General features: G+C 39.7%; 1 protein-coding gene and 2 long non-coding RNA genes across 12 annotated transcripts; all 3 read left to right on the forward strand.

Annotated features, from left to right (window-relative positions):
* Window positions 1-3861: 3861 nt before the first annotated feature.
* Window positions 3862-109537, forward strand: dpr12 (defective proboscis extension response 12). Of its 9 annotated transcripts, XM_070213142.1 has the most exons (10): window positions 3862-4656; window positions 50143-50381; window positions 92622-93504; window positions 99584-99708; window positions 100359-100448; window positions 102156-102323; window positions 103779-103913; window positions 103976-104189; window positions 107205-107316; window positions 107377-109537. In XM_070213142.1, the coding sequence occupies exons 3-10, from the start codon at window positions 93387-93389 to the stop codon at window positions 107393-107395; spliced, it is 981 nt and encodes a 326-aa protein (XP_070069243.1). In that variant the 5' UTR covers window positions 3862-4656; window positions 50143-50381; window positions 92622-93386; the 3' UTR covers window positions 107396-109537. The 9 variants fall into 9 exon arrangements, with proteins under 9 accessions (XP_070069243.1, XP_044248620.1, XP_044248624.1 ...); XM_044392685.2 differs by lacking the exon at window positions 50143-50381; XM_044392689.2 differs by lacking the exon at window positions 50143-50381 and having other exon boundaries at window positions 100359-100433.
* Window positions 87273-89348, forward strand: LOC138912409 (uncharacterized). Its single transcript, XR_011417947.1, has 4 exons — window positions 87273-87368; window positions 87439-87520; window positions 88946-89052; window positions 89113-89348. It is a non-coding gene; the product is annotated as an uncharacterized lncRNA (long non-coding RNA).
* An 11147-nt stretch (window positions 109538-120684) lies between the features above and the next one.
* Window positions 120685-122627, forward strand: LOC138912462 (uncharacterized). Of its 2 annotated transcripts, none has more exons than XR_011418007.1 (3): window positions 120685-121696; window positions 121758-122030; window positions 122096-122627. It is a non-coding gene; the product is annotated as an uncharacterized lncRNA (long non-coding RNA). The 2 variants fall into 2 exon arrangements; XR_011418008.1 differs by having other exon boundaries at window positions 120687-121696; window positions 121877-122030.
* Window positions 122628-144179: the final 21552 nt, after the last annotated feature.

Below are 144179 nucleotides of genomic sequence, written 5' to 3' on the forward strand. Positions count from 1 at the left end.
TTCACTTTTCATCCGATAGTCCTTATAAATCTCTAAAAATAAAGAAAAAGGGCCTGGACTCAAAACACTGTTTGGCAGTGTAATTTGTAAAATATAAAATCTAAAGAAGTAAGGTCCTGGACAAAACAAAACTATTTTGCTGTGTAATTTGTACATTTATTATTAGCTTATTCTGATCCTATGCCAAGTCATGTTAGTGCATTTTGATAAGTTACTTTGGCTGGTGCCGCTGTGGCAAATACAATTGTAATAAAAAGAATTTCCCTGATTCACTGGCATTAGGAGCAGCAAATGGCGACTTTTGCGGACACTCAGGCACATCTACACCCAGAAAAAAAGACCGAAAAAATCTAAGACCACATTCTTATATTAATACCAAAGGGTATTGATTTAAGACCAGTAAATTTAGATTTAAGTTGAACTTATGCACGCGCGCGTAACACGGTGCGATGGTCCAGTTGGTAAGGCGTCTGACTCTGATGCGAGAGGACCCCGGTTCAAAACCCAAATAAGTCAAAGTAAGTAAAAAGTTTTTCAAATGTATTTCAATTAACATTTCCTTTATAATTTTAAGAACAAAAATTTATTAAAATAGTTAAGTTGTTAATTTACTAATTACAAAAAAAAAATAAGTTGTGTTGTGAGCAGGAATTGAACCTCGTACCCCCAAACACAAAATAATACCAGAATCCAGCACCTTGGCCCCTGGGCCATGGCCTTATTATTTGCTTCCATGGCAGAATGCTTACAGGAGCATTCAAACAAAATTATTTTTTTACTAAAAATAAATATAAATTTAAGTACGTTTCGTTCTTAAAGTAAGAACAGCGGTCTTAAAAATCCGTTCTTAAAATAACACCATAAATTCTTATAATGATACCAAACGGTATAAAGCTATTTTTGAGACTCAAACAGACACGTTTTCAGACACAATCAGAACAATTTTTTCCCTGAGTGTAGGTACGTACTTATATGTACATATAAGGGGACAAGTGTTGACCGGGGCGGAAATGCTATTATTATTTTGTAAACATTGCGACAGAGTGGGTGCCCAAAATTGTCAACTTGCAAGGTCGTGAAAATACATAAAAAATAGAAAACATTCGCGTATAAAAAAACAATGGCCGCAACTAACACAGACGAGCAGCAACACATACAGCAAGACAAATAAACAAGCTAGACATTGTGTTACAGCAACATACAAACTTTTAATTAATTTCTGTCTGTGTGACCCGTGAGTATACGGGCTCATATGTCTAACTGATTGCCATGATACTTCTACGAACAGATGGGAGTGTTTTGTTTACTTGTGTGAGTATGGGGGTGTGGGTAAGAATCCTTTTCGGCGCACACACACAAATAATAACGACATGAACATTTAGTGTCGCTTTGGTGGCAAAAATGGCTTGACCCAAATGTAATCAGGTAATTTGTTTTGTACTGTCAATATTTACACTGCTGCCACGCATATTTGAACTTAATAATGATTTGCTGAGATATTGTCGCCGTATAGATACACAGGGAAAACAGGGTGGGAGCGAACCTAATGCTCAGGAGTCGGATGCATTGATTTCCCTGGAAAGCGGCGTCGCTGCTTACTCTTTAAATGTTGCATGCTCAGCCCAGACATTAACTTGGCCCTACTCGTTCTGCCTGTCAGCCAACTTCGACTGTCTGACTGCTTGACTGCCTGACAGACAGCAAGTGAAAGTAGCGCAAAAGAGCAACAACCGAAATTGATTTAATAGCCCTACAACATGGTGGCTAAATGTATACCACGTTTCATATGAATATAGGGAGTAATACCAACTCCCATTTCAGTGCACATTTCCACAGACTTCCCTGTTGAGTCAATGAGCTGCAGTGGTCTGGCTCAGAAAATTGGAAATTGCAGTTAAACCGAATTAATTACTGAATGCTTAGGCCAATCAAGCAATGAGCCTACCGTCCATTTATGCTTATAGCTCATTTAAATATCGATTGTAGATGAAATTAATAATGTATAAATTAATAATGTATAAATTAATAAATGTAGAATCAGTTTCTAATTTAAACGCTACTATGCACATAGTGGTAATTAAATTAAAATGAAGTAAACTTGGATCGTTCAGTAGAAGCACGTCTCCCCAAAATATATATATATTTTGAAAATATTTATCAAAATAGTAGGGCCTCAGGCCGTTTTCAATTCAATTACGACTCAAATGCAATGCTTACTCAATTGATGTATGCCCTATCCTAGCCGTAGGCCAACAGTTTGTTTCCTCTCGCCGTGCCAACACATTTTTATTTGTGTTATTTGTTCATTTGGCTGCCAGCAAAAAGTAGGCAACATTTTTCATTCGAGTTGAAAATGAAAGGAGAACCTGCGTTCGGTGACAACAAAACCTTGCTCCGATAGTGTCGACAGTAGGTTGATGGGCGGGCGGGAAGCAGGGAGAGATGAAGCGCTGAAAAGTGGACAGCGGGCGGGCCCCGCGGGGTGGACACGAAATCATATCGAGCACCGATGACGGCAAAAGTTGAACGGGGTCAAAGGGAATGGAATCGAGCATATTGACCATTGACTGAATGGCTGGCAAGCATGCGAGCCAACAAAAAACTTGGAGCCATATGTAGTGCGTGGGGTTTAACGCTTGCGTTATTTGCCGAGCCGTGGCAATAATTCAATTTCGGTACGTTTAAATCCCCGAGGTCATTTTGCAGCGCAAATATCTACAGGGCGACTGTGCTCCTTAATTAAGGATACTTGAGGCAAACGACCGCCTATCGATGCCTGTTTATACAATTTGCGATCTCACTCAATTCCCAATTCTTTCGCAATCGCACCAGCTTCCTTTTTAAGGCCAGGACGAGCGTCCGGCTATCCGGCTATCCGTCGCCCTTCCGCTTTCCCGCCCCCCTCCCGCGCCAAAGCGCTCATGCAAAAGCAATTTCCTGGACTTTTATCCGACCGCTAACACAGACACACACACCCACACGCTCAGGACCACTCACAGATTAAGACGGCAACCCCACTAGAAACGCATTGGCCGACTCACGGCTGCCCCAGCACTCGAAAACCAATACGAATGCGATTATGCCCCAGCAGCAGTGTGTGTGTGTGTGCTGTCACCCATACACACAGCCCAGCCAGCGTACAAATTGCGCGCTGTAAGTAAGAAATCATTGAGGTTGGTCGGCACACTAATGGAAAACGACAAGCGGCATGTGGGCAGCCGTTTACTACACCACATTCCACTCCTATCCTGCATCCTGGCGGCGGGGATAGTTGTCGCAGTAGTTGTCAGTTGGCTGGGGGATTTGCTCCACGTTCGGGTTTGGCCACCGCAGAAGTTTAGTAGCAAGCTGCGGCTCCGCTGGTGGCGGTCAACTGTCCGTCGGTCCGCTCATATGGCTGCCGGTTGCATTAGGATATCAATTTGCGGGACACGGACCCGCTACCTGCGAAGTGTGAGCGTCATTAGAGGTTCGGCTAGTGCGTTCTTTCAGCAGCCCAACGCTCCGGCACGTGACTTTGGCAAAGTGAGTTCCGTTCGCAAATGTGACACAGTTTGGGCATCTCGGAGACCAGGGAATTCGCAGTCCCTGCGAAGAGACCTAAGAGAGGGGCCGCGGAACGGACTCTCTTAAGTCCTGGAAGCGAGGGGAATCAGCTGCCGCGGCTTGGGTGGCTTCATCGTCCGAAATGGGATGCGGAAGGCGAGGGGTGGACTCGTGCCGCTGACCTGAAAGCTGCCGGAAGCTTTCGCTCGGCAGAGCCAGGCGCATGTGCGGGCTCTCTTTTCCAGTGACGAGCGTTCCCGAAGGCCGACTGAGTCCTGGTCGGCGCGGGTCGTCCTGTCAGTCCACTTCGTTTGCTCGTCGAAAGCTGTGCACGCTGCGGAAGCGACGGCATCGCTCCAAGCCCCCTACTACCAGCAACAACAACAAGAACGCATCGAGCTCTAGCGCCCAATCGACACAGACAACAAGGCTACGCGAGTGCGGGGCTGAGGTTGAAGTTGAAGCTGAAGCTGAAGCTGAGGCTTTCCGGCGGCAAAAGTGAGATTGAGGCTCGAAGAGGTGCCACAATTAAAGGGTGACGCGCGATCCCCAAGTTCAAGTTGTGCATTTAGCATTTATCTCGCTAAGGTACTTGTGTTCGGGAAATTAATGCGTGGCTGCCTGAAAATTCGCCAGTGATTTCGCGTCAAGTCAACCTCTCCAGCCTGCAGCGCTTCCCTACTCTGGCGGTGCCACTGCGAGTGCGAACGCAACTAAAAGTCAACGGTGACAAAAAGTGAAAGCGGAAACGGAAACAGAGACGGCAGAGCGCCACAGGAACCGAGAAACAGGCAGCGGCAGTGACAACTGTGAAATGTGCGGCTGCATTGTCGTTTTGTTACCACTTTGACCCAAATCGCATTGCATCCGAGTTGCGTCGGTGTGTCAGCGTTGCGGACGTATGTCTGACGGTGACTCCAGTGCGAACAGTGCATGACCGATAAGCCCGGGTTTAGTCACCGCCAAGTGAAAGTCGCGAGTGCCGGCAGCTAGTTAATACATAAAATTCATAGTACTGCCATCGATATCCGGAATCAGGAATCCGCTCCAGCATCCATTCCGGGCTCAGCCACACTTGGAAAGCCATCCACAGTTGGCCGTTTCTCGCCTGTGAGTATGACACGTGCTTAATGTGACTTTTCGCCTCCTGCTGCCTTCCTTTGACTCGTTCTGGCCCGAGTTGGCTTATTTATGTGGGATTTCGAAGTTTGGGCTTTGGTTTACGGCCTGCGGCAAGCACAAACTTGGCTGCTGTCAAACACACAACACGAACGTCGCTTGAAAACACATCATTTACGGCAGGTACATAGATGGAACCCCTCATTCCCCACGGGAGGCACCTGTCCAACTGGGTTGGTTATCAATTGGAACAAGTATAAATGAAATTTAAGATACCTCAAATCTAAATCGTAGAAGAAAAGAAAAATAATTAAAATGTTTTCCTTCAAAGAGTCAAAAATGAGCTTATAAACTAACAAATTTATAGGATGAGATCAGAAAAAGAATTTTGGTGAGTCCACTAAAATAAAGACATTCTCGGCTTCTAGCTAGCCACCAGCGTACCACTGTATCGATTAGATTTCAATTAGATCAGAAGTTGAGTCAATATAACAGTGTAAAGCGATTTAATTTTTGGTCCCATAAACAAAATTAGGTTGAGCTAATAAAAATAGCCAGCAATTATTTTCCAGCTACGTGCTTTAAACAAGCTATCCTGAAATTCCAGTCCAGAACTTAAAAAGAAGCCTGGCCTACGACTATTCGTCAGTATCAAAGCTTACACACAGAAGCTCGGAGATCGGGAGTCCGTCGGCATTCAATGAAATGGCAAATAAGAGCATATGAAAGTTGCTAGGAAAAGGCAAATATTTGTTAGCGAATCCCTTGGAGACGGGCGCTAATGGTGAAAGTCGTTGTCGTTTCATGTGTGGCGGAGATCCCAGCGCAACGAAGTGTGTGCGTGTTTTTGGAGTGGTATCCGTGTGATTAAAGTGGGTTGGCGAGGACGGCAGGGGAACGGACACGCAAAAAGCAATTAAATGTATTTCCGCTTCGATGTCAATTTTAATGCGAGTTTGATATTTAAAAGCGCGCACGCACACACACACGTGCAAGGCAACAAGGTCGTCCATGTGGGAACGCGGAAGTCCTATGTCAATGCTGGACTGTCATCGGACCAGTTGGGCGGTAGAAACAGGAACAGGAGTGTTTCGTCACCTCGGGGTCTGACATGCAGAAATCCAACGGCAGAACGTTAGTGTGGGTTAGGCGTTTGTCACGCCTCATCCTAAAAGGTCCTTCCTCACCGTTAAGCTAAATGCGGCTGACACGCCTGATAGTCCGAAGCCACACGTCTACGGGGCAGTTTTAGGTTTATTTTGACAACTTGTGTGCAGGCTAATGAGCATTGCAGACGCGAACGTATGAGTAATGGGCGTTTATTATACGCCCTGTGGCCGACCGACTTATTTGGTCCTTGAGCGGAGTCACAATGTCAACTTGCCTGGGCAAACATAGCACAGCAAATATTTAGATTCGAGTTCTACTAAAAAGTGGCTCATAAAGTACTCGCCTTACTCGGCAAATTTTTGTTTTGCCTCGTCTTGTGTTGTCTCGACTTGACTTGTTCTGTTTTGATTTGATTGTGTGCATATGAAAATCTTTAGTAGAGTGTGTGCCATTTCAGGCCAGCTTTTTGCTACGCTCCGAGCTCTGTCCTGTTCATAGTTATTTATGCAAAATACCCAGAAGCATAATAGCAAAGGCAAATAAAAAACAAACAATATTTAAATAACGGATTACAAGCAAGGGCGAAGCACAATTCGGGTATTGTGGTGGAAGGCGATGCTGATGCTGCTGCTACAGCAAAAACGGAAATTGGAACCAGATCCGTGGACGGCATGTAAGTTTCACATTTAGTTATGAGCCCCGCTACTTGGCTGACTGCCTACCCGAGTCACTGGATCAGTGCGTAGACTGGCTGGCAGCCTGCTGAGGCTTCCCCCGTCTCTTCTCCACATCACTTCATTGTGTCTCCGTCAAAAAACATTGTTTTTATTCTGGTTTATAAATTCATTTTTATTCATTAGACTTCGTTCATTGCACGATGATGTCATGTTAGCCAAGTCGCGAACGCACGTACGCACAAGTCGTAAGGCCCCCAAGAAGATGTTCCCAGGGAGTATTGCATTTGGCAGAAGCATCAGCATATCCATGAATTTTGAACGCGCTCCATTTTATGGTTTTTATTTAATTTCATGCACATGCAAGCATCGTTTGGCAACCCAAAAGACTTAGCATAATTTACGGCGCTGCTGGCCATTCGATTGTCATTCAGATGCAGTGCAATCAGGGCGCTGCCAACTTTTAATTTCCATTTATTTTTGTGACTTTTGCTCCGGCAGGTCCGGCTTATCTTCCTGTGTTCAACCCGCATTGTGCGACTCTTTGGAGATAAATATTGGCTGGCATCTTTTAGTGCTTTCCGTTTGATTGAAACTCGCAAGCCGAGTTTTTGGCAAAGCCCATCGGACTCCAAGTGCAAAAGTTTCCAAATAGGAAGCGAACTGGTCAAGATACTATTGTAAAAGCAAACTGGCTCAGGCTTCTCGAAAGTAAAGTCAATCAAATACCTAAAGAGTTTTATGACTGGAAATTTAATGAGGCCCCAACATGGGCATTAACAATGGGCTGCATGATATCGAGCAGGCAATATAAATTACATCTTCCGCCTGGGCTTTACAAATTAAGCCCTCAATTAAGACTTTGCATAATCAAGACAAAAAAGAAGTCGGCCCCGCGAAGTGATGACTGGAAAATTACACGAGCAGCTCGCCTCGCCCCAATCATGATTGATGGGGGGAGTCCCACCTGTTCCCACCGGGAAAATTCCTCTGGAAAATAACATATTTTCAAGAGGTTTCTCCATAGAAGCGGAAGGGACTAAACCTCATTCACCCCTTACATTTCTTCCATCTCTGGTTTCAAAATACACGGGGGTGACACAAAAAGTAAGGGGGATATGAGGTTTCTATCTGGATCTCTGGCAGAAGAATGCAGGACAAAATCCACTGGTTTTTCGACTTCCCGCATTATAGATTTTCCACACGTACCCAGTTATGGTTTTCCTCCACTTGCAATATCTGCTTTTCTACACCCTCCCAGTTTTGGTTTTTCCAGACCCTCGCAGTTTTGGTTTTGCACTGCTTTGCAGTATCTGATTTTCCACAATAAAAATCATGTTTTTTGTAATATTTGTTTGTGTATTTATTAATAATATTTACAATCGAAGCATTGGAACTACAAATTTTTAATGCCTGAAGCATTCCCGGGTTTTGCTTGGCCGAATGCAGTACTTAGATATCCATTTCTTGTCTGTCTTCTGAAAATATCAAACATAATTTAGATATGAATGTAAGACCAGGAATAATAATAAGAGTAATTACCATTATTAGGTCTCCGCACAAAATTAAAGGATCTCTCCAGAAATTTTGCCTGGTTTGCCATGGCCGATCATTTACCATCTGTTCAGTTGTTTTATGTCGGGTATCTATATCAAAAACTATGAGAAGAATAAATAAAATATGACAAACGCAGGCGCAACACTTCTGGTCCCAAGAAGTCTCAGTCGGCCTGGCTGAAATAAATGTTATATTTTGATTAAGTTAAACAACTAAGTTAGTACTGAAGTACTATTTATACAACCATTTAATAAACACCTCACACCATTTACCACTGGTAAAGATTAAAAACATTTCAAGTGTCACTGAAATGCAGAATTTGTGTTGAAGATAGCATCCGGAGGCGTATATTTATTAATGGCGAAAATATCTGTGATACTAACCTTTGTAACGCTGAAATAAAGGTTATAAAAAGACAAAATTCATTTTATCACTCACCTTTTTATTGTTTTTTAGATTAAAATGAACTATTTTCACTTTTTTTTCACTTTTTCCAACAAATTTAAAAATGATGTGACCCTGCATCATATACTTGATAATACTAAATGCAGATTTGATATAAATTTCGTTGTAAAGTCCGGTCACACTTTGGCGCCAAATAAGTATTTCGTTTAAAAAATACTTTTCAGGGACCGTAATCATTAAAGGTTACGTATATTATTGGTATGTTAGGCATTTTTCGTGTTATCAATACCACCAACACGAATTTTTATATTTTAACAACACTTAAAAATGGCTTAGGCCACGATCTGACGATCAAATTATTTTATTTCACAGAAAATGTTTAAAAATGTAAAAAGCAACAATAGTTTTCTTTGTAATTTAATGTAATTACTTGATAAATGTGATCAAATATTTTAATCGTCTTACCGTGGCTTTTCTCTATAATTTGGTTGAATCCCACATTCATCCTTATTATTATTTGAAAAATGTTGAGTAAAATAAATTAATATTATCATTATAGACATTATGATAATAATGTTATATAGTTTAATTTTTTTGATTAACAATTATTAATATTTTTTCTACGACTTTTAAAATTACTAAAAATTAAAACTAAATGTGAGAACAAGTCTTTTGGTTTTGGCGTAAATCATAGGATTTTTGAATATTATAAGTTGGTGATTTTCTTGTTTAAAAATATTATAATCGTAGTGCCACAGAAATCACACAGCGCATAAATGGCCTGATATTGATGCTACTCAGAAACCCACCCTCATTTAGCGCTCAGAAATTATCTATCCCTACACCGCCGCCTGCAAAAAGGAACAGGATTTCAAGAACACAAAAACCAACTTCTCACATTCCCGCTGGGTTCACATGTACTGTCCAAGTATCAGTATAGAATTTTTCTGAATTATTCAGGAAATTGGCTAATTATCGAAAGAGCTTGGGTTTCGTGTCTCCTGTCCTGGGATTTGTGCTTCTGTGTCATGTGTGCCGTTCGAACTACAAACATTCTATTAGCACTGAATGAATTATTAATAACTGTGTCAGCCGCCTGCTAATGAGATGTTGTGTGGACTGTGTGGGTGTAATTCACGCACCGGATGGCATGGGCTACTCAACCGGACACTTAAATTTTGGCAGTGTTTGCTTAGGCCTAAGCAGAAAATCATTAGTTGAAATGCGCAAATATCTCTAACGTTTTTATTAGCTGAGCAGCAAGTAATTGGCCACAATTAGGCTTTAATAGAACGACCGTAGAGGGCTCTATCCAACTGCACTGGGTCCTAAGCATACACACACCAGCGCCCACACACACTGTGCAACGACGGCAAATCTGTACACTACAAGTATTCAGGCCCAGGGGATCCCTGGGGGATTAGCTGAGCGTGAATACGTTTTGGTTGCTCGTTAACTAAGAATTACCCTGTGTGCTTGGTGTAGGGAGAAAAGTTTCTTTGTCTTTTCGTGAAGGCTTCGCTGCTTTCGCTTTAGTTAGTGTTTTTATTGAAGCCATTCTGTCAGGGCAGAAAACAACAGACTACCACTAAAATGTTGCCGCTTGCGCCAGACAGTCGACGCAGGAAAATTCAAGATTTTTCTTCAGGTTCTCACCCGCCAATGATTATAACATTTCTATCTTGTATGTTTGTTTTCTCTTGCTTCTCTTTTTTCATTTCACTTATTTATTTATTTATTCCGTCTTCGCCAATTATTTTCTGCGTTGCCGGCTCGCACTTCTCATAATCAGATGTCACAATATTCTACGGTTGCTCTCATTTAATGCTTAGAGTCAGTTTTCAATTGTTTAAGGATTACACATATTGTATATTTTGTAAAGATATTACGGGGTAGGTCTTTAAGTTGGAACAGTCTACGTTCTTTTTGAGAAACATTATAAAATTTTTCCTGACCTGTTTAGGAAGAATACTTTCTATAATAAATCTATGATTTGACGAGCTCGTTTTAAGTGAATAAGTAATATAAAGTAAATAACGATCTGTAACTCAAAACCTTAAAAGGTGCAGTGCTATTCCTTGTTAATCTAAAGAACATGCCTTTTGAGTAAGTAGTAAACTAAAATCAGATTTTATTCTGAACTCAACGGAAATGGTGGTTTTTTTTCATTACAGGATACCCTTTCGCGACTCGTTTTGTGTTAGTTGACCGTTAAATGCCCGTTACTCAGCTAAATAAGTGGGAGAGAGATTGAGATAAGCAAGCAGTTTGAAAGTGGCGAAAAATGCATTATTTGTTCATAACTTTTTAAAGAATGGTCCGATTTTAAAATTGTCTTTACATTTTACACTTATAGGTATTAATGTTTTTTGATTTATTTTGAAGCGACTTATATCGCTTACGGTACCTAGAACATCGTAACCTACAGACCTCTCCCTTATACTTTCGACTAAAAACAAAGAGAGAACGCTATAGTTGAGTGCCTTAAATATCCAATATCACTGTGGACGGCAATACAAGTAGTGACGAAGCGCACCAGAAGAGTGTGCGAAGGAGACTATTACATATAGCCGCAGAATTGAAAATTTGCTGTGATGGTCCGGTAATAGCCAATCGAATTGTATTGCAACAAGAGAGAACGCTATAGTCGGGTTGGTGTCTCGACTATCTAATACCCGTCACTCAGCTAAAGGGAGTGCGAACTCGGGTTGGTGTCCCGACTTATAATCGTAACTCAGCTAAAGGGAGTGCGAGGGAGATAGATATATAAATTTTGATTGCGTATAACTTTTTAATGAATGGTCCGATTTGAAAAATGTCTTCTACATTTCGAAAGGTATAAATATACACAACAAAATTGCATTTATACTTCTCGGATATCTTTAAAGATGTGGGCGCAGGACCCATTTTAAAATCGTTAGTGGGCGATAGTGGGCGTTAGAGGGGGCGTGGCGCTCGCCTAAAATAAACTTGCGCTGCGTAGGAAGTCAAAGAATATGTGTGGGAAATCTCAACCTTCTAGCTTTTGTAGTTTCTGAGATCTCAGCGTTCATACAGACGGACAGACGGACAGACAGACAGACAGACGGACAGACAGACGGACAGACGGACATGGCTAGATCGACTCGGCTAGTGATCCTGATCAAGAATATATATACTTTATAGGGTCGGAAACGCTTCCTTCTAGCTGTTACATACTTTTGCACGAATCTAGTCTACCCCTTTACTCTACGAGTAACGGGTATAAAAACTAATAGGATTGCTAAGCAAGTCTTTAACAATTTCAATTGGTTTGGGAGAAAGAACGGTGAAAGTGAAAAAGTAACTTTTGTGTGTTGTCGAATTCGCGAAATGGCGTTTATGCAGACACGGATTTGCTGAAATCGAGAAATGAAATCGTGAATTCGGCCTCGCATAAACACAGTATACAGTACATAAAGTACACCCATAAAAAAAAGAACGAAAAAAATCAAGAACATTTCTCATGATTTGCGAACAATCCGTTCTCCTTTTTTTGTTCTCACATTTTGAACGTTTGTTCTCAAATCTTCCCAATTCAACACCAATATGTTCAAAAAGTGACCCCATTCGCTCAAAGCAAGCCAGTATTTTGGTGAAATTTTATGAACAAGCGTTCATGAACTGACAACGAACGGGCTTACGCATTTTTTACCCCATTTGGGCTTGATTTTTGAACGTTTCGAACGGATTTCTGGGTGTATATATATTCTTGATCTGGATCACTAGCCATGTCCGTCTGGATGAACGCTGAGTTCTCTGCATTTTTTTAGTGCACAAACACACAATTCCCCAAAATATTGAATGCTTTTTGAATTTTGAAAGTGTTTTTCTATCATCACTGTGGAGATATAAAACTTTGATCGCGCATAACATTTTAACGAATGGCATGATTTTAAAAATTTATTCTACAATTCGATAGGTATCACTGTGGACGGCACTCCACGTAGTGACGAAGCTCACCAGGAGATTGTGCGAAAACGACTACTATATATACACGAAGAAATACAAATCTGCTGTGATCTCAGGCATCTCAAAAACTTCAAGGATTGCATACCAAGACTTTAAGAAAACAAGAAAGGAAGCTAGCTTCGGCCAGCCAAAGCTTTTATACCCTTGCAGATCAATTAACTTACAAAAACATTAAATTTAGATTAACTTAATTATGTATGTTAAAACAATCCAAAATTTACCTGCTTTTGTACTATTTTGGCATTACTGTTTTGATCCTTCCTACACCCAGAAAACAAAATGGACTAAAAAGGGGCCTAATTACCTAAAATTTTAGGAAATATGGCCAGAAAAACGCGCCAAGGCCATGCATTACCTAAAATGTTGTCCATGTGGACTATATTTTGTACGCAGTCTTGAATTTATTTCTGGTAATGGTTACCTAAAAAAATGGCTAGTGGACTAGATTTTTAGGTCAGAATTACCTAAATATTAGGTATTTAAAAAAAAGCTAGGATTTTTACTATTGATAGTAACATATTTGATTATTTTAATTGCTTATATTGTATTATTCGGAAAAGCAAATATTTTATCTTTCTGAAAAAACAATCACTTTATTTTGTCCTCGGTGGGAATCGATCCCGGGTCTTCTGCGCGAGAGTCCAATAGGCTAGCCTCTGGTCTACGGAACTACTTAAAGGCCCTGCGGCAAAACCAAAGCCTGCTTCAAGGGGCTCAGGCGAATTCTATTTTTAGAATAGGGCACTATTACCTTAAAAGTAGGAAAATAGTCCACGTAGGTATTGATTTTAAATATTGAAACTTTTCCATCACTAGCTTTAAGAAAAGTCTAATAAATTTTTTAACATTAAACTTAAATAACCGAATAATTTGTTTATTAATATTAGGGACCAATATTTGTATTAAGTTGTGAGTGATAATCGACTTTAAATTATTCCTAAATTTTAGGTCTTATGGACCAATTTGAAGGTTACGATGGCCTATAAAAATCTCTTTAGCTTTACCTAAAAAGTAGGAACATAGTCCACATGCTAATATTTTTAGGTAACCCATTACCTAAATCTGAAATTTTAGTCTATTTAAATTTTTTAGGTCATACGTTACCTAAAAAATAGTCCCACATTTCTCTGGGTGTATGGGAGCTATGTAATATAGACGTCCGAATTTTGTTAAATTTAATTCGAAATTTTGAAATGTTAAAGAAAAGCTATATCTTAGAGAAGAATGAAATACAAATCAACAAAGTTATAATTTGTTTCCTTTTAATTCCCATATAACTTTTCGACCGTTCCTATGTCAGCTATATGATAAAGTGATCCTATTATTTTTAAAATTTAACTCGAAATTCAGAAATATTTGAAAAATTGTGTTTTAAAGAGTAGAAGGGAATATTTAAAAACAAGAAAGAACGCTATCTAGTAATCGTAACTCAGCTAAAGGGAGTGCGTGGGAGATAGATATATAAACAATTTTGATTGCGTATAACTTTTTAATGAATGGTCCGATTTTAAAAATTTCGGTAGGTATAAATATACACAACAAAATTGCATTTATACTTCTCGGAAATCTTTAAAGATGTGGGCGCAAGACACATTTTAAAAGCGTTAGTGGGCGATTGTGGGCGTTAGAGGAAGCTGCGTAGGAAGCCCAAGAATATGTGTGGGAAATCTCAACCTTCTAGCTTTTGTAGTTTCTGAGACCTCAGCGTTTATACGGACAGACAGACGGACAGACAGACGGACAAACAGACGGACAGGCGGACATGGCTATATCGACTGATCAAGAATATATATACTTTATGGGATCGGAAACGCTTCTTTCTAGCTGTTACATACTTTTGCGAATACGAATACAATATACCCTTTTACTCTACGAGTAACGGGTATAAGGCCGGGTTGATGTGGAACGTCCCATATCTATCTCCCTCGCACTACCTTTAGCTGAGTATCGGGTATCTGATAGTCGGTGCAACCGACTATAGCGTTCTCCCTTGTATTTTTTTATTTTTTCCCTAGTTTTTCGACAATCAACTTCTGAAAAGTCTTAGTATCAAAATGTTAAGAAAATAATAATACCTTTTGATTGGTGAATTTCTTGCTGCGATCGGACCATCCCAGCAGATTTTCATTGTAGCGGCTAAATAGTCGCCGTCGCACACCCTCAAAAGTGGTTCACAGGACTAGAAAGTTATAATCTATAAAGAAATTACTTTTTATTAATCTAAAAACAAAATGCAAATCAGATCTCGAGACTTAAAGCACCATTGGTTCTTAAGTCCCTTGTCACATCTTTTCGCGTTATGACTTGTTAGTAGGTTCAAGGTCCTTGCTAAGATCAAGTTGTGCCCCCTCGGCACAGGCAGAAAAGCATGAAAGTGCCAGCAACAATAAAAACAATGGCCGGGCGAAATGAGCACACGACATCAAGATTTAAAAATGTTTCCCTGTGAAAAACAAAAGGGGCAACGTTGGAGCAGTCAGGCCGTAAAAATGAGGCGCATGAAATGTGACCTTCGCTGCGTGTGTAACTAGAAGAAGGACGAAACACTTGACTTGACTGCGTGCTTGGCCCACAATGGGGAACTGTAAAGGAAGCGTTAGCTGTCTCCCAGCCGCGCTCATTCTACAATTTAGCAAAGAAAATGCTCTCAAGTGAAGTTCAGGAAATAAACAGTTTGAACGCCTGCACTGGCTTTAAGACTGAATCAGCGAGTGAAACGGTCATGGGCGTAGCAAAGGGCGCGGGGCGAATTCATTCAGTGTTATGTGATAAGCCGTCGATGCTCCGACGAGGGTGCGTGCAAAAGTTCCGCTGCGCCTCTATTAAGTGTGGGCGTCGTGTCAAAATATTTTCTTCGCTTTTCCTCGCTGCTGCATGTAATGCGAGCTCATTACCATAAAAGCATTGCCTTCTGCTCTCATATATACGCCCGTGTGTGGCTAAGAGGGTAAGTGAGCTTACCCGATCCTGGATGTGGATGTGGGCCCAGCCGTCTATGGTAAAAGACAACTTATAGATGTGTTCAATTTCAGTAATAGCACTTTGGGGCCTGCGTGAGTTGGCCAAGCTCAAAAGACGCTGCTCTGGCCCAAAGTTTTAACTGCTGCCTGGTGGGTTTTACAGCATAGTGCCAGTCAGAATTTGGGGTAGGGTAGCCAGCCTGCCTGCCGATTATATCGACAGGCTCCTTCGCAGAGTTGCCTCGTCAGACACTGCAAGGACTGAAGAAATATTGCATATGGCTGGCCGCAGGGGACGGTGCCATTAAGCGAGCGCCACAGAAAGAAATACAGAGTCAATACATGCTGAGAGCCTGGAGGGGCTGGCAGAATGGCTAAAAAGCTGGGAACTGAAAGCCTGGGTGGCTGCGTGAATCCATCAACATGGACTCCGTGCAGCAACACCGAGTGCGGAGGAATTCTCATGCAGCATCGGGGAACTTTCAACAACCTAGTATAGTATGCCATAGAAGTTCGCATATATGGCGAGTTCCGGCAGGAAGATCTAGTGGGGCGAGTGCGAGGCATGCCGGGGCTCTCGTGAATATTCTGCCACATAATCCACAGTCTGACCAGGAGAGATTGCGTTGCCCGCTGCTCAAACAAAGGCCTGCCCCTAGCCGCAAAATTCAATTTGTATGCGACGCAATCTTAAGTTTGTGCGCCTGCAGAGTGTCCCAGGGTCCCTCTTTATTTACAGCTCGTATCGCTGCAATCGTTTTTTATCTGCCTCGTTTGTCCGGGCAGTCGGCCATATTGGCAGACTATGAGCATTCGCATGCGGTTGGCTCAAGTCGTTATCCTTTTATGCTGCGCCTTATCATACCGTGCGATTGGCCATTCTGCGCCTGGCTTTATGAACTGGAACAGAAGTTGGATTTGGACCCGAAAAGTGGACCGATCCGATTGGCGTGCTCCCATTCCCATTTCAACTCCCACTTCCACCTTCACTCCCGCACCGCAATTATGTTTTGCGGCTTGCGGCGTGGGACCGGAAATTAATTTCGTGCTTTATTGCAACTAATTCGATTATGAGTCCGCTCAACACCCAACTCCCCAGAACTGGACCCCCGCCAACCACCAACCAACAACCACCCGCTGCGCTCAACATCCTGCACAAACAACGCCCGGTGCGTTGGCAGTGTTGATTTGCATGAATGTTTATGCATAATTTATGGTGCTGCAATTGCTGTCTATGTTCGCAAACATGCGCCGAGCCACGAGCCATTATTTGTTTTTAAATATGGCGCACAAATTTAATTTATTGTTCTATTATTTTTGTTTGCGCATCACAAGCCTTACGGCACTAACTTTCTGTTGAGTGAGGCCATGAGTGAGTCCGTTCAGGCGGCGCGGCGAGTAGTGCACCAATTGGAATTGAATCAACTGGAATTAAAAGTGACGTCACGTGCTTCTAATTTGCTAAATTACTGGTGTTGGATAGCGGCAGGGGGAGGCATCAGGTGCGGGTCTTTAAGAAAATAAATGAATTTCGCATTCAGGGTCCCCAATCAAATGGAGCGAAAACAACAAACAGGAATAAAACTGGGCTGGAATCGCATTCAAAACGCTTTCCCTGGCTCCATGCACACCAACTTACACATCGGCGAACGTATATATTCTGGGTATTTTCCTTCGTCTTTTATTATCTTTATCGATTTTTGGCTGATGACTTTATCAACAAGCGGCGCTTGTCTTTTTGGGCCGTCTTTGGTCACTTGTTGGGCAAACACACAAAGGGCTTTCGCCCCCCCCTTTTGTGGCGAGCCTGCTGAGTGATGTAGAGTGCCTGCAGCGCACATTCCCAGGGGCTGCGCATATAATGGTCAGGCTTTGGGGGCGTTATGGCATTCGCACGCTTCATTTGACATAAAGACCAAAAATAACCGCTGCCAGCCGCTGTTCCAGCGTTCTGGCCCCCTCGTGGCTGTGTCCAGGCTGCTTGGCCGTAAATTGAGTATACGCCCCGTGTTTGTTTTGTATTTATTAAAACCCGGAATCAGCAACAGCCCACTATTAAATTTGGAATGAGAATGGCGTCGATTCCAACCACAATTTATCTCGCCAAAGCTAGATTTGTTTCGCTCCAAGCATTGTTTGCTCGGATAGAGCTTGTGCACTTAGCTTTTTGGCATTTTTTTTAGTGCACGCTGCTCTACCCATCCAAAGGTGGTGCCTGCAGCCCCACCATCTCTAGTACCTGCAGATCGGCTTTATTATCCAAGCGGCGGAGATTGATAGGTAAATAGTTTGGAAATAGCAATTAACATGACCGGGGAAAAAATACACCGACGGAATTTTCCATTGATTTTTCATTAGCATAAACCGACAATAATTGCAGCAATGTGCAAAAATCATCACCAATATGGAACGACATAATTATGTTGGGCTATCGGTTGACACGGATCCACACACACTGCTCTCGAAAAGTGAAAAATTTATTAAATTTGTCCGTCAGTTGCTCATTTCAAATTGCTTTACGTGCCGTAGCGGGCAATAGCTCTCAGCAAATTAAATTGACTGCTCGACGAGTTGACAGGAAGTGGAGTGGAGTGGTGCAAGTGGCAGGCTCTTTCAGATTATTATCGGATGAAGATTCCGTAAATTTAATTAATATTTGAAATATTCTTTGCCACATTTACTAATTGCAACGACATCGCATTTTCGCCGTCCACTCTCATCTCGATGCGATAACCCTTGTCCTGCTCAAAGGATATCGCTCTTGAGGTAAGTGATTTATCACTTTTCCCAGTAAGTGGCTGTCGAGGACAGTGAGCGAAAGTAATTCAGATAATTGGGAAAACACAGTCCGTCCCACAGAAAAACACCGACTCTTCTAAATGTCAATGAAGCCGCATAAAATGAAATGAAATACAGTAATCTAACACACAAAAGGAACCTGGAAAATTAAAAGATTTCCCATATTTTCTTGTCCTCCACTTTGTTCTGCGCCAGTCATGTGCAAAATTTATGAGACGCCGGGCGGGAAAGCGAGCGAATGAGTAGCCAGCGCCAGCAGAGGGCGGTAGGCAACGAGGCAACGAGGCAAGGAGGAAAGGAGACAGCTTGTGCCGAGGAAAATCCAAAGATTAAATTAAATTGTACACGTCCCAGTTTAAAACTAAACAGTCTGAGCCAGCGACAGAAGCTCTGGACCGGCAGCTGTTGGGTCTCGTTCATCATACGGATGTGTGGCACTGTCCCTGCAAATCCCCACTGCTTGGACGGCTGTGGCGCAATAAATCACAACATTTTCAGATGCTTACACAAATGCCTTTTTGATCCTTAATTTTCTGATCAAATACGTGACATTAAATATGGCAGGGCGGGGCTTAGGAAATGGCAAGTAACAAATCGCAGAGATGCTGAAAATTGAATGCGAGTAGCCGGGTATTCGGGTATTCAAGCAATACAAAGTGGAGGAATTTTTCAATCCCAGCAGATCTGAGTCCCACTGTTGGACTCAATAAGTATCTTTGTGTCTCTTATTGGATTGCACCAGCAATCGTAGCAACAGCAACAGCAAAAGCCGCGGCAGATGGCATTGTTAAACTTACTTTTATGACTGTCTGAAAGTGATAGTCGCCTTGCCAATGCCAAACCCTAAACCCTGCCCTCCACTCCTTCGGCCCCTTCTTCTCCTGCTGTTTGTGGGTCTGCGTGTACGCTTTATACGCTTGCTTACTTTTCAATTTATTACGCAACATTAAAAGCTGCTTTACGGATCCAAATGCTCGAGGACCAGATACGTACGATTGTTTTCCCGGCCCCATATGTATGTCCATGATTTTCCGGGTGGTAGGTGGGGAGAGTAGTGCATCAAAGGGAAAGTCGCATTGTATTGCCATTTGACAATATGTCAATTGCAGTGACAATGTATTAAAAGCTACATTTGTTCCCCAGTTGGGGCACAATGGAACGATTTGCCTGCTGCCGAACAGAGGTACAAACGAGCGTATCAAATGATTCCAGAATGCAATTGGGGATGATACTCTGCAGCATAAATGCAATTGCTGACGGTTGGCTTTTCGAGAAATCGGATTTTGCCTCACAAGCCATTCGGTTATTCTCAATTACAAGTATCTAGCAAGTCACAATCAGAAGGTGGGAGTTAGTTTTATTACTTTAAGCCGAACGGAATGGATTGACTGTCCATTGAAACTACTAGAAAGGTACACAGAGAGAATTCTGACGTTTTCATCTGAGTTGAAAATGTTCTTAAAAATAGAAATGCCTTTTTAAAGTTCAAAATGTTCTAAATGTGCTTGAATTAAGTTGAATTGGTACTTAAAATCTAGTTTAGCTTAAAATGTTCTTGAAATAAGAACGAAAAGTTATTATTTTAGCACATGGTTCTTAAATCAATAAACACAATAAAACTGCATTTTTACTTTTCCAAAATATTGAAATTTTTAAAATCGTATATAAGCGATTGTGGGCGTTAGAGGGGGCGTGGCACCCTTTTGAAACAAACTTGCGCTGCGTAGGAACTCCTAGAATCTGCATGCAAAATGTCAATCTTCTAGCTTTTATAGTTTCCGAGATCTCAGCGTTCATACAGACAGACAGACGGACAGACGGACATGGCTAGATCGACTCGGCTAGTGATCCTGATCAAGAATATATATACTTTATGGGGTCGGAAACGCTTCCTTCTAGCTGTTACATACTTTTGCACGAATCTAGTATACCCTTTTACTCTACGAGTAACGGGTATAATTAAGTTTCATTTCAACATACAGGGGTGGTCAAAAGTATTTTCACAAATGTAAATGTTAACTGTACTTATATTTTGAACTAATAATATAAACTTTTGGCACCTATAGAAAGAGCACTTCAATTCCGTTTAAATGACACAAAAATGTTCTTAAGACCCCTTTGAAAAGTGAGCAAATTTTGCGAAAGTCAAATTTTCGACTTTTTTCCTTGGGCTTAAAACAAAAATGTTTTGATGCAAAGTTGTTCCCCATTCAAAATTAATAATAACTGCAAAAACAAATGTTTCAAAATATTTTTCCTTGTATTTTTTATGATTTTTTGAATGGAGACCTCTCAGTAAAATTTTGTATGAAAAGGAAGAAAAAGCGGCAAAAGTAGCTATTTTCAAAAAATCATAAAAAATACAAGGAAAAATATTTTGAAATTTTTTTTTTTGCAGTTATTATTAATTATGATTGGGTAACAACTTTGCATCAAAACATTTTTATTTTAAGCCCCAGGGAAAAAGTTGAAAATTTTATTTTCAAAAAAAATTGTCTAATTTGCTCACTTTTCAAAGGGTGCTTAATGGGTTAAGAAAATTTTTGTGTCATTTGAACGGAATTGAAGTGCTCTTTCCATAGGTGCCAAAATGTTTATATTATAAGTTCAAAATATGAGTACAGTTAACATTCAAATTTGAGAAAATACTTTTGACTAGGGTTGTAAATGAAAATTCTTTAATTTTCTTTGGATTGCCTAGAACGCGTTAGGATGTTTTCGTTTGACACCGAGCACGCATTAGACCATTTTCCTTTGCTCCAATACGACCTTACCATTAGATTTGCCCTTTTCGTCTTATATATAATTCCGAACTGGTTCTGGCCCTTCATGAACCAATACCAAGTCAGATTCTGAGACTTTAAGACTTTTTTTCTGGCTTAAGTCTTTAATAAACTTCCACACTAGCTGGAAGTCAAGTGCAACCCGCACCTTTATAAGGTGTAGGATAAAGTCACTTTTGGAAGAGGTAATTGGACATCTAGCTTTTTAATATTTCTTATAAATTACTTTTGAATAAATAAAATCAAATGACAGCAAAATGTGCTGAAAATAGCACATTAATTTTTTGACCATTTGATTTAAAAATGTTCTTAAATGAAGGACAAAATAAACTTGAAAATAGAACGAAGTGTGCACAAATAAATCGAGGCATAATTAATAGATATCTGGAGGTTATACCCTTTACATGCATCGACATTAAGTTGTGAATGAATTAATGAGTCTTGTCGGACCCCGTTCACAATTATTGAGCTTGTCGAGCATACTCTTTTCACATTTCGGAAAAATGCTTAAGAACTCTGAAGGCGCACGAAGAGGAAAGTACCAGCAGGTACCAGCATGCTATGCAGCTTGCCGCAAACATTTCATAACGCTGCCAACTTTTTCGAGACACAACTTTTGCCTTGTTAAGCCCACAGCTGCCACAGCCAGCAAGCCACACAACCCCCTTCGGCTTTCGCCCATTGAACCTTTGGCGTTGGCGAATATGCAAATACACACAAAATTATAATTATAATAACATTTTGTACATTCCTGCCCACCGACATCGGCGCTCTCCACCGGAAGCTGTCAACGGCAGTGCTCTCAACACTTTTGCCGCAAAGCAAAATGCCGAGCGACGATGTAAGCCCACCAAACCAAACCCCAATACCTAACCCATTCCCGTGACTTCCTGAGAAGGGAAACCTTTTCGAAACTGCCAAATTTTCACTTTGACTAGCAAGACACGACCGCAAGACACTTGACAACGCCTCATTTCCATTCAGCATAACAAGTATTATGGGGGAAGGCAACGGGCGAAAAAAGAAACGTCAGTCGGGAAAAGCAATTAAATAAAATTTCGATTTGCAGGCAATTTGACTTAATTAGGCAACTGGCGCGAGTTGTCAAATGGCGATTAATAAGTTTGCTCTTAATTACGTGACTAAGAGTCATTTTTACTACCGACCAAAAACAATCAATGCGAAAGTCGTCGCAAAGACGACTTATTGCGGCCCAAATTAAAAATGCCTCGCCATCAACGGTCCCCCGCCATTGACTTCCTCGGCCCTCTTTTCTGGCGCGAATTTTTGAATGAATTGCGTTTAGCGTTCGCCGATTGAGGGATGACAGTTTCCATTAGTGATTACCCCGCCCACTTTTCTAGCCCCGTGGCATCACAATAATTTGTCTACTCAAACTTCTTCGCAGCCAGGTCGCTTCGCATCGGCGTTCGCATTTGCCTTTTTATTTGCATGTCATTTATTTTGTTAATGTTTGTAAATAAACAACCACACCGCGGGGAAGCAAAGAAGTCGGACTTCTTACTCGGCAGCATTTAAGCGGCGACAAGTCAAAAGCCTCGCCAGAAGCAACGTCATCAATTTCAATTTCCACTCCACTCCAGTGGGCGGCGATCGGCCCACCCGGGCCCAATGTTTCGGGAGGTGGGCCTTCGAAATATGGCAACAATTTATAAGTGATTCATCATTGTTTATTGGCTCCATCGATGTGCAAACTGCCGAGGGCCAGAATTATGGCTGACAATTTCGGCAGGCCATTACCGAAGCGAAAGAATGTGCAGTTGGTCGTGAAGGTGACGTTTCGCAGTTGTGTCTTCATTAGCGGCGAGTACCCGCCATTGTATCTTCACTGGCAGTCTATATGGATTCTTCAATTCTTTTCCATATACTCTGCACCGAGAGTCAGCAGCTAGTCAAGATAACGTACTCCTTTTGGCCAGGATCGTAGCAGGAGCCTGTCCAAAGACTCTGACAAGCAGATCCCAATGGATGGAGGCTGAAATCGACAGGCTGACACCTCTGGCCGAGCTGCCCCAAGCAGAGAGTGCACAGTAGATGGAATCCAACTTGCAAACGCAATTGAAACTTCAATTGCAGCACTCTTTTAGGGATCCGGCCTGCGTTTGCTGCCTGTCTTGAGAGCTTATAAGTTTGGGCCCAAAATGCAAATACAAAACTTAAATGAAAGGCACTCTCACACAGCCGAAAATGTAAACTTTTGATTATCAAGTCCCGCCTCATTGTGCAGTGTGTGTGTGCGAAATAAATTCCTTGCACAATATTAAGTGCAAATTGTTTTGGCGCAATTTTCGGGATGTCTCCAACCCGCTGGCTGGGTCCTTTATGTACTTTATGCACGCCATAGCGACGGCTTAGGACCCGACGAGCCCAAGGAGCGACAACTGTTTCTGGCAAAGCGCTTTTCTATTAAAATTTTCATTAAATTGAAAGCAATTAGTGTTGGGCGGTGAGTGTGCCACACAGCCCCGGGCTGCTGAGCTTCTGAGCTGTCGCAGCGACGCTGCTGCTTGTGTTTTGATTATTGTCAAAACGCTGGGCAGCAGCTGCAATTTGCGGCCCATAAACGAGGCCAAGTCGAGCGGGTGGTCTTTTGGCTTACACTGGCCGGCTCTTAGCTTTCACCCAGCGCCAACTGTGTTGATAGTAACACCGAGTCCCATGACATCAAGATACGGGATTCCAGACCACCGGCGAAGAGGCGCCCTCAAAATTAATTTGCCGCCTGCCTGCAGCGCTAAATAAATTCGTACCTGGACTCGTGGCCTTGGATGCTCCAGCTGCGCTCCGTCCTATGGCCATTCCCGCTTTATTGCGTCCGCCATTTTGTCAATTGCTTTAAGCACTTCCGGCTAACAGATCACTGAGCTAGAAATTGATAGCGCCCACCACGGCGCAATAACTTTTGATGACCGTCGTTTTGCGGACATCGCACCAAACATCGGGCATTACAAAAAGCCGAAAAATCAGAAAACCAACAGTCGACGGCAACAGAATTGATACCGGACTGTTGACAGCTGCGCTGCTTATTACGCAGTTTGTTGGACTGCCCAGTACACGAGTAGAACGAGGGTAGTTCCGACCAGGCCGCTGTGCTGATTTTCGTCGACGTTCGGCTGCTAAAACCTCTGACAGGGCACTGGTTAGACCACACTCCATTTTTTCCGTGATTCCGAAGGTCCGGTTCTGTTCGGGCTCGACCGTCGACGAAGCCCACAAAAATCGAACAATAAAGAATTATTTATGGATTTCGTTCTCTATGACATTTTTTGTACTATCACGCAGAGTACTCTGTCGTCATAAAAAATTTAAATGGACTTAAATTTAATGCAGTCATATCTGGATTTCTGCTGGGGTGTGTGGCTTGCGAGCGGCTCTCACAAAAAATCAGATTTTAATTCTTAATTCACATCCACATTCGTGACTGTCGCTCATGATTCTGAATTGTCCAGCTCGGGATCCGCAGAGCCTGATTTTCGTCCTTTTGCTTGACTGCCCGAGTTTGACAGCTGAAATATTGCCAGGCCCAAATTAAATTCCAGCCCCGCTCCACCGCTCCTTGTGCCACATGCAAAGTCCACAATTTTCAATAAAAATAGCCACAGGCACAAACAAGAAAACTCAGATGCGCCGACTGCCCCCATCCTGTTTTACCGCACACCTGGCTATTGGAGTCTCGGAACGTCTTTTTTGTGATTTGAAATATTCTGGCTATGCGTTTCAGCTGAGGTGGAAATTATTTCTATGCCATTGATTACGCCTGCATGTGTGGGGTTCAATTGAATCGAGTCGTAGCCGGCCGCAGGAATTTCCCTGGATACGCGTGCGGGTCTTAAACGTACCGCTTAGAGAAGGAAATGGAATTTTTAGGGGATTGGCCCACTTTGCAGCACCGAGGCACTACGCACTCCTTCTTTCAGTGGCTCTGCCACGCATTCCTTTGATCATTTTGTGGGCTGGGGAGAGCGGAGTCCCGACCGACGTCACACAGTGGCGCCTTTGACTTTTTTTTGGTAATAAATCATAACTTTTGAACCAGTGAAGATAATTGAATTTTGTAAACGGCAAATGATAGATAATTGATCCACCTTTCAAATTATTGCTTGAGACAGGGAGTGGGCGTGGCAGAGGCGTACTTACAAATCGGCAAAGTCAGAATTTAAAAACAAATCCATTTTTTTCCGACAAAAAAAAACTTTTTTTAAAAAGTTTTTGTTTTTTTTAGTTTCTTTTTTCATGTTGTAATTTTTAAAACTTATTACAAAAAAATAAATAAAAAATTGGAATTTTAAAAAAAAAATTTTTTTTTTTTTAAAAAAATTACGTTTTGTTTAGTTTATTTTTTTATGTTTTAATTTTTAAAAACTAAAAAAACAAAAAAAAAAAAATTAAAGTTTTTTTTTAAAAATAAAAATTTTTATATTTCATGTTTTTTGAAATAATGGTCACAATTTGGTAAACTTGGTAAATCCAATAGACTTAACATTTCTGGACTATAATTACAAGATTCTAACTCTGTGACAAGGTTGTGATTCCATGACCCTAGAATACAGTTTGGATTCGCACATACTAAATTCAATGCTTAGGCAGCGTAAGTTGTTTTGAGCTGGCAAAAGTGGCTATTTTCGTTTCTGAATAACATTTAAACGTGATTTTTTACAGTAACATGATATATACCAAAATTTAAGGAATCTCAAGGGCTATACAGTTTAAAGTTTTAAAGAAAATCGTTAGAGCTGTTTTCGAGAAAAATAAAAAAAACTAAACAAAAAAATTTAAAAAAAAATTGTTTTGTGCATATCTTTTTCAATATTACATTTACACAAACTACATTTAGGAGGCGCTTAAAGCTTTTTTAAAAACCTTTCAAACGAGATACAGCACAAGTCTGTTGCTTCTGTAGTTTAGAAGTTACGGCCTTCCGTATTTTAGCTATTTATAGCTGTTTTCCCGCTAAACTAGCGAGTTTTTCCGAAAGTGGTAGAACTAAAATTTCTTATATCGAGCTGTTGAACATCATATAAAATTTTCAGGACTTTAAAACCATGTTTTGGACAAATCTTTCACAAGGTTGCGCCATATGCAATTTCTGGGACCATGACTTTTTTCCCTTTTTTGGCTCTTAAAACCGCGGACGCAGGCGGACGCAGCTACAACTTTCGTAATATCAAGAAGAAAGTCCAAATAACGTTTTACGGAAGTATAAAAAAATAGTATTAAATAGTTTTTTTTTATTTTCCATCAAAGTTGAAAAATATGGAAAAAATGGACGTTTCGCAAATAACTCATAACTAAGAGATGCGCATGGCAAACTGCAATATGTTTTACTTTTTTTACTCTTAACTAACACACCAATCCGTGGAAAAAAGAAGCAAAGCGATTCGATACCTAGTTTTTAAGAAAAACCCCCCGGAAGTGCGAAAAATTACCTAAAAACGGTGTGTTTTTTTTAAGTGAAAAATTGTTCAACTTTGAAAATTCATATCTTTTACAAAAATTTTTTGATTTGAAAAAGGGTTACATATTTGTAATAGTGGATCAATTACCTGTCGATTGGTATGGGTCACAACTTTCTAGGACAAAGTCGAAAAAGTGATTTATTGCACGTTTTTTGGCCCAAGGCGCCACTGTGCGTCAATTATATGCGTGTGCCGGGATTCCAGGGGGCCAGAGGAGGGCGGCTTAACAGCCATATCGACTCGTTTTAGGCCATGCTTCACGGCCATGTCAACACTGTAAACATTTAGGCACGCACCGCACCATTGTATAAAGAACGGGTTTGTGGTGAGCTCCTTTTCGCTTTGCGAGCTTTTTTACTACGCTCAATTTTTCTCGCCACTGGGACTGCAATCCATTTGCATATTTGACAGGACATTAATTAATAATAAATCGTGCGTTTAACGCTTGAGTAAAAGCTTTTGTTTTCCTGACGGTTTCCCATAATAATTTGTACTATTCCGGTGAGTCCGAATCGCGCCAGCGAGTGCCACTCGGCAGCGCCAAAAAGAGAGTGGTGTTTATTGTTCAGATACTGGAAAAGTCCAGCCAAAACACAAGTGAATAACTCACAGCAGGTGCTGCTCTCAATGAAAAGCGCTGCTTTCTTTCGGCTGAAAACCCGCGTTCGGTAAAGGCTCTCCGCCGACTTCCCCCGGTTGACATTGGACGTTGCAGGCCCACTTAATTTATCAACTATGTCTTGGGGTTGACAGTGACACGGCCGAGCCACTATCACCTGCGACTTTAGAGCCTCTAATTGAATCTGCCTTCGCGCGCAGTTAGCGGGTTAAGATGCCCCAACGCTCCCCGTAAATTGGGCGGCAAATGCTTCGGGCGACCTTGCTTTAACTTCCCACATCAGGCGGCTAGTGGGTGCCATCAATTATGTGCCATGCCAAACAGCATCCGATACGCCACCTAAAGCGAGAGACGGAAGATCGCACCCACGGTCTTTGCAATGACGTGCAGCAATAAATTAAAGCGGCGCTGCTTTCACCACCACTTCCTGGGAAAGCCCAATATTCCGCTGAGAGCAGGAAAACACATTCAATAAATAAATTTATTCATGACTTCGCTTTCCTTACTGTTGGTAAAGAGGCAGCGAACATTGTCATATTTGACTACTGCCTTCGCGTATGGCATTAAAATTTTTACGGCACCTGCCAATTGCCACAGGCACACCGGATACGCAAGTACACCTCAAGTAAGTACATATATGTATGTATTAAATACTATGTATGCACGACATTGTGTGGGCGTGTCTATGTATGCACAAGTTCTCTATAACGGACATCAACCGAAAAGAAAAAAATACATCATTTGGATTACGACGAGAGGAAAGAAAAAATATCACTTCGGCACGCGTAAGATTATTCGTATAGTTAATACATTTTTCCAGCAAATGATAGATAGATTATACACTCCTGAAATATGAAGATTACTATTATATTGTTTCTAATAGACTCGCCGAATCCAAAATATTTGTACCTCGCTTAATACAAAATATACCCATGACTCAGCTAACCCACATCAAAACAAGAGAGAACGCTATAGTCGGGTTGGTGTCCCGACTATCTAATACCCGTCACTCAGCTAAAGGGAGTGCGAACGCTGTACTCGGGTTGGTGTCCCGACTATCTAATATTCGAACCTCAGCTAAAGAGAGTGCGAGGGAGATAGTTACATAAATTTTGATTGCGTATAACTTTTTAGTGAATGGTCCGATTTGAAAAATGTCTTCTACATTTCGATAGGTATAAATATACACAACAAAATTGCATTTATACTTCCCGGAAATCTTTAAAGATGTGGGCGCAGGACCCATTTTAAAATCGTTAGTGGACGACTGTGGGGGGCGTGGCGCTCGGCTGAAATAAACTTGCGCTGCGTAGGAAGCCAAAGAATATGTGTGGGAAATCTCAACGGCTAGTGATCCTGATCAAGAATATATATAGTTTATAGGGTCGGAAACGCTTCCTTCTACCTGTTACATACTTTTGCACGAATCTAATATACCCTTTTACTCTACGAGTAACGGGTATAACAAGAATCAAAGCAAGGCATAAATGTGGGAGCTAACCGTTAAGGGCGTGTTGAATCAAAAACATTTCAGTTTTAATTTTTATTCTAGCTTTAAAACTGTGGGCGCCAGAGCTTTTGGGGGCTTGTGGGCGTTATAGTGGGCGTGGCACACTGGTATGATAAACTTGCCCTAAATCCAAAAACGCAATTCGCTAGCTCTTACAGTTTCCGAGATCTCAACGTTCACACGGACAGACATACGGACTCGGCTAGTGATCCTTATCAATAATACATATGGCTTATTCCACGTGAAACGTGACAGGCCAATTTGGGTCGAATTTTAGAATAAACCGAAACTTTTTTTTCGATAGAGGATTGAAAAATAAGGTAGGATTTTTGTTTTTTTTTAATTTCTTACCATTTCTTTTTAAAAAATATTTTTGGAAATTAGCTTCGATTTTTCAGTTATGCATTACTTGACACTCGTTTTAGTTATTTTATATCATATCTTTCAGAAAAATATTTTTTAAAATGTTTTAATTTAAAAAGAAGTATTTTTTAAGGGAATTTCAAATTAAAACAAAAGAGAACGCTATCGTCGGGTTGGTGTCCCGACTATCTAATACCCGTCACTCAGCGCAGGACACATTTTAAAATCGTTAGTGGGCGATTGTGGGCGTTACAGGGGGCGTGGCGCTCGGCTGATATAAACTTGCGCTGCGTAGGAAGCCCAAGAAAATGTGTGGCTTTTGTAGTTTCCGAGATCTCAGCGTTCATACAGACAGACAGACAGATGTATACCCTTTTACTCTACGAGTAACGGGTATGTATATATGAATTCCCTTTCAGCCAATGCAAAATTTGTCGAGCTTAAAATTAATAATTACACAGGACAACAAAATGGACTTTATTAAAAGGTGCCGGCCTATTGGCATAAAATAAATAATATCTGCATACTTAGTTTTCGCGTTTACCAACTGTTATTTGTGCAATCGCGGTTTGAAAAAAATAGCAACATTCAATTTTTTGATTTAAGATATCTTCGAGGGTCTGTTCTTAATTATAATAAAACCTATACTAAAAAATTGTTAAGATGCCCTTTAACTTAATTGCATATAAGGTTCCATCATAATTTGAGTCAATCAAAGCCTATGAGCCATTGAAGTATTTGTTTACCTCCACTCAAAAACTTATTTTTTCTTAAATATAGAAAAAAAAATTTTTCTGTGCTTTAAAAAAATATTCTGTAAAGAGGAAAAATTTTCTAATCATCAGAAAAAATTTCTAATCTTCAAAAAAATTCTCTGTTGAACGAGTTTTTTTTGAAAATTGTTTCTCAAATACAGAAAAATCAATTTTTTCTAAATTTCAAGGTTTATTTTTCTAATCTTCCTTTCTTTATTTGAGGGTTAAAATCGCCATTGATTAGCGAGCGGTTAGCGGTTCGATTCGCTCGTGCGGCGACCAAGATGTTTTTCTCAAAATAGTAAGTTATTGGGTTTTTATATTTATACCCTTGCAGAGGGTATTATGATTTCAGCCAAAAGTTTGCAACGCAGTGAAGGAGACGTTTCAGCATCACTAGACGAGTCGATCTAGCCATTGTCCGTCTGTCCGTCCGTCTGTCTGTTTCTACGCAAACTAGTCTCTCAGTTTTTGAGCTATCGGGATAAAACTTTCTTTCTATTGCAGGTAGTATATAAGTTGGAACCGACCGGGTCGGACAACTATATTCTATACCATCAAACCACCAAAAATTAAAATAACTTTTTGAACAAAGACAACAGTGCGTATATGTAATGAAGTTTGAAGCCACTTTTCAGACCCTAAAACTAGTTTTTTTTTCTTTTAAACAAAAAGGCAATCGGGAAGCCTAATTTTAATTTTTTCAAATAATTTGTCAGCTTCATCTTCTCTTTATGCATACAACAATTTTTTTGGTTCAACTACTTTTATAGGAGGGTTGCAAAACGAAACCAGTGGTAGGCCCATAGTGCATTGGGAGCAAAGCGAAAGTTCAAAGTGTCGACAAACGAACAACACAAAATTTCATTTACAGCGTCTCGTAAATTGCACGAAATGTATGTATGTGTGTGCAAAGTGCAAAACATACATATACATGCAGAAGAATCTACGTGTGCAGATGTGTGCAGCGCAAATGTTGGCGCAGTGTTCGAGTGTATGTGTGTCAATGCCGACGACATCGAGTGAGCGTGAAACAAATGCAAGCTATAAAATCTCAACAAAGCGCAATGCCAAAGGGCGTCCGCGGATAACAGGGGTTGGATGGGGTGGCGGTGCTGCTTATTTGTGTTGGCAGCATAAGCGGAGCATGGCTGCCAATGCCAGAGAATCAGTCCCCTGCATCACCTACAACCTCCGATGTCGTTAAGCTGTGCAAACGATTTCGCGATGGAGGCAGAGGACTCTTTTCTGAGAGCAACTTTGTTCATCAGGGGGAAAAGAAAACGGAAATTGGTAGGTGAACAGGTCAAAAGATCTTACATGAAAACTTAAAAGAAGGGTTTAAATAAGTGCAGCTATACTGTATCTAAAACAGCAGTCGGCACGCAAAACAATATCATTTGGTCTTCCATTTGTGTGATTAATAACACATCGCAGCTTTACGGCACACACAACAGCGCACTATGGGGCATATGACCTGTTTTTTTTGGCATAAATGTGTTTTTTACAAGTATTCAAATTTTTGAAACATTATTGGAAACGTATTAAGAATAGATCAAAATGAAATGTTATCTACCGCAAATGTTAAGTTAACAGTCCAATGTTAAAATAACAGCTGTTAAAGTCAGGCGCAGCAAGCGAACACAACGTGTTCATACTTTGCTTGATTTTGCAGGGCATATATAAATTAATATCTCTTCAACGACAAGACGTAGAACCATAAAACTTGAAATGGATATTCATTAAAACTGTCCTTACTTCGTGTTAATACTACTGTGATGCTTATTTCGTGAGTGTATTTGTAGCAATGGCTTCATATACCAAGTAGTCTCTCTTAAAGGTTTGGAAAAAGAAAGTTCAACTTTGAATAGAGATTAGAAGAAATGTTGAAATTTGTTAAGCCTGTGGGTTGAATCATTTTAAAGGGGGGTCAATTCTTGATTCGGGACATCCAGTCTTAATGTGCACTTTTTGCGACTTTAAGAGAAATTCAGTTTTTACGGCACTGCCAAAAATTGTCAAATTAACACTTTATTTGTCTCCTTCTTGTTTTGTAAGATGAAATGTTAAATATATTTAATGCAAAATTCTTCGCCATAACATTATATTTGATTTTAAAACATTCCGCGTCTTATTTTCATGGAAAATATTTCTTTATAAGGCATATCCAGTATTTGGCATACAAAAATGTCGGATTTTACAGGAAAAAGTCAATATCTCTTCAAAGAAGAAAGTTTTCAAAAAAATGTTTTTTTGTTTGTTTTAATATGTTTCTTCATTATTAGAAACCATAAAAGAAAAAATTTTTTTTGTAGGTTTAAGAAAAAAAAATTTTTTTTTTTAATAAATTTATTATAGTGTTTAATTTTTGCTCAAAAAGATGTATTTAATTATTATAAACATATTTCAAAAAACCAAACTCAAAAAAGTTGCTTTGTTTTGGAATTATTAATTAATGCCAAAAAAACAGGTCAAATGCCCCATAGTGCAGCGGTCGGCTGTTATATATAAGCTGTTCTTGTGGCGGAAGCGACCAAGGAGAGCTATTTGCAATGTCCTTTTGACAAATATTTCATTTATTGTATTATTTTTTTTTTTCGAGCTTCCTCAATAAACTAAACTACACCCAGAAAAAAATGACATAAAATGTCAAAAATGGACTAGAATTAAGGTAAAATTGGCCTAAAACTGGCGCTTAGTTCTTTACTCAAAATAAAATTAACCCTAAAGTCAAGGAAATTGCCCTATTTATACCCGTTACTCGTAGAGTAAAAGGGTATATTGTATTCGTGCAAAAGTATGTAACAGCTAGAAGGAAGCGTTTCCGACCCCATAAAGTATATATATTCTTGATCAGGATCACTAGCCGAGTCGATCTAGCCATGTCCGTCTGTCCGTCTGTCTGTCTGTATGAACGCTGAGATCTCGGAAACTATAAAAGCTAGAAGATTGACATTTTGCATGCAGATTCTAGGAGTTCCTACGCAGCGCAAGTTTGTTTCAAAAGGGTGCCACGCCCCCTCTAGCGCCCACAATCGCTTATATACGATTTTAAAAATTTCAATATTTTGGAAAAATAAAAATGCAGTTTTATGGTGTTTATCAATACCTATCGAAATGTAGAAGAAATTTTTTAAATCGGACCATTCGTTAAAAAGTTACGGCGGATCAAAGTTTTTATCTCCTTCGCACTTCCTTTAGCTGAGTAACGGGTATCTGATAGTCGGGGCACCCGACTATAGCGTTCTCTCTTGTTTTAGAATACAGGGGTGGTCAAAAGTATTTTCACAAATTTTAATGTTAACTGTACTCATATTTTGAACTTATAATATAAACTTTTGGCAGCTATAGAAAGAGCACTTCAATTCCGTTAAAATGACACAAAAATGTTCTTAACCCATTAAGACCCATTTGAGAAGTGAGCAAATTTTGTGAAAGTTAAATTTTCAACTTTTTTTCTGGGGCTTAAAACAAAAATGTTTTGATGCAAAGTTGTTCGCCAATCAAAATTAATAATAACTGCAAAAAAAAATTTCAAATTATTTTTCCTTGTATTTTTTATGATTTTTTGAATGGAGACATCTTAGTAAAATTTTGTATGAAAAGAAAGAAAAAGCTAAATAAGAGTATAAACCTAGAACCCAAGAGAACAGAATGAGAATGTACTTTGTAAAGCGTCTCTCGTGATGCTTCCCTGGCGCAGCTGGTAGAGTGTTTGACTGCAAACTGTGAGGTAAATGGTTCGATTCCCACGAGCGACCAAAATGTTTTTCTCTGGATAGTAAGTTATTTGATTTTTATGCTTGTCATTAATCGAGTATTACTACACTAAAAAAAAATCGGCGTGCTAAATTCAAATTTTTTATTCTTGATTTTATTTTATTCCGAGATCAAAAATTTCAATCCCGTTTTGGATAAAAAAGGTTTAATTTTGTATTTTTGGGATTACTTTAAGCCCGAGAAATTTATGTTATCCTAAAAAAGATTGTATTAATACTTTTTTATCCGAATCTGGAATAAAAATTTGTACTTTAAGTCTGAAAAGATATATGTCATCCTAAAAAGATTAAATTATGACTTTTTTATCCGAGCGGGATTAAATTCCGGGCTGTCATATAAAATTCGATCCGACTTGTTGGTTGAAAAAGATTTTTGTAAGATCCCAACAGGAATTCAAAACTGTTCACAAACCTGCTTTTTTTTATAAACCAAATGATTTACAAAACACTACTACCACGTTTAATGTTTTTAGTCTAAAGGAGTAACGTTGTTTTTTTTCCAACAGATGGCACTGCATCGTACAGTAATAAAAACTAACTAATAAGGTAGCGCCATCTAAATGTGAAAATGTGTAAATATTGGAAAACCTCAGCCAAAACTTTAATTTTCCGATAATTTAAGACCCCCAACTCATACCAACACTAATCGAACCAAACTGGTAACTTCTCGTGTAGACTGCTTTGACTTATACGTCAATAATTCAAAACGTTTAATAAATCAGTGCTATTTGAATTCAGTGTGTCCGAGAGTCAGTTCACTGTGTGGAAAGTGATCCGGTAATAGTGAGGCCAAGCTAAGTTTTGATGAACTGGAAGACGAAGACGATACAACAATAATTGCTTTATTAGCAGAAGAAGCATTACAGTGTTTATGAGGTAAAGTATACACATTTTCATGGGCAAAGCTGTTCAACATGTAAAGGCGTTGTTTTGTAAAATTAAAACCATTTTTTGACTCTAGTTTTTTATTTTCGTTTATAAATAGATTGTCAAGATTTAATTTTGAAAATGCTGACTAACATGCGCAAATCCACGTTAAGGCCCTAAGGGATAAATTGCGCCTCACTCTTGTGAAAAAATAATGGAATGGAAAATAATTGACCAACAAATTTGTTTTAAGAACAACTCACCACCCCACATCCAAATCCTGGATCCGCCACTGCTGCTTACAATTCTCAGCCCAATTCAAATCGAGTAACAATGGAAAGAGGAGTGAAAAAGTGACCCTTGCTGGCGCGGAGGAAAGATTATTTCTTCAGCTGACAACAATATTCAACTATCAAGACCGTATAGAGGAGATTATATCCAAAAACAACTCCTTTTCTAATAGTCAGAGCAAATAACACCTTCCTTACGGTTATATCCACAAATGATATGTAGTTTAGAATCAAGTATATTTTATATTAAAATAAAAAAATTAAATAAAAACATAGTTTTGTAAATTTTGTATTGGTTTTTGGGTTTTTGGGGATTTATTGGAATTTATATAATCTCGGCCGAGCTCAATTCAAGTACGTTTGGGATAAAATTATCCCGTTTTTCGGGATTGAAACTATCCCGTTCGGGATTAAATTTAGTACGTTTGGGATAGAATCGATCTCGATTTTCGGGGTTGAATTAATCCCGGCCTACTCAATAACGATAAATTCAATCTATTTTGGCTTGCAAAACTACGGGATTACTTCAATCTTTTTTGGATTAATTTTAGCATATTCGGGCTTACCCTGTTTTCAATCCCGTTTTGCATTGATTCAATACCGTTTGACTTGAATTTTTTTTTCAGTGTATACACGGGATCTTTATCAACAGTTTTTGGTACCTCGCGTTTTTTTCTTTTGCGCCGTTTGAGAGTGACACCGATTTTGCTCCAAGTCTACCTTGTAGGGTATCGTGACGAACTTTTTGTAGGGTATTGTGACGAACTTTTTTTATTCAAGAATTTTAACTGTTATCGTTGATTATTTGTAAAAAAAATATAATAATACCAGATAACATTTACTGCTGCAGTTTTATTGTTGTTTTTAATAATGACGTCAGTTTAATTAAATTTTGTAAGTTTGGATATTATCTTATTACTTCTTTCTTTTCCGTATCGAAAATAACTTTTCCGTAAATAATGTTGAAGTTTACAAGTTATATCGTTCTACTTGCACATCTCTAAGCGATAGTTTCTCCTATTCCTTTTTCTTCTTGTTTTCTGCCGCTCTATGATGCTTTGTACCTCTCACTCAATAAAATACGTTTGTCGTGTGCGCACGTAAATTCGGCGTTCTTTCTTGGTATTTGGTATCGGCTCGATTTCAGCATTAACATTGGTTATGGGCCCAGTCTCGCGAATCTAAGATGAGTGCATATCAAATAGAAAAGTTAAGTGATCAGAATTACGATGTGTGGAGTATTCAGATGCGAAGAACTTTGGGGCATCGTTAGTGGCAAGCTGAAGTTGACTAACGAGTCAACATCCGAGGAAGCTGCCAAATGGAACTTAATGGACGAAAAGGCATTGGCATGCATAATTCTTAATGTGAATGTGTCGCAGTTAAGTTATGTGAAAAATGCAACCTCAGCGCTAGCAGCATGGGCCAAGTTGCGCGAGGTGTATGTCTCAAGAGGACCACTTCGAAAAGTGTTGTTGTTTAAAAAACTGTTAAATTCGAAATACTCGGCAGATCAAAGCATGGTTCAATACTTGAACAATTTCGAGGAAATAATTGACAAATTAAACGAAGTGAACGTCGAAATACCCGAGGAGTTAAAAGTGATAATTCTAATGTCAAGTTTAAGTGCGGAGTATGAACATTTTGTTGTTGCTATGGAAACAAGAGATTCGCTACCGGTCTTTGAATCACTCAAGATCAAACTTTTGGCAGAGGCCGAAAGAATGAACGAGAAAAGTGAGAAGGATAGCAAGCAACACGCGTATTATGCTGGTTCGAGAAGCGAAAAACAAAACGCACATGCAAAGGAAAACGGTAAATTTAACGGAAAGTGTTTCGTGTGTGGCAAACGTGGCCACAAAGCAACGCAGTGTAGAGAGAGAGGAAAAGACGGTAAAGGCAAATTTCAAAGCGAAGAGAGAAGCAATGAAAGATTATCGTTTTCGGTTTTTGCTGCTGTGAATCAGGAGAACATAACAAAACAGACTTGGTGCCTGGACAGTGGGGCAACTTCTCATATGTGCTGTGTGAAAAGTGCGTTTGTTTCGTTGGTCGAAGAAAAAGACAAAGTTATGTTAGCAGCGGACAAAATAATTGAATCGCCTGGCAAAGGAAACATCAAAATAAAAACCAGCGATTGTGAAATAACATTGCAAGACGTGTTGTATGTGCCAGATTTACAAATGAATTTCTTTTCCGTTAGCAAAGCAATGCAGTATGGGCATACCGTGTATTTTAAAGAAAATCGCGCGACAGTAACGGCAAAAGATGGAGCTGTTATATTAAGGGCGCAACTGCAAAACAATTTATTTTTGTTCAGTGACTTAAACGTGAACCGATTGTTCTCAGTGCAACAAAAGGCGGTCGTGTGGCATAATCGATATGGTCACCTTAATTATCGAAACCTTAAGGAACTGATAGTAAATCAACGTGTAAAAGGCATTGACGTTAATAACATTCCGGTTGAAATAAATTGCAACACCTGCAACAAATCCAAGATTTGTGTTTTGCCATTCCCTAAAAAAAGTCACGCGCGAGCAAATAACATTTTGGAACTAGTTCATTCGGACGTGTGCGGACCGATAAATGTGAAATCGATAAGTGGCGCAAAGTACTTTATAACCTTTATCGATGATTTTTCAAAGCGAGTGTTTGTTTACTTTATGCAAACCAAGGATCAGGCATTTGAAAAGTTCAAAATGTTCAAACAGCTAGTTGAAAATCAAACACAAAAGCGAATTAAAGCGATTCGCAGTGACAATGGCGGGGAGTATATAAACCACAAGTTCGACGAATATCTGCGTGAGTGTGGAATTAAGAGACAATTAACCGTGCCATACACCCCGCAACAAAACGGTGTGGCCGAAAGAGCGAATAGAACGCTTGTTGAGATGGCGCGCAGTATGATGCTGCACAAAAACATTGAGGAGCCATTGTGGGCAGAAGCTGTTGCAACTGCAAGCTACTTACGAAATAGATCTCCATCGCAGGCGCTCGACGGGATCACCCCTATGGAAAAGTGGAGCGGCAAGAAGCCTTCGGTCGCGCATCTACGGATTTTTGGTTCACCCGTATATGCACTGGATAAGATGCATCACCACAAGTTTCGTGGGCAAGGGCAAGGAGTACACGTTCGTCGGCTACTCGCTCACCGCCAAGGCATATCGACTATTCGACAATGAGGCTCGACAAATCGTAGAAAAGCGGGACGTCAAATTTGTTGAAGACGAAGAAGTATCGGGTAATCAACAGGCAAGCACTAACGATTTTACTTCATTTATCTTAGAGTTTCCACAAGCCGCAACAGATTCAGAAGAAGTCGGTGCAGCAGAAGGCGAAGTTGGAGAAGAAGCAGCTTCAGAAGAAGTCGGTGCAGCAGAGGGCGAAATAGCACAAGCAGCTCCAGAAGAAGTCAACGCGGAGAACTCAGTTCCAGAAGGCGAGCATCCAGATCCAGATGAGCAAAACTCTGATGACGACGAGTTCGAGAGTTTTGAAGAAGATAATGCCAGTCCGCCAAGCAGCCCCGTTGATGGTGTACGTGCTCACCGTGGTCCAGGTAGGCCCAAGATTATACGCACTGGCCAGCGAGGTAGGCCAAGAAAAGAGTACAATATGGTCAACAATATTGTAAGCTATCATGACATTGAGACGCCCGACACAGTAAAACAGGCACTAACGGGCACGCATTCGTCTAAGTGGCAAAATTCTATGGAACGTGAATATGAGGCCCTTATCGAAAACAAGACTTGGTCTTTGGTAGATCTTCCTTCAGGTGCAAAAGCTATAGGATCCATGTGGGTGTTCCGAGTTAAGCGAGATGTTGAAGGAAATATCATAAGGTTTAAGAGCAGACTTGTAGCCAAGGGGTGCAGCCAGCAATATAGAATAAATTACTACGAAACCTTTTCACCCGTCATTCGATATGAGAATATAAGGCTTTTGTTGGCAGTAGCAGCAGAAAAGGAGCTATACCTTCATCAAATGGATGTTTCAAATGCATATTTGAACAGTAAATTGAACGAAATAGTATATATGAAGCAGCCAGAGAATTTCGTCAGCGATCAACATCCCAACCGCGTGTTAAAGCTTAACAAAGCTATATATGGCCTCAAACAGTCTGGCAGGGCCTGGAATAGCACACTGGATGACACTTTAAAAGGATTGGGCTTTGAGGCTACTACAAGCGAGCCGTGTCTGTATAAGAAAATAAGTCAGAATTCGTACAATTTGATAGCCATATACGTCGATGACATCATATTAGCTTGTTCGCAAAAGAGTGATCTGGATAGTATCAAAAAGAAGTTGCACGAAAGTTTTAATATTCATGACAATGGTCCATTGCATCACTTTCTTGGAATGGAGATACAGCGACAGGGTGAGCGTGGTACAATTTCTGTGTGTCAGAAGCAGTACATTAAATCTCTACTTGAGAAGTACAACATGAATCAGTGCCGACCTGTTTCAACTCCGTTAAACCCTGGATTTCAAATTCGCTGCGATAGTGACAACTGTGCCGAAGTAGATACAACTGACTATCAGTCACTTATCGGATCTATAATGTACCTGGCTATTTCAACGCGTCCTGACATCATGCACTCTATAAGCAAGTTAGCACAGCGAAACTCCAACCCACATGTCGAGCATGAGTCTGGCGCAAAACACATTTTGCGATACCTGTCGAAGACGATCGACTTAAAGCTACACTATCGCAAGACCGGTCAACGATTGCAGGCGTTTGTCGATGCAGACTGGGCAAACGATAGTCTGGATAGAAAATCGTACTCTGGGTACTGTTTTTACCTGGGTGGATCAGCTTTCTCCTGGGAATTCAAAAAGCAAGGATTAGTCGCGCTCAACAGCACCGAGGCTGAATACATTGCTTTATCCACTGCATCCAGAGAAGCAATCTACTTGCGTCGTCTACTAAAAGAAATAGCATTTCATCCGAAAGCAGAGCCCATCGAGATAAACGGCGACAACTTAAGCGCACAGCAGATTGCATCGAATCCTGTGCATCACAAAAGGACCAAGCATGTCGACATCAAGTATCATCATATTCGCGAGGTCATTGCTAGAGGAGAAGTTTTTATAAAATATGTCCCCACCAACGAAAATGTAGCAGACATCTTTACTAAAAACTTACAGAAAGAAAAGCATAATAATTTTGTAAAGTCGCTTGGTTTAAATGAAAAATTGTAAGGAACAATCTAACTTGAGAAGAAGTGTTGAAGTTTACAAGTTATGTCGTTCTACTTGCACATCTCTAAGCGATAGTTTCTCCTATTCCTTTTTCTTCTTGTTTTCTGCCGCTCTATGATGCTTTGTACCTCTCACTCAATAAAATACGTTTGTCGTGTGCGCACGTAAATTCGGCGTTCTTTCTTGGTATTTGGTATCGGCTCGATTTCAGCATTAACAAATAATATATAAAAAAATTTATTTTTTTGTTTGCTAAATGGATGGTTTACACCAAACGCTGTGGAATTTGGCTACGTTGAAATTTCGAATCCAAATTTTTTTAGAAATATGCTCAGTAAATGTAAGTAACTTTCTGCTTTTACACTTTTAAAAAATATTGATTTTTGGAGAAGTTACATTAAAGAACAAATCGTTCGTCACATTACCCTACAACTTTTGAAAGTGCAAAAAAAGAAGGGTTCACGCCAAACGCTGTGGGATTTAGCTGCATTGGAATTTTGAATTTCGAATTTTACAGGGCTATGCTCAGTAGATGTAAGCAACTTTCTGCGTTTACACTTTTGAAAAATATTGATTTTTAGAAAAGTTACATTCAAAAACCGAATCGTTCGTCACCTTACCCTACACTCCCCTATATTAGATTCGTGCAAAAGTATGTAACAGCTAGAAGGAAGCGTTTCCGACCCCATAAAGTATATATATTCTTGATCAGGGGCACTAGCCGAGTCGATCTAGCCATGTCCGTCTGTCCGTCTCTCCGTCTGTCCGTCTGTCTGTCTGTATGAACGCTGAGATCTCAGAAACTACAAAAGCTAGAAGGTTGAGATTTCCCTTTGGCTTCCTACGCAGCGCAAGTTTATTTTAGCCGAGCGCCACGCGCACAATCGCCCACTAACGATTTTAAAATGGGTCCTGCGCGCACATCTTTAAAGATTTCCGAGAAGTATAAATGCAATTTTGTTGTGTATATTTATACCTATCGAAATGTAGCAGACATTTTTCAAATCGGACCATTCATTTAAAAGTTATACGCAATCAAAATTTATATATCTATCTCCCTCGCACTATCCAGTACAGCGTTCGCACTCCCTTTAGCTGAGTGACGGGTATTAGATAGTCGGGACACCAACCCGACTATAGCGTTCTCTCTTGTTTTTTTTCTAAAATTGTTCTAAATACAAGGGCGATTTGCCTTAAAAATCACTCCAAAAGTGTGAAATTCGGTAGCCCAGCGGTCTAATCACTTGCGCTTTCAACTTTGCTATATGGGGACTAAGGTCGTGGGGTTGTGGGTTCGAACCCTGTGTGATTCAACTTGATTTTTATGTTTATACCCGTTACTCGTAGAGTAAAAGGGTATATTAGATTCGTGCAAAAGTATGTAACAGCTAGAAGGAAGCGTTTCCGACCCCATAAAGTATATATATTCTTGATCAGGGGCACTAGCCGAGTCGATCTAGCCATGTCCGTCTGTCCGTCTGTCCGTCTGTATGAACGCTGAGATCTCAGAAACTACAAAAGCTAGAAGGTTGAGATTTTCCACACATATTCTTTGGCTTCCTACGCAGCGCAAGTTTATTTTAGCCGAGCGCCACGCCCCCTCTAACGCCCACAATCGTCCACTAACGATTTTAAAATGGGTCCTGCGCCCACATCTTTAAAGATTTCCGAGAAGTATAAATGAAATTTTGTTGTGTATATTTATACCTATCGAAATGTATAAGACATTTTTCAAATCGGACCATTTATTAAAAAGTTATACGCAATCAAAATATCTACATATATCTATCTCCCTCGCACTCCCTTTAGCTGAGTTACGATTATTAGTCGGGACACCAACCCGCGTTCGCACTTCCTTTAGCTGAGTGACGGGTATTAGATAGTCGGGACACCAACCCGACTATAGCGTTCTCTCTTGTTTTTTTTTAAGGTTATAATACTAAGGGCTGGTTTCTCGAGTGCCGGCTAACATTTCCCGAACAGATAAAGTCCCTGCTAAGGCATTTTGGCTTTCTCGAGCATAAATGTGAGAGCTAACTTTGACAGGGACTCGGAGTCCCTGTTAAGCGTTTTCGACTCGATAGAATGACAGCTGATTTCCCAAAGCCAACTATGAAGAAGAAACAAAATCACAGCTGACTTTTTCTTTAAATTATACCCAAACAGCTGATGAAATAATCGAAGCATGCCATTTTTTGCGCTTCACAGCACAATTCTGTGCGTTAACAGCACTCTGTAATTGTTTCTCGTTCAGATAAATTAAAGCAGTCGAGAAAGCGGATTTGCTTTTACGAACAGTTTATCTGGTATTTAAGTTTTTCGAACAGATAGCTATCAGGGACTTTGACAGGGACTCGAGAAACCGGCCCTAAGGAAATTTTTTCGTCCGAATTTTAAATTAATGTAGTCTTCAACCTTAAAAACGTATGGGAATTCTGAGTTAAAAGCATACCTTGTGTTTGCGGGCAAGAAAACCGCCCTAATTGTCACAGTCGTCAGGAAAAAAATATACGGTTTAGTTGCCTTTAGTCAAATTATAACGTAGACCTCAAGAAAATAAGATGTGTGCAGAGTTTGTACGTCGCCTTGCGCGATGGGTCTGTGGTGCAGCGGTAGGACGTTAGACTCTGAACCGAGAGGTCGTGGGTTCGATTCTCGGAGTGACCAAAAGTAAGTTGTTTTTTCTCCTCATATTTATTTCCCTAATTCGTTTACAAATATGATTTTTCAGTTCTAACGGTTGTGCTGTATAGGTCGCGCCCCCCTTAACGCAGCTCCCATATAGCTACACACCAATACAATAACATGAAACGGTGTCCTCCGCCGGTGTTGTTTAATTAAAGCAGTCCCAGTTCTCAGAATATACACGATTGAAATATGTACATTAGGGCGGTCCACATTTGTATGGAAATTTTTAAGGTCCTACTCCCACCCGCTTATACGGTGCGCATTGTGGTATTCAAGGTATACCAAAAGACAATTTAAAGAAAAATCGTGTTTTAAGGTCTGCGAATTGGTTTCAAAGTTTATCACCCATACGCACTGTTGCCTTCGATCAAAAAGTTTTTCTGATCAAGGTGGCATATATATCAACAATTCAGTTGATGTTTCGTTCTCCTTTTTTTTTTTAGCAATTATTCCAACGAAATTCATAATTTGACAAGACAAGAAATGGGAGAGCGATTTTTTTCGACCAAATTCGAACTGTTATACATGTCGTATGAGTAATTTTAAAGCAAACTTTGAAGACGTTTCGCAAGGTCTAAATCTCGAAAAAAAATTGTTTTGTTTTCACATACATTTTTTGCATACTTTAATATACCATGTTAAGGGGTGAGAAAAGAATTTTATTTTTTGGACCGCCCTAATGTACATGCTTCCCAAATTCAGCTAAGCATGCTTAAACACGATTTTTATACCCTTGTAGAGGGTATTATAATTTCAGTCAGATGTTTGCAACGCAGTGAAGGAGACGTTTCCGACCACATAAAGTATATATATTCTTGATCAGCACCAATAGCCGAGTCTATCTAGCCATGTCCGTCTGTCCGTCTGTCCGTCTGTCCGTCTGTCCGTTTCTATGCGAACTAGTCTCTCAGTTTTAAAGCTATCGCGATGAAACTTTCCCGAAGGTCTTCTTTCTATTGCAGGTAGTACATATGTCGGAGCCAGCCGGATCGGACCACTATATCTTAAGGCTCCCAAACAAATATAAGAAAATTCATTCATTCAACTTTGTAGAAAGTAGGCGTTTTGATTCTTGACTACTTAAAAACAAAATTGAAATAAATCGAAACGCTGAATCTGGAATCCCTGGAACTGCACCGAGTGAGTATTCTTTTATCTACAAGGGTATATAAGCTTCGGCTGGCCGAAGGTAGCTTCCATTTTTAATTGATTTAAATAAGATTGAAATCATTTCACAGTATCAAAACCACATTTGATTTATTTTATTGTAAATAATAAAAAGAAAAGCTAATTTTAGAAGTTGTTCTTGTTTTTTAATTGTCTATTTTTTAGGACCTTTGCCTTTACAAACTGAAAATTCGCCCTTACTTTTAGAAAAATACGCCTTAAACTTATGGCAAATCACCCTAAAAATAGGAAAATATTTCTCAATTCAAGAAAAATCACCCTAAATTAAACCAAATTTCCATAGGGTTTTTTTAGAAAAAATTTTCTAAATACACGGGCGAATCGCCAGCGGATACGATTTACGGGCGATTTTCTTAATCCACGGGCGAAAAGTCAGTTTTTTAGGGCGATTTAGGGTAAAAATTTCTATGAGTGTACAAAATATAGTCCACATGACCAACATTTTAGGTAATGCATGGCCTTGGCGCCTTTTTCTGGCATTGTTTCCTAAAATTTTAGGTAATTAGGCCCCTTTTTAGTCAATTTTGTTTTCTGGGTGCAGTAATAGAGAATTTTCGTAAACAACTTCATCAATTTCAAGTGATTTTTTTTGTCAAAACACAGTATTATTATTTTATTATCAGGGTACTTGAACTTTTCTTTATAATTATGTAAGGTGATGGTTATAATTTGGTTATATATTTAAATCGATTTTGCCTGCAAATAATATCAACATCCTAGTTGGCGGTGAGGCCGTCGTTAAATGCGTTGTTTTCTTGCTTTTTAGCTCACTGAAGCGTGTCAGACGTCAGCTTTTAAATACTGATTACTGATTTCTGGCCCTGGAAAAGACTCCAGATACAACTTACAAGCTTTCTGGCCACCTGGAGCGCAAACGGTAATGGAACGCGATTTCGGGCTTCCTCAGTTGCCGGAGAAACTTTTCGTGAAAACAAAATTGTTGTTCTGTTGCCAGGGACATTGATATCAACATCAACAAAGAAAGCACACATCCACTACATGAGACATCACTAGTCATGCAGCTGAGCTCTGGTCCGCCACCCAGGCCACTTCAGGGTTTGCTTATTTGTATACACTCGACGCTGTTATTGCCTTGTTGGCCACTCGCACAAAATGCGAGTGGGGAGAAAAGACTGCTTGGCTCGCACAAATTTGCTTAGAGGTTTTCCAAAATATTTTGAATCGCAAAATGCTCAATTTATTGGACAGATAAATCCCTCGACACCGCCTGGCATGTTGTCGCTCAAAATGTGAAATTTATATGAAAAGTTATTTTCCCGCCGCTCGGTCGTTGCGGTGGCCCAAGAGAGATCAAAGTAGCGAAGTAAATTAACTTGAAATGTTGGAAACGATAAAACGCAGCCGATAAGCGGGCCAACATAGGTCGCTTGGTGGTAACTTTCATGGCTCTTATCGCAGCTTGCCTTTGAGTCCCCACTCCATGTATGTATACATGGGGCCGCGTAGGCCCCTCTAGCACCCTCGTGTTATTGTGGGCCTCGAGAATGGCGTGTCCTAATGCGGGGTTGAATGCAAATATGTCAGCCCAAAGACCGCCACTGCATTCTCCATCGCCGTGCAATTGAATTATTGCATGCCGCGGCTAATTCCGCATGTTTGCCCGTCCTGTAATTAGCCGAGCGCACATTAATTGAAGTGCCCCGACTGTCACGGGCAGTCTGACAAAACACTGGCACACTCACTGCTTCAGCATGTGAGTTTAGTTATTTCCAGCGTATATTCAAAGCCATTCCGCAACCCGTGAAAGTATGCTCGACAATTGGCCTTAACTTGTTATTCCGCGCATGGCGCTGAATGCATTATTAATTTTCTTTGAGAGAATAAATAGGCGTATATTTAACACTGTTTTGTCCAGAATTTTTTTGCTAGAAATTTAAGAAGAAAGGGCATGCACACAACAAAAAACTTGGTAAAATCAACTGTTATAATTGTCAAACAGGCCCCAACCAGCAAAATTGTCAATTCTACTAAGTAAATAGTCATTTCACAAAAACAAAATACACACAATTAGCAAAGACACAAACCCAAAGCAAAAACAAAATACATGTAACTATTTTAATAGTTACGTAACTATCTTTGTTGGTCAATTTTACCAAGCCAAATTTTTTGTGTGTGGAAACCTAGGAAAACAAACTTGCGCTGAGTCATGAGCCTAGACAGAAAAATAATTTCCGGAAAATGCGTCGTTCGAGCTGCAAAAAGTAAAATATAACGTTTTAAAAAGCAATAAGTTTATACCATATGAGACATGACAGGAATATTGGGGCGAAATAGGGGATTGAAATGTACAACCTGTTTTTATAATTTTAGTCAGATGTTTGCAACGCAGTGAAGGAGACCTTTTCGACCACATAAAGTATATATACTCTTGATCAGCATCAATAGCCGAGTCCATCTAGCCATGTCCGTCTGTCCTTCTGTTCGTCTGCCCGTCTGTCCGTTTCTATGCGAACTAGTCTCTCAGTTCTAGGGCTGGCCGAGTCGATACAGCCATGTCCGTCTGTCCGTCCGTCCGTCTGTCCGTCCGTCCTTCTGTCCGTCCGTATGAACGCTGAGATCTCGGAAACTACAAAAGCTAAAAGGTTGAGATTTTCCACACATATTCTTGGGCTTCCTACGCATCGCAAGTTTATTTCAGGCATTGCATTTATACTTCTCAGAAATCTTTAAAGATGTGCGCGCCAGACACATTTTAAAATCGTTAGTGGGCGTTTGTGGGCGTTAGAGGGGGCGTGGCGCTTGGCTGAAATAAACTTGCGCTGCGTAGGAAGCCCAAGAATATGTGTGGAATAACTCAACCTTCTAGCTTTTGTAGTTTCCGAGATCTCAGCGTTCATACGGACGGACAGACGGGCGGACAGACGGACATGGCTATATCGACTCGGCTAGTGACCCTGATTAAGAATATATATACTTTATAGGGTCGGAAACGCTTTCTTCTCCCTGTTACATACTTTTGCACGAATACAATATACCTTTTTACTCTACGAGTAACGGGTATAAAAACTTATAAATTTAAAATTAAATATTTTTTAAGAGAATTAAATATTTTAAAAATTCAGTACTTCGGAAAACACACGGTTTCCGAAGAAGTATTTTTCTTCTCATTTTGATTCATCAATTCTTCACAAAAAGGTAAAATAAAATATTTAAGTAAGGAAAAACAAGAAAGGAAGCTAGCTTCGGAAAGCTGAAGCTTGTATACCCTTGCAGATCATTCTATTAATTTACAAATCGCAAAAATGTTAAATTTCTTATTATTTCACATTAATTTTTCGATCGTTTCTATCACAGCTATATGATATAGTAGTTAGATCTTTTAAAAATTATAATCGAAATTCGGAAATATTTCAAAATAGTCATATCCCAGAGTAGAAGGGAATGTAATAAAAACCAACAAAGATATAATTTTTTCCCATTAATTTCCATTTAATTTTTCGACCGTTCCTATGGCAGCTATATGATATAGTGATCCGATTTAAAAAACAAAAAAACCGAAATTCAGAAATATATTAAAAAAAATATTCCCAAGAGTAGAAGGTAAAATTTTAAAAAACACCAAAGCTAGAATTTTTTTACGTTTTTTTTTTTGATCCTTTCTATGGGAGCTATAAGATATAGTTGTCCGATCCGGTTGGTTCCGACTTATACACTACCTGCAATAGAAAAAAGACTTTTGGAAAGTTTTATCCCGATAGCTCAAAAACTGAGAGACTAGTTTGCGTAGAAACAGACAGGCGGACAGACGGACAGACGGTCATGGCTAGATCGACTCGTCTTGTGATGCTGATCAAGAATATATATACTTTATGGGGTCGGAAACGTCTCCTTCACTGCGTTGCAAACTTCTGACTGAAATCATAATACAAGGGTATAAAAATGGAATGAAACATTTTACTTTTAACTTTTTTTGAACATAAAAGGCATTTTTTAAATGTATTGTATTATTAAGTTTATTATATTGCCGTTACTAGCTCTCTAGAGCTTTATTATTAGCTAATATTTCGTATTATTTTGGCATTCATTTTTTTGATCCTTCCTATACAGCTTTATAATATAAACGTCCGAGTTTAGTTACACCCAAAAAAAATGATCATAGAAACTAAACTATTTCTACATTAAAAGTAAACTATTGAGTGTCAAAAATTTCTCGATACTCTGAGTATTAAGCTAATGGACTTCGAAAGTATAAAAATGAAATTTTCGAAGTTGTCAAGTTTAAACTAACGAGTATACAGTTTATACTCACTCAGTGTACTGAAATTTAGGCTGCTAGTTTATTTTGTATACTATTTAGTATAATGCCAGTATAAATATTATACCCCGTATTAAAGAGACAAAATTCAAAAAATGTTATTTTGTACTTTTCATATATTATTAAAAATATTTTTTACATTTTTATAAATTACTGAAGGTAATTTTTAATTTAACAAATAAACATAAATACAATACATGTACAAAATATGTACGCATGTATGCATCTGGAGCGCAATTCATGGTGGTGTCAGTAAAAAGAAATGAATTTACTCTTTAGTTATGCACTAAGACACAATTTTAATGTATTTACATTTCAAATAAGCCCAAAATAAGCAAATATTAAAATTTTCACAGGTAATTTTCACAAACAAACCTTAAACAGACCGCAGCGTCGTTTACAAAATACACTAATGTTAAATACTAACGCGTCGAATATCATTAAAAAGCGGTAACACTTTTTCGGTTCGAAATGTCCAGGTTCCAAACCAGAGCATCCTGGCCTCACACCAGGAACAAAAATAGAAACTTCGGTATAGAAATTAAACTCAGGGCATAAACTTAACACTATTTAGTCTTAACCTAACACTAGAGGTGGAGAAACATCGATGTTTTCGATGTTTTAATAGGCAAACATCGATGTAACATCGAAAAACATCGATGTTTTTCCACCTCTACCTAACACTATTGAGTCTGCTCCCCACATTATTTAGTTTTAAATTAATACTGACAGTTTAACACTAGCTGTAGTATACTTTTAATACAACGCTCATTAACTGAAAACTTTCGGATTTTTTTTGGGTGTACATTAAATTCGAAATTTGGAAATGTACAACAAAAGCTTTATCCCAGAGAAGAAGATAATGCAATAAAAATCAACAAAGATATCATTTTTTTCCAACCGGTTAGAAAGAAAAACAAGAGATAACACTACAGTCGGATACGCCGACTATCAGATACCCGCTACTCAGCTTAAGAGAGTGCGAGGGAGATGGAGATATAAAACTTTGATCGCGCATAACTTTTTAACGAATAGTCCGATTTAAAAAATCTTCATTTCGATAGGTATTGATAAACATAATAAAACTGCATTTTTACTTTTCCGAAATCTTTAAAAGTGTGGGAGCCAGACATCTTTTAAAATCGTTTAAGGTGATTGTGGGCGTTAGAGGGGGTGTGGCCCTCGGCTGAAACCAACTTGCGTTGCGAAGGAAGCCCAAGAATATGTGTGGGTAGTTCCAACTTTCTAGTTTCTGTAGTTTCCAAGATCTCAGCGTTCATACGGACAGACAGACGGGCAGACGGACATGGCTAGATCGACTCGGCAAGTGACCCTGATCAAGAATATATATACTTTATGGGGTCGGAAACGCTTCCTTCTAGCTGGTACATACTTTTGCACGAATAAAATATGCCCTTTTACTCCGTAGAGTATTTCTCGTAGTAACGGGTAATAAAGTAATAAATTCAGCTCACCTTGTAAGTACATGTGTAACAGAAATCGCTTTTAAAGTCCTTTAACCATTTTTGGTAAAGGAAAATGTAATAAGAATTTAGTTTTTCAACGCACAATCCTAGATGGGAATATAGAAGTGCACACAAAAAAAAAACTTGGTAAAATCAACTGTTATAATTGTCAAACAGGCCCCAACCAGCAAAATTGTCAATTCTACTAAGTAAATAGTCATTTCACAAATTAACTATTTTAATAGTTACGTAACTATCTTTGTTGGTCAATTTTACCAAGCAAATTTTTTTGTGTGTAGATACATCAGCAGCATACGAAATGGCAGCCATCAGTTAATTTCCCGTTTGGCTGGCTGATTGGCTTAGTAATTGGTGAGTAACAAAGAAGAGAGTTGAAGCGTCGAGAAAGGATACTTTTTGATGGTCCATTTTCCCTCGGCAGCACGTCTGGCCACTCGATGGCATTACAATTTTGGGCAGGAACGAGAGTTGTGCATAATAAGCGCAAATATTTGCACATAATCATCCTTTTTCTTTTGGCCGGCGTCCTCAAACTTGTGCATAATTTTGGTTTCCCTTCTGCAGCAGCACATGAAAATGTTTAAATATTTATGAAATTATGCAAAAGTTTCAACAAGTCATAAATCTCTGTTGATGTTTGACTTTTTATGCAAAATGTATTTCATTTGCATAAAAATGGCTGACAAAATATTTTTCAGGCCGAAATACACGGAAGTGGGGTTGGCAGTAGTGGTAGGAGGAAAGGCCAGCTGAGCAAAGATACACGAAATTCAAACAATAAACACTAACAAATGCCCACAGCCGGCAACGCACACCTGTCCAGTAGACCCAGCTAGCCCCAGCCCAAGGCCGTTTTGCCTTGTTCTGTGTTGCTACACTCAGGGAAAAATTCGGGTTTTTCGATGTCAAATCAAGTACGAACGATATCAAAAGTTAGGTAAGCACGAAATTTCTTGATCAAAGAACAAATATTTAAAATCAATTACGACTAATTCAAGACCGAAAGTAAGAATTTGAGAACAAAGTTCTTGAAATAAGTACGACAAAAGATTGTTTTAAGTATGAAAATTATCAATTTAAGAATGAAAAATTCTTAATGTTATTACTTTTTTACTTAAAATGTTTTACTTAACAACATTATTTTTATACCCTTGCAGAGGGTATTATGATTTCAAACAGAAGTTTGCAACGCAGTGAAGGAGACGTTTGCGACCCCATAAAGTATATATATTCTTGATCAGCATCACTAGACGAGTCGATCTAGCCATGTCCGTCTGTCCGTCTGTCCGTCCGTTTCTACGCAAACTAGTCTCTCAGTTTTCAAGCTATCGGGATAAAACTTTCCCAAAAGTCTTCTTTCTATTGCAGGTAGTATATAAGTCGGAACGAGCCGGATCGGACAACTATATCATATAGCTCTCATAGGAACAATCGGGAAAAAAAATAAAAAAATTATATCTTGGGTGTTTTTGAACCTATAACATCCTACTTTTGGAAATGTCATTTTTTATCTAATTCTGAATTTCGAATAAAATTTTTTCAAAATCGGACGACTATATCATATAGCTGCCATAGGAACGATCGGAAAATTAATGGGAATATAATTGGAAATAAATTATTGCTTCGTTGGTTTTTATTGTATTCTCTTCTACTCTAGGATATAACTCTTTTCAAATATTTTCGAATTTCGATTTTAATTTTATCAAAATCGAACTACTATATCATATAGCTGCCATTGAAACGAACGCAAAATTAATGAGAAATAATAGGAAAATTACCATTTTTGCGATTTGTAAATTAATAGGAATTATCTGCAAGGGTATATAAGCTTCGGCTGGCCGAAGTTAGCTTCCTTTCTTGTTTTAAATTATTTTTACAGGTTTAACATGTTTTTAACGTAATTTATATTAGTAATGATTTAAGTGATAGTTAGGAAAACTCTTAACTCGACCTCGGTTTGAACCCACGACCCCGAACCTAACCAACTCCACCACGCACGCTTCTTAAAACGCGTTGACTAAAGAAGGCACTAGTACTCTCGACGGAAGGACTAGCGTACAAGTTATATTTATTTATATATAAAAAAAAATTGATTAAGGGTTTTATAAACTAAAAAAAAATGCACTTTAAAGATTTTTACCAAAAAAAGAAAATTTCACTGACCTGGCACCTCTAACAGCTGCACCAAGGAAATTCGATATTATCTGGTTAATTTTTATATTCAAGAACGACTAGTTCTTAATTCAAGAACGAATGTTTTAAAAATTTCAAGTACTATTCGGTATTGTTTTAAGAACATTCGTTTTCAAATTATTCGTACTTCATTTTTCTGGGTGTACCGCCCCAGTCTGTCTTTCTGAAGTCCCCGCAGTCGACGCTGTCATAAACATGAAAATTTTCCCAAAATCTTTACCCCGTAATCAATCACGCTTCATTTATTGACACGCTCAAAGGACGGTTCTGGTTACGGTTGCCCAAATGGCCAAAAGTTTTGCCTGCCAAAAATCTGAGCCAGAGAACTCATTTGCGGTCCAAGAGCGCACCTGGGTTGAATTATGTTGGCCAAGGTGCGGGCATCAACACTAATTCGTCAGTGGGGTCGCGTTCGGAATTGATAAATATTGGCGGGCCACTCAACGCTCCAAAACGAGGCATTAAGCCCAGAACTGTCAAACAATTTTTAAGCCGGAAATCCATCGATTCAATTATTGCTATGTTCTTCAAACGGATGGTCAAAGCTTGGCGGATTAGAGGCAGAACCATTTAATTTTCATTTCAAAAATAGTAGATTGACTGACAGAGCATCTAGGAGGTGAAAAGTGCAACAAATTGCAGCATTCGTATGGGATCTAAAATGCTGAATGAAATTAGGACGGATAGCACAGCTGCAGAGGCTGCACGGCTTGTGGGAGCTATCTGGCAATTGGCAAGGGCCAGCTGGCAAGTGGCCAGATCCAGACCCGAAGCCGGAGGCCAGGGCAGACTGGTTCGGGGTCTGATGAAAGCGAAATTACAAAGCCGCACTTAAACTTGGCATAAAATAAAAGCTGCTGTCACATTGCCAGCTGTCACTTGCCGACAGAGGCACAGACAGTTACTCTGTCGCATACAGATGACTATATACACACAATAGTGAGCTGCAGTCCTGCGCAATTAATGGCAGATAGAATGCAGTTGCGAGCTAGGAGTACATCCCCGCCCAGAATTTCAATTATACGTGGTCTTTGAGTTCCGCAGCCTCATAATGTGCCACAACAATAGAGGGCACGGCCAGCACTTTGCCCCCGGCGACTGCAGTCGGCTTTCGGTGGCTCCGCCGCCTATCGATGCCATTACGAATTGTTGTTTTAAGCGGATTACGCAACGTGCGAGGCGTGTGCGAATCAGGATCCGATGGGCTACTTGGGCCTGCGTGACAGCTGACAGTTTGACACGGGCCCGTAGACCGGGAATTCGATTAATTTTTGATGAATCAATGTCAACTAGTGCTGAAAATCTGCGAGCTGTCAGCGGGGCTGCACCGCTGCAAATCCACTCCGGCGGATGGATATGGGCGTAGGAGGCGTTTGAAATGCAGGGGATGGCTCAGTTTACCCCTTTCAGGAGACACGTAATTTCACACACGCACTCGCGCATCGCATATCGGTAACAGTGGGCGGCAGGACGGGGTTAAAATGGGTCCGTGAAATATGACATAACACGGCCGGAGCCTGACAGAAGCACTACGTGCCTTTTCTCGCTGCTCCTTCTGCTGCTTCTGCTCCCTTCTCTTGGTTTCCGGGCAGAAATTGGCATATCAACTCATCTTTTCCTTCGCATCAAATGGAAATGTTTCGCCGCCCCGAGAAAGCGGCGAAAAGTATGTTCGATATTTTTCAATCAAATTTCAGTAAATGTCACGTATACGCAGCGCCGTATATACTTATTAATAATGCCCGAAAGCCCCAAAGCAGCCGCGAAGCGAGAGCACTAAAAGATGAAGCTGCCAGAAGGCAACTCGAGGTGGGGAAGTATCGATGGCACACTCGCATCCACATGTCCTCTGTGTATACGCGTGTAGTGGATGAGGAGCACTGTATTCACATTAAAGTTCATTCTTCAGTCGTTGTCAGCGTCTGTTGCCACATTTATGCCCATTAACCAACTTTGCGCCAGGAATTTTCCACGTCTTTTGACTGCCTCTGCAAAGCTGTTCTGGCTGCTCTGCTGGCTCGCAGCTCCTGCTTAATTTTTGATGAACCCAAAATTGCCGATGACAGTGAACTGTGCGAGTTTCCAGCAAAGGATAAGGGCGTTGGAGAAGGCAGCAGGCATGTCAGTCAAAAATACTTGGACATATTTCGAGAGTTGTTTATGCGCAGGAGCTAAATATTTAACAGCGTCGAGCAATTTCATTAATAAATATTTTAGTCGGCCCTGAATAATATCTTCGAACGCAATTTACGCGGGTGGGTTAGCAGGAGCTGATGATTTAGGCTCTCTTCCACCGCCACTGAGGCACGAAATTAAAGTATATTTTATCGAAATTGGGCAAATATCTGATAAATTAGTCCAGCTCAGCTTTATTATGCAAGTCTTGGGAAACGAGCAACGCATTTCGAGTGCCCAACCTTCAGCTTCTCCGAGGTAAATAAATTCTGGGCACGCTGCTCTGGGATGGGGAAATGAAGCCAGATTGTGGACTCTTTTCGCCTCCCCGGTGGCACGTCAGCACCTTTCCATTTATTTATAGTGGTGGGCGTGGCCGGCTCCTTTGTTACGGTGCCCGTTTATGCGTGTTTAGCTCGTAAATAACAACGCCGAAGACACATGCCACTTTATGTCAATTATTTTGACAGCTAACAAGAGCAAATGTGCACCAGGTCGACGTTATTATAACACATATGTGAACCGAGTCTAATGACCTGTTTAGTGGAGTTAGAAAAACATCGATAGTGGCCACCATCGATAGTATTGGTTATCGATAGATACTATTAAAATCTATCTTGTACACTCACTTTACCTGAGTAAAGGGGTATCTGATAGTCGAGGTAATTCTGTAGAACTTGTAAGCCGCCTAACTTTTAATGTTCCCGTTAGACTAACACGTAATTATTATCCTCTTAATATCGTGGTACATCAAATTTTAGTCTGCACGAGCCTTTCACTCCTAATTGCTTCTTTATTTTTATAATGTGTCCCGTCTTTATTTTTCCTCGCGAACTCGCATTCTTGCCCAAATTGATAAAAGGGTCCCGCGCGTAACAAGCACGTGATTGGTGTCGTTGGGCCACTTGGTTGTACTGCTCGTAGTGCATCAACGTCCATCATATATAATATTTATGCGTCTCTAAATTTTGTTAAAGTAGGTCGAAAAGTATTGACGAAATAAAGGCAAATGTTGGAACGAATTTTTTGTGCGTGATTTGGAGAATCATGTTGAACTGTGAGTGTCAACCGCTGTTCATTATACCCTTGCAGAGGGTATAATGATTTCAGTCAGAAGTTTACAACGCAGTGAAGGAGACGTGTCCGACCCCATATATATATTCTTGATCAGCATCACCAGACGAGTCGATCTAGCTATGTCCGTCTGTCCGTCCGTCTGTCTGTCTGTCCGTGTCTACGCAAACTAGTCTCTCAGAGTTCAAGCTATCGGCTTGAAACTTTACCAAAAGTCTTCTTTCTATTGCAGGTAGTATATAAGTCGGAATCGACCGGATCGGACGACTATCACTATGGACGGCAGTCCATGTAGTGACGAAGCGCACCAGGAGAGTGTGCGAGGGCGACTACACCCAAAAAAAAATGATCATAGAAACTAAACTATTTCTACATTAAAAGTAAACTATTGAGTGTCAAAAATTTCTCGATACTCTGAGTATTAAGCTAATGGACTTCGAAAGTATAAAAATGAAATTTTCGAAGTTGTCAAGTTTAAACTAACGAGTATACAGTTTATACTCACTCAGTGTACTGAAATTTAGGCTGCTAGTTTATTTTGTATACTATTTAGTATAATGCCAGTATAAATATTATACCCGTATTAAAGAGACAAAATTCAAAAAATGTTGTTTTGTACTTTCATATATTATTAAAAATATTTTTTACATTTTTATAAATTGCTAAAGGTAATTTTTAATTTAACAAATAAACATAATTACAATACATGTACAAAATATGTACGTATGTATGCATATTTGGGCAAATGCAGCCGGTTTACCGCTTGTGTCGCTGATCATCTCCAGAGTGGTCGCCGTCCAGATGAATACCGAAGCTTGGTCGAGGACGCTGATATTGAAGTTAACATTGCGCTGGCCGCGGTCAGAAAAAATGCAAGCCAATTGCAAGATCCTTAGTTTCCCGGCATCTGGAGCGCAATTCAAGGTGGTGTCAGTAAAAAGAAAAGAATATACTCATTAGTTATGCACTAAGACACAATTTAAATGTACTTAAATTTCAAATAAGCCCAAAAAAGGCAAATATTAAACTTTTCACAAGAAATTTTCACAAACAAACCTTAAACAGACCGCAGCGTCGTTTACAAAATACATTAATGTCAAACCATTAAAATACTAACGCGTCGAATAAGATTAAAAAGCGGTAACACTTTTTCTGTTCGAAATGTCCAGGTTCCAAACCAGAGCATCCTGGCCTCACACCAGGAACAAAAATAGAAAATTCGGTATAGAAATTAAACTCAGGGCATAAACTTAACACTATTTAGTCTTAACTTAACACTATTGAGTCTGCTCCCTACATTATTTAGTTTTGAATTAATACTGACAGTTTAACACTAGCTGTAGTATACTTTTAATACAACGCTCATTAACTGTAAACTTTCGGATTTTTTTTGGGTGTACTATTATATAGCCGCAAAATTGAAAATCTGCTGTGATAGTCCGATCGTAATGAGTAATACACCAATCGAATGGTATTGCAAAAACTTAAAGGATTGCATACCAAGACTTTAAGAAAATCAATTGGCTTGGGAGAGAGAGCGGTGAAAGTGAAAAAGTGAAAATTTCGAAATTCGGAGCTGTTGGGGCCGGTGGGGATAAATGCCCCCTCGCAATGTTTTAGTTGTGTTCTTATTGAAAATACCCGTCGAATGAGGGGTCATATGATAAAATCCGACGCTCCGTTCAAAAGTTATAGCCGAAATAAGATTTTCTTCGTCTTCCCAAAATGAAAATTTAATTCTGTTTGTCTGCTTGTCAGTTTGTCAGTTTGTCCAAAATATGTTTTTTAAGTTCTGAAAATTTGATATGACGTTCATCACATCGATATAAAAAACTTTTGTTCTACCACTTTGGGAAAAACCCGCTAGTTTAGCGGGAAAACAGCTATAAATAGCTAAAATTCGGAAAGCCGTAACTATACTACTAAAGCTACAGACTTGTGCTGCATCTCGTTTGAAAGATATTTTTAAGTTTTATAAACGCCTTCTATATGCAATTTGTGTAAATGTAATAGTTAAAAAGATATGAACAAAAGAAAATTTGTTTAAACTTTTTTTTTAGCTTTTTTTAAATTTTCTCAAAAACGGCTCTAACGATTTTCCTTACAACTTTTACCTGTATAGCCCTTGAGATTCCTTAAATTTTGGTATATATCATGTTACTGTAAAAAATCACATTTAAAAGTTATTTAGAAACGACAATAGCCACCTTTGCCAGCTCAGAACAACTAACGCTTCCTGAGTGTTGAATTTTGTGCGTGGGTATCCAAACTGTATATTAGGGTCATGAAATCAGTTAATTTGCATTAAACAGTTCCATATACGAATCTTTTGTTCTACGACTTTTAGAAAAACCCTCTACTTTAGCGGGAAAAAAGCTAAAAATAGCTAAATTTCGTTAGTTTGTAAGTTCTACACTACTAAAGGTACAGACATGTGCTATACCTCGTTTAAAAGGTATTTTGAAATACTTAAACGCCTTTTTAACTTAATTTGTTTTAATACAATGGCTTACAAATTATGATTGACCAATTTAAATTTAAATAGACTTTCCACTATTTTCTCATTCGGCAATAGAAATGCAGGGAAAAAGGCTGGAATAGTTTGCTAGGGCGGGCCGAATGAGAAAATATTACAAAGTCTATTTAATGACGAGTGTAATAATTTTTCGTCACAAATGTTGATATCAGAACTTTTGTATGTTGAAGGTGCGATCGTCACTAGTTTTTTACCTCGTTAAGAGGTGTTTTTATTTGATCACTATGGACGGCAGTCCATGTAGTGACGAAGCGCACCAGGAGAGTGTGCGAAGGCGACTACTATTATATAGCCGCAAAATTGAAAATCTGCTGTGATAGTCCGATCGTAATGAGTAATACACCAATCAAAAGGTATTGCAATAACTTAAAGGATTGCATACCAAGACTTTAAGAAAATCAATTGGCTTGGGAGAGAGAGCGGTGAAAGTGAAAAAATGAAAATTTCGAAATTTGGAGCTGTTGGGGCCGGTGGGGATAAATGCCCCCTCGCAATGTTTTAGTTGTATTCCTTTTGAAAATACCCGTCGAATGAGGGGTCATTTGTCAAAATCCGACGCTTCGTTCAAAAGTTATGGCCAAAATAAGATTTCCTTCTTCTTCCCAAAATGAAAATTTAATTCTGTTTGTCAGTTTGTCAGTTTGTCCAAAACATGTTTTTTAAGTTTTGAAAACTTGATATGACGTTCATCACATCGATATAAAAAACTTTTGTTCCACCACTTTTGGAAAAACTCGCTAGTTTAGCGGGAAAACAGCTATAAATAGCTAAAATTCGGAAAGCCGTAACTTCTATACTACTAAAGCTACAGACTTGTGCTGCATCTTGTTTGAAAGGTATTTTAAAAAGCTATAAAATTTGTGTAAATGTAATAATTAAAAAGATATGAACAAAAGACAATTTTTTAAAACTTTTTTTTTAGCTTTTTTTTATTTTTCTCAAAAACGGCTCTAACGATTTTCTTGAAAACTTCTTGAAAAGTCACGTTTAAAAGTTATTTTAATACGAAAATAGCCACTTTTGCCAGCTCGAACAACTAAAACTTCCTGAGTATTGAATTTTGTGTGAGGGTATCCGAACTGTATTTTAGGGTCATGGAATCAGTAAATTTGCACTTAAGAGTTCCATATAGGAATCTTTTGTTCTACGACTTTTGGAAAAAGCCGCTACTTTAGCGGGAAAAAAGCTAAAAATGGCTAAATTTCGTTAGTTTGTAAGTTCTACACCAGTGCTGCCATCACTCAGCTTGAAAAACAGGACAGATAAGCCACAAAAAACAGGAAAAAAAAGGACAAAAAATGTAAGAAAAGGACAAAAAAAGGACAAAAGTAAATGTGCCTACATTTTTCTGTTTTTACCAATGGGTTAAATATTTACTTAATATAAATGGATTTTAAATAAAATTTAATTATGTAATGATCTACTGCGCCCGACTCACAACCTTCTTTGTTTGATCATTTTACCATGGTAAATTTTAGTGCGTATATGTAATAATCTAAAATTATTATAATAATTTATGCATTTTAAGTAACTATATTCGTATTACAAAAAAATTAAATATCTGCGTCAAACCCGAAAAAGAGTCGTTCAAATCTGAATTTTTTTTCTGACAAAAAAAGGAGAGAGTAAAAATTAAGAAATTTTAACAGTGCTTTCCTCTTTATTTTGCTACAGAAAAAAATCGTACTATAAAGAAAATCCTTCGACTGCTTTACGTCTCTTTGATAATTTGTAAAAAGAATTATTTTTTAAGTGCCGAACTGTAAGAATGATGGTTAAAAAAGGCATTTTAGCAAATAAAAACAGGTTTATACACTTTTGACTAGCAAAAATAACACTCAAAACCTTTTTTTTGAAAAAAGGATAGATTTCCGGATAGGGGATGTTTGAAATTTTTTCCGGATAAAGCCGTTAAAAAAAGGACAGATCTGTCCGGAAAGAGGACAAAATGGCAGCACTGTTCTACACTACTAAAGGTACAGACATGTGCCATACCTCGTTTAAAAGGTATTTTGAAATACTTTTTAACTTAATTTGTTTAAATACAATGGCTTTCAAATTATGATTGACCAATTTAAATTTAAATGTATATATTAGCTCCTATGAGAGCAAATGTAAACAAACAAAAACTTCTGATATCAAATAAAAACACCTCTTAACGAGGTAAAAAACTAGTGACGATCGCACCTTCAACATACAAAAGTTCTGATATCAACATTTGTGACGAAAAATTATTACACTCGTCATTAAATAGACTTTCTAATATTTTTTTATTCGGCACGCTGCAATAGAAAATGCCTGTGAAGGGAAAAAGGCTGGAATAGTCTGCTAGGGCGGGCCGAATGAGAAAAGATTAGAAAGTCTATTTAATGACGAGTGTAATAATTTTTCGTCACAAATGTTGATATCAGAACTTTTGTATGTTGAAGGTGCGATCGTCACTAGTTTTTTACCTCGTTAAGAGGTGTTTTTATTTCATATCTTATAGCTCCAATAGAATGGATAGAAAAAAAAACGTTAAAAAAAGTCTAGCTTCGGTGTTTTTTAAAATATTACCTTCTACTCTTGGGATTATTATTTTTGAAATATTTCTGAATTTGGAACACAATTTTAAAAAAATCGGATCACTATATCATATAGCTGGCATAGGAACTGTCGGAAAATTAAATAGAAATTAATAGGAAAAAAATATATATCTTTGTTGATTTTTATTACATTCTCTTCTTCACTGGGATATAGCATTTCTTTAACATTTTAAAATTTCGAATAAAATGTAACAAAACTCGGACTTCTATATTATATAGCTCCCATAAACTCCCATAGGAAGGATCAAAAAAATAATGATCTGCAAGGGTATATAAGCTTCGGCTGGCCGAAACTATAGCTTCCTTTCTTGTTATTGTGTGTAAGTGGCGCATCTAGGATTTTGTTGTGGGGGGTAATATCAAAACAATTTTTTGTTGCATACTCGAGTGGGGGGTTATATATCACCCATATCAGTGTGTCTTCTAACGATGTTTTTGGCTTTCAATGGTGGTCACTATTGAAATGTATGCTTGTATAATAAAAACAAGAAAGGAAGCTAGCTTCGGCCAGCCTTAGCTTATATACCCTTGCAGATCATTCCTATTAATTTAAAAATCGCAAAAATGTTAAATTTCCTATTATTTTAACATTATTTTTTCTGTCCTTCCCTATTGCAGCTATAGTCGTAGGATTTTGGTTAAATTTAATTCGAAATTCGCAAATATTAAAAAAACAGTAGAAGAGAATACAATAAGAACCAACGGAGCTATAATTTGTTTCCATTTAATTTCCCATTAATTTTCCAATCGTTCCTATGGCAGCTATATGAAAAAAGTTTTTTCTGTACTTAAAATGCATTATAGTTAATAAGCATTTATAATAAAATTACATTTAAATTTTTTTTTTTTTAAATCGCTATTGATTCAAGAAATTCGCCTGTAATTTTCATCCAACGGCGATTCGCCATTAATTATGGGAAATCATTTTTTTGAATTTACGGTTTCGCATTTGTAAAGATCATTACCAATTTTTCTGCATTTTACGGCAAAAACCCCTAAAATTAAGAAAAAGTTTCTTGAAAATAAAAAAATAAAAGAATTTTTTCTAATAACCTTTTTTTTTATTTTTGTCCGACTGATTTTTTTTTTATTAATTTTGCATTTAGGATTGTCAACTAAGAGGAACCCTTTCTTGTTTTAATGACAATCATATCGTGAAAATAGGGTGAATTTTTATTTATTTAATTTAAATTCAAATTTATAATAAATTTTTAGTAACTACAATCCATTTTAAGTACAGAAAAAACTTTTTGTAAACATATAAAAGACTTAAGGAAAAATTCTTACCTTGACCCGAACTCGAACCCGCGACCGTTCACACCATAGAGAGACATCTTAACCACTCGGCCACGCGTGCTTCTTGCAATGCAATGGCTTAAGATGCCTGAAGTATTAACGGTCGTATTATTGGTATACCCATTACAAATACTTTAATTAAATCTTGTTAACAACAGTTTGAACAATTCAGTGAATGGAAAACCAAAACTAAAGAAATTTTATACATAAAAAAACAATAACTATTAAAAAAAAATGTAGACTCGTCCCTGCGTGAAGTCGGACCGCGGTTTCCACGGCGACTTTTTTATAAATATTTAGTGTCCGGACGCCTCTAACACTTAAGGCCACCATACTAGAATACTAAAAAATTACACAACTTTCCTGAAAAATAGGTATTTATTTACCTAGAATCAAAGGCGATTTCGCCATTAAGTTAATGGCATTAACTCAAGAAAAAGGTCCGGAAAATATCGCCTTTAATCAAAGAAATTATCGCCATTAATCAAAAAAAACAAGAGAGAACGCTATAGTCGGGTTGGTGTCCCGACTATCTAATACCCGTCACTCAGCTAAAGGGAGTGCGAACGCTGTGTCGGGTTGGTGTCCCGACTAATAATCGTAACTCAGCTAAAGGGAGTGCGAGGGAGATAGATATATGTTGACAATTTAAAAAGCGTATAACTTTTTAATGAATGGTCCGATTTGAAAAATGTCTTCTACATTTCGATAGGTATAAATATACACAACAAAATTGCATTTATACTTCTCGGAAATCTTTAAAGATGTGGGCGCAGGACCCATTTTAAAATCGTTAGTGGGCATTTGTGGGCGTTAGAGGGGGCGTGGCGCTCGGCTAAAATAAACTTGCGCTGCGTAGGAAGCCAAAGAATATGTGTGGGAAATCTCAACCTTCTAGCTTTTGTAGTTTCTGAGATCTCAGCGTTCATACAGACGGACAGACGGACAGACGGACAGACGGACAGACGGACAGACAGACAGACGGACAGACGGACATGGCTAGATCGACTCGGCTAGTTACCCTGATCAAGAATATATATACTTTATGGGGTCGGAAACGCTTCCTTCTAGCTGTTACATACTTTTGCACGAATCTAGTATACCCTTTTACTCTACGAGTAACGGGTATAAAAATTAACTAATCTTCATCTTATTCATTTTTTAAAAAAATTAATGGCAAATTGCTGTAAACTTAAGAAAATTTTTCTTGATTATAGAAAAATTCAAATTCAAAGGCGATTTAAAATCACGGGCGATTTTCTAAAATTAAGGGCGATTTTTTTTCTGAGTGTACATGTCACACGCGACAGTTTTTTCTGTCATTTTTAAGAGCCACTTAAAAAACACCCAAAAAATTACTTTTTTTTGTCCATATAACAGGTGTGGTCCTGGAAAGTTCTCCTAGACTACTCAAACTACTTAGCTTATTTGGGGATCCTTCTAACTAGAATCAAATATCAGTGCAAAATCATATAGAAAAGAATTGCTCATATATTGATTGTGGGCCCAAACCATCGACGTTTCTGCAGAATAATGGGTTTCTGATAGTCGAGACTTCCTTCTTGTTTGAATAATAAGTCGTTTGAAAGTATTTAAGTGACCTGAGTTGTTACCGCTAATCTTGTTTGTTCGCAAATGTTAAATGTGGCCCATCGATGCCGGAGCGAAAACAATTAAGCCGCATCGTTTGTAAAGATTTAAGGTCCTGCGTTGCACGAATTAGTGATGACCCCTCGAATTTGAGGATAGAGGTCTTCAGCTCTTTGCTCCTGGCTCTTTAAGAACCCCACCGAGGCCACTCACGTCCGCACTTACATGCGAGCAGAATGAACGGCCAAAGGCTCCCAATCGTAACGAAGTTATGTCACGGTCCGAGCCTACGGCCGACGTCCATTCCCGCTGTCGATTGTGGTGGGAGGTCGTATCAAAAGGCGATTTAATGAAATTACGGTCGGTATTAATCACTGTCAAGGCTAATTGAGTATGAAAACAAGCGAAGCACGGCAGCAGCCGCCGCGTAAGGGATGCCGGTGATAGCTCCCTGGAATCAGTGTCCTTGTCGACGTCAGCATTCATTAGGCGCAGGCGTCCCGACAAAAATGCAACCTGACATCTTAAAAGGGTTCGTCTGCCGTTGCCTACTTTTCTCCTTCCGCTTCCGCTTCCGTTTTCTCATTTCTCAACTGCTTATCACGTGTGTCTGCCATGTAGACCCCGGCGAAGCACACATAATTATTATTATTCTGGACGCCCTCAATGGCGACGACTGTTGCTCACTTCAGTGACTGCGGCGCTCCCGTTTGCTTTTTTGGTCGCTAGATTGGGGTTTCTCAGCGCACATCGTTTGTCAATGGTAAATTTGTGATCTGACAGGGACAAATGGCAATGGAAGTCGATTTTATTTGCTGGCGATTGTGGCAAATGAAGCGAAACCATTTTCTTGATTTTTTGTTTGGCCAGCAGGAGCTTATCCAGTGGAATTATTGCGGACAACCAGCCAAACAGCTGCCCCCACTGAGCACCAAGCAGTGGATCCCTTCCCTGTTTTTAATGCCTAATGTAATCAGAGCTGATGGCAGTTGCCAAAAATAAACACTTGCCACATGCAAAATGAAATTGTGTGCAACGAGCAATGTCGACAGCTTTTAGCTGTCAGGCCAGAGTGAGTGGAGCGTCAGGGGCTGCCATTAACTTATTGAATTTAAGCCAATTTAGCAGGAAGCACTTAGCAGACCACACAGCAGCACAAGCAGCACAATTGCTGTGAGCATCCTTCGCCCGAAATCCCATGTCCGATGTCCATGTGCCGGTCAGGCTGCCACGTCAAGTGGCGAACCAATTTAAGGTGGCAGCCGCCCGCCTCAACTAAATCAAGCTGTGCTGTTCCTCTTGGCCACTGGCTACTGGCCACCTGTCAAGTGCATGTAGATAAATTTTCCAGCTAATGGTGCCGGTCGCCCAAGGAAACGCGGAGGAGCCGGAGCCTCTGTCGGATTGGGCTAAAAATGCAGCAGGCAGCTGTGGAAGCTGCTACAGAAATACAAGCAATCAGGGGCGGGTCAGCCGCCCGTCCGTGGCAGGTCGCTACTCTCGCCGTTAACTGAATTGAAAATCACAAAAATTGTTCATTCCGGCACAATGACCAGGGCGGCAGAGGTGGCTCCCAACATCCAGGATCCAGTAGTGGCAGCGATAAATGCTGGCGAAGTGCACGGAGAAAGGCGCTAAAACAACATGCTCGCCAAATTCAATTCCGCCGCTTTAAAGGCCAGGCGCTGAAAGGCTTTTTGCGGAGCCTACAGGGCCGAAAAGGAGAGCCACGCTGGGTTAAGTAAAGTATGGCAAAGTAAAGCAAAGTAGGACGGCGTTTGTCTAGCAAAAAACATAGGCAGTGCCGCTGTTTTCACTTTGCTCGGAGCGAGGTTTTTCCGGCTGTCTGCCTGTTTAGATAAACAGAAAGTTTTAAGCGCAACTCAAAGAGGGCGTCTCGCTCCGATTCGACTTACATCCCGGGAGCCTCAGCAAACACACACATTAATTGATTTAATGCCTGGAACACTGAACAAACAACGACTCCCAAAATACACAGGACGAGCGGAACATCGGCGGATAGTCTAATAGTGGAACTCGAGCTGAATGCCGCGATGCAGCGGAGTGTGCATAATGCCATTAGGGCCAAATTTAAAAGGCACTCACTCACTCTCCAGGGGAGCCCACATGAGACCAAGCTGGAAATCAGGCTTATAAATAGATCGATCCAGGTCGGACTTGGGTTTTAATTTGCCTCAAATTTCAATACGCCTAGCCAAGAAGGCCACGGGCTCATAATTTAGAGCTGGTGGCTGCCAGAGAACCCAGTCACGAACCCAGCCGGAATTTATATCGCAGTTCAGTGGCACTCATTTTTAAATCTCCCAGAATTGGTGCAAATTTATGAGTCCGAGAAAAATGAAAACATAAACTTGTCAGTCACACATAGGCACATAAATCGCCGAGGGTCGGCTCCTATCCCTATTTCGTTTCCCATTTTGGTTCCCACTCTTTGGGTTGCGGCGTGTAATCCAAGCTCGTAAAGTTCAATAACCTCGAGGGATTAGGTAGGGAAACCCAAGCAGGAAGTGCACTTATTTATGGGACCTGGCATATCTGGCATACATATCTCCCCCTGCCAACTTTTTGCGGGCTACATAAATAGAAATAAAATAATCACTGGCATAAAACGGGGCTCGTTCACAATTCAAATGAAATTGCCCGTGCTGCTTGGACCACTTCTAGTGGTCAAGGATATGCTGCTCCTTTTAAATAACGCTCTACTCCAAGGTGCGCCCATGCATGAACATTAAAATGGATACGGGCTGGGTGATGGGTGAGGGGAGAGGGAGAGCGGCAAGAGGCAAGCCTGGAATTGGGGACATTAAGGACCTAGCCATTCGACCACTCAAAGTTTCGGCAAGGACACACGAGCTCACAATGTGCCTCATTTTGAATAAATTAAATTTGTCTGCAGCTGGCTATAATAAGCGGTCATTTTGTGCCCGGAGTGTGGATGCTGGGACGGACGAATGGCCGTACATGGATGCTCGGATGCATGACAGACATGCTTCAATAATTTCATTAGGACCAGAAACAGGATCTGCCGGGGAGGGGAGGCCCGCGGCTAATTAGGCGTTTTAAATGTCAGTTGAGGCGGCTTAAAAGGGATAACACGAAATCTTTTCAAAACATTGGCCAAAGGCGTCCGGGCTTCTAGTTACGAGCACAATATGGCCAAAACAAAGCTCAATATGCTCATAATCAGATGAAGCCGCCAAGCCGCCCATTAATTATGCATGTGTGCGAGCCGAGGGCTCATGTGGGTGGCGAGTGGGTGGGTAGTGTGGCGGCATATGGACAACCTAAGCTCGGAAAAAAGCTGTAACTCAAAGTAGCCGCCATTTAATGAGCTTAATTAAATAAACAAATGGCAACGCGCATTTGCCCGTGTCCGCATTAAAAGTGTGTGCAACACGATGCGCGACAAAGCGACAAAGGCTTGGAATTGGGACTGGGACTCTGTTTGGGATTGGGATTGGGATCGGTGTCCGATTCGCTGGCTATATCCCTGCCAACGAAGCTTTCGAGCAACCAAGCAACCTGCCACGCCTGCATAATGAAGCACGCTGCTAGAGCATATTAATGGATTTTAATTTGTCAGTGCGTTCGGCTCATGCTGCCCAGCGCCGACCAGGCCCTTTCGCTAATCGAATATTTAATTAGTTTGATGCCATCCCAAATCGGCTCGAAGATTAGCATAAGTCTGAGGGGCATTGCGCTCCCAGTCGGGAAAGCAGAAGGCAACCAAAGCCGCAGCCAAAGTCAAAGGCATTTGCGAGATTTCTGATCGGCCCAACAAAGAAAAGGGGAGAGGGGAGAGGGCAGAGGAGAGAGGAGAGAGGGTAAAGGTTGCTGCGACCCCCGGTATGACCTCAAATACAAGATTGGGAACAAGAACTAAATATCTTAAGTGCTTTTATGTGCCTCGGCCCCACGGGTCGCTGGCTAGAATGACGGCTATGATGGGTCGGGATGATGGGTCGCCAGGACCCTTCGTTCGTTCACTTGCTTCTCTCTTTGCTTTGGCTTGCTGTGCTTTATTACACTCAAATCGTTTTCAAGAGTCAACTTTGCCAGTCTCAACCCGCCAAAAAAGGGGTTGAAAACAATTCTGAAAATTTATTTTCATTAATTTTAATTCGCTGTGAAACTTTTCTACCCCAGCCGCCGACGAGATGGGAACTGGGGTGCGCGGGAGGAGAGCGAGAGGCGGACGGAGTCAAATAATTACTTTTTCGGATTGGACCATCGTGTCCTTTTTTAATTATTTGCCCAAAGCTTTGTTACTTTAGGTCTTCGTGCGTAGGACTGGCGAGGCGAGCACAATTAATTTATTTCATTTTCCCCAGAACGATTCCAATAATTAATTGAAACAGCTCCGCGAGAGTGTCTCTAATGTGCGAGGAACCAAACTCACTTTGCCTGTTGATACGCAGATTAGAGGATTTCCGTGGTCCGATGACAGAGCATCGATTCCATAGGTCTTTGAGCGAGCGATGACGATGCTGTCAAAGACGCGGGTTTGCCAGGCCTCAGGCCGCATTGATTGCACTTAAGCCCCGACAAAGGCCCGGCACAGACTCTGGCTCCGATTCCGATTCCCATTCCCATTCCCATTCACGATCAGATGCGGATTCGGAGTCCGATTCCCGCCTCCAATGTCAATAGCTCGCAAATTGCTGACGCCGAAGCTGACATGCCTGACTCAGCAGGCGGCAATCAGCGAGGCTGGCTCAGTGTCACTGTGTCTGTGGCATCGTCACCACGGAGGATACACACATCCCTCTCCCGGGCCGGGCTGTTTTGCGTTGGACTTTCATGTGTGTTGTGTTTGAGTTGCAAGCACAGCTGGCAGACACATTAGACGTTAAAAACATGAAGCTATTAACTCGAACTTGGCGCCCGAGGCCTCCACTTTGAAGCGAGTAATCCTTGAGCAAGGCTCAAGTTCACCAGGCCATCGCTCTCCCAACTGCCTATTTTTAGGCTGCGACAGACGAGCCTGTTAGTAAATGAAAAGGAACTTAGCCCGAGATTGATAGCTCTATCGATTCGAGGCCGAGACTAATTGCTGGCTACATTACGCATACGCCAGGTGTTCGCACCGCGTCGGACCGCCATTTAAGTCCAGATCATACACATTCCAGTGGGTGGGCATGGGACCCAGCACGCAAAGTCGGCTTGACACATGGAAATTAATTGCGATACTTTTGGTTAAAGAACTAGTTCAACAAAACCCGATAGCATCGGCTGAGGTCAGAGCAGCAGAACAGTAGAACAGCACGAGCACGGCACCTGCCAAAAGGACAATTTGCAATGTGACGTCAAAACAATTACGTGCAGAAATACGCTTGATAATAAAATGAAGTGACCTGGCTGGGCGAGCTGTGCTCTCTTTCTCTGAACGGCTAAAACGTGCTCAAGTGTTGACTTTTATAAATTGTGCACTCGTTGCGCCCCTCCTTCGGCGAGGGCCTCTTCCTTGAGCTCGGCCAGGTGAGAATGTGTTGGCGTGAGCCCAACTTGGTCAGCAATTAATTACGTCGACAGGATAGACGATGGACGGGCGGGCGGACCTCGTCCAGATAGGGAGCGTCAGCTCATCTATCCTCCAGCCAGTTTAAATGGTGTTTAAAGCGCATTTGGCGGGCCCAATCGACTTCCATCGCGAGACCTGAATAAGCCCCGCCACCCTAGTCCTGGCCCCGACCCACATCGCTGATCTCTCAATGCCTCCCCCACTGGTAGGCGGCAGATTTATATTTGGCTGCCACGCCTGACTGACTACGAATGACATTTAAGCGCGGAGAAGTGCCCGCTTTAGTTTATCTCGCCGGGCTGAGCGTTAAAATAATTTCAGGCTTTTCCTTACTTTCCTGTCGTATCCCAACTTCACTTCTGTTTTTGCTTCTGCTTCTGCTGGCATTGCGGTTTTGCAGCCCTTGCCGCAATTAATGCCAACAGATTAATTATACGCATGGCTGCACTCTCTGCGTTGGTGCGCGCAGCTTCTGGTCTCTGTTCTCGTTTTAAAATGTATTTTAAAAACAAAAGCTAAGGACCCAAATATTATACAAAGTAAAAGTGAAAAAGGAACTGGCTCCTAATGGGAGGACATTAGCCGATATTCTGGCCAGCTCAGGAACCCTAATTTGGCAGGACGGTGGCAGGCGGGGGCGGGCGCATAATCAAGCTGTCAAATACTTGGCTTCCTTTGTTTCTTCGGGAACTTTAAGCATATTTTAAGCGACTGCAATTTGGTATTGATAGCTTCTGGGCAGCAGATGTGGCAATAATAACTTTTTATGTCCAGCAACAGAGTTAGGGGACGATAAATCTTGTGGCTGGCAGTAATGCCTGGTATCCCATGTGCCAAGATGTCAACTTGTGCCAGCGGCGAACATAGGCGGGCGCCAACTACTGCAAAGGGCTTCAATCAGAAACAGAGCCACTCAAAGGAATCTGGGCAACGCGGATATGGAGCAGTAACTTGGAGCCCTCGGGAGGCGGGCTAGCGTGCCTAGGCTCTCGGTTCCTTCGGAACCGACTCTCGCGATGATTTATTTGCATTACCCATGACGCCGGCGTTGCATGATTTATGTGCTTCCGGATTATTTATTAAAACAAATAAATAAGTCCGCTGTCATTTCGTATCATTTGAGCTTACAGGCCACATTAATTGCATATTTAAGCCTTTTTAGGCTACTTTCCACGCTACCTGTGCTTATTTCAATGGCTTTCTGCTATTTGAAAGAGATAGTGGCTGTAAAAATAAATTATATTCACGTATCTTGTAACTTTTAATTGTAATGAGCGGAATGTGGTTTTAAGTGCTTTGTAGTTCGTCAATGAGTAAGTACATGCATTCATTAATTATACCCGTTACTCGTAGAGTAAAAGGGTATATTGTATTCGTGCAAAAGTATGTAACAGGGAGAAGGAAGCGTTTCCGACCCTATGAAGTATATATATTCTTAATCAGGGTCACTAGCCAAGTCGATATAGCCATTTCCGTCTGTCCGTCTGTCTGTCCGTCTGTCTGTCTGTATGAACGCTGAGATCTCGGAAACTACAAAAGCTAGAAGGTTGAGATTTTCCACACATATTCTTGGGCCTCATACGCAGCGCAAGTTTATACAGCCAAGCGCCACGCCCCCTCTAACGCCCACAATCGCCAACTAACGATTTTAAAATGCGCCCTGCGCCCACATCTTTAAAGATTTCCGAGAAATATAAATGCAATTTTGTTGTGTATATTCATTAAAAAGTTATACGCAATCAAAATATCTACATATATCTATCTCCCTTGCACTCCCTTTACCTGAGCTACAATTATAGTCGGGACACGAACCCGAGTACAGCGTTCGCACTCCCTTTAGGGGCTGTCCATATATTACGTAATCACGTTTTTGGTGATTTTTGACCCCCTCCCCCCCTGGTGATCAAACGTAATCATTAAAAAAAAAAACCCCCCCCCCCCCAATGATTACGTAATCCCAAGAATAAAATTTTTTTTGTTTTAATCTGTGGATTCAAACGGAGATGCAACCCAATCTTATATATTGTTTATAAATGACACATTCGGTTCGTCTACGCTGAAATTATCTCCAACATACTCTTCGTCAAGCCATTCCAGGTCTTCGCGTCCTTCGTGTGATTGAACCACTAAACATTTTCTTTTTCGCCGCCCAGCCACTAAAAAAATGTTTTCTCTGCTTTCCTATCTAAGTTTGTAGATATAATTAAAGGAAAAAAGTTTTTAAATAAATTCTTTAAATAAAAAAATGTATATAAAATGATTACGTAATCATTGTGCAAGACCCCCCCTCCCCATGTAATCAAACATAATCATTTCAATGAACCCCTCCCCCCCCCTAGGTGATTACGTAATATATGGACAGCCCCTTAGCTGAGTGACGGGTATTAAATAGTCGGGACACCAACTTGACTATAGCGTTCTCTCTTGTTTCAACTAAAATTATCATTAAAATAATTAGAAAATAAAATAATTTTCAAATAAAACACTGCCAACTTTAGGGAAAGCAGGTACACATTATTGTAAGGTGTGTTTCAAAATTATACGACACCAACACACTTATTTTTGGAAATTTTTTAGCGTTGTTGTTGTCTATAGAAAGCGAAACATTTAAATGCAGATCGAAAGAACAATGTATGATGTGTACGAAAAAAAATACCACGCGTCCTTCATCCTCTTTTTAAGGATTTACCGCTAATTTTTCGAAATATAGTCTATTTTTCGGCTATGTGCGATCGTTTCATAATTATACGACACCATCGATTTTTTCCGGTTCCAATGATCAAACTTGACCGAAATTTTTTTTCTGGTTAAATATAAACCAAAAGGTTCCATTTTGAGAGTAATCCAGCCCAAAGGTCCTTTCAATCTTCAACCAATACATAAATATTGAATATGTCTCTCTACACCTTAAAAAAGTAGTTTTTCGAAGTCATATCCCACAATTCGTCTTAACTTTTGTCTGGTCAATATTCTTAGCACTTTTGAATCAAATAAAAATCCTTTTCAGTTCATTACATGCACGAAACAGACCTCAAAAATCTTTTTTTAAAGAATTGCCCTTTTGGAACCAAACTGTTTTATTCCAAAAATATTTGATTTTGAGCGATACTTCCTGTCAAAATGCAAAAATTTGTTCTTCAAAACCTTAATAAACTTTCCACATTTCACGATTGGAACATTTTAAATGCGATCCCCAGTCTGCGCCACTTTGAAGTTTTTTCGAAATTTTTTCATACGAATTTGAGTGTTTTCTCCATGGGATTTCATTCGGGGGGCGCAGACTGGTGATCGCATTTCAAATGTTCCAATCGTGAAATGTGGAAAGTTTATTAAGGTTTTGAAGAACAAATTTTTGCATTTTGACAGGAAGTATCGCTCAAAATCAAATATTTTTGGAATAAAACAGTTTGGTTCCAAAAGGGCAATTCTTTAAAAAAAGATTTTTGAGGTCTGTTTCGTGCATGTAATGAACTGAAAAGGATTTTTATTTGATTCAAAAGTGCTAAGAATATTGACCAGACAAAAGTTAAGACGAATTGTGGGATATGACTTCGAAAAACTACTTTTTTAAGGTGTAGAGAGACATATTCAATATTTATGTATTGGTTGAAGATTGAAAGGACCTTTGGGCTGGATTACTCTCAAAATGGAACCTTTTGGTTTATATTTAACCAGAAAAAAAATTTCGGTCAAGTTTGATCATTGGAACCGGAAAAAATCGATGGTGTCGTATAATTATGAAACGATCGCACATAGCCGAAAAATAGACTATATTTCGAAAAATTAGCGGTAAATCCTTAAAAAGAGGATGAAGGACGCGTGGTATTTTTTTTCGTACACATCATACATTGTTCTTTCGATCTGCATTTAAATGTTTCGCTTTCTATAGACAACAACAACGCTAAAAAATTTCCAAAAATAAGTGTGTTGGTGTCGTATAATTTTGAAACACACCTTACATATAAACACGTTGTATAAGGCATAAAATTCAAGTAGCATACTGCCAGCCGGCAACCTGGCGTATTAAATATTATAAAGACAATTTGCAAATCTCGTATAAAAACCGCATGGCAGGGCTTCAAATCTCCACCGCACTCTTGCGAGCACGCACACACACGTGGGAGAGCTAAGCACTTGGGCGTCGGCCGGAAATCATTAGGAACAAAAGGTCATAAACAAACAAACAGGGCCAAGACAAAGCAAGGGCCGGAACAAGGCTTTAGCAGGGAAAGCCAAAATGCCAGGCCCAGATGGCGGGACCTTTGCGGGGAGGTGTGGATAGAAGAGTGGAGTGTGCGATATGAAAAATTCAATTGCATATGCCATACGCGTGGATAATTGCGGCTGAATTTAAAGACCTTTACAGGGTGTCTGCTCACTTACAAGGAAGAGGATATGCTGATGTAATTAAAGAAATCTTCTCACGGCGCGCTGTTTTCAAAAATAACTCTGGAGGTATTTAACGTGTTTGTTAAGGAAGGGCGGTGGTGTTTGAGCAGGATGGCAATAATTAAAACTTGATTTATGTGCAAGATAATAAATAAAGCTATGAAGGACCAAAAGTGCAAGAGGCTAACGACCAGGATACGGCGCCTTAAGCTGTTTTTATCTCACGGGCGTAGCCAGGTTAACCCCTCCCCCTTTGTGGGAAAATCCTAAGCTACGCAACATCTTGAAACCCCCAGAACCAAACCCTGGCAACGCCACCGATTTATCTTATTGTAGTTTTCTTAACGATTCTTAACAGCACTGGCTTAAAAGGAAATAGTTTTTATAAGTATTCGATTTTTCTTTGGTAAATTGTTAGATTTTCAGTTATTAATAAATAGATTAATTTTATACTAACAGCCATGATATTCCTGATTGAGGAAATATTCATTTATATATTTCATGATCCAATCTCATGCATTAATAGATGGAAAATGCAACGAAACCCCAACAACAATTTTTAATTTTATAACGATCCTATTTTGATATCATTTTGGCAGTTTTTTTACCGTGCGCCACGCCGAGTCCGCGCATCTCGCTGTGCACGCCTATACATTTTTAATGACACTTTTTTCAGGAACGTTTATTATGTATTGATTGACTACGGTTGTGCGGAGGACCATTAATGTTTAAACACTTCAAAATTGTGCCTTATTGGCGTGTGCATGTATGATTTATGGGCCCAGCGAGCTGACGTCAATCACGATACACTCTGGCCGCCCACTACTTCTTTCCGCGAAATAAAGCAATCAGAGCCACCGCAGAGGCAGTCGCAGCCACGGCACTGGAGCGACTGCTTGAGTAGTGAGAACTCCAATCAAACTTTTCCAATAAAGTCTTTAGCCTAAAGACAGCGGATAAATCAAGCAATCAGGCTGCGAAAAGGGCTGCTCTGTTCAGCTGTGTGAGTGCCGACTGTACCGACAGCCTCCGACATAATTTATGGCGTGCTTTAAACTCGCTGCCCGAAACGAGTCTCTGGCGCAAAGGAAGGATAATATGCGGCCGAGCGAATGAATCGAAAATCAGGCCTGGGCCGAGAAGTTTCCGGCGAAAGTGCGAAATTTAACTTTCCCGATTACACCGTAGAGACCACGTTGCGTATACGTAATAATGGGAAAAACTCAAAACAAAAACAGACAATCTACACGCAGAAGGTTTAACGAGGGAAACGGTGATTGGAGCCTGGGTTACGTTTACGTGCATAGTTGGATGCTCACTCCTCGAATAGCTTCGACAGCCGAGTCTGTTGTTAATAAAAAGGGCAGCCAAGCAAATGAAAAATACTTTTCCCAGTCCCACATGCCCTCAGCCACACACCGAGATGTGTGGATCCCGAATGTGGGAGGGTGAGCTCGAGCGAGGGCACACGCTGTTGGGCAAATTGACTTAATCTAAAATAAAAGTTTAGTGTTGGGCCGATTGCACACACAAAGGCTCGCACAGGAAAGCAGATGGTGTTTTACAGCCAAAGAAACACGAAGGATAGGCGAGCTAGTTAGGATGCACAAGAATAAGGCGGCGGGGGCAGCATGTTAATTTCCCGGGAAACGCACGATAAAGTTGATTTCTTTTTGAAAAACTATTCCGCTTTGGCCAAAGGGTAGACCTCGTTCTCCGCCACCACTCGCTCCCAGCGCCGCGAACCCCACAAATAGCAGACCAAACAGTCGTTACATAGATCACATTTCGTGTGGCTTGCGTTAAAGTTTACGTTTACCTTTAGCATATGCCGAAAGCCTGGCCCGATTCCGAATTAAATCAAATAAAAAGGGAAAAGTTTTAATAAGGAAATAAATTTTACGAAAATGCTGAAAAGGCAGCAAGATTTACGATGCGCAAAAGATAAATTTTACAAATGCTCGGTCTAACACAAACACATACGTACACATGCCCAATGCGCGATAGGAGGAAAAGTGGGCTTAAATCCTCCCAGACCCGTACACACTTACAGAATAAAAGACAGAGCCACTGCAAATAAAATGGCAATTCATTTATTGCCCCGCCAGTATTTATGGGAGGCAAATAACTAAAGCATACATATTCGACACACATCTGCATAATGTCGGGCAATTACATTTAAAAGATCATAAAAAGAGGTGGAGATAATACCGAAAAGCCGTTTTCATTTTAACGTGTCCCTAAACAAGAGCTCAAGCTGGATAATGAGACCAGGCGAGAGCGGGGGACAACGTCCCCCAAAACACAGCCCCATTATGCTGACTACATAACTGACTAGTGCTGATTTTGGCCTGGCTTTGAGTCCTCACGACATTTACTTACCGGCCTTCATTTTCAGCGCTATCTGGAGTAGTCCGCGAAAAGTTCAAGGGAATTAAACGGGATAGTACTCTGCAATCAGGCCACTAATTTTCGCTTCTCACTTTCATTTGCATTTCAATAACTGTTCGCCTGTGCGCCCGGTTTGTTTTATATTTAGCTTCAGACTCGCAATGGCGTCTGGTAATTAATTAAAATATTCGCTACCCAGAGATCCAGGGACCTTGGTCAAAACTGTGGTTGTCGCTGACCCGAACTTTATCTTGATTTGGGAGCCTGGAGCTGAGGACTATCGCGCATAGCCCTAAAGGATTGGCAGGAAGAGGAGTTGCTTCAGCCCCCGAGAATTTATCTCCCATTAGCCTGGCCAGGCTTGGTTCCTTCCACTGTCACCCATCATTTTGTCAGCTTTATAATTAAGGGCAAAGTTAATTTTTTGCTCTGTGCCTGTAGTGTGACTTGACTTCGTGCCATCCCAAGGCACCGCCTCTTCATGCCCGTTTGCTGTTCGCTGGCGTGCAAGCCGGAAAACTCATTATTTTTTAAATGGAACTCTTTCTTTGTGCCGTCCCCAGTTCCGAGCTTCGTTTCCCCTTAGTGCTGTGCTCGTCTCTACTCAGACTCCGATTCCAGTCGCAATTAACTGAAGAGAATAATATTGCGGTAGTGACGAGCAGAAACATAATAATTCTGCCCTGTTTTTTGGTACACTCCCTAGTTCCTCCCCACGCGGCTGAAATCAACTCAACTTGGCCATGTAGCATTTGTAATGACTTTGTGAAAGAAAGGGAAACGGGAGTTGTGCGAGCATTGCAGTTGGTGTATCAGCATGCCAATTGCATGTACTTAATAGGAGCGTCCCCTCTGCGCCACGTAACCGTCCGATTGTCGACCATAATTATAAATATCCAGATGATGCAAGTCCTCCGATATTGCTGGATAAGCCATTCCGACTTAGCGAGGGCGAGCAACTGAATTTGTCCGGGAAAATGCTTGCTGCCGGAACTCGAAAGGATGCAGGTGAGGGTTATCGAAATGCCTGTGTGCTGGCACTAGCTGCTCGACTATGCGGAGCACGGCAGCGAGAAGAACAAACAGGAGGCGGGGAAGAGAAGGGTACCAAGAACATGGCAAGCACAAGTTTAATGAACCCCACATGCAACGCCGAGTGCCCCCCTTGCGCAGCTGCCCCACCGCCCTTTTTGCCCATAAATGCTTGCATGTTTGCAGGAATTGCTTAGCTGGGATTTGCTTAATTTCCCGCTGCCCCACACCCGCATGTGTGCTGTTTCCTGCACAAGTCCCCTGCCCGCTGGTGGCTGCTATTCCCATTCCATTTCCGAGCTTATGGCCACCAGGGGAATTGCGACTCACGAGTCGTATACGCAATATTTCCGCCCCTCTGGTTATTGCTCGAAAATTTCGGTCGACTCGCACTGTTCTGTTCGGGACCCCCGCATGTAGAGCTGAGCCACTTGTCAGCCAATCAATAATATGTAAATATTTTGCACTTCTTTTGCTTGTTTCTCTGCTTTGCTTTCGCTTAGCTTTGAAGTTCTGCATAAACACTTTAGTAGAAAACTTAATGACATCTCCAGCGAAGGGGCAACAGCTGCCTGCAAGTGGGTGCGGCTCGGGTATGTGACAGTTGTGTTTGATGTGAGCCCCCATATGGCTTTGACGCTCGTTCGGCCACAAATGGCCTGCAAACTAGGCCTTTGTTTGCCGACCGACCTGAAGATTCCCGGGCCATTTGGCAGCACTAGGTCTGCCGGACGCAAAGGTGGCTGGCAGTGGCCCAGTCCCATGCGCACAGCCAATTAGCCTGCACTCTGGATTCTGGATGCCGCAGATCAGCTGGTAGCAAATGCAAATATCTGACATCTTCGGCGTAGCCCCTTCGCGCACTCGCAGGGAAGTGCTCATAAAATTCTCAATTTTATGTCGCTCAGGGAGCAGTTTGCCGCTGGCTTGCCAATTCCGAGTCCAAGTCCCCCCACCGGCCTGGATATTAGTTCAATAGTCATGACTGTCCAACTGATGCGCCAAATCCTCTGAGGTCAGCCCCAAAAGCTGGCCGAGCCCCACAAGCAGCGGAGGCCGGCGAGCCTGGACTGAGATTTTCGGACTGGGCGTGGCCGGTCGGTGGTCGATTTCTATTATTCGAGGCATACTAGTAGGGGCTCGAGACCCGACTTGGCCATTTGCTTTCAGTTTATATTGGTTGCCACCGATTTGGGCCCCATATTTTGTGCCCGCTCTACCCTCCGATCGGTTTTTTCAATACGTACACAAACAAGCAATTGTGTATAAAAATCCGTTGGGTGTTTTGCGGTTGTTGGCGAACTCGGCGAAATCGCCCCAGGAAAAATATTGACGCTGGAGCGGCTTTGGCGCCCCGAGCCGTACAAAACCCAAAACCAAACACGTTTGGGCCCCATGTTTTACTGCACTTTTTGTTGGGAGTTTTATGCGGCCATCTATGGACGGCTTCGGCTCGGCTTTGGCTGTCTATGCCTGGCAGCAGCCCTGCCACAATGGGTCTTATTTTTTGTTCGTTGCTTAGCTGTAAAAATCATTTTATGAGTTTGCATAAAATTTTGTGGTTTTCACGCCCATGTTTATTGTGCCCCGCTGCAGCATATGCTGCCATTGTCGAGGACGTTGTCGTCTATTGATTTTATTTTATTTCCAGCCACATCTCAGCTGGGCGAAACCATACGAACTGAACGGCATCCCATGTATTTGGTGACGTCGTCCCTCGGTCCAGTTGCGGTGCATTTCCTTTGGGATGCGCTGATCTAAAAATTAATTAAATTCAGCCTTTCCATCTAGTTGGCGACATTCAGGGGCCACACCATCGCCGCCGTCAGACTTTGACAGCCCGCATTTATTGATTTCGCCGCACGAGCAACTAAGTGGTTCGGGCCGATAGCACGGCTCATTAACTGATTTGACCCCGCGTTGAAGGCCATCAAATTTAATTTGCCAATAGGCAAGGCGAGGGGCGGGCTGGGTTTGGTCGACCGTAAAACTTCTGGGGGCACCTGCACGATTCTAGCCTATTTTCCCTTCACTCTAATGACGATTTTAATAAGCATGCATCAGGAAGCCCCAAAAGTTCTGTGTCGTGTGCTCAAAATAACCGTTTAGCCAGCAGGAAGTCGCCCCGAGTTACCTCAGGACTCGGCCAATTCGGTTCTGGCGGCAGCTATAAAACGCCACTTAAATCCCAGCCAGGAGAATCCACAGAGTCAAGGAAAACAATTAATATTGCGTATGCAACAAAAGCCTTTTGTTTTTAGTGCCACTCCAGAGCGAAAGGACCGTGGCCCACCCAAGCACCCAAACAGCCAAACACCCATCAAATTCAAATCCCCATGTATGCCCGGGGTTGGGTGCCGAGTAACTGCGGTGATGTGCTGGGTGGCCTGCAGGTAAAATAAATTATTATTTATTACGGTCATTAGAGCTTAATGGCGGCAATGATGTCCACCACGCAATGGCAATGGCCCAATGGCGAGGCCGGCTCCAGGGCAACGGACAACTGGCTGTGCCGCGGACTTCCGCCGCTTAATCGAAAGCGAGGAAGAAACATTTGCGGCCGGACAACCTTTGTGCCTGCCGGGTCCTGGCTCTTATCCGCGCCCTGGGTGGGACCCTTTTTAATGGCAACCGGTTCGCATTATGAAGCCTGCGTGCTGTCCTTGAATTCCGCATGGCCGGCGAGAACAAACCGCAGCCGAAATAAACAGACGACAGAATGAAAGAAAGAAATCCGGGCTGGAAAGCATTTATCGTAAATTCAAGACGTTATTATCTGCCCGGAGGTGTCGGCGGGTGGAAATATTTATGCACTGCCAAAGTTTCGGCCGGCCGTCATAAATGTCAGAGAGCCGGTTGCCACAAAGGCTCTGAAACCAGGCCGACCTTTGCCCGCCCACCCGCACACATCCCCAGAGAAAGGCATATTAATGGTGCCTGGGCTGACACATTGTAAATTCAAATGCATTTCTCACGCTCAGTCTAGTTCTGGCGGGGGGGCGGAGCCAAAAAACGTTGCCCGACGCTTTTACCGCAAAGTAAGAACAATCAATCAAAAAGCAAACGTGTGTATATGGCCACACTAACACACACTCAGTTATGCATGCGACAGGGCCCTGCGAGTGAAATTAATTTCATGCATTTATGAAATATGGCAAGGCGACAATTTGCATACAACAGGGACTAAGATTACTGAACGGAAAGTGTTGTGGGAAAGGGAAAACAAGTCTTCAAGTTCCACCCGTAGATAATGGGCCATGGGCCACCGAGCTAGATAACCCGTAATTCGTCTTAATATGAGTTCCGAATTGAAGACTGGCTAGATGTGAAATATATACCTGGCTGCCCTGTTGTGCAAGGACTGCAAAAAGCCAAAAGGTACTTAGAAAACAAAGTAAATCTTACTAAAACCAGTTTTATAGTTTTGAGCAGTTTTTGAGTTTTTGAGCATTCAACTTGGACAATCTAAAAAAAAAAACAATATTACCCACGTGAATCTTTGAATACTACTAGTATTTGTTTTACAATGAGTAATTTAAGGGACCACAGTCAGATGGTTTTAAGTGTAACAATTTCATTGGTCAAACCTAACTATTTCATCGGTAAATTTGACCAAAGAGTATTTTTTATTAAAAAATTCAAGAATGCTTAGTTCTCAAAAAAGAATGTAGAAAGGACTTAAGTCGTTTACCTATTTTTATGTAAACCTTTTTTAATAAACTAAGTTATACTTTAAATATGTGCAAAATGGGCTACCTGCCCACCAGGCGCCATTGCGAATTGGGGGCTGATAGTTGCAGCTCAATCTTTTTCCGAGAGCTGCCAGCAGAATACTCCACGATGCTCTTCTGACGGGGCACCTTTCCTTTGTCCGATCTGTGTGAATTTATGGTGCACGTGTGTGTGCCGAGTTTATAATTTCTGACACAAAATTACATGCACTTTTCCCCGTGTGCCGAGGCGTACATGTAATTGGTCTTGTAGTTGTGTGTGCGTTCGTTCGCTCGGTCGAGTTTTCTTTGCCGCTGCTACTTTGATAAATGCGCATAATTTCAGTAGTTTTTCCTGAAGTAGCAAAGGAAAACTTCTCCTTGCGGCGCTCCCCCAGGGTCTCGTGTGTGAGTGTGTGTGTAATGGTCTCGCTGCTGCGCTTTATTGTTCACAACGCAGCGTTAAACATTATGCCGGCTGGGCTGACTTGGGTGGTTTAGAGGGGCTGGGTTGAGTTGTCTTGGCGCGAATTATGAAGACGATTACACGACTTTATAGGTGGGTCTATACGTGTGGTGCATAGTTGCCGTTGCTGCTGTAGGCGGATGACGGTGGGCGTGTCTGTGGGGTGTCTGCACATATTTATGAGCAGCGTTGCGCTGCGACGTCGCCAGACGCTGACTTAATGAAATACCTGCCAAGATTTATGTGCCAGTTGACTAGCACAGGGGACACACACGTGAAAAGGCAAAAAAAGCGGAATTAAATTGTAAGGAAATAGTGCAGTCACGTTTTATTAGTTATCCTGCTGCAAGAGCTTCCTTGAAGCTCATTAAAAATGGTTGCCGCAAAATAGGGCGCCGAAGCCATCTTCAAGAATAAAAAAGGACTAATGACTTGCCGATTCCCCCCAAGGCACCGATGGCTTTGATACTATATCCAAAAACCTGCTCGCAAGTTTGTTGTGTGTCTTTAAGAGGAGTAGATATTTAGTTTGCATTTCGAGTCCCCTTTCGTTCACCTGCAGCCAGCAGACCGTTATCCTGCGTTTTCCTGCAAATAATTCAACTGAAAAATTCATAAAGCTGCAGCGCACTGGGTGTGCTATCTGCAGCGGCCGTGCTTTTTCGCCCTTTGTATTTCTGTTTTTCTTTAATTGTTTAGAAAATAAATCACCGAACGTGGAAATAAGTTGACAACACCACATGAAATAAAAACGAAAAGGCCAGCCACGAAAATAGAGCAGCGGAAGATGGGGAGGCGAGGATGGTCGGCGGTGGAGTGGGTGTTGCGAACGAGCGTCGGGCGGAAACGGAACTAACAAAGCACAAAACGAAACAAAAATGTCCACCAAAAAAGCGAAACTCAGCTAGGAAAGCAAGGGAAGCGAAAAGGGGAAGTGAAAAAGAAAAATAACCCACGAAGCGAACGGAAAAGCAAAATTGCCAAACTAAAACTTTGCTGCAGTCACGACACAAAAAAACAGCAAGTGCTGCACGACCAAGTAAGGGTCCTGTGGTGGGAGCCGGGGCAGGGGAGGGTCTGTGTCGGTGTCGGTGGCACAAATGTAGTGACACACACATCCAAACAATACCTACGCGATGGCTGGGGAAGTTTCGTCCTTTTGGTCTGTAACAACCGTGGCAAAGCACAAAACAATTTACGAAAATTTGTACAATTTCTAAACTTAAATAAACACCGAGAATAGTTTTATTTTTATTATTACTGCCACGATTTTTCTTCGCCGTGAATGGAGGCGGGCCCCACCCGTGCCCATACCCCACCCACACCCATCCATGAGGGTCTCGCGAAGGAAGCGAGACGTCTTAAATATTTGGTGGCATACTTACGAGCGTCTTATAGAATGCACCCGCTAAATGGGCTGCCGACAACTTAGTCTTTGCCGCGGCAGTTTTAATTAAAGCTAAATGAGCAGCGGCAGCCCAGGGCCGCCCAAAAAGGAGCGCGGAGGCGGAGGCTAGTCAAGCTCAACAAACTGTCCTCACAGTCACGCAATGGCACGGAATAATTCAAATGTTGCCAATGCACTTTTCAGCGGTAAATTAACAAGCGCAAAACTTAAAGTTATGGCGTTGCAGGAGGAAGCTCGGGCGGTTGGTACAGTGGGCGCATAGGGCTTAAATTGAAAAAGTTTTGCAGCTCGCAAGTTTCTTTCGCTTTTAAATGTTGAAAACTAGTTCTAGACAAGGATTTGCTGCACTCCCCGGCAAAGCAAACAAGTTTGCCATACACACTTGCACCCACGGCGATTGTGAGTTTTGGTTTACTTGCCAATCCCTCGTACGAAAGCGGCAATCAATGATAGGTCTGTGAGTCAGCCATTTTCATATTTAACAACAAATTTGATCTACAAAAATTAAGCGTCCTAAACTCTGCACCGATGAAAACGTTGTGAATACAGAGATTCATAAATTATATACTATGTTTATACGATGAGATTCACGATTTCTTAAAAGCGCGATCTAGAAATAACCCTTGTTTATACGACAGCCGAGAATTCATGCTTTTATTTACTCTCAGCTGATAGGGATGCCGGACCGGTAAAAGTAGGTGATAATTTCTAGAGAAATAGCCTATGAAGAGCTTTCAATTTCTAGCGACGTGGCAGCGCCGATCATTTTTTAAAGAGTTACCAGATCTGCTTATCACCAAATCACGCTTTTAGGCTGAAATCATACTCAACTTTCATGTGTTGCCGAATTCACGAAATGGCGTTTATACAGACACGAATCGGCCGAAAGCGTGAAATGATAGCGTGAATTCTGCATCGTATAAACAAAGTAATAGTTATAGTAATTATAGTTATAGTTTAGTTATTTTCTTAGTGTTAGTGCTTGCACTTAATTAGAATATACAAACCAAATCATTGATTTCAGCATCCAGATATTTATGTTACTTTTCTAATTTACACAACATTCCATATAAAACCTAAAATTAGTTTGGAGTACGGTTGCCAGGACTTTCTTATTAGCGCGTTTCTTGAAAACATTTGTGTAAACAATCTATGTAAAAGATCCTTCAAGAGAAACGTATGGAGATTTTCTTAATGGTCTCAAAACAATATCTAAGTTTTATCACGATTTTACATCATTTAAAAATAATTTTTAAAAAAAAGGTAAAAAAAATCTATTTGACTGATGCGAAGATATGGCGACGCTTTTTTTGTTAAATTAATTTATAACTTTAATTACGTGGGGTAAAAAATAAATAAAAAAAAAAATCAAATTTTTGACAAACTTTCAGATGAAAATATCACCCACAATGGTTCCAGTGCAAAATATAGTCTAAACTTAAAAACAAAATTTTCAATCGCGGATTTCTGCAAATCGGCCGTTTTAATTTTTATAAAAAAATAATATATACTATTATACATTATATAATGTACAATACATAACTCTTGTTGGTCCCTGAAAGTTTCGTCATGGAACCTCCATAATTTTCTGCATAATTTAATACAACAATAAAAAACAAAGCAGTCGTTCGTTATTATTCTTTAAATAATGTTAGGCGAACAGTTTTCGTTCTTCATGATTTCCGGAAGAACGACGGTTCCCATTTAGGTGAAACTAATAAGAACAAGAGAGAACGCTATAGTCGGGTTCGTGTCCCGACTATCTAATACCCGTCACTCAGCTAAAGGGAGTGCGAACGCTGTACTCGGGTTGGTGTCCCGACTAATAATCGTAACTCAGCTAAAGGGAGAGCGAGGGAGATAGATATAGAAATTTTGATTGCGAATAACTTTTTAATGAATGGTCCGATTTGAAAAATGTCTTCTACATTTCGGTAGGTATGAATATGCACAACAATATTGCATTTATACTTCTCGGACATCTTTAAAGGTGTGGGCGCCAGACACATTTTAAAATCGTTAGTGGGCGATTGTGGGCGTTAGAGAGGCGTGGCACTCGACTGAAATAATCTTGCGCTGCGTAGGAAGCTTAAGAATATGTGTGGAAAATCTCAACCTTCTAGCTTTTGTAGTTTCCGAGATCTCAGCGTTCATACAGACGGACAGACGGAGAGACGGACAGACGGACAAGGCTAGATCGACTCGGCTAGTGATCCTGATCAAGAATATATATAGTTTATTGGGTCGGAAACGCTTCCTTCTACCTGTTACATACTTTTGCACGAATCTAATATACCCTTTTACTCTACGAGTAACGGGTATAAAAATGCATATTGGTATAACAATGAAATCCCTACCAATTTCAACGTGGGACAATAACTTCTTGCTACTTTATTATCAAAATATATTTTAATGTATTCTAAACAAGCTAGCTTCGATTCTTGACAGTCTAGACTATTGAGGAGTGCCTTTAAATACACAGCTTTCTTGGCTGCGCTAGACATTTCCAGATATTCAGAGTCTGAATTTCAGACTCCGTGCTGGATAGTGCCACGGTCCTTTGCTTGCGTGCCTCCCAGTTCACAGCCGCACCTGATAGGATAAACGCCTGGCCTGAGTATGAGCGCCGATCGGTTAAGTTTGCGCCCCAGTTTGCGTCGACAACGCCGTACAAATCTTCTGGCCTTGAAAAAGTAGTCCCAGGTTCCTCGATCCGCGTAGATATCGAAGAATTCGCTTAGCTGCTTTCCAGTGACTAGAATTGTAGCTCGAGTTAAACTGACTTAAGAAGTGCACTGCAAGAATGTCTGGTCGAGTCATAACTGAAATAAACATTAAAGTGCCAATTAAACATTGGTATTAAACAAGGTATCCTTCCATTTCATTTTCGTTTGGTCGTTCCGGTCGTTTAAGTGAGCACTTTGCCTCGATTGGAGTTGCAGCAGGTTTGCAATCAACCATTCCGAATCTCTTCAAAACTATATCAATGTACTTTTGCTGTGACATTGAAACGGTACGCTTTTGCTAGTTTTGATCTAATTCAATACCCAAACAGTTTTTAACAGGGCCAATATCCTTCATTTCAAACGCCTTGCTTAATTGATCTTTCGCTTGAATAAGCCATTTTGGGTGATTTGTGGCTAGCAATAAATCGTCGACAAATGAACAAAATGTTGTGCCCTTCTCTCTTTGCGAAAAAACATGGATCCCGTTTCGTTGGCGCGCATCCGATTTCTTTAAGTTTTTCGGTGAGCTTGTAGTACCAGCGCAAACCTGATAGCCGTAATCCATAGAGCGCCTTTTTTATTAGCCATGTGGGATTTGTGGCTCTCTTTTCTCCTGCGGTCATCTCATTTGCCATAGCCACAATTTTGGGATCACCTGCAATCTGTGTGGATCCAATGGGTCTGCTTTTAGTCGCCGCGCAAACTCCATGACGTCATCGGGAACACTCATGTACACCTTTTTTTCTAGCTCGCCGTTGAGGTAAGCAGTGATGACGTCCATTTGATGAATTTGCATATCAAATTCTGCTGCTAGAGCTGCCAATAGCCTTATTGACGTAGATCGCACCACCGGGGAATTATATAGCTGCCATAGGGAAGGATAGAAAAAATAATATCAACATAATACGAAATTAAACATTTTGGCGATTTGTAAGTTAAAAGGAATGATCTGCAAGGGTATATAAGCCTCGGCTGGCCGAAGCTAGCTTCCTTTCTTGTTTTTGTTAGTAAGGAGTTTTCTTTGTTTTACAAATAAATATTTAAAGAGCATTGCAATCCAGATAGATTATTTTTTTCATGACTGTATGTACATTTTTATAAATCGTGCATTTAAGTCAATTCTTATTTTTAATCCGTCAATTATTAGAGACAGAAAGGCCGATGGAGATAACTGTAAATAAAAATAGGGCAAATTAAGGGCATTCAAGTGCAACGCAGCGGAAACGGAAACGTGCGCAAAACAATTACCCGTACACGAGAGATGCAAAATGCCCACATACATATACATTGATACGAGACATGGAATTTCTACATGTAACTACATTGTCCGCACTTTAAGGGGGAAATTTATATAATGTTCATTTTTATGCAAGCACTCAAGTGCAATCAAAATGCGTAACGCGTCATTTTCATTTGAATTTGTGGGCTAAGTGGGTGGGGCAGGTCTCTAGAAGCTGTACATTCGCCCACCAACAATTCAGCCACAAAATGGACATTGTTATGGCTTTCTGCCGCATTTATGGCATTCGTATTGCAATCCGACATAAATAGCTTGGACCAGGCCCATAACCGTTCCAATTCGACGCCATCGGAGCGGGCAGCGACAAATGCAATCCATTGGCCGAGGCCAGAGTTAGCCGTAATAATTATCTAATTTGCCCACTTGCCGCGGTAATCGCATTAATAACGAATGCCAGAAGCCAACTCCCTCCTAATGAGAAACTAAAATCCTGAAACAGTGTGTGCGCAGTGCGCAGTACGCGCTAGACCCCATCACGAGTAAGAAACAAGAGAGAACGCTAAATTTGGTGCCCCGACTATCAAATATCCATATCCATGAGCATAGCATTCATAACTTTAATTAATGAACCATTTTTGGGTGGGTACAAACATGTGGCGGCTACACGGGCCTTAGCTTCGCAAGCGATTGTGGCCGTTAGAGTGGGCGTGGATCATTTGCTTCATTTACGGACAGACAGGCAGACGGACAGACGGACATGGCTATATCGGCTCGGCTAGTGACCCTGATCAAGAATATATATACTTTATAGGGTCGGAAACGCTTACTTCTCCCTGTTACATACTTTTGCACGAATACAATGTACCCTTTTACTCTACGAGTAACGGGTATAAATAGTCAGTTGTGTGTGTTTTGTTGCTATTTGGTGCACTCATAGAAATTTTTACCTAAATACTAGAAAAGTCGCCCTAAAACCGAGGTCGCCCTAAAACTACGAAAAATTTTCTTATTATACGGGTGGCTAGCCCTAAAGTTACGAAAAATCGCCATGGAAAATATTTTTTAGGGTTGGTTTTTTCAAAAACGCAAATTTGTCCTGTTTTTTAGGGCGAATTTTTATGAGTCGACTCCAAAAGTAATTCCTTCTTTTTAGGGCGAAATCGCCCTAAAACGCAGAACAAAATAGCCAAAAATATGTTCTGAAATTGCCCTAAAAACAAGGAAGAGTCAAACGAAATTCTAAGACGCAATTAATGGATACATATGTAATATGTGTGTATGTGTGTGTGGTTGGCAGGTCAAAACAAGTGAATGTGTGTGTATATTAGGGCGGACCTTTTTCTATGAATTTTGATGCTGAGCGCATTTGACTTTAGAGAAGTCCACCCTTTTTCTTCTTCTTTGCTACTTTTCGTCCGTTGCAGTGGCAAGGGTGGGGGTAGAAAGAGTTGCATTGTCTAGACTTTGTCATAATTTTTCGGGCGCTTAGCGGCGAAAGACGTGTTTGTGAAAAAGTGAAAAATGTAAACGCTATTAAAGGACTTGGGAGGCGATTCTTTCTCAGTTTTCTGGTGAGTACATACATATATAATTGTGCAATTTGGATATTAATCACTAATTGAATTTACATATCTGTAACAGAGGAAAATGCAGCTGAAACTTAAAAAGATTTGACTGGAAGCAGCGGTCCAGATGTAGAGGTTTGGAAGTGTGGCAGAACAAAGTAAGAACATTAACAAGAGTATACATATACAGTGGCGGACAAAAGTCTACGGACGACCCCCTTTTTGGGAGTTCACCCACTCCTATTGCTTTTACGGGAAAAGTAATGATGCAGTTTTGTTCTTAATGTTATTAATATACAAAAACCAAAATTTTATTCTTATTCATAAAAAACTTTAAAAGTTACAGACGAAAATCTTAAAAATGGCATTGACAAAAGTCTACGGACGATTTTTTACATAGAACTTTCAAAATTTTCGCTCCAAAATTACCCAAACCTGCTCTATAATTTGCATGCCCAGGCCTTATGGTGGTGAAAACAATTGCCGAAAAGCATAAAACAGCAGCTATTTCTTAAGGATATGCGCCGTATGCTTAGGATCATTATCCTGTTGGTAGATCGAGATGGTTCCGAGGCATTATTTGTCCATAGATGCCTTCAAATTATGTTCAAATATGGTCTTATACTCAGAACGAACCATAATACCCTCGACGATGACCAAGTTTCCTCATCCCGAGGCTTCAACTGTTCCCCACGCCATGTCACTCCCACCGAAGTGCTTTACGGTCCAAATTAGTACTGTGGTGGGAGTATGGTAGGGAAGCCTTGGTGTGGGGATCAGTTGAAGCCTCGGGATGAGGAAATTTGGTCATCGTCGAGGGTATTATGGTTCGTTCTGAGTATAAGACCATATTTGAACATAATTTGAAGGCATCTATGGACAAATAATGCCTCGGAACCATCTCGATCTACCAACAGGATAATGATCCTAAGCATACGGCGCATATCCTTAAGAAATAGCTGCTGTTTTATGCTTTTCGGCAATTGTTTTCACCACCATAAGGCCTGGGCATGCAAATTATAGAGCAGGTTTGGGTAATTTTGGAGCGAAAATTTTGAAAGTTCTATGTAAAAAATCGTCCGTAGACTTTTGTCAATGCCATTTTTTAGATTTTCGTCTGTAACTTTTAAAGTTTTTTATGAATAAGAATAAAATTTTGGTTTTTGTATATTAATAACATTAAGAACAAAACTGCATCATTACTTTTCCCGTAAAAGCAATAGGAGTGGAAGAACTCCCAAAAAGGGGGTCGTCCGTAGACTTTTGTCCGCCACTGTATGTATGTGTATATGTAAATAATGCTTAAGGTAAAAAGATGATGCAACAGAATACACACATTTTTTACAGATGTATATATTTACCAGAAATCTGTATTTATGCACCGGACAAACCGCATTCACAAGTGCATATGCCAAAATAACCCCCAAATTTCTATTGCGTCATTTCGTCAGTAACCGAAATTTGCTTTTGTTGCTTCTTTTTTCCAGAAGTAGCAGCAAACGCAATCGCAGGCTAAATGAAAATTCTGACTGTTAGTAGTGCATTTTTATATTAATTTCTAACAATTTTATTTCTTGTTTTAGATTGAGAACGTCTTTGAGATCCAGCTTCCGCAAACCACTTTTCGCACTTTTTAAAAGCGAAAGTAAGGGAATAAAACTGCTCAAATCTTTGGAAAGCCACGCTGAAGGTATGTGCTTTTTCTCTTTTTCTTTTCTCATTCAATAAATAGACTGTTTTTATTTAATAGAGATACAATCAACTTTAATTTGGCTTGCGATCCATTCAGTGTTGGTGCGACAGCAATGACAAAAAAGGACGGCGGGAGCAAGAACGTGAAGCACACCATTGCGGACCCGCGAAGCCGTTTCTTGGTTTGGAAGGCTACTGTTGGGGAACTGCAAACACATCTAAAGGCATTGACGGAAAATTGCTAATCCGGAAAGCCGAAACTGCAACCATTCAGCTGCAACGTGGGAACAAGCCCTTTTTGACCTTGGTGAATTTCCAGTTTACCTATCAGAGGTTTATTTATAGAATGCCAACCTTATTGAAAAGTATTGATGTGTGCTTCAAAATATTTTTTGTTTTAAACCACGACATTTATCCAAAAAATGTTTTATGAAATTCATTTAGAGTCTGATAAGAAAGGTAAAGCTTTATCCGAACTCTTGAAGGATTATAAAACCTTAAAACTGTAACTATTTTAAAGAAACAATCTGTTCATTCCAAAAAAAAGTATTATTTCTATGCATTCAATTAGAAGTAAAATTTGATAATCAGTACTTATTGTAATAAACCTTAAAAGACCTAAAATTCCCTCCTGCGGAAGCACAAAACCTAAGGACCAAAAAATACATTAAGCCAAAACATTATTTTTAAGATCGATGTAATTCTTTTAGCAATAAGAATAAGTAGAAAAGTATGTAAATGTATATAAGTAGAAATTGTGTAAATGACAACAAACAAAAATATAAAAAAAACAAAAAAAATATAATGAAATCGTATTTTTATTTATGAAAAAAAGCCGGGAAATTTTGGGGAGCACTTTGCTTTTTTTAGGGCAATTCGCCTATAAATCCAGAAAAACGCCCTAAATTTATAAAAATCTGCCTTTAGTTTCAGAATATTTTTTCATATTTCTAGGGCAATTTGCCCTAAAATCCAGAAAAACACCCTAGATTTATGAAAATCTGCCTTTAGTTTAAAGGTATTTTTTCCGATTTCCAGGGCAATTCGCCTATAAGTCCAGAAAAATCGCCCTGGATTTAAAGGAAACTGCCTTTAGTGTAAGGGTCTCATTTCCTATTTTTAGGGCAATTAGCTTTGAAAATAGAAAAATCGCCCTAGATCTACGAAAAATCGCCCTAAATGTGTGACAAATTCACCCGTATTTTTAGGGCAATTTGCCCTAATTTTGTTGCCTAGTCGCCATTGACCCCCGTTTTAGGGCGATTTTCCTTGTTTTTAGGGCGATTTTACCGGAAAATTTCTATGAGTGTGGGTAAAATTTACAGTATGTTGGTTTCGAACAGTTATACAATTATATTGGTTAATTTTACCAATCGATTGTTTGCTTGTAAGTAATAATGTACTGCGATTTGATCTAACTGAGCCCCAAAGCCTTGCAGGCAGCTGGGGCACTTGGCGATTCATATCAATCATACGCCGTGGTGCCAGCTTTTAGTTTCCTATGCCGTCAGTTATTGTCCAAATCCCCGAATAATCATTTGAATTATTTATTGCCATTCGCAATTACTGTCAACAATAATACACAGTCCTTTAAAACACTTAATTATGCATGCTCCTCGGGCTCTCAGCTTGGAGCTGGCGTGTGTGCGAGCTGAGCAAGTCGGCATTCCGCTGCACTTCCGCCGGCCTGGACAGCCGACAGCAATAACAATATGGCCGGGCTCAACGCACCATCGCAGTGCATTATGCAACACGGTCGAGCTGAGCTCCCGAGCTTGAGCCCTAGTCAGATGACGGGCTAAACAAAAGCTACAAAATGAAGTATGAGGTCAGCAGCCAAGCAGCCATGCAGCCAGGAATGGCAAAACAAAACAAAACAAAACGAAACGAAACATGACAAAACACAAAGGGAAAGCACATGATTGTCGCTTGAAACTCGAGCCACAGCAACTAACCTCATGACATCAGCTTTTTCGGTTTGCAACTTATTACAATTTCCATATAACCTCCAAAGAACCAGAAGAAAGAAAGCACCATAAGCAGGATGGCTTCTCGAGAGTGTGAGTGTGTAGTGCACACAAATGCGCATATGCAGTGTGCGAGTGGAATGAAAGGAAAGGACGGAGGAGAGGCAGAGCCAGAAGCAGAAACGAAAACAAAAAGAAAATAAAGTGGTGGGGAGGGGTGGGTCAGAAGGAGGCGAAGGCAAATGCCATGTCCTTCAGCGCTTGCCCTCGCAATGGCAAAGGCAAAGGCAATAGCAACAGCAAAGGCAAAGGAAAGGCAAAACAGCTGGGGGGTCTTTAAGTTTTATGGCACCATTGTGTCAAGATAATAATACGTACGTCGCTGTGTGTGTACGTGACTGCATTTAAGTGCATAGTTGTGTAGAACGGCACTCACACTCACACACACTCGCACTTTGAGCGCACAGATACATAAACAAGCATTCCTCTGGCATGACATTTACTCTCCGAATTACTCTAAACTGCTGCATTTGCTGCGATGCGATATGCGAACGAAAGAAGCAAAGTGGCAGCAAATAACAACTAGCTGCCGCCCAAGTCCGCCCACACGGTATTATCAATTTAAATGAATTGTACACGAGTGTGCCATAAATTCGGGCTGCATGACATTTGCTAATGTTTGTCCATGAGAATGAGAGCAGCGGCGTTAATTAAATACCATGGCGTACTTGCGGGCTGCAAAGCAAATCAGAATTTCGGAATCGCCGAGCTCAGAAAGCCACATAGTTCTGTAATTAAAATGACTGAACGCTTTGGCAATTCTGCGGCCGAATTTCAATTTTAATTTATGTGCACTGCGCTTGGCGAAATTCGGATTCATTAGCGCTATTTGCGCAGCGAGTTGAATAAACGCTGTCCGCGAAACCGCAGAACTGAAGAGCTGCCTCTGGGTCAGCTATATAGGCAGAACCATAAATATAAAAACTTGTAAAATGTAAAGCAATAATAAAAAAGACAGACTTAGAACAAAGATCCGTCCGCGCTGCAGATAAAAATTATGACAAGCTACAAAACTTTGCTCAAGTTTTCAGAGCCCTTCGCTTTTTATGCGTCTGGGTATAAAATTTAAATAAACTCAGCCACGCGTGCGAGCAAATAAATACAAATTTATGGAAAATCGTGGACTCAGTCCTGCTGCCTGGTGTCCAGTCCTGTCCGCCCAATTGTTGGCCCATTCCAGCGGTGACTGGACGGCCATTTTGCATAATCTCGGCCCCACTGGCCCTCTGCATCCCCTGCCTTCCTCTTCTCAGCCCCCCTCAAATGACTCCCTGCTATCGCTGACCTATAAATAATGTGCCAAATTTGCTCGAACAATAAATAAATTTCATTTTATATGCAAATGAATAGAAATCCCCACAGTTCGTGAGGTCGGGCCGAGCAATCGGAAGCAAGTCGAGAATGTATCTCATCATGGGTATTGCAATTGTAATTAGGCGAGGCAATTATACTTCCGTGCTCATACTTATTTCTAAGCATTTGTTATTTACCCGGACATCTCATATTCATGCCTTCCTCCACTCTACCCTCTGTCTTTCAGCTCACATCGCCGGAAGCAGGAAGAAGGGACCCTCCGAGGACATTACTTTGAAAACGATTCATCATCGGCACCTCGCTTCTGACATTGTTCTTCGCAGAGGACGGCGCGGAGCAGAACAGCCACTACAGCAAATTGAATGTAATTTCATAAAAAGGCGAGTGTTAATTTTTTGCCAGCCACACAATACAAGATAGATACAGTCAGTGCTACACGAACCCCGACGTGGCTTAATGTGCTAACATGCAGTGACATGAAAAATGATGAAGAGCATGCAACTTTTTCCCGCACCCAGGCGCTAGAGAAGAAAAAGTGAAAGAAACAAGCGCGCGACGAGCTGAAAATTTGTGACGCGCGCGAGGAGCAGGGAGGAGCATTGTGGCTCGCAGGACAACGACGCATTGACAGGCGGAGAAAAACAGGCAAAAAGGCAGAGCTGCACATCGGACCACCATCATTTATCAGCGCCGCATCGCATCGCACTTACACAGCAATAGCAGCAGCAGCAGCAACACCAAACAGACGAGGCATATGTGCGCCGGAGATGCTGGCATTGTGTGGTTGCCGCAGCTGAAAGGATTCTGCGCGTTCATTCAAAAACCCATTAACCCTAATAAGCAGCCACAAAAGCCAGCCAGACAATACGCCACGCCCGCCCATCGATGAGGCAGTCCCCCCGGCGGCCCAGGACATAGGCTGTGGACAGTAGGCCCTAGCCGCAGGAGAGGCTGCAAGAGGAAAGTAACGGGCCCGGCGAAGCGAGAAAGAATGCCAATGGTCCTTCCACGGCTGCTGCTGCGTCTGCGGCGGCCCTTGCACCTGATGGAAGTCCGCATCCTCCTACTCTGCCTGCCGACGCTGCTCCTGGCCACGACGCTCGAGCCAGGTGCGTTCAGTATGACCCTCACCCTCCCCTCCCCACATTTGCTTTCTATCTTCTGGCCCTAAAATTTAATTAGGCCTGTTTCTTCGAGAGCGAGAGCTTCGCAGGGACTTAGCAAAGTGCTAAGTAAATTAAAACGAAATTTATGCGAACCGCTCAGCCAGTCCGGCCCACTGACACTCCCGATAGCCAGCCTAGGTATGCGGCAGTTTATTTTAATATTTACACGAAGCTAACAAATCATTGCAGGCCGAGTGCTCGGTTTCAGTCCTTGGGCCCACAATTAAAGCCCCTTAACGCGGCCCGAAAGCCTTCGCCAAACTTTGCCAATTTACGGATTTATTGTGCTAGGAATTTTATTATCGTCTCCGCCGCGTTTAATTCCGCGGGAGGTGCTCTAAGCATGCACCTGCGGTTCTAAACTTTGGCTCGGAATATTTTCAGCAATTGCAGAGGCGCGGTGGCTTAATATTATAGGTGGGATATTTGAATGTTTGCAATTCATTTCGCAAATGGAATGCAACCGAGCTGCGCGAAGTAAGTAGAGCTTGCACGGAAGTGGATCAGGGAAGTATGAATGGGGAGGCTTCAAGCAATTATCACAATGGATCCAAGTAATTTAAAGCTTTCGGCAATTGCTGTGCAAACAATCGTTAATGTTTCATCCGCTGCGCATAGAGTTTTGACCTTCCGCTAATTTACTTCAAATAAGAGGTGTTCCCCGGCTGCGAGCCACACCCAAAGAACTTCGCCCCCCTCCCCGGCGGTGGCCTACGTCACGTATACGCATCGTTAGAGCGCCTAAGTTATGGCCAACACGTAACATTCACAAATAATAAGGATAATGAAAAATACACAGGGGAGAGATTAGCGCCAAGGGCGACCCACCTTGTTGATGGGCCGGCGTAGTTGCCGCCCTTGCGGCTTTGGTTTTGACCTGGAGCGCCACGCAAAGTCAAAGTGGCCGCCGTCCTCTTGCTGCTCTCGTGGCCCGAGCCTTCCTTTGTGTTTAGACTTGCTTTTTCACCGCTCCCGCAGGCCAAACGCGTTACGCATAAATTATTCGGTAAGCTATCTACGACGACACCTTATCAAGTCGCGCGGTCCGCTCATTACGCAGCCTCCCGAGAAAAGCGGGCGGGACACTTGGCACGCCAAAATAAAAAACAACTCGTGTGACAGTGCAAAAATTGAAAATTTATGGCGACGACTTGTGGCTTGAAAATCGTTGTCGGGGAAAACTTTTTAAATTGACTTTTAAAGTGCACATCGCACCGGGCCAGAGAGTGTGGTGTGTTACTGCGCGGCGTGTGAAAATATGCGTGGTATTTGCGGAAGAGTGGAAGTGGAAACCTCGGTGGAGGTGAAACTCAGAAGTTGGAGTGACGAAGCTCTTTACTCCCGGCTTAATTTCATGCCCTGATTTTTGCAATTCGGATGTTTGCGAGTGAGTCAGGCTCTGCGGAGGAAGACCCAAAGTATCATCTGTTGATAACACGATCCTATTCAGACCGAAAAAGGCTTGCACAGACACATTTTTCCGGCTTCTTTGGCAGCAGAGAACTTGGCCGAAACATTATTTTGGAAGTGAATGACAAGCTTTCGGGGCAAAGTCAGCTTAGCAACATGTCGGTCTGTCCGTGTGACGGCGCCACTCTGGGCTCAAGGTCGCTCTTCCACACGCGCATTATCAGGCACAAACGGCAGCCTTCCACCTTTCACCTTTCCCTCCCCGAAACTCGCTCCCAGGCTGAAGCGCAAATGAGTTTGAAGCTGGGTCGATACGGCGTCGCAGTCAGCTTTTTCGCAAATTTGCTTAGCGGTTTTAAAATTAAGCTCGGGGGCCGTGTGAGTGGCAGGAAGGTAAAGCCGGGGCGAGATCTTTCACCCGCTGGCTGGGACCGGGTTATGGGTTACGGGTTACGGGCTACGGGCTACGGCAGTCAGACCACGGGGAACCAGGCAGCTTAAAAACAGCTAAGCACTCCAGCACTTGGCGGGCAAAGAGCGTCGACTTAAGCAGATTTAGGGATTAACACTCGCACACTAGCACGCCCAGTGCAAACATATTGGTGGGGTATTAAAATATTACGTATACGACGCGCAGCACGGGGAGGCGCAGACAAAGACAGGGCGCTGACTGCTGACAGCGACTGAGACTGAAACAGATAAATAATAATTTGAAACATGGCAAGTGCGCACGGCTACAGCTCCAACAAAAACATCGCCGACAACAAGGACAATAACCAATGTGTCGTGACTGTGGGCCATACAACTTAAGCGGTCGGAGGGCGTGGGGCGAGAGATTGACAAGAAATATTTATTATTAATAATAAACATGCGAGAATGCCAGCCGCACTTGCTGACTTCATTATTTATCGCTTTTAAGCAGTTTGGTGTGGGGAGGTTTGGGGAAATGGAATGAAAAATGCGACGAACGAAACGAAACTTATGTATTGCCAGTTTTTGCTACTTTTGTTGCGGCATCCGGTTAGCCCAGAAATGGATTTCGAACTGAAAGCCTCAGCGAAAGCGAACGCGAGGACGGGGACGGGGACGAGGACGGGGGACGAGGGACGCAGTGGGCGTGGAGGACCATTGCCGGGGACCTTTTTCTATCGCTTCTTGCGAAAGTTTTATTACAGTTGCCTACTTTCAGGCATAATATAATTCACACGCCTAAGCCGCAGGCAGCTGACATGCGCACGTACCGCCTCGCCGAGAGTCGAACAGGATGCGTTGGAGCCATTTTATTAGCAGTGCGTGTTTTTTCACTATTATCGCGTTCGGCCCTCACCCCGCGTCCCCACCCACTTGACCTTAGTCCCGAAAATTTCCTGCCAAGCAGTTCGTTGGCTTTGTGTCTCGGCCTGAACATTTAAATTCCTCTTAACATGCCCAATATATTTCCACTTGCCTTGTGTTTGTGTGGTGTCTATGCCTGTCATGCATACAAATGCAGAGATAAAAAATGTGTATGTGTACAAACAATTTATGCTTTCTCCTTATACCCCCAAAACAGTCCTGACCCGTCATAAAGCCGTCTTGAGACGACTTGAGTAAAGTGGACTCGCCTTTGTCTGCCCTTGATTTTTATACGCCTCAATAATAGAAAAAGGCGCAAACACAAAACATCGTACTATTTGATCTTATAGGGTCTGTGACTATTGAAATCGTAAATTCATATTTGAATGCAGGGTCATATTCGGAAATATATTGCAACAAACATATCACGGTAGTGACGTGACCGTCGGTCCGTCTGCCTGTCTTTCCGTATGAACGTTGAGATCTCGGAAACTACAAATGCTAAAAGGTTGGGAATAATCACACATATTCCTACGCAGCGCTGGTTTTTTTCATCCAAGCGCCACGCCCACTCGCACGCCCACAGTCGCTTTGAAGGACTTTTAAAAAAGCCTGGCGTCTACATCTTTACAGATTTTGTATAAGCTTTAATGCGATAGTCCAGTACTTGGACCATCAGATACCCGTTGCTCAGCTACCATCAAAGCGACTGCGCGCCATCTAGCGACAGTTTTATTATTTTCTCATAACTTTTTAATGGATGGCCCGATTCACTTCGATTGGTATTAATAAAAAATCGCCTTTGCACTTTACAAATAGTGTGGGCTACAGACACTTTTTACGGCTGCTAGGGACGCTTGTGGGTGTTATTAAGGGCGTTATAGTGGCACCGTGACGAAACCAACTGATAATTATTACGGTTTCTGCATAATTGACCTATGACCGATGACGGATTGAATAAGTTCAGTATCTGGCAAAGAAGGCAAATTTAAAATCAATGCCGCGATTCCTTGACGGCACTGCGGACTTTGACCACATAAATAACATGGCGGCGTACAAGGGACAATCCGAACACATACACGGACGCACACGAACCACACACGCAAGAGCAGTACCCTCACAGATAACATACATCTGCGGCATTGCATACGCATGCCTAAAGTATGAACTATAAAAATTTACGAGGCAATAAAGCTGTGAGCTCGCTTCGCTGTGTTTTATAGCCGACAGTCGGAGGTGGGCAATGTGGCAACGCGCTTTCTTGCAGCTAACGACACTGCGCATTTTGTGTTCGATCTCTTCTTCGATTTTCGCACAACAAATTGCAAAGCCCCCAAGGCTAAGGGTCCTGGTTAAAGTTTTTGCATTACACATGCCCAATTGATTGAACAAAGCTCCTTCTGGGGGGCTCTCGCTTACAGCCAAGCACACCCAACATTTAAGCACTCAGCGAGTTAATAATATACGATCCACCTCTTAGCTGGCGCAAAAACGTGGCGCACTCTGGCGTAAATTTAATTTTGCATGCCAAACGGTCAGCTGCTCTACTCGACCACGTTGCCCGGGCAATCAAAGTTTCCTAATTAGAGCAAAAACCGTCGGGCGACTACAGCTGAACTGACTCAATTTCAAATTTAAAAGAGAAGCCTTAGCGAATTCTTAATAATACCGGAGCCGGCATATTAATTGCCACTTCGCTCGTCTTACGCAATAATGGCATACAGATTTTAGTTGCAGAAGCTTTCAGCAAATATTATTTGCCAAGTTTGCCAGTAAGAGCTTCTCGAAAATAAATCTTACCTGCTGAGAGGACCAACTTTTCCGTTTATACTCGTTTTATTTCCCCTTTTAGTGTTTATATAAACTGTGGCGAAGCTTGATATACACATAGAACAGTAGGGTATTACAAATTAAAATGTTTATTTCGGGTATAGTTGAGTAAACTACACCAATTTACAAAAAAACAAGAGAGAACGCTTTAGTCGGGTGCGCCGACTATCAGATACCCGTTACTCAGCTAAAGGAAGTGCGAGTGAGATGGAGATCACGCACAACTTCTTAACAAATAGTCCGACTTAAAAAATTTGGTCTACCTTTCGATAGGTATTAATAAACACTATAAAACTGTATTTTTACTTTTCCGAAATATTTAAATTTTGTAAAATAGTTATAAGCGATAGCGGGCGTTAGAGGGGGCGTGGTCCTCGCCTGAAATAAACTTGCGCTGCGTAGGAACTCCAATGATCTGCATGCAAAAGGCCAATCTTCTAGCTTTTATAGTTTCCAAGATCTCAGCGTTCATACGGACGGACAGACGGACGGACAGACGGACATGGCTAATTCGACTCGGCTAGTGATGCTGATCAAGAATGTATATACTTTATAGGAATACAATATACCCGAATACAATATACCCTTTTACTCTACGAGTAACGGGTATAAAAATCGATGAAATATATCATGAAGGAATACTTTATTTTCCGGTAAGGTACGTCTTTCTGATTAAATAGATTAAATACTATTTAACACAGTAATGACGCGAACAAAAATTACCTCTACAAACACTGACAATGAAAGGCTTTGTAAACATAATTTCTAAATTACTCCTGAGCAGACATCACTAGAATGTGCATTTTAAATCTGAAATCTACTAGATATAATTTTAAGAGTCGAAAAGGTTTCCTTACTATCCCTATCTTCTATACTTAGTGTTCAAAAACTTGATTGAAAAGTGAAAGGAATTTTAGTAGTAAGAAGTGTTAAAAAGTATGCAACAAAATATTTTTTGTAAAAACTACTACAACTTCGGCTTAAATGCATAAAGTCAAACTAAATATGTACATAAATGGCATATCGTTCTGGTGGTTATGATACATAATCAAATTGATTAAATTAGGAAGCAAGTATTATAATGTTATGTAACAATATACCGTGTAGCGACAATAATCCCAAATAGCTGGCTGAGCCTCAATATCAATCAAACGCTTTATTATACCATTTCCTAGGTTAGGATTTGAAGGGGCTCTTTTTAGCGAAGTTTGCGGGAATGTGGGTAATTTGACCTGAGTGGGGATTAGATTGCTCAAGTCCCGAGGCCAATCACTTTCATTTGCCAGCTGCACCACCCCAGACACTTTTTGCTGATTACATTCGAATTGCATCAATCGAATTTGGGGGTCAGAAGATGGGAAAGCAACCAAACTTTAACACAATTTGTGACTTCACTATGCAATTGACTTTGTCTTACGCTCGTGGTTGCTCTTTTCTTTGATTTCAGATCAAAAGTCAATACTCACAGATAACGACTGGAAGAAGCTATGGATGCGCGGCGGTATAAATGCCGATTCAAAATTGGATAATAGTCTTGACTCGAGCGACAGTCCAATGTTCGAGGACAGTGAGGTAAGTCCCATTGACAGATTGCCCTCTTCGTCCGGCAGTCCGAATGCAATGAACTGTTATTCGAATTCAAATTCAAATTGAATCGACTGCAAACGCAGCTGCTACGTGCTCCAAGTCCGCAGCCTTAGCAAGGACAATAGCCGGTTTCGCCAGCCAAAGAGTTCGCCCATACCATCAATATGTTAATGCCACTGCCAAAAAGAAAATGCAGCAGGGCCGAAGCCGAACAAATCGAGCCAGCGCTCACCGGTATAACACTAATTACCAGCAGGGCGAGGACGAGCCCGATTCAGATCTGGGACTAATTAATCTTTAGTGCTTATTTATAATTCATTCGCGCTGGCTTCGAATCTAATTATCCAAATAGCAAGCACGCCACAATCGCCAGACAACCGAACCCACGCCAGACCTCTTCGCGCCGTCCCAGTCCTGACCGGATAGCTCTGACTCTGATGTATTATACGGTCTGGATCCTGGATCCTGGGTTGGCGCTGTTTTGCTGACTAATTGTGCGACTTTGGCGCGTTTCGCTTTTGAAACCCACCTCCTTCTGCGTCGTAAAAAATGAACTTTTAACTTTTTGTCTTGTTTTTTTTCTCTCCCCCTCTGCTCCTATCTGCTTCTTTTCTCCGATTCTTCCTTTCCAAAAGCTGATGGCGCACAACACAACCGTCCAGCTGGGTGGCACCGCCTTTCTGGTCTGCAAGGTCTCCGGCGTGGACAGAGTGGGTGTAAATTGGGTTTGTTTTTGTCTCTCTAATTGTACCTCGTCGAACCACGATGTCGTCGACGGCGACGACATTCCTCTGTTCTGTTCTGTTCAATGTGCACGCCCTGCTCCTCAACTTGCCCAAAACACAATGCCCCGTCCTGTCCGGTACTATTCCGCACAGCACACCCTACGTATGACATCCCACAGCCCACATCCCACATCCCAATCCCAATCCCGAAACCCCAAATCCCCGTTCTCCTCACAAGCATGCCTAGCATAGGAAAGCGCTTTGTTTAGTGGCTGCAAAATTGAATTCCAGTCGAGCCCAGAGCACAGAGTCGGGCGGGATCTGCTGCGAGCACAGCTGCTGCTGCAATCCTATATGCATATCGTATTTGCGTTTTTTGCTCTATTTTCCCATTTGCGTTTTCGTTTTCATTTTCATTTCGTTTCCCTGTCTAATTATATGGCATTTTCATTTGCCTTTTTGTTTCCCAGAATGCGGCACGCAAAAGTCTAATTTGTTAAGCAGTCAAGCACGAACAACAGCCGAGCAAGAGCTTAATTTGTAGTTGAAAGCAAACGTTTGGCGGGATGACAATTTCAGTACACATTATTTGACATTCGGTTTTGGTAACAAGCATCTAAGTACCTCACGCAATGGATTAGGCTGTTCATATCCCGAACCATCATTAATTGGGCCGCGATTAACCCAATATGCTTAGATCATCTTAAATTGTTAACATTTAGTTCCCTTGAATCAAAAAAGATTATTATACCAAGAATTCAATGAAAATTGTTTCTTCATATTATTCGTACTCTCCCTTTGAAATCTATTAGATCTGTCATCTATTTAAAATAATAAATGTATGAAATCAAGTGAAAATACAGAAGAACACATAGAACAAGTTTGTCAAATCATCAGGCCAATATGTGCATATCAATTTGAAATTTTTTAAAGATCGAATTATTCAAAAATGTTTATTTTTTTATTAGATCAGGGCAATATGTGTAGGTTATTTATAAAATGGACGGATTTTGCGAACACCCTCGCGTGTTGAAATGCTAATAAATCATGACATGCTCTTATGTTTATCTTATTTTACATTATTTGATTAAAATTCGGTATTTTAAAATAGAATATTTTTAATTTGTATGACATAACTGTTGTAAACTATATAAATTATTTGTTTGAGATATTAATCATATAGGCTCTTTATTGATATGAAATATGCTTGAATTCACCCCTATCTATCAACCACAAATTGTAGTTTGTGTATGCCTTGACTTTGATGCTCACGGTCCGACATTATAAATTGATAAAAATAAATAAAAACATATTAATAATATAATATAATAATAATATTTGTGTCGTTAGTTTTGTTGCTCAAAGCTGGTTTAGCTTCGAGTGTGCACCTGCTAGATACATTAAAAATAGTTTTTCCACTTGTAGGCCAATGTCGTAATTTAATCCACCGAGCATCCCGCCAAACCACCCGCAGAGCATGCAACATGCACGGACATTGGTGGTGCGGTGGTGGTTGCAGCGGTGGGACTTTTGAGCATTTTTTAATTACTTTTCGAGAAATATCCGCATGTTTCACTAATTGCATGAGCTGCTCTGAGCTGTTTGTACTGCCTACTTGCAGTGCTATTAATTATCTGTGTGTACAACACTCGATTACCAATTTGCCCGCTCGTTAATAACGCGCTCGGCATTGGCTTTCGTCAACAGAATCAAATTTCTTGGATCCGCCGCCGGGACTGGCACATCCTGTCGTCGGGCGCCCAGCTCTACACGAACGACGAGCGCTTCGCGATACTGCACACGCCCGGATCCAACATGTGGACGCTGCAGATAAAGTTTGTGCAGCGCCGGGATCACGGCATGTACGAGTGCCAGGTGAGTGGGACTGGGAGTGGAAGCGGGAGTGGGAGTGGGAGTGGGAGTGGGAGGCAACCGGGGGGCGGTGCCCGGAATGATGGCTCCATATTTTATGCATGCGACGCAGTTGAAATAAACTAAAGTGCATTTGCATATGCTCTCGTTTCGCCTCCCTGCACTCCCCTTGTGTGAACGTTGTATTGAGGTTTTCGGGCTTTTGCTTTTCGCTGATTTCACGTCACGTCGATTTGTTCGCCTGTGCATGATTTAATTGTAAAATGCAAATGAAGTAGTATATGCAAAGGTTCGATTTAAGGCAGCTGCCCCCGGCCCTCGGCCTCCTGGTCAGCTGTCGTTGGCCAGGGAGCTTCAAAAGCGAATGCCGATCCGAATCTGAGTCCGATGGGGAGTCCAATTGGGATTGGGCCGGTGACATTGACAAGTCGGACTGTGCGGCCAGCCGAAAACGTGTGACTGTCAGCCAGCAGGCTGCGACGGATCTGGCCAGGACACTGGTCCTGATAAACCGAGCTCCGATAAATGCGGACTCCAGCAAGGACGAGGGGCTGCAGCCTGGCAAAGTAATGCACAAGTAAGCCCGAAAGTCATGCGAATGCAAATAGGGAAAGGTCGTGCCCGGGGTCGGGGACAGGGAAAAACAGCTTAGAGGGGATCGGGAAAGGGGAAGGGAAGACAACTAACCGAAAAGCAACAAAGTTAGACACTGCTGAAATGGACACTTGACAGTAACTCTGTTTGTGCAGCAGCACAAGTGCCACTCGGTCTGCTTTGACTGCTTGGATGGGATGGGGGAAGGCGGGGGAGCGGAGTGCAATTTCAGAAACGTAGCTTCAATTTCAAAATTGTTTGCATGCAATTTCAATATGAAAAGCCGCATGCCAGAACAAACCAGTCGGGCTCAGAGTCAGTGGGTCGGGCAACGACCCCTCCGGACTCCGGTCTCCCGTCTTCGGACTATGGACTTAGGACTCAGGACTCAGGACCCCGGAATACGGGGAATATGGACTATGAAGCTGAGCAGCAAACGAGAGCTGCATGCAAATATGCCGAAATGATTATTTTCCTACTCCACTGCGGCAGCGGATCCGGATCCGGAGAGACTGCAGCTGCAATCGCTGCCTGCCGGATATTTTGGAGAAGAGCTTCGAGTTGAGACGTGTAGGAAGCGCTCCACTTATATAGAATCCGTTCGTTTTTGTTTCATTTTTGCGTGCCAAATTGAAATTGTTTGATTTGCATTTCAATGAGTGCAACATTTCTTGCACTCGCAACGATTTTTCCGAGCCGGCAGGGAGGGGTGATTCCTGCTCGCAGTTTACTGAAGCATTAAGATTCGAGATGATTACGAATACCAATCGCACTCAATTGCCACACTTGCTCTTTCCACTCTCCGGCTGGGCGTTCTCCACTTTCCCCGGACTTACTATCACAAAAACCATCACCAACACACAGGTCTCGACGCCGACTGGCATCATTTCCCACTTTGTGAATCTTCAAGTGGTCGTGCCGGAGGCATTCATACTGGGCTCCGGCGAGCTGCATGTCGACATGGGCTCAACAATCAATTTGGTTTGCATTATTGAAAAGGTAAGTCGAGAGGTGATTTCAAAAAGAAAGCCACTGATCCACCTGTCACCTCTTCGGCGCAGAGTCCGACACCACCGCAGTACGTGTACTGGCAAAAGAATGATCGTCTGATCAACTACGTCGACTCCCGGCGGGACATAACCATTGAGACGACCCCGGGACCCCGCACGCAGAGCCGCCTGATTATTAGGGAGCCGCAGATCACCGACTCTGGCAACTACACCTGCTCGGCCAGCAACACGGAGCCGGCGAGCATCTACGTCTTTGTCTCGAAAGGTAAGTGAAAGGAATTTAATTTCTGCAGGCTGTTATACCCTTCCAGAGCGCATTAGAACTCCAGTCAGAATGTTGCAACGCATTGAATGAGACATTTACGACCCTATAAAGTATATGCTTTTCATCAGCGCTAAAGTAAAGTAAACGATAAATAAATGGTTAAGCGACATAGGGAAACTGGCCAGAAACCAATATAAAAAGTCTAAACAGATATAAAAGCGAAAGTATATAGTAGTCCCACTATATGATTGACTTGGCTAGCAGTGCGAAGAAGACGGAGATATAAAACTTTGATTGCGCATAACTTTTTAATGAAAAATATGTTATACATTTCGATAGGTGTTAATAAACACTATAAAATTGCATTTTTAAAACTTTAAAAGATGTGGCCGCCAGACAAATTTTAAAAACGTTTAAGACAATTTGGCCGTTAGGGCGTGGCACCTTGATGAAAGAAACTTGCGCTGCGTAGGAAGCCCAAGAGCATACATTACACTGTGCAGCATTTTTAGTGCTTTTTAAATTTACCTCGATGGATGCTATATTTTTGGATTCGTTACGAATTCCCAAGTTAAACTGCGTTTTCCAAAAAGTGCCCCGACGCAAGGACTCTTAGCAAAAGGACCTCAAAGTTTGAAAAATGCTGAAATTTCCCAATTTTGCGGAGTTCTCAGAGGCAAATGGATGCATGATTTGATTCGATGTTAAAGTTTTTTAAAAGATACACTCTTTATCTTTCAAACCCCATACTTAGAATAATTTTAGGATTTTTTTTAAGGCATAAATAAATTCCAGAAAACATAGTCAAAAAACTTAAAAACATACAGCTGCGGTCAAAATAGTAGTAGTGTTGCCGCCTGTTTATTTAAAAGTTTGTTGTTGTAATTGGTCTTTTCCCGGTAATATTGTATTGATTATAATTTTACTATTAGACTAATTGGATAAAAAAAGTGACAACATCAAACCCTTAAAAACACAGGGCGGCAATACTACTACTATTTTGACCGCAGCTGTATGCATTTATGTTTTTTGACTATGTTTTCTAAAATTTGTTTCTCCTTTAAAAAAAAACCTAAAATTATTCTAAGTATGGGGTTTGAAAGATAAAGAGTGTATCTTTTAAAAAACATTAACATCGAATCAAACCATGCATCCATTTGCCTCTCAGAGCTCCGCAAAGTTTGCCAATTTCACCATTTTTCGAACTTTGAGGTCCTTTTGCTAAGAATCCTTGCGTCGGGGAACTTTTTGGAAAACGCAGTTTATATTGGGAATTCGTAACGAATCCAAAAATATAGCATCCATCGAGGTAAATTTTTGATGCTGCATAGTGTTATTAATACCAACTTTCTAGCTTTTATAGTTTCCGAGATCTCAGCGTTCATACGGACGGACAGACGGACTTGGCTAGATCGACTCCGCCAGTGACCCTGATCAAAAATATATATACTTTATGGGGTCGGAAAATCTTCCCTTTTACTCGCGTAACGGGTATAAAAATATGTCTTTCAAATTATAATAGTGGAGTTGAACCCCTAATCAAATAAAATAAAGATAACAAACTTTGAATACGTTTTTTTAGGAGTTTTTGAAGAAAAGTTTTTTGCTCTTTCGTTTTTTATTTATATCTCGAGCTAAAAAAAAAAATTTATAAAAATCTATCATAAATCTTATTTTTATTAATCTCAGCCATACGCGTCTTGCTTAATTTATTGGAAAGCCCTTTTGCGGATTTTTTAGAGTTTTGAAGATTCAAAAATAACATTTTTAATATTTGTCACGCTTGCGCTGGCGTTATTGACTTAAGAACGAAACAAAAACTGCCTTGATTAGGTTGATAAAAAGGAAATTATAAGGCGATATGCAACCAAATTTAACAATTGTTATTAAAAAATAAAAAAAAGTGTGCTATCGAAAACAGTTTCTATTGACTTTTTGTGATCCATGAGTCCAGCTTTAACAGAATTTTCCGTAAAGCTAGTGTAATAAAGGAACTGGACTTTAGCGAAATATAACGAATATTCTAATATATTAAAAAAGTTATTCCACAGAGTGAGGGAATTCAAAAGCCATGAAAATAAAGAAAGCTATAGAGAATAGTTGCCCAGAAGGATATGGCTATTTTTAATCGGCATTATTTGGTGATCAAGAAAACATAAAATAAAAACAAGAGAGAACGCTATAGTCGGGTGCCCCGACTATCAGATACCCGTTACTCAGCTAAAGGGAGTGCGAAAGAGATGGAGAAAAACTTTGATCCGCCGTAACTTTTTAACGAATGGTCCGATTTAAAAAATTTCTTCTACATTTCGATAGGTATTGATAAACACAATAAAACTGCATTTTTACTTTTCCAAAATATTGAAATTTTTAAAATCGTATATATGCGATTGTGGGCGTTAGAGGGGGCGTGGCACCCTTTTGAAACAAACTTGCGCTGCGTAGGAACTCCTAGAATCTGCATGCAAAATGTCAATCTTCTAGCTTTTATAGTTTCCGAGATCTCAGCGTTCATACGGACAGACGGACAGACAGACAGACAGACAGACAGACGGACAGACGGACAGACGGACATGGCTAGATCGACTCGGCTAGTGATCCTGATCAAGAATATATATACTTTATGGGGTCGGAAACGCTTCCTTCTACCTGTTACATACTTTTGCACGAATACAATATACCCTTTTACTCTACGAGTAACGGGTATAAAAATTATTTACTCCATTGCAAATTTCTTAATGAAAGAATAATACCCTCTGCAAGGGTAAACTGGTGGTTTAGCATTTAAATAGACATCGTGCGCTTTTTGATAATAACGATAAGACGTGTAAATGAAAGTATGCAAATGGCGCGCAGCCTGCACCTTATTAACATGAAAATGGAAAATTCAGGGCAGCCGGGGGGAGTGAAAATGCAGAGCACGGTTGTTGGTGCACATAATTGCATTCGCCTGTCTGTCACTAAACAAATTCTGGCTCTAATTCAAATTCAAATTTATCTTACTGACACCTGCAGGCGACAATATGGCGGCAATCTCTCGTCGCAAGACCTCCTCGGCCGATCGCCTGACGCACATATTTAGGTCGATGCTGGCGCCCTGTCTCCTGCTGAACACGGTTGTTGTAAGGTGAGTGGTCATATCTAATATCCAGCGACGTGCAGTCCCAAATACCGCCCTTTCTATCAGACTCATCTTCCTGACCTAAGCGGACAACTTGGCCAGCTGTGGCGAGTGGAAAAACGACGACAAAGAAATCCTATTTAAGCTATTTCCGTGTTAGAGCAAGCCGAAACAGAGTTAATAACTGAAAAACCCAAAGTCTAGGATAATTGTTAAGCTAAGCTCAGTGAAAGCGGCGCACTCAAGTGTAAAAATCAAGTTAAACCAATCGCAGCTGCTGTGCATACACGAATGTGTGTACTTGTACGTATGCCAGGCATTTACCCGTACATCCAGTCAAGTCTTGATAAGTAATAGTTTAGTTTGTAACTCACTTCCCATACATTGTGTACAGTATGCTGAATGATTTCAAAATATTTGAGTTTCGTTTATTAATATGGCTCTGTTAACTTTCCACAAAATCCTCTGTTGCCGTCAACAAAGTTATGTATATGTGTAGTGCTTATTTAAAATGCCTTTGTTCGACCAATGCTTTGCGACCCGAAAAATTCTTCAATATGAGCGGAATTTGCATAAGTAGCCAATTTGAGTCCATTAAATGAAGTATATATATGAACAAAAACACGCATTAAAACGCTATTATAACTGTTACTAATTGCTAATTGAAAACTAAAAACATAAAAAGAGCAGAGGGCATGTCCAGCCCAAAAGGCAGGAATAACAACCAGGACGAAATTAACGTTAACGAGAATAAGAACAAGAACGTCAACCCATATTAATTAATTATGTTATTAAGTTTGTAAATAAATTTTAAACCAAACGGCATAGCACGCACACACAAGGACACACACTACATGCAGAAAAAAGAATTTAAATTGTGTAAATAAAAAGGAAATCATGTAGCTCTAACAGCATCAACCACAAGGCACAGCTGACTGAAAATGTGCAATATATTGGCGGGGGCAGAATGAAAATGAGAACGGAGAAGAGGTACGAGTACGAGTATGTAGATGCTTTATGGGCTTTCAAACTGTCAGAATCAAGCTGTAATTAATTGCAAAAGCACACAAGAGAGAAAGGAACGGGTCGAGGCCGAAACCTAGCTGTAGGGTCAAACATAGGATAATGTAAATTCATCAATCTGCCAAATCAGAAATTGAAAAATAATTACTTTAAAGGCAGAAATCTAGAATGGAAACACAATTTAAATCTCCAAACCTACGCGCATCTTGTTCTCCAAAAACTCCCATTTCTGACCTGGCTTCGGCAGGGAATAGTTTTCGAAAATGTTAATTGATGTTCTCGTATTTGTTTCCTGCCTGTGCGAACGAGCTGAAACACCTCAATCATGAAACAAACATCTACGTAACGAATCATGTACAACTTCTCGACTGTTTGTTAATCTTAGGCTAGCTCCACAAATGGCTGCCGGCTGCACTTACGATAGAATACGATATAGGGGATCCGCTCCAATTCGAATTGATGTGCCGTCAGACTTAAGCCAGCAATACCTACCATTCGTTCATTGTCGGTACGTAATTTACAAAAAACTGTTATAAGATACCGTTTAAAGTTCGAATAGATTCATTAAAGAGAACTCACAGCAAAACCCAAAACCTAGCTTAATCATGAATACTAAAAAAATAAAAATACTGAAAAATTATGCAATAAATACAAAAACGATTCCACACCCTCCTTGATGTGTATGCGTATGCCCAAAGGCCGTTAGACAGTTTAAAGGTTATTTGATTCGATTGAAATAAAAATAATAAAGAAAAATTTAGTTGGTTTTCACTGTTAAGCATTTCCACTGTAAATATTTTGTACTAACATACGTATATCGAATGGCTGATAAATGCCCTTCGTTAATTAATAAAAATCACATATGAAAACAAAGAAACATTATAATAGGTTATTATATTACTCTTGGTGTGGAAACAGAGCAAAAATAAACGAACAACCAACATAGAATGATTCAAATGTTTTCAATGTAAGTGCTCGAGCAAATAACTGTAAAATTTTCACTTGCAACCATTTGACGAATATGAATTTAATAATAGTACACATATTAATAAATCCAAACCAGAACTACATTGTGCTTGCACGCACAAATACAGAGAATTGGGACAAGAGAAAATACCAAAGCAGCAGTGCATGGCTAACAATACGAAAGCATTCAAATAAATCAAGTGATTATCATGGAAAATAAATGTAATTTAAATAATAACTGTGCAATCCAGTCCTCATTTATTTCTGGGGCGATAAGGGCTTTCGGAAAGGGAATTTCGGTAAGTTATACAAAAGTGGGCAGTGTCTCTGCAATAACCAATCAATCAGCAAACTTCCCTGCAAATCGATAGCCATTGTAAAGGCTGCTCGTCAACACGCCATAATTGGACTCCATTGTTGGCACAACATACACAATCGACTGCCTATTTTGCCGAAGTCGCCAGCTTTTCGGGACGACGCGCCAATTATTTTTCAACTTTTTCCTTAAGACCGGCAGTTTACTTTCTGTCAACATTTTATTCAGCGCCTCGTCGCCGTTCATTTCGCAGCGAACATGTTGCACTTGGGCACACACACCCTCCAGCACGGGTTCTGCCCCGGAGTTCGCGCACAAAGTTTGCCGAGTGTGTTTGTGAAATCAAATGCATTGAACGCTGCCGCCAGACCCGAGGAGCAAACTTTTGTGGCCACCAAAGTTTTTGGCAAATCAAATGAACCCCGGGTAAATTTGCCATGCACAAGTGCCAGCGCGGGCCAGGGTCGATGGGTGGAGGCTCAAAAGTAAAACATTGAACTGCAAAAGTAATGGAGAATTTCCACAAGAAATTATAGTGTACATATACCAAGTGAGTCCTGCCAGGCCACTTCACGCGGGGCTGAACCGGAGCCAGGACCTCAACGAAGCATTTCTCTAGTGAGGCAGTCAAATGGGCGAAATTGGCTGTTGACAGCTCCGAGTTGAGTGTGTCGAAAGACTTCGACGTTTGGGAGATTGAAAAGTTTGCCATTTTTATTTTCGATTTGCCGTTTTGATTAAAAAGTTTTGCACGAAACTCTAAGTCTCGAGCCCTCTCAAAGTCGCAGTCTAATTTCAGAATGTGCCCTCTACCTCTGATGAATTCCAGTTGTGCAAATACACCTTGCACGCATGTATATGCTTACTAATTCAGACTAGCACACGATGGCAGCTGTAATTTAGGCTCTTTTAAACCGATTTTTACTTGAAAGCTCAGGATGTAACATCACTTTATGGCGACATTACACAAAATCTAAATAATCACATTTTTCAATGCATTAACTTTAATGGCACGACAGGATGGACCCATTCCGCCGACCGAGATCACATCGCTTTCCATCAGCGCTTCCTGATTTCAGAAACCATTTTGTTATACCAACGAAGTTTACGCATTAAGTTATTTACCTGTTCGCATGAGAGAAATAATGAATTTTGAGTTCTGTTCCACGCCGAAAATCAACTGTAATAATTGTCAAACAGGCCCAAACCAGCAAAATTGTCAATTCTACTAAGTAAATAGTTATTCCACCACAACAAAATACACACAGTTTGCAGACACAAACCCAAAGCAAAAACAAAATACACGTAACTATTTTAATAGTTACGTAACTATCTTTGTTGGTCAATTTTACCAAGCAAATTTTTTTGTGTGTAGTTACGCGCTTTTTTATGGAAGCACACAAGTAATATAAAAAGCTTCTAATATATTTAGGGCCGGTTTCTCGAGTCCCTGTCAAAGTCCGTGATACACTCATAAAAATTAATTTTTAAATTTTGGAAATCTCGCCATTGAATCGGCCTACCTTTGAAAATAGAAAAAAAATTCTTGTTATTAGAAAATTTGCCTTTGAATACAGAAAACCTTTCTTTATGTTTCATATGTTTGTTTTGCCGTCGCAGCCAAAACATTTTCTACGTATTTAAGGACCAAACCACCTTTAAATAAATGAATGAAATGACCCTAGAATATAGAAAAGTAGCCATTGACTTCCTTCGGCTGCCGAATGTTAACGACAAGAAAATCGAAGTGGGACGAAGGGCCTACTCGGCCCAACTACTACCCGGGTACCAAAGATATTATAAACACTAAAAGCAAGAAAATTTACGGAGGCAGCGTCATTTTTGACAAATGCGACTCACACGTATTCAGTCTATTTTTAGAATGCCGTTTCTTGACTTCTCTCTCTCTCGCTCCCTTGCTCTCTCGCTCTTAAAACTCCGCGCTGCAAAAAAGTCAAAATTCAATTTTTGTCTCATTTGTTGATTCCTGAATTATGTTGCCGAAAAGGAATCGTCCTAAAAGGCACATTGCGCACAACATTTCAAAAAGGGCTGTGGCGCATTGCGTTAGTTGGTGGCCCGCGAATAATGCGGTTGAGGTTCGAGTCCACTCTGAGGCGAAGTGGTTTTATTTTTATCTTCATTTTTTTTTTATTTATTTTACTTTGTTTTTTTAATTTTTTGTTGTTTTTGAAATACGCATCCGAGTTTAATTTTATAATTTTACTTAATTTTTCATTTTTATTGAAGTATCAGGGACTAAAAATAACAATAATTTTATTTTTTAAACAAAAAAGCAAGCACACAATCCCTAGAAAGAAATGATTTACACCGAAATCATTCAATCCATTAATGGTCTTAATCTTTCTTTCAATTTTAAAAAAATATATTCAATGAACAATGTTTAAAAAAAAAAAATATACTTAAAAAAAAAAGGTTGCGTTCAGTCGGAGTTGAACTCGGTCCGACACGATCCGCAGTCGAGCGTCTACACCCCTAGCCCACAGTGCCCTGTTTCGAGACGTCAGACAGATGCGTGATTGCGCCTATTTCGCATCAGAGCAAACGAAATTGCACACTAACACAACCAAAGAATCTAACACGGACAACGCACACTAGGAAAATTATAAATCCACTTTCTGAATCCACACCAAAAATTTTGCCGTACATTCAGTTGTATGGGCGTTACACCTCTTAGTGTTTATATTCTCTTTGCGGCTACCGACTTCTCTGATCACCCGAGCGTCAGTTGTGAAAAAAATTCGTAAGTGATGGACGTGATTTTCAAGCGGATAAGAGGTGAAGCCTTTTTCCAAATATTCAAAGGTACACTCAAAATAAAATTAACCCTGAAGTCAAGGAAATCGCCCTATTTATACCCGTTACTCGTAGAGTAAAAGGGTATATTGTATTCGTGCAAAAGTATGTAACAGCTAGAAGGAAGCGTTTCCGACCCCATAAAGTATATATATTCTTGATCAGGGTCACTAGCCGAGTCGATCTAGCCATCTCCGTCTGTCCGTCTGTATGAACGCTGAGATCTTAGAAACTACAAAAGCTAGAAGGTTGAGATTTTCCACACATATTTTTTGGCTTCCTACGCAGCGCAATTTTATTTCAGCCGAGCGCCTCGCCCCCTCTAACGCCCACAATCGCCCCCTAATGATTTTAAAATGGGTCCTGCACCCACATCCTTAAAGATTTCCGAGAAGTATAAATGCAATTTTGTTGTGTGTATTTATATCTATCGAAATGTAGAATACATTTTTCAAATTGGACCATCCATTAAAAAGTTATACGCATTCAAAATTGTCAATGTATATCTATCTCCCTCGCACTCCCTTTAGCTGAGTTATTAGTCGGGACACCAACCCGAGTACAGCGTTCTCTCTTGTTTTGTCTTCAAGACAAGCTTAGTCTAAATTTTAGGATAAAATGTTCCTATATTTTTGATTTTTTTTCGAGGAAATTTTTCTAAAATTTAGGATAATTTTACTAAATTTTAGGCTAAATTTTTATTAAAAGTAGGAAATTTTCCTTAAAAAATAGAAATTAAAAACGAAACAAAAAAACATGTTCAATCAAGATTTATTTCTGTGAATACGTTTATATTATGTACTCCTCCCTATGTACATATGCAGGCGTATGTGTCTTGTATATTGTGAATGTTAAAGGCTATGTATTTATTACTATGTATTTGCGCTTGGATTTCTTATCTAACCAAAGCCAAATGTGGTTGTAAATGTTGACCACTGGATTACTGAAGATTGGGAATGCAGAAATTATGATTAGTTAATATTTTATCTTCATGAAAAAAAAACTTACATTTTTACTTGTCCGTCGGTGAGAATCGAACCCGGGTCTGCCTCTCGAGGATAGAACGGCCTACATACTGGGCCATTGTGGCACTTAAATTTTCTGTGGCAAACCGAGCGTTGCATTAAAAGGGTGAAGCGGACACCACATTTGAATACTAATTGCATAATTTTGACCATTCGCGTTTTACTTATTTACATACGTTTATACATATGTATATATTTATGCTATCGCTATATAGTAAATAGCTGAATATAAACCTAATTATTTTCGGTTTACCGCTTGCCATCAATAAAAAAAAAGAATAAAAACAAATAAAAAAACAAGAGAGAACGCTATAGTCGGGTTGTTGTCCCGACTATCTAATACCCGTCACTCAGCTAAAGGAAGTGCGAACGCTGTGTCGGGTTGGTGTCCCGACTAATAATCGTAACTCAGCTAAAGGGAGTGCGAGGGAGATAGATATATAATTTTTGATTGCGTATAACTTTTTAATGAATGGTCCGATTTGAAAAATGTCTTTTACATTTCGATAGGTATAAATATACACAACAAAATTGCATTTATACTTTTCGGAAATCTTTAAAGATGTGGGCGCAGGACCCATTTTAAAATCGTTAGTAGGCGATTGTGGGCGTTAGAGGGGGCGTGGCGCTCGGCTAAAATAAACTTGCGCTGCGTAGGAAGCCAAAGAATATGTGGGGGAAATCTCAACCTTCTAGCTTTTGTAGTTTCTGAGATCTCAGCGTTCATACAGACGGACAGACGGACAGACAGACAGACGGACAGACGGACAGACGGACATGGCTAGATCGACTCGGCTAGTGACCCTGATCAAGAATATATATACTTTATGGGGTCGGAAACGCTTCCTTCTAGCTGTTACATACTTTTGCACGAATCTAGTATACCCTTTTACTCTACGAGTAACGGGTATAATAAATTTAAAAAAAAATAAAAAAAAATTTTTAAAAAGTTTGCTCTGTATATATTTATGCTATCGCTATATAGTAAATAGCTGAATATAAACCTAATTATTTTCGGTTTACCGCTTGCCATCAATAAAAAAAAAAGAATAAAAACAAATAAAAAAATAAATTTAAAAAAAAATAAAAAAAAAATGTTTAAAAAAGTTTGCTCTGGGACTCGAGCCTGCGCCGATTCGATTTCTAACCAAGCACTTTAACTGTCTGCGCTACCAGTATAGCCGCCCGGCAACTGACAAGTTCTGGCATTGAACATTTTGGTGTGCCTAAGCATGTGAAAACAAATATTTCTATTTTTTAGAAAAACTTTCTACTTTTAAAAAATGTTTCTATTATTTAGTGTTCGCTTAATTTTAGGGTTAGGGCACTAATTTTTAGAAAAGGTGTTTGTTCGTGAACGCTTGCAGCTTTAATCATCACTATGGACGGCAGTCCATGTAGTGACGAAGCGCACCAGGAGAGTGTGCGAAGGCGACTACTATATATACACGAAGAAATGAAAATCTACTGTGATGGTCCGATCATAATGAATGATACACCTATCGAAAGGTATTGCAAAAACTAACAGGATTGCATACCAAGACTCTAAGAAAATCAATTTGCTTGGGAGAGAGAGCGGTGAAAGTGAAAAAGTGAAAATTTCGAAATTTGGAGCTGTTGGGGCCGGTGGGGATAATTGCCCCCTCGCAATATTTTACTTGTATTCCTTTTGAAAATACCCGTCGAATGAGGGGTCGTTTGTCAAAATCCGACGCTCCGTTCAAAAGTTATAGCCAAAATAAGATTTTCTTCGTCTTCCCAAAATGAAAATTTAATTCTGTTTGTCAGTTTGTCAGTTTGTCAGTTTGTCAGTTTGTCCAAAACATGTTTTTTAAGTTTTGAAAATTTTATATGACGTTCATCACATCGATATAAAAAACTTTTGTTCTACCACTTTTGGAAAAACTCGCTAGTTTAGCGGGAAAACAGCTATAAATAGCTAAAAATCGGAAAGCCGTAACTTCTATACTACTAAAGCTACAGACTTGTGCTGCATCTCGTTTGAAAGGTAATTTTAAATGCTATAAACGCCTTCTATATGCAATTTGTGTAAATGTAATAATTAAAAAAATATGAACAAAAGACAATTTTTTAAAACTTTTTTTTTAGCTTTTTTTTATTTTTCTCAAAAACGGCTCTAACGATTTTCCTTAAAACCTTAAACTGTATAGCCCTTGAGATTCCTTAAATTTTGGTATATAACACATTACTGTAAAAAGTCACGTTTAAAAGTTATTTTTATACGAAAATAGCCACTTTTGCCAGCTCGAACAATTAACGCTCCCTGAGTATTGAATTTTGTGGGAGGGTATCCGAACTGTATTTTAGGGTCATGGAATCAGTAAATTTGCACTTAAGAGTTCCATATAGGAATCTTTTGTTCTACGACTTTTAAAAAAAGCCGCTACTTTAGCGGGAAAAAGCTAAAAATAGCTAAATTTCGTTAGTTTGTAAGTTCTACACTACTAAAGGTACAGACATGTGCTATACCTCGTTTAAAAGGTATTTTGAAATACTTCAACGCCTTTTTAACTTAATTTGTTAAAATACAATAGTTTAAAAATTATGATTGACCAATTTAAATTTAAATGTATATATTAGCTCCTATGAGAGCAAATGTAAACAAACAAAAACTTCTGAAATCAAATAAAAACACCTCTTAACGAGGTAAAAAACTAGTGACGACCGCACCTTCAACATACAAAAGTTCTGATATCAACATTTGTGACGAAAAATTATTACACTCGTCATTAAATAGACTTTCTAATATTTTCTCATTCGGAACGCTGCAATAGAAAATGCCTGTGAAGGGAAAAATGCTGGAATAGTTTGCTAGGGCGGGCCGAATGAGAAAATATTAGAAAGTCTATTTAATGACGAGTGTAATAATTTTTCGTCACAAATGTTGATATCAGAACTTTTGTATGTTGAAGGTGCGGTCGTCACTAGTTTTTTACCTCGTTAAGAGGTGTTTTTATTTGATCTCTAATACATATATAGGCGCGAAATGCCATCTCTATTCTATTCTATATACTTTAACCTATGTACAAGAAAACATGTATACATACACAATCTCTCTTTAGTTTCTGACAACGCCGCTAATACGGCGTCGTTTTGCGAAATTCCATTCAGTGTCAAATAGGCTTCGCAACTGACAAGAATAAAAATTAATACAGTCCACACATAGGCAACTCAACTCGTCTTATTTCTGACCAGTGTTGCCAAAATATTTTATTATTTTCGTTTGCCTTTCTATTTTTTAGAAAATAATTTATAATTTTAAGGGCATTTTTTCTAGATTTTAGGGTGATTTTAGTTCATGGTAACCATTTCCTACACTTAAGAAAAACTTCCTTGATTTAAGAAAAACTTTCTTGACTTAAGAAAAATTTTCTTAGATTTGGAAATAATTTTCTTGTATTTAGAAAAAGGAAATTTAATGGCGATTTTCTAAATTTAGGGTTAAATTTATTTTGAGTGTATGTAAATATATAATTTTTTGTATAGCGCGCGTATTGTATGTACGTATGTATGTAATTAAAGGATAAATTCAAAATCTCCAAATAATAACTTTATCTTATTACTCGCATTTTATTTTTTTTCAGAGTGAAAATACCTGCAGTTGCATCAGCCAAATAATTTGTTTGGCGAAGGTGTAATTTTGTTTTAAAACCTTCTAAGGTAATACTTATGTATGCATGTAAATATCTATGCATGTACGCGGCTCACCCGATCTGAAACCCGATTTTCAACCCTTTCATATTCTGCTCCTCTCTCTCGCTCGCTTGACCTACGCGTCGCGACGTTTCTCTTTTCTCCTCCTTAAAATTGTCATGATCTGCCCTGCTTACATTCGGTCTCCCTTCGCGCAAAGGACTGTATGTAAATATATATGTATGTATGTACGTGTCTCTCCCGTGCCTCTCTCTCTCTCTGAAATTCGATTTTCAACCCTTCATTTTCTACCTGTCTTGCTCCTCTCTCTCGGTTGTCTGACCGTGTGTGTATTTTGGCTATTATTTACATTACATTATTTCAAAAAAGTTGTTTAACTAAAAACAAATCATTGATATTCCAATAACTCTTTTTTTCTAGATGAGGAAAGGCGAAGAAAATGGATCACCTTAGGTCATATGAAGTTCAACAGACCTTGGGTAATAATAAAAATGTGTTATTTAAAAATGTTTAAATGTTAAGTGTTAAATGTTTTAAATGTAATTAAATATAATATGCAAAAGAAAAAACCAAGTTACATTTTATTTTTTCAAGATTAAGAAATAAAATTTTTTGAAAGGAAATTTGAACAAGAAAGAACTTTTCTTGTTTAAAAGGTTTCTTTCTAAAAAACCCTTTCTTGAAACAAGAAATTTAATTTCTTGAAACAAGAAAGAAAGCACCTTTGAAACAAGAATCGCCTTTCTTGTTTCAAGAAATATTTTTTCTTCTTTTAATGGTGGGTTTCTAAAAAACTATTTCTTGCTTTAAGAAATTTAATTTCTTGTTTCAAGAAATATTTTTTCTTGTTTCAAAGGTGCCTTTCAATAAAAAACATTTCTTGAAACAAAGGCGAGGTCTCCTTTGGCAAAAATTCAAGAAAAAATTTTCTAGATTTAACGGAAATTATTCGATTTTTTTTTATAAGTGTAGCTATCTGTTCTAAAAACTTAAATACCAGATAAACTGTTCGTAAAAGCAAATCCGCTTTCTCGACTGCTTTAATTTATCTGAACGAGAAACAATTACAGAGTGCTGTAAACGCACAGAATTGTGCTGTAAAGCGCAAAAAATGGCGTGCTTCGATTATTTCATCATGTTTGGGTATAATTCAAAGGAAAAGTCAGCTGTGATTTCGTTTCTTCTTCTTAGTTGGCTTTGGGAAATCAGCTGTCATTCTATCGAGTCGAAAACGCTTAACAGGGACTCCGAGTCCTTGTCAAAGTTAGCTCTCACATTGATGCTCGAGAAAGCCAAAATGCCTTAGCAGGGACTTTATCTGTTCGAGAAATGTTAGCCGGCACTCGAGAAACCGGCCCTTAATGACGATAAGTAAATGTACATTTAACAAAATAAATACTACTTTTAAATATCAGGTTTCCCATTTTATAAATAAACCAGCCCACCAAACTTTTGAACAGTCTGTTTGAAAAAGTAAGTATACACTCAGAAAAAAAATTCCTAGATTTTATGAAACATGGACTACATTGCCTAAAATGGCGATTTAAGACCATTGTGGACTTAAAAATAGTAAAAATGGCCATAAATGTTTAATTTTAGGCCATAAATTTTAAGGAATTAGTAGCGTGAAATATAGTCCACTACCTAAAAAATAGCACATGCCCATAAACAATACTAAAAACTTTTTGTTTAACAAAAATTAAAAAAACTACAAACAAATAATTTTTTATATTCGGAGGGAAATTACGATCTTGATACTTACACTGATAAAAAAACGTAGTAAATCCAAAGATTTCATATTGAATCCAAATATTTTTCGCTTTGATTTTGATCCATTGCGGTCTTTGTTAGCTATGTTCATATTAACTTTCTTTCAGTATTAAATTTAAATATGAAAATATTTACTTTAAAGAAGAAAACAGAAGCATTTTGTCACGAAAGAAAATAATATGGGCGTGGCATAGGGGCCAAGTGTGCTTGCTCTGCTACTATTTTGTGCTCGGAGGTATGAGGTTCAAATACCGGTTCAAATATTAACAACTTTTTAATACAGTATTGTTTTTCAAATTGTTACGGAAGTGTTAGAGAAATCATCATAAAAACTTTTAACTTACTCTGCTTTAGTTGGGTTTTGAACCCGGGTCCTCCCGCATTAGAGGCAGACGCCTTCCCAATTGCGCCATCGCACCATCTTACGCGGGAGTGCATAAGTTCAACTTAAATGTGAAGTTAACATGTTCGCGAACATTTAAAACTTTCTACAACTTAAAAAATATCATTTTCCATATGCAAATTCTATTTAAAATAATTTATTTTAAATATTTTTTTTTAATATTTTGAATAGGCAAAATTAATATGAAACCTTTTTAATTTCAATACGGTTTTTTTTAATTCTGAAAATATTAACAATAAATATAAAACTTTTTCAAATAAATAAATCCTTCATGGATTTAAATATTTTAATATTAAACTAGGCATTTTAATATGTTTGGTATTTAATACAATATTTTTTGTATTAAATTTAAATACCAAATATTTGGATTCAATAGGAGGATATTTAAATGTACTATTCCATTTTGTTATTAGTGTATCAAAAGTTAACCCATATATGGGTATTTAAAAAAAAATTGTCTATAAACAATAAAACTTTCATATTTTTAAGAAAATGTTGCTAAATTATACCCGTACGCATATTCGTGCAAAAGTATGTAACAGGGAGAAAGAAGCATTTCCGACCCTATAAAGTATATATATTCTTGATCAGGGTCACTAGCCGAGTCGATATAGCCGTGTCCGTCTGTCTGTCCGTATGAACGCTGAGATCTCCGAAACTACAAAAGCTAGAAGGTTGAGATTTCCCACACATATTCTTGGGCTTTCCACGCGTTTATTTCAGCCGAGCGCCACGCCTCCTCTTACGCCCACAATCGCCCACTAACGATTTTAAAATGTGTCTGGCGCCCACATTTCCGTGAAGTATAAATGCAATTTTGTTGTGTATACCTATATTTATCGAAATGTAGAAGACATTTTTCAAATCGGACCATTTATTAAAAAGTTATGCGCAATCAAAAAAATGTTATATATCCATCTCCCTCGCACTCCCTTTAGCTGAGTGACGGGTATTACATAATCGGCACACCAACCCGACTATAGCGTTCTCTCTATTTCGACAAATTACGCTCAGAAGGCGTTTATAGTATTTCAAAATACCTTTAAAATGATGTAGTGCAAGGGTGTATCTTCCCTTCAGTTCTGGCGTCCCATGTCGGGGACAATTCCTTAGGCCAAACGCTCGGCCGCTGTCGACGTCAGCAGAGCAGTCGGCGCAGCGTGTACCTGAAAGAAAGAGAGGCTGATATTTATATATTGCGCTCTCTTTCCTTGTCTTATAATTTGCCTGCACTCGACGCTAGCAGTGACAAATTTCGGCCGGTCCGTCATTCTCTTTTTCGCCTTACAGTTATGTTCAGTTATGCGGTTATTCCACTACATTGTTTGGCTCATTCATTAGAGCATTCATTGGAGGCTTAGAAAGGGACAAATATATATGCTATTTTTGGGATTTGTTTGGATAAGATGGCATGGTCACTTAAAATTTAGACGTTAAATTTAAACTTTATAATTCAAATAACTTTGACTGGTTAAATCATTAAGGTTGAAGGCTGTAAAATTAATAGTGTGTGTTGCCAAAAAATCAGACACTTTTACCAAGTTTTTAAATTGTTTTGGGCTTTTTAAAGTACATCTGTAATTGTTTTTAATTTTATCATACCCGGCATTAATTTTTAGGAAGGCAATTTTATATAAATTTATAGACGCAGTTATGTCTTTATATAGAAATATGCGAGTTATTTTTAGTTGGCAACGGAGTAATTAGGCCACTAAAATAATTTTTGTATTGTTCATATTTGTTTATAGCACCTTATTAGACGCAAAAGGTTTGGCAATTCAACCAAAAAAAATCAAATCAATTTTTATTATTGATCCCATTTCACAGTAGCTCTAATAAATGAGCAAAATTGTACTTTTTAGATTCAATTTTGCTCATTGCTCATCGGTTCAGGTAGTACCGTATTGAGGCATTTTACAATACTAAAAAAAAAAATACCAAAAGTGCCCATCGGTTTTTACAATTTGCTCATTGATTGCTTATTGCAGCCGACATATATCTGTCTTGCTCGCACCTACGTAAAATTGTATATGCTGAGAAAAAATTGCACTAATGAATGACCCGAACAATGTAGTGGAATAAAATTTGTGTGACGCAGCGAAATGTGTATGCCATTTCATTTTTCAATTGGTCCATAATATTTTTTAAATAATAAAATATTAAAAGTTGTATCTCCACAAAAATTATTTGTGCTTTTACTCAATAGAAAGGGTATACATAGAAGCATTGGCACGCGGTAAAAGCGATGATGAATCAAAAGAAAACGGGAAAGCAAAATCATGACTGGCTGTATTTTTTGACTGTCAATCGAAGAGAACAACGTGCGTAGACAATTTGTAATTGGCGATTTAAAAAATTGTACAAGTGTTTACCAATTGTATTAAAAGTTAGGTAAGTGGCATTTTAATTCATTTACATATATGCAGTTGATATTAATTAAAATAACCGGTAGGTTTATGTCCGGTTTGCTATTGTTTCTGGGTAGAAAAATTCTTGCAATATGTACATTAGGGTGGACTTAAAAAAAAAAAACTATTTTTTTTTTACTTTTTCTTTCTTTTATGGATTAAGGATACAAAAAAGTCATATATGAAGGGGTGAGAGCATGGCTTTAGAAATTTCATACAAAATAAGTCCACCCTAATGTACATACATACACACATTTCCCGTGGCCAGCGCTAAAAATGCTTAGGATCTCGCTGCGGTCTCTACTTGATTTAAAAAGGTAAATATAAAAATATACAAGTAAAACATATTTTTAAAACATATGTCTGTCTTTAATTTTTTCAGGATCCTTCGTCAAATATTCACGCGGACAAATTCATGAGGACGGCAATCTTACATAAAAATCAAAAACAAAAAAAACAAGGGGTATTATTTATAATTAATTGTACGAAAATGTAAGTAAAACAATTGAACACAAAATACAATTTATAAAATGAAAGAGCCAATAAAAATTACAAATAAATTTGTATGTTTCTTATTTTATATAATGCAAGGAAAGAATTTTTTTGTACATGAAATTGCTGATGACATTTTTAAAAAGTCATCCATGAAATCACCTATGACACAAGGTGACACGATGATGGATTTTCCTAAGTGACAACCCATTGGACAAATTCTGAATGTCCCTCGTGAAATCCTAAGGGACATGTCACCGGTTGGTGACATCTCAAACGACAATTTCGTATAAGGCCCTTGGTAAATCCCCGGGGACTTCGAAAAAATTTCATTTGAATTGTACTGAAGGAAAAAGCGGAACTCCCATACAATTTTCTCTATGTGGCGTCCTCGGTTCGTCCTCGAGTACAGACGACCTGTCCTCGGGTTTTCCTTTGGTGATTACTGAGGGAAAAGTGACATCTGGTACTGAAGGGTTTAGTACAGCGGTCAGTAGCGTCCTATTAAGTAAGCATGGGGAATTGTTCTGCCTCTTACGTATGTATACTGTAGAACAGCGGTCTGCACACACACACTGATGTGTGATCCCAGCGGGAACATTTCTCTGGAAAATATGATATTTTCATGAGGTTTCTCCATACAAGCGGAAGGGACAAAACCTCATTTACCCCTTACATTTCTTCCGTCTCTGGTTTCAAAATACACGGGGGTGACACAAAAAGTAAGGGGGAAATGAGGTTTCTATGTGGTTTTCCTAGGGAATTTACATTTTCCCTACACCGTCGCCTGCTGAAAGATACAGGATTTCCAACTCTTTCTGCTAAAAGGAACAGGATTTTCAGCACACAAAGAACCACCTTCTCACTTTCCCGGTGGGAAAGTTGCTAACGTGTTGTTCTTCCTTAGAACTACATAAGTAGCAAGAAGTTATTGTCCCACGTTGAAATTGGTAGGGATTTATTTGTTATACAAAACTGCATTTTTCCTATTGGTTTTACCTAAATGGGAACGGTCGTTCTCCCGGAATTCATGAAGAACGAAACTGTTCGTCTAATATAATTTAATGTATAACAACGAAAGACTGCTTTGTTTTTTAATGTTTTATTAAATTATGCAGAAAGTAATGGAGGTCCCATGACGAAACTTTTAGGAGCCAACAAGAATTAGGTATAGAACATTATACTATTTTTTTATAAAGATTAAAAATGCCGATTTGCTGAAAACCGCGAATGAAAATTTTTTTTTAAAGTTTGGACCGTATTTTGCATTGGAACCATTATGGTTGTTATTTTCATCTGAAAGCTTGGCAAAAATAATAATTTTTGAGTATTTTTATTTATTTTTTATCCAGCGTAATTTAAAATTATAAATGAATTAAACAAAAAAAAAGCAACGCCATATCTTCGCTTCTGTCAAATGGATTTTTTTTGAAACTTGTTTAAAAATCCTTTTTAAATGGTGTGATAGTGTCATAAAAATTAGATATCGTTTTGAGACCATGAAGAAAATCTCGATACGTTTCACAAAGAATCACTCATTGTTTCCTCAATTTGTACATATCAATTTTTACATATAAATGTAATACGAATTCATACCAATATGATACGAAATCATAACAATTACCCATGTTGATATGAATCCGTAACATATTAATATGAATACTTCAAAGATTGATATGTTTTTCATATCAAATGGGGCATCGAAAAGTCTTTGAAAAAATAGTATGGCTGTAAAGTTGTATTTTTGTTGTGTTTCTGGTATACAATCGTATTATAACGCTTTATATGCTGTGGTCACACTTACAAGTTGAGCATGCTTAAACGAGCTAATTTTACATTCAAGTTTAGCTAATATACTCGCGTGTAACTTGTCGCGATGGCCCAATAGGTAACGCATCCGACTCTGATGCGAGAGGACCCCGGTTCAAAACCGGCTAAGGAAGAGAAAGTAAAAAGTTTTTAAGGCGCATAATTAACATTTCCTTAACAATATTAAGAACAAAATTGTTGTAAAAAGTTAATATGATAAGATTACTAATAAAAAAAAAAAGTTGTGTTGTGTTGTGTTGTGAGCAGGATTTGAACCCCGTTCCCCCGAGCACAAAATAATATCAGGACCTAGCACCTTGGCCTCTGAGCCATGCCGACATTTTTTTTTTCGTGGCAGAATGCTTTTCTGAGTTAGAGAAAATACAATACAAAATGTTGTAGCAAAATTTGATATGAGATCATAACAATCTTGTATGAAAAATACCTTATTAATATGTTCAAAAATACCAATTTGGTATGTTCGAAAATATCATTTTGTTATGGCCTCATATTGGCCGAAATTGATATGAAAAAATACCCGAATGATGACCAGTTTTGGTATTTTTTTTTCTCTGTGCAGAGACGGTGGAAATGTGAGGGGTAAATGAGGTTTTGTCCCTTCCGCTTGTATGGGCAAACCTCATGAAAATATCATATTTTTCAGAGGAATCCCAGCGGGAACATTCCTCTGGAAAATAACATATTTTCAAGAGGTTTCTCAAAACAAAAAGTAAGGGGGAAATGAGGTTTCTATGTGGTTTTCCTAGGGAATTTACATTTTCCCTACACCGTCCCTTGCTGAAAGAAACAGGATTTCCAACACTTTCTGCTAAAAGGAACAGGATTTTCAGCACACAAAGAACCACCTTCTCACTTTCCCGGTGGGATGTTCCATTGTTCCATATCCCTGCAAGCAAACGGGCGATATTTCTATCGCCTATCGTCCAGAAGTCACTTCTTAGTAACTTCTGGAAGATAGAAACACGACAGAACACATTTTACAAAAACAAAATATACATCTATCGCGAAGAAGTCACTTCTTGGTCACTTCTGGACGATTAAAATACGATAGAACACATTTTACAAAAACAAAAAGGGTCACGATCGTGGAGAAGTAACTTCTAAGACACTTCTAGGCGATAGAAAGACGATAGAACACATTTTACAAAAACAAAAAGGGTTCAAATCGCGAGGAAGTAACTTCTGAGGCACTTCTGGACGATAGAATGGCGATAGAACACATTTGACTAGCTAAAAAGGGTTCAAATAGCGAGGAAGTAACTTCTGAGGCACTTCTGGACGATAGAATGGCGATAGATCAAATTTGACTACCTAAAAAGGCTTGCGATCGCGAAGAAGTAACTTCTAAGACACTTTTGGGCGATGAAAAGGCGATAGAACACATTTTACAAAAACAAAACCAATGGGAAAAAAACATCTTCCAATTCACTTCTGGAAGTTAAATTGAAGATAGAAAGGAATTTGGTTTTATTTTGTTGAAGTCTTTGGGGTACAGTCCGCTCTTGGCTCTCTCTTTATACCTGAAAACTACCCTTTTTTCTCTTTGACCTACGCACTTTGTATTTTGAATTCGAGCGTCAGTTCGTTTCGAGATTTCTTTGTGATCAGTGCGATTTATTCTAAGTTTCTGTGTTTGTTATGAAATGCGGAGTGAACCCGTTATTTTTTAAATATTACATACCGGTGGAATATAAATAAAATACAATATTTATTTACATCAAAAATTAAAGTGATTGGAGAAATCGAGATTTAAGCGTGTACAAAGCTGTCCTGCGAAAGCAAAAGGAATTACTTGGCGTGAAACTCTGGGCAAACACTCCACTTATTTAACTATAAAAGGTAAATACCTCCTCCGATTTTTATATGGCACAATATTAATTATTTTTTTGTTGTTTTAAGCATTTTCATAGACGGAACACGGAACTGGAATTAAATAAAATAATACAACACCATTTCCTACAAGCTTGTGGACCGTGCTTACATGCCGCAATGCTTTTGTAACTAATATATTTCAATAAATGTGTTGAAAGAATAAACATGAAGAATGAGCACAAAAACATATTTTCCAATTGGGAAAGGGTCTTCTAGGTATCGTCTACAAGTGTCTTCTGAGTAACTTCCAGAAGTGACTTCGGCGACACTTCTACAAGTGACTTGCACGATATCGCATTCGGATCGCCGAAGTCACCCCAGTCGGGAAGAAATGTTCCACTACGGCGGCACTTCTAGAAGTGTCGCCTAAGTCACTTCTGGAAGTGACTTCCGCGATATCGCATTCGGATCGCCGAAGTCACCCCCGTCGGGAAGAAATGTTCCACTACGGTGACACTTCTAGAAGAGTCGCCGAAGTCACTTCTGGAAGTGACTTCCGCGACACTTCTAGGAGTCACTCAGAAGTGACTTCGGGAAGTGTCGCCGTAGTGGAACAGTTCTTCCCGACGGGGGTGACTTCGGCGATCCGAATGCGATATCGCGGACGATCGTTTTCATCTTCTAGACGTCACTAAATAGTGACTTCCGCGATAGAAAATGCTTGCAGGGACAGAAGTTACGGCTTTCCAAAATTTCTCCAAGTATAGCTGTTTTCCCGCTAAACTAGCTAGTTTTTCCAAAAGTGGTAGAACTTAAGTTTCTTATATCGAGTTGCTTAACACTATATAAAATTTTGCATCATGATCAGTGATCAGTGGTCATGTTGTTCTGCTGAACGCGACCAATAGTTTAGAATTAATGTTCAAATAGTTTATTTTATATGATAATTTTTTTCGGTGTACTTAATTTCTCATGAAAATGATCTTAAGTTAAGATGATGGTTTGGGGGTAAATCGTCCTTAAGTTAGGAGTATGGAAAAGATAATACACAGATTAATTTAAATATTTCTATTTGCTTTTTATATATTTGTTGGTTTTTAATTCATTAAGGTAAAACAACGACCTGGAAAAGGTAAAGTCACATCAATCACAGTTGAAAGGTCGAAAGCGCACACAATAAATTTGCAAATAACTTGCAATAACTGTAATCAACACACTTGCCAATCCCACGAGGCAAGAGCAAACAGCAAAACAGCGAACAGAACGCAAAACAATCATTCAAATTGCGCATACGCTCCGTGGTCACAAGGTGCAATGTAGTGTGCATGTACTCTTCTTTCGGCGCGCAGGCATTAAGCTGTCATGTTTTCCGCTGATGTTAGAAATTATTGTGCATTTCTGTAAATCTGTGCCACCCGAGCATGCTATTCGCGCAGCGCCCCGCATTTTTCGTACCAACTGTAATTGATTGGAAAGCACCGGGACTAAGCTCGGTTCAATTCAACTCAGCTATGTTTAGCTAAACCAAAGCCCGCCCGCGGATTTGCCCTTGGCCTGCCATGTGCCTTTATGTCGACATTTTTATCTGTATCTGCCTGCTGCACTTGCGACTTGCCATGAATCCAAAGTTGCCCACCCCGCGCTCACGGCAATTGTTTAAAAGCTTTTGCAATATTGTTGGCCACAATGTGGCAAAAGTTTTGCAGGCAGAAAAATGCGCGTATCTCGTGTTTAGCACTTCATATTTATTACCTGTCGAGTGCACTCAAATCACTTTCAGTCGTTGCTGGGTCATCGGGCTGGCCAGTAGTTGGGTGGTTCGGAGCCCTCCTTTAACAAGGGCAGCAGTTGGCTAGCAAAACTTTACCCCTTCAGTGCTTTGATAAGCATAATTGATGATGCAACCGTGCAGAGCATTGGGGCAGAACACGAAAACAGGATAGCGGCAGGAGAAGGATAAGGGCGAGGATGGCTCTCGTCCATAAAGTAAAGCCAAAAACCATTTACGAAGCTGACCATCCCAGTAGGAGAAGAACTATTTTTTCACATATTTTATAGCACATTTGTGAATTGAGTGCAAGTGCTGAAAAAAGTTATCGTCAATAACTGCCGGACTGTGAAGGGGGCATCATCACGTCCATATTGTATTTTACCGTTCCGCCCTTATGCACTACACTGATCTGACCGGCAAAAGTCGCTTAAAAAGTGGAAGTATTCAATTAATGTTATGTTTTTCGGATAATTAAAATGTTGCCCAATTATCTGCAACTTAAAACCAATTTTTTGATTTGTTTATATACACACAAAAAAAATGCTATGTAAAACCAACTGTTCAATAGTGAAAACTGCCCCAACCCAAATCAACATTTAACAAAAAAAAGACAAATATCATCTGCAAAAGCGGGATTTGAACTCAAGACCCAGAGATTATGAGTCGGATACTCTAACCACCATAGGTCCAGAAAAATAGTTGTTGGGAGCTATAAGATATAGTTTTCCGACCCGGCCGGTTCCGACTTATATACTACCTGCATTTTTTTTTATTTTTATTTTTTCGCTCGGAGTCCCAGGGCTACACCTCCCGCCCAACCGACAGAGGGGCGCTGCCGTTTATCGTACGGCACGATTCTCGAGATGATAGACGCGATGTAGAAAATAAAAATATAGTTCGAAGAAATAAAGTAGGATCTAATTCTGTGCTAGGAAATTTAATATTAATCGTTTTAGGAGAGGCAGAGAGTCAGAATTTGATATAATAGGATAAAGTCTATTATAGTCAGAACGTAGTACTCTGAAAGGTTCATGCATGTCATAGTTAGATCTACAGTGGTTTAAAATTAAGGGAATGTAATTTCTAGTTAATCTACTTGGAACAAAAAAGTTAAGTCGTTCAACCAAGTCGGGGCTATCAATTTTACCTCGAATAAGGTTATAAATGAAGACAGTTCCAAGCATCGTTCTACGGTTGGTTAGGGAGGGTAAGTTAGTTAGGAGTAATCTACTAGAATAAGAAGGTAAAATGCGGTTTGCATCCCAGTTTAGGCGCCTTAAGGCAAAAAGTAAAAAGTTCTTTTGTACGGATTCGATACAGTCAATATGAATTCCGTATTGGGGACTCCAGACGGGTGATCCATACTCAAGTATCGGCCGGACGAGCGAGATGAATAAGGTCTTAGTAATATAAGGATTATCAAATTCCTTAGACCACCTTTTAATAAAGCCAAGCGCACCCCTAGCTTTATTTGTCATGGATGAAATGTGATCAGTGAACTTTAGTCTTGGGCCCAAAAGAACACCAAGATCATTGACTAGGTCTAATCTGTCCAGAGTGCTCTCACTCAGCGTGTAAATCGCATATTGAGGAGTAACACGACAAAAAGTCATCACCTTACACTTAGAGCCATTTAAATTCAGCGAATTGTCGGAATACCATGTTTGGAAACTATTTAAATCGGATTGTAAGTCAGACTGGCAAAAAGTATCCTTGTACTGCAGGCATAATTTCACATCATCAGCGTACATAAGTACACGAGAGTGACTTATAACTGATGGAAGGTCGTTTATGAATAAAGTAAAAAGTAGCGGCCCCAAGGGACTCCCTTGTGGGACACCCGAGGTAACATGGAGAGTACAAGAAAGAGAATTTTTAAAAAGTACCCTTTGCGTTCTGCCTTTTAAATAATTTGTGATCCATCTCAAAAGATCAACTGGGAACCCAATTAAATCGAGTTTTCTAACCAGAAGTAGGTGGTTTTCGGAGTCAAATGCTTTACTAAAGTCAGTGTAGATGACGTCTGTTTGAAAATTGTTTTTGAATCCCTTTATCACAAATGAAGTGAGCTCCAAAAGGTTAGTAATTGTTGATCTACGTTTCATAAAACCATGTTGACATGGAGATATAACTGACCTACATAGGTGCTGCAAATGAGGTGTAATAATATTTTCAAAAAGCTTCGGGATAGATGACAATTTAGATATGCCTCTATAATTGTTTGCTTCCAATTTATTACCTTTCTTGCGGAGGGGAATCACAAACGATTCTTTCCACATAGAAGGAAATTGAGACGTTTCTAAAGACAAGGTAAACAATTTGAGAAGTGGTTTGCAAAGGGTTTCTGCGCAATATCTAAGCACGCAGCCGGGAATTCCATCAGGACCAGGTGAATATACGGGCTAGACTTTTTGGAGATCAATTAATAGGGCGCTTTCGTTTAATGTGGGACAAAACATTAAGTTCGACTTGGATACAATGTAAGAATAAGGCCGTGTACAGTGAGATGAAGGAGAATATGTCGTTTGAAAAAACTGAGCAAATAGATCGGCTATTGCCTGATCAGTTGTTGCTGTCATGTTTTCAAAAGATAGCGAGGAAGGATAATTTGTGGATTTACGCTTAGTGTTAACAAAATTGAAGAACTGTTTCGGATCCTGAGAGAATTGGATCTTACAACGGTTCAAATAATTTTTGTAACACAGAGCGTTAAGCACGGTAAAACTAGACCAAGCGCTTAAGTATCTAGAAAAAATAGATTGAGAACCGGTATCTTTATATTTCCTATAGAGTCTGGACTTTACGTTTCTTAGGTGTGTCAGCTCTTTACTGAACCAAGGTGGTTTGGTGGAGACTGACGGATAGTACAACGACAACAATAGAAAGAAGACTTTTGGGAAAGTTTCATCCCGATAGCTTAAAAACTGAGAGACTAGTTTGCGTAGAAACAGACAGACGGACAGACGGACATGGCTAGATCGACTCGTCTAGTGATGCTGATCAAGAATATCGGGGGTGTCACAGAAAACCATTCCAACCGAATTTCTCCCGAATAGCAAAACTCGGTGTCATAGACGTCATTTTTGACGGTTTCTAAATCTCCCGTATTTTGCCGGACGTTTTGATAAAACTACCCAACTTACAAATGTTTCATAAAAATAGAACTTTATTTAAGACAACTCTAATGAATTTTATGAACTACCTGCATACTACGATTTTTATACCATCTTCGGTTTATATTTTAAAATATGCTTTTTATAAAACCTCTCGAAAAAATTAGCTAAAAAAAATACGTCGGCAAACCCTCTACCTGGCAGTGTTACCAATTAGCTAGCACTTTAAAATACCAAATTTGTCAAAATTTCGGAGTTAGTTATCGAAATGTTTTGTTAACGAATTATTTATTCAAAGGTACTTAGTATTGTAGTTAAAAATGAAACTTATTTCTGGTAAAAATTTTACGGTAAAAGAAGTTGTAGTTATTGAGACATTAATAAAAACAGGCCGCCTTTTGCAAAAAGTTGGCATCACTGTCGTGAAAAAATGTCCTATTTTTGCCAGGTAAAACGCTGGCTGTGAAGAAGAAAAAGACATACATGTAAAAAATACAACAGGGGGATTCCCTAAACTGTTGAATTGCTGAATTGTTGAATTTTGGTCAGCTGTTAATCAGCTGTTCCATACAAAGTCAACTTTCAGAAATTTCAGCAATTCATCAGCCTCGGGGCTGCTGAAAATTTTGTTGGATTGCTGACAAGCCAGAGTTGTCACCTTTTTAAAAAAGTCGTGGCAACTCTGTAACATTTTAGTATCACCATTACGCATTATTTATTTAAAAATCAACTTAAAAAGCATATTGGTGGTTCTTTTTACCTTGGCAACACTTTTAGACAGTAACTAGCAATAATAAATCAAATTTTGCATGCTTTAAGTTCCGTGAAATTTTTCAACAAATAACAGCTGTTTGAAAATTCAACAGGAGTCATTTTGGGTCGTTCCCTTAACTGCTGAAATTTTTGGTTGAATTTTCAACAATTCAGCAATTCAACAGTTTAGGGAATCCCCCTAACATTTTTGTTTATTATTAATTTAAACTAATAAGCTTTGCTAATTTTCAGGGATAAACATAGGTCACCAGCGCGAGATACCATATTCATTCGCGATAATATCGACATTGCCAAAGGATTTACTCAGGGCGGCCGAATTCTTGTGACCACTGCTTAAAAGGACCTGGCCAATGAGTTAAATCCCGATGGACTACCACGTAAAACCGCTTGTATGGATCTCCTCTGCGTCCTAGCCTCTCGCTGTTTATGCCTTCGCAAGTACTCTAGAGCAGACGGCATTTTGGTTCGCAAACCGCAAACCGTTGTTCAGGGCTGCAATATGTAGCCTGGCGGGTAATTCAAATTTTTAATTTTTTTCTTTTATTATGTACAATATGCGCTTTAAACATATATTCTTTTTGTAATTTTGCAAGAAAAACATAAATTAAGTTTAAAACTCATTGGAAAATAGTCCAAATAAGTCAAATAAAATTCAACATTATTCAATATTCGATATTTAGTGTATGCGATCAGCCCTGGTCGTTTTTCGGTAAATTTTCCGAAAAAAGGAAATCTCTCGAATTCCTATGACACCAATGGTTTTGGTCGGTTGGTTTCTAAACCAACCGTCCCCAAAACCGTCGACGCCCCAGCGGGAATGTGAGAAGTTGGTTTTTGTGTTCTTGAAATCCTGTTCCTTTTTGCAGGCGGCGGTGTGGGGTTAGATAATTTCTGAGCGTTAAATGGGGGTGGGTTTCTGAGTAGCATCAATATCAGGCCACTTATGCGCTGTGTGATTTCTGTGGCACCACGATTATAATATTTTTGAACAAAAAAATCACCAACTTATAATATTCAAAAATCCTATGATTTACACCAAAACCAAAAGACTTTTTCTCACATTTAGTTTTAATTTTTAGTAATTTTAAAAGTCGTAGAAAAAATATTAATAATTGTTAATCAAAAAATTAAACTATATAACTATTATCGTAATGTCTACTCAACATTTTTCAAAAAATAATAAGGATGAATGTGGGATTCAACCAAATTATAGAGAAAAGCCACGGTAAGACGATTAAAATATTTGATCACATTAATCAAGGAATTACATTAAATTACAAAGAAAACTATTGTTGTTTTTTACATTTTTAAACATTTTCTGTGAAATAAAATAATTTGATCGTCAGATCGTGGCCTAAGCCATTTTTAAGTGTTGTTAAAATATAAAAATCCGTGTTGGTGGTATTGATAACACGAAAAATGCCTAATATACCTATAATATACGTAACCTTTAATGATTACGGTCCCTGAAAAGTATTGTTTAAATATTTATTCGGCGCCAAAGTGTGACCCAACTTTACAACGAAATTTACCCCACAATTATCTGCATTTTGTATGGTATTATCAAGAATATAATGCAGGGTCACATCATTTTTAAATTTGTTGGAAAAAGTGAAAAAAAAAGTGAAAATAGTTAATTTTAATCTAAAAAACAATAAAAAGGTGAGTGATAAAATGAATTTTGTCTTTTTATAACCTCTATTTCAGCGTTACAAAGGTTAGTATCACAGATATTTCAGCGTTACAAAGGTTAGTATCACAGATATAAATGGTTGTATAAATAGTACTTCAGTACTAACTTAGTTGTTTAACTTAATCAAAATATTACATTTATTTCAGCCAGGCCGACTGAGACTTTTTCTTCTCATAGTTTTTGATATAGATACCCGACATAAAACAACTGAACAGAGGGTCGGAATAATAATAAGAGTAATTACCATTATTAGGTCTCCGCACAAAATTAAAGGATCTCTCCAGAAATTATGCCTGGTTTGCCATGGCCGATCATTTACCCTCTGTTCAGTTGTTATATGTCGGGTATCTATATCAAAAACTATGAGAAGAACAAATAAAATATGACAAACGCAGGCGCAACACTTCTGGTCCCAAGAAGTCTCAGTCGGCCTGGCTGAAATAAATGTAATATTTTGATTAAGTTAAACAACTAAGTTAGTACTGAAGTACTATTTATACAACCATTTAATGAACACCTCACACCATTTACCACTGGTAAAGATTAAAAACATTTCAAGTGTCACTGAAATGCAGAATTTGTGTTGAAGATAGCATCCGGAGGCGTATATTTATTCATGGCGAAAATATCTGTGATACTAACCTTTGTAACGCTGATAAAAGGGTTATAAAAAGACAAAATTCATTTTAACACTCACCTTTTTATTGTTTTTTAGATTAAAATTAACTATTTTCACTTTTTTTTCACTTTTCCCAACAAATTTAAAAATGATGTGACCCTGCATTATATTCTTGATAATACCATACAAAATGCAGATAAATGTGGGGTAAATTTCGTTGTAAAGTTGGGTCACACTTTGGCGCCGAATAAATATTTAAACAATACTTTTCAGGGACCGTAATCATTAAAGGTTACGTATATTATAGGTATATTAGGCATTTTTCGTGTTATCAATACCACCAACACGAATTTTTATATTTTAACAACACTTAAAAATGGCTTAGGCCACGATCTGACGATCAAATTATTTTATTTCACAGAAAATGTTTAAAAATGTAAAAAACAACAATAGTTTTCTTTGTAATTTAATGTAATTCCTTGATAAATGTGATCAAATATTTTAATCGTCTTACCGTGGCTTTTCTCTATAATTTGGTTGAATCCCACATTCATCCTTATTATTATTTGAAAAATGTTGAGTAAAATAAATTAATATTATCATTATAGACATTATGATAATAATGTTATATAGTTTAATTTTTTTGATTAACAATTATTAATATTTTTTCTACGACTTTTAAAATTACTAAAAATTAAAACTAAATGTGAGAAAAAGTCTTTTGGTTTTGGTGTAAATCATAGGATTTTTGAATATTATAAGTTGGTGATTTTTTTGTTAAAAAATATTATAATCATAGTGCCACAGAAATCACACAGCGCATAAATGGCCTGATATTGATGCTACTCAGAAACCCACCCTCATTTAGCACTCAGAAATTATCTATCCCTACACCGCCGCCTGCAAAAAGGAACAGGATTTCAAGAACACAAAAACCAACTTCTCACATTCCCGCTGGGTAGTCAGCAATTTGCTGACGTGTCCACCCTGTACGGGTGGTAAATTCGATACTCTCCGCTAACAAACTTTGTTGGTCAATTAGAATTAAATTAATATGTATTCCTAATAATAATATTACTCATAAATGGGACTAGCCAATATTTCATTCAATAAAATTATAATGTGAAAACGTACTTAAAATCATGAAGTGCTAAGTTTTCAGAAAGGGGGTGCTGACGCGATAAGTGGAGTAGGTGAAGAATAATGACATAACTTTCGACGGACAACCTTGACAATAGGGGATCGTATCGCGCGGCCCGCGACGATCCATTTGGCACACGAACGTGTGAAGGGGAGGGAATGTGGCCGAAACATTGCCCGATCGTGTTACGATCAAGCGAAAGCTACGCTTGCGTAGCAATGTAGACTGATGACCGACGGACTTTACAACTCTTACTAGTTTTCAGGCATCTTAATATTTATTCTCGTTATGTTGGAAAGGAGAAAGTCTTACCAAGAACCCACCCCATCCGGCGAGCTTATGCCAGCAAAAATTGGTGCCTGAACATCGGATGACTTTCCCTCGGCCCAAGTCCTTTCAGGACTAGGGCACTAGTATGTCTCCGTAACACTATATTTAAAAATAGAAGGCCAGCTGCGGATCGTCCACAGGTCGCTGTGTAGATCCGATTTTTATGAAACTAAGTTTATTTTGTTAAGAAATATTGTAGAAACAGTCTGAACCTAACTTACATAGAATATCTCAAAAACTATGGTTGATGTACTCCTTCAAAGCTAAAAATCTATTTTTTTCATAATTTTTTTGTTTTTTTCTATCAAAAAATACTTAAACGTACAAATTTCTACATTAAGTAGGTTCAAACAGTGGCCAAATTTATTACAAACATTTCTGTAAAAGCAGCATGATGATCGAGGCATTACTTTTTGAGATACACGATCTGCAGCTGAGGAAAAAGCCGTTAAAGAATATATCTACTGCACCAGGAAGGTGGGTGCCGTCATCCTGGTATAAGATCCAAAATAGGTAAAATTTCTTCGTGAAACTTTCATGACACATTTTTAGTGAGTTATTCTACCAATTTAAGGAATAAAAAAAAATTTTTTTCTATATGTATCTTCCCCCTTAAAGAAAATTCCATACTCTTTAATTTCCAAAGGTTTGATGGATGGACTCCGCTGGACTCGCTTTGTTTGGTTTTCTTTAAAAATGTTCGTGTTAGACCGGTCACAAAAATAATCGATTACAAGAAAACCACGTTTAATTTAGATTGCTTAATCACACAAATACTTGAATTATTTCCAAAAACTCCACTTAGAATGCTTTAAAACTCTTATTTTTAGCAATTAAATAGTCTCTTGAATTATTTCCAAAAACTCCACATAGAATGCTTTAAAACTTTTATTTTTAGCAATTAAATATTCTCAGCATTGCGTCGAATTTCTGAGGCGTGAAAATGCAACATAAAACAGCTGTAAGTTACCAGAGGCGCCTTTTTTTGAAATTCCTGAAACGTAACAGTGAAGATTGATCTTCTCTTAAAGTATTTTAGAAAACACATTATTAGTTTAACGACTTTAAAAAAATGGCTTTTGGCCAAAAAAGTGTTCAAATAAAAAAATATTGATAATGCCCAAACACATAGGGTGCATAATTATTTAGCACTGTAATTTATATTTTTATGGCCTAAAATCAGCCATTCTGAAAGTTTTAGGAAATCTTTTTTCTGGGTATACCGTAAATAGGCGGTTATTGACTCGGTTAGTTTTCCAATAAAATCCAAAAAACTACGGTTCTGGTTTAAAAATGCAATTAAACATTTTAGGCGATCATTGAAAGACAAAGCATTTTTAAATTTAAAGTGATTTGTGCCCAAAAAAGATTGAGAACATTTTAAAAAGTATAACGCTCTATACAAGTAAAATGCGAATTCTCTCTGTGTGCTGAAAGAGATATGGCCAGAGTCGCTTAAATATATACATGAGCAAGGTTAACCGAAATCATTAATTTTAATGAACAGGATATTGAAATTGCATCATCTTGATGCAATGGGACCGTGTTCTTCACCGGATAGTATACACACAGCCCCCTGACAACAAGGATAAATGTGATCAAATATTTTAATCGTCTTACCGTGGCTTTTCTCTATAATTTGGTTGAATCCCACATTCATCCTTATTATTATTTGAAAAATGTTGAGTAAAATAAATTAATATTATCATTATAGACATTATGATAATACGACTTTTAAAATTACTAAAAATTAAAACTAAATGTGAGAAAAAGTCTTTTGGTTTTGGTGTAAATCATAGGATTTTTGAATATTATAAGTTGGTGATTTTTTTGTTAAAAAATATTATAATCATAGTGCCACAGAAATCACACAGCGCATAAATGGCCTGATATTGATGCTACTCAGAAACCCACCCTCATTTAGCACTCAGAAATTATCTATCCCTACACCGCCGCCTGCAAAAAGGAACAGGATTTCAAGAACACAAAAACCAACTTCTCACATTCCCGCTGGGTAGTCAGCAATTTGCTGACGTGTCCACCCTGTACGGGTGGTAAATTCGATACTCTCCGCTAACAAACTTTGTTGGTCAATTAGAATTAAATTAATATGTATTCCTAATAATAATATTACTCATAAATGGGACTAGCCAATATTTCATTCAATAAAATTATAATGTGAAAACGTACTTAAAATCATGAAGTGCTAAGTTTTCAGAAAGGGGGTGCTGACGCGATAAGTGGAGTAGGTGAAGAATAATGACATAACTTTCGACGGACAACCTTGACAATAGGGGATCGTATCGCGCGGCCCGCGACGATCCATTTGGCACACGAACGTGTGAAGGGGAGGGAATGTGGCCGAAACATTGCCCGATCGTGTTACGATCAAGCGAAAGCTACGCTTGCGTAGCAATGTAGACTGATGACCGACGGACTTTACAACTCTTACTAGTTTTCAGGCATCTTAATATTTATTCTCGTTATGTTGGAAAGGAGAAAGTCTTACCAAGAACCCACCCCATCCGGCGAGCTTATGCCAGCAAAAATTGGTGCCTGAACATCGGATGACTTTCCCTCGGCCCAAGTCCTTTCAGGACTAGGGCACTAGTATGTCTCCGTAACACTATATTTAAAAATAGAAGGCCAGCTGCGGATCGTCCACAGGTCGCTGTGTAGATCCGATTTTTATGAAACTAAGTTTATTTTGTTAAGAAATATTGTAGAAACAGTCTGAACCTAACTTACATAGAATATCTCAAAAACTATGGTTGATGTTCTTCTTCAAAGCTAAAAATCTATTTTTTTCATAATTTTTTTGTTTTTTTCTATCAAAAAATACTTAAACGTACAAATTTCTACATTAAGTAGGTTCAAACAGTGGCCAAATTTATTACAAACATTTCTGTAAAAGCAGCATGATGATCGAGGCATTACTTTTTGAGATACACGATCTGCAGCTGAGGAAAAAGCCGTTAAAGAATATATCTACTGCACCAGGAAGGTGGGTGCCGTCATCCTGGTATAAGATCCAAAATAGGTAAAATTTCTTCGTGAAACTTTCATGACACATTTTTAGTGAGTTATTCTACCAATTTAAGGAATAAAAAAAAATTTTTTTCTATATGTATCTTCCCCCTTAAAGAAAATTCCATACTCTTTAATTTCCAAAGGTTTGATGGATGGACTCCGCTGGACTCGCTTTGTTTGGTTTTCTTTAAAAATGTTCGTGTTAGACCGGTCACAAAAATAATCGATTACAAGAAAACCACGTTTAATTTAGATTGCTTAATCACACAAATACTTGAATTATTTCCAAAAACTCCACTTAGAATGCTTTAAAACTCTTATTTTTAGCAATTAAATAGTCTCTTGAATTATTTCCAAAAACTCCACATAGAATGCTTTAAAACTTTTATTTTTAGCAATTAAATATTCTCAGCATTGCGTCGAATTTCTGAGGCGTGAAAATGCAACATAAAACAGCTGTAAGTTACCAGAGGCGCCTTTTTTTGAAATTCCTGAAACGTAACAGTGAAGATTGATCTTCTCTTAAAGTATTTTAGAAAACACATTATTAGTTTAACGACTTTAAAAAAATGGCTTTTGGCCAAAAAAGTGTTCAAATAAAAAAATATTGATAATGCCCAAACACATAGGGGGCATAATTATTTAGCACTGTAATTTATATTTTTATGGCCTAAAATCAGCCATTCTGAAAGTTTTAGGAAATCTTTTTTCTGGGTATACCGTAAATAGGCGGTTATTGACTCGGTTAGTTTTCCAATAAAATCCAAAAAACTACGGTTCTGGTTTAAAAATGCAATTAAACATTTTAGGCGATCATTGAAAGACAAAGCATTTTTAAATTTAAAGTGATTTGTGCCCAAAAAAGATTGAGAACATTTTAAAAAGTATAACGCTCTATACAAGTAAAATGCGAATTCTCTCTGTGTGCTGAAAGAGATATGGCCAGAGTCGCTTAAATATATACATGAGCAAGGTTAACCGAAATCATTAATTTTAATGAACAGGATATTGAAATTGCATCATCTTGATGCAATGGGACCGTGTTCTTCACCGGATAGTATACACACAGCCCCCTGACAACAAGGATAAATGTGATCAAATATTTTAATCGTCTTACCGTGGCTTTTCTCTATAATTTGGTTGAATCCCACATTCATCCTTATTATTATTTGAAAAATGTTGAGTAAAATAAATTAATATTATCATTATAGACATTATGATAATACGACTTTTAAAATTACTAAAAATTAAAACTAAATGTGAGAAAAAGTCTTTTGGTTTTGGTGTAAATCATAGGATTTTTGAATATTATAAGTTGGTGATTTTTTTGTTAAAAAATATTATAATCATAGTGCCACAGAAATCACACAGCGCATAAATGGCCTGATATTGATGCTACTCAGAAACCCACCCTCATTTAGCACTCAGAAATTATCTATCCCTACACCGCCGCCTGCAAAAAGAAACAGGATTTCAAGAACACAAAAACCAACTTCTCACATTCCCGCTGGGTAGTCAGCAATTTGCTGACGTGTCCACCCTGTACGGGTGGTAAATTCGATACTCTCCGCTAACAAACTTTGTTGGTCAATTAGAATTAAATTAATATGTATTCCTAATAATAATATTACTCATAAATGGGACTAGCCAATATTTCATTCAATAAAATTATAATGTGAAAACGTACTTAAAATCATGAAGTGCTAAGTTTTCAGAAAGGGGGTGCTGACGCGATAAGTGGAGTAGGTGAAGAATAATGACATAACTTTCGACGGACAACCTTGACAATAGGGGATCGTATCGCGCGGCCCGCGACGATCCATTTGGCACACGAACGTGTGAAGGGGAGGGAATGTGGCCGAAACATTGCCCGATCGTGTTACGATCAAGCGAAAGCTACGCTTGCGTAGCAATGTAGACTGATGACCGACGGACTTTACAACTCTTACTAGTTTTCAGGCATCTTAATATTTATTCTCGTTATGTTGGAAAGGAGAAAGTCTTACCAAGAACCCACCCCATCCGGCGAGCTTATGCCAGCAAAAATTGGTGCCTGAACATCGGATGACTTTCCCTCGGCCCAAGTCCTTTCAGGACTAGGGCACTAGTATGTCTCCGTAACACTATATTTAAAAATAGAAGGCCAGCTGCGGATCGTCCACAGGTCGCTGTGTAGATCCGATTTTTATGAAACTAAGTTTATTTTGTTAAGAAATATTGTAGAAACAGTCTGAACCTAACTTACATAGAATATCTCAAAAACTATGGTTGATGTTCTTCTTCAAAGCTAAAAATCTATTTTTTTCATAATTTTTTTGTTTTTTTCTATCAAAAAATACTTAAACGTACAAATTTCTACATTAAGTAGGTTCAAACAGTGGCCAAATTTATTACAAACATTTCTGTAAAAGCAGCATGATGATCGAGGCATTACTTTTTGAGATACACGATCTGCAGCTGAGGAAAAAGCCGTTAAAGAATATATCTACTGCACCAGGAAGGTGGGTGCCGTCATCCTGGTATAAGATCCAAAATAGGTAAAATTTCTTCGTGAAACTTTCATGACACATTTTTAGTGAGTTATTCTACCAATTTAAGGAATAAAAAAAAATTTTTTTCTATATGTATCTTCCCCCTTAAAGAAAATTCCATACTCTTTAATTTCCAAAGGTTTGATGGATGGACTCCGCTGGACTCGCTTTGTTTGGTTTTCTTTAAAAATGTTCGTGTTAGACCGGTCACAAAAATAATCGATTACAAGAAAACCACGTTTAATTTAGATTGCTTAATCACACAAATACTTGAATTATTTCCAAAAACTCCACTTAGAATGCTTTAAAACTCTTATTTTTAGCAATTAAATAGTCTCTTGAATTATTTCCAAAAACTCCACATAGAATGCTTTAAAACTTTTATTTTTAGCAATTAAATATTCTCAGCATTGCGTCGAATTTCTGAGGCGTGAAAATGCAACATAAAACAGCTGTAAGTTACCAGAGGCGCCTTTTTTTGAAATTCCTGAAACGTAACAGTGAAGATTGATCTTCTCTTAAAGTATTTTAGAAAACACATTATTAGTTTAACGACTTTAAAAAAATGGCTTTTGGCCAAAAAAGTGTTCAAATAAAAAAATATTGATAATGCCCAAACACATAGGGTGCATAATTATTTAGCACTGTAATTTATATTTTTATGGCCTAAAATCAGCCATTCTGAAAGTTTTAGGAAATCTTTTTTCTGTGTATACCGTAAATAGGCGGTTATTGACTCGGTTAGTTTTCCAATAAAATCCAAAAAACTACGGTTCTGGTTTAAAAATGCAATTAAACATTTTAGGCGATCATTGAAAGACAAAGCATTTTTAAATTTAAAGTGATTTGTGCCCAAAAAAGATTGAGAACATTTTAAAAAGTATAACGCTCTATACAAGTAAAATGCGAATTCTCTCTGTGTGCTGAAAGAGATATGGCCAGAGTCGCTTAAATATATACATGAGCAAGGTTAACCGAAATCATTAATTTTAATGAACAGGATATTGAAATTGCATCATCTTGATGCAATGGGACCGTGTTCTTCACCGGATAGTATACACACAGCCCCCTGACAACAAGGATACACCGCCATACGCACATCGTCTAATGAGCGTCCCCTGGGTGGGACCTGCCACTAAAAGCTTGTATGTCGCCAAGCGGAACGCAATTGACACGCTAGGCATCAATGTCATGTTATGTCGGAGGACATGGTTTGACGTTTGCAATGACCTTGGCTCCCCGTATAAATAAGGGGTCACAAGAGGAGAAACGCAATAATTAAACTCTCTTTATGCACCAGTCTGCGTCTGTACTCCCAATTTTAAGTCATTGAACTAGCCTGTGATTTTCCTTTGCCCTATTATATAGTCTTTTCTGCTGCTTAGATTGGATCCTTTCCGTTCTCACCCCTTTTTCAAGCCACATGCTTGTTATGCCAACCAGCTGCCATCGTTCAACAGCTCGCCAGGAAGCATTCGACATTCTTCACTTATAATTTGTTGCAGGGCATATAAACAATAGGCCCCCGACAGGCGAGGGGAATAGGTGGGCTGCCTTATTTGAGCTGTATTCAGGATGAGAATCAGCACTGGACTTGAAAGTCCGTCTGGGGCCGCAGGACGTTTATTTTGGCATGCCAGCATGCAACTTTCATAAATACTTTGCGACATGCAAGGGTTCCCTAAAGGTTCTCTTGCGAAATCAAATATGTAAAAACCCTAACACACACGAACTTGCAAATGTGAGTCGAGTACTTACGTACTGATACACGCTCGTGCAATGGCGTTTTGAATTTCCGCTTCCGGCTATTTTAATATTATAAGCGAAGGCATTTTGTGCTGCGCTCACCAAGAGAAGAGAAACCAGGAGCAGCAGCTGACGGAGTTTGTCATACGCCGTGTGAGCCGAGAGTGTGTTGAAAAATGAGGGTGTGAGAGAGTATAAAACAAATGCTTGTGCTAGCAAAGCGACAGAGAATTATGAAAAAATATTACGACTCGGGCGTTTCTCCTTTGCTTTTACTCGTGCATATAAATTAATAGCCCGCTGGCCGTTTGTGTTTCATTTTCGCAATCGCATAAGGTATTTCACCACGTAATCAACTTCATCTTCATCCTGGCCATCAACCGGGGCTTCAACTCTCTTCTGTCCAGCTTAGCAGGTATGTCCTGAGCACTGCAGTACTGCATGTTCCTGTGCTTCCTCGCCGCCACTCAGGGTTCGCTTTAATTGCCAGCGCGAACTTTGCTTTTATGTTTGACGGAAAAATCCACTTTGCCGTGATTTCCGGAACCGAGCCCCGTTAAGTTAAGCAGTGCGGCTAGGGGTTTCAGCGCCGACCTGCTGAAGCACTTCAAAATTCCGCCAGAAGCCCAAAGTACTTTAAATTCATTCCTGATCTTCCAAGGTCGTAGCGTTGCACTCCCAGTGACAGGGATTTATGGCCAATGACGTCGCTGGATTCCTTGTCCGCCCGACTCAACCTACGACGACCCCACTCGGTGTAACTACTCTGCACTGTCGTATGTGCCGCGTTGCTGGGGTGTTAAATTTGCAATTTGCATAATTAATAAAGCCGATGGACAGGGCTGGGAGCTGTCTGAGACGTCGGAGTAAGGCCAAAATGCTTAGCATGCTGATTTTTGACCTATGTCGGAAGTCCGCATGTCATTCCCAATGCTGTGGCTCGGCCTGCGACGGCTCTTGCCTCCGTTTTTTTGCCGCATAATTTAGATTTGAGCCATTATGGGCCACCACTTCCGCTCGACCTGTCGACGTCAGCGAGTTCTTTTTCTAACTTTGGCTCGAGTCGAGCTTCAGTCGTGGCATGCGGAAAGTGCATAAATTTAAAGGACAACCTTCTGACAGAGAGAATGCAGAAGTTCGAGGGGCGCAGTGGTTAATGGCCATTGAGGTTTTTTCCTTAACTTTTGATTTAGTGATTTCTTAGTTCTGTGGTAGCTAACGATAGAGACACCTCAGTTCCTGCAGTTTGACCTATTGTAAAAAATATTGGAAATACTCTAGTGTACCGTCTAGGACGGCCGAGAAAAAATTATTTTCAATGTAACGCTGTAGTCCGAAATCGATTTAAAGTTACACCCAGAAAAAAAAGAAAGAAAAAAATCAAGAACATTTTTCATGATTTGCGAACAATCCGTTCTCCTTTTTTTGTTCTCACATTTTGAACGTTTGTTCCCAAATCTTCCTAATTCAGCACCAATATGTTCTAAAAGTGACCCCATTCGTTCAAAGCATGCCAGTATTTTGGTGAAATTTTATGAACAAGCGTTCATGAACTGACAACAAACGGGCTTACGCACTTTTTGA

Source organism: Drosophila takahashii, chromosome 2R (genome assembly GCF_030179915.1).
Source record: "Drosophila takahashii strain IR98-3 E-12201 chromosome 2R, DtakHiC1v2, whole genome shotgun sequence".
NCBI classification, from domain to species: domain Eukaryota; kingdom Metazoa; phylum Arthropoda; class Insecta; order Diptera; family Drosophilidae; genus Drosophila; species Drosophila takahashii.

Coding starts and splice junctions, on each gene's coding strand:
- dpr12 (XM_070213142.1), top strand. CDS start 93,387: ATGCCAATGGTCCTTCCACGGCTGCTGCTGCGTCTGCGGCGGCCCTTG. Junction 93,505..99,583: donor GGCCACGACGCTCGAGCCAG/GTGCGTTCAGTA, acceptor CTTTGATTTCAG/ATCAAAAGTCAATACTCACA. Junction 103,914..103,975: donor TGGTTTGCATTATTGAAAAG/GTAAGTCGAGAG, acceptor TCTTCGGCGCAG/AGTCCGACACCACCGCAGTA.